This window comes from Oncorhynchus gorbuscha, linkage group LG17 (genome assembly GCF_021184085.1).
Source record: "Oncorhynchus gorbuscha isolate QuinsamMale2020 ecotype Even-year linkage group LG17, OgorEven_v1.0, whole genome shotgun sequence".
In the NCBI taxonomy this organism is placed as follows: domain Eukaryota; kingdom Metazoa; phylum Chordata; class Actinopteri; order Salmoniformes; family Salmonidae; genus Oncorhynchus; species Oncorhynchus gorbuscha.
In genome coordinates this window covers 33,994,827-34,138,059 of record NC_060189.1, presented here as the reverse complement: position 1 = coordinate 34,138,059, position 143,233 = coordinate 33,994,827, and the positions used below count along the sequence as shown (strand labels likewise).

Sequence of the window (143,233 nt, the reverse complement as noted above, 5' to 3'; positions counted from 1 at the left end):
GCATAAGTAATCAAATCCTTTTGCTACGAGACTTCAAATTGAGCTCCAGTGCATCCTATTTCCGTTGATCATCCTTGAGATGATTCTACAACTTGATTGGAGTCTACCTGTGGTAAATTCAATTGATTGGACATGATTTGAAAAGGCACACACCTGTCTATGTAAGATCCCACAGTTGACAGTGCATGTCAGAGCAAAAAAACAAACGATGAGGTTGAAGGAATTGTCTGTAGAGCTCCAAGACCGGATTCTGTCGAGGCACGGATCTGGGGAAGGGTACCAAAACACTTCTGCAGCATTGAAGGTCCCCAAGAACACAGTGGCCTCCATCATTCTTAAATGGAAGAAGTTTGGATCCACCAAGACTCTTCCTAGAGCTGACCGCCCGGCCAAACTGAGCAATCCGTGGAGAAGAGCCTTGATCAGGGAGGTGACCAAGAACCCAATGGTCACTCTGACAGAGCTCCAGAGTTCCTCTGTTGAGATGGGAGAACCTTCCAGAAGGACAACCATCTCTGCAGCACTCCACCAATCAGGCCTTTATGGTAGAGTGGCCAGACGGAAGCCACTCCTCAGTAAAAGGCACATGACAGCCTGTTTGGAGTTTGCCAAAAGGAAACTAAAGACTCTCAGACCATGAGAAACAAGATTCTCTGCTCTGATGAAACCAAGATTGAACTCTTTGGCCTGAACGCCAAGCGTCACATCTGGAGGAAACATGACACCATCCCTACGGTGACGCATAGTGGTGGCAGCATCTTGCTGTGGGAATGTTTTTCAGCGGCAGGGACTGGGAGACTAGTCAGGATCAAGGCAAAGATGAACAGAGCTAAGTACAGAGAGTCCTTGATGAAAACCTGCTCCAGAACGCTCAGGACCTCAGACTGGGGTGTAGGTTCACCTTCCAACAGGACAACGACCCTAAGCACACACCCAAGACAACGCAGGAGTGGCTTTGGGACAAGTCTCTGAATGTCCTTGAGTGGCCCAGCCAGAGCCCAGATTTGAACCCGAACGAACATCTCTGGAGAGACCTTAAAATAGCTGTGCAGTGACGCTCCCCATCCGACCTGACAGAGCTTGAGACTCCCCAAATACAGGTGTGACAAGCTTGCAGAGTCATACCCAAGAAGACTCGAAGCTGTAATCACTGCCAAAGGTGATTCAACAAAGTACTGAGTAAAAGGTCTGAATATTTATATAAATTTGATATTTCAGTTTTTAACATTTTTAATACATTTACAAAAATGTCTAAGTATCCTGTTTTTCCTTTGTCATTATGGTGTATTGTGTGTATACTGATGGGAAAAAATATATTTAGAAAAAGCTATAACGTAACAAATGGGGAAGAAGTCAAGGGGTCTGAAAACTTTTCGAATGCACTATACTTGTGATTCCATAATCTATTAGTCGGTTCCGAGTTTGCATGGACACAGGGCTCCACTCATATACACATACTGTAGTCTAAAGGCATAGCTCACTGAGATGCACTTTTTATGAGCCAAGTGGGAGGGCATACACAGGAGACCTCAAACCCATCATTAAATTCTACCACGTTTGATGAGTTAGAAGGACAAGACAGTCATATGACCACCAACCTTAACCCCGAATCCAACTCTCTCTCTCGTCTAAAATAAAGAGAGAAGTATTCAGACGTGATTATCAGGCTATGTCAGAGCTGTGAACTCAACCAGCCCCTGAAATTGAAAGCTGAGACTGAGGGGACAGTCCTTCCCTTTTGTAAGGAGTCAAATTAAATGATTCGGTCCCTAGTTAGTTGGTGCTTTCAATATTCGGATTGCTGTGGGGAATATAAGATTGACTTTGACCCCACTCGCATGGCTTCCCGGTGCACATTTGTAACAGCTTGTGATATCTCATCTCATGTGGCTTGAGGAAATTGCTGTCTACACAAGCCAAATAATTCTGTCTCTTTGACCCCGAGTCTAATTATCAGCTTCAGCTCTCGGCTCACTAGGGTCCCCATGTCATCTCTCCAGCCCTGCCTGCCTCCTCACCCCCTCCCTCTCCCCTCAACGAAAATTGAGTTGTCTACAGAGTGATAAAATGTGACTGCTAATCAGAAATGTGAAAAGGCTCTGAGCCCTGAGACAGAGGCAGTCAAATAAGCCAGGTTGTTTGGCACAGCCACTCTCTCGCTCTCTTTATTTCCACTGAATAAATCTAAATCACACTAGTCTAAAGGCAGTCACACTGTTTGACTCTCCTTTCAAAACTCAACTCTTATTACAACCTGTCTATGGTTTCTGTCATGTAGGCATATCTGTGCATATACCTTTGGTTAATCACAAGACAATAAGGTAGCATTGTTAAAATAACAGTAACTAGTTTTGATAATTGTTCCAGAAACATCTACTGTACCACTTTATGAGATATACATGTATTTTCCCATAGCAAAATCCTCTCCACAGATATTCGATCACCCAGGGTCACACAGATACTGTGAATGATAAAGTTCTTATTTCTTTTAGTAAAGGTTATACCGCACTCTGAAGTCGGGTTGAAAGCTCACGCCAGACCTCCATATATGTAGCCTAATAAACAAGTAATTAGACACACATTAGTATTAGGTAGATGACTGTCTTATGATTGGAAGTGAAGGACTGTACTACACGCATCCAGGGTTCTATAGATCACTGTGATGTTATGATTGGATGTGAGGGTTGGGTGACAGGCAGGGTTGGTACTGGGATGGCCCGGATGGGCTCTCCCTTAGCCCTAACCCTGCATGTCATCCTCAGGGCACTGAGTTCCAAGGAGGGCGGAGCCTATGTTTGGGCTCTCCAGTGTCTCTCCACATGGCAGGGGTATCACTGACCACTGTTTCCCCACAAAGGAGAAACACCCTCTTTTTTAAAAACTGCCATATGAAAACAAACAGAGCGAAGGAGAGGAGCTGCACAGGCTGCTGAGAGCCCAGGATACTGCAGAGAGGTACTACCTTCACCTGTGCTTTACACTATCACTCACTACTTACTCAGTTGTGAAGCAAAAAAATCTAAATGTCCTCTGTTTAGGTATTTTTGTATGGTTTGAGATAGTGTGAGGGGATTCAAGTATGTCATCTCAATGGAGAACATTTGATTAGTTAATGGTTTGGCAGTTAATCAGTTTGTGGTGTTTGTTCCTCACATTGAAGAATAGCAATTGAATATGTTAGCAGTAGGTTTTACATTTGTCGTTCATGGTTATTTTTTAAATAATTTACCCAGCTATGTACTAGTTCACTTCAAACTAATATCGTTTTCAGTTCAGGTCCAAATCGCGAGAGTCATACCAGCTGCTTTGTGTATGACGGGAAACTTATAGAAGCCACCATTTACCTTTTCAACCTTTCAACTTTATTATAAAGAGGATATAGCTTCTCCCTCTTTTTGCCAATTTGAATCGCTCGAGATTGACTTGTCACTCTGCCCTCATGACTCTTCTTTGAATTAAATTAAGGGAACATTTCTGTAATGCGCCTTTGAATTTAACAGCACAGTGCTTCAGTGGAAATCTAATTTGAGAGAAAATGGCAACCCAGCTGTTCTTTTGACAGAGCAAAACCAAAACATGGGTTCTTTCAGCGCAACACACATAGTCCATCTTCATCTGCACATCAATGGGCCTCTTGGTGCATCACGCAGGGTTGTAATTACAGTAGTGTGGCAGTGCTAGGGGTAATTTACAGTCTCTATCTGGCGCGTCTCTCAGGTATTGGGGGGGAATGATTGCAGAGAGAGAGGATGGGGAAGGGGTGTGTGTTCCGCCTCTCTTACACAATGCCGCTGCTTTGTGTTGTTCCTGCCAGCAGTGTGCGTGCAGATGAGCTCCCATTAAATATCCAAATTTATTATGCAAACAAAAGGGGTTAATTGTCCACATATTTGCATGCAGTTGGGTAAATTAATTATGCAAGATTGTTTCATAGCAACCGCTCCGAGCCAGGCCGAGGGAGGAGCTGGGCTGGGATTGGTGGGTTTGGGGGCAAACAGGGTCAGGCTTGGATACAGTCAGGACTGTAATGTCCTTTTCACATTACTTAGCCAAGCTGAGGCAGGCCAAGCGGAGCTGTACTGAGCTGGCCTAGTTACTCATCCAGCATAGTTGCTGGAGCCAGCACAGTACTGTCCTGGTTGGCTCCATAGTGTGAAAATGGAATAAGACAAAGATGTCAAAAAGAGAGCAGTTAAAAACAATAGGCAAACCTTGCATATTGAAAAATATTTATTGAAGCTTTAACACTCACTAAGACCAGGTCCTCTTGGCAGTAAGGAATTGTGATAACAGTCCCCTTAATGATAGCAGCTAGAACTTTTAAGTTAGTAAAGGTACATGACATCTTTAGACTGTGATTAGGTAAAGAAAAAAGTATTTCGATGCAGATAATTGGTGTGCCTCTCTGCACACTTAAACATCACATATGCAGCGCTGCAGGTATAGCAGTCATTTGAATAATGTATTAGGCTACTATTCATTTCTGCCGAGTCTTAATTGGTTCAGCTTGTCAATTAGCCATATATGTTAACACCTATGCAATCCCAAAAGACAAAGGAGTGAAACACTTTCTAAGGACCCCAAATTAATATTCAAAGCTGTAATATATCATTGTCAACGTCTTTAAAGTGTCAAATGGTTAACATATTATTAATTTAACAGCATGAATCGTGAAACAAATCAGCTCTCAAAAGTTAGACTGAACTGCAGTGGCTCAAAAAACATAATATGCCCAGTGCTTTCATTCTGGATAGGAAGCAGCTGTGGGGCCGTCTGTAGTATATCCATCCATGTTGTTGTGCTAGCTGAACCTGCTGTCTGGCGACAAGAGGAGAGTGCAGAGCACGACCGTGCGCACTACACAGGCACCATAAGACAGTGTTAGTCAATCATTTGCCCACATTTTAGATATCCAGGGGATTAGTCGTGGGATTGCTGTGTAACACACTTGCTCTGCAGCGGGGAGCTGGGTCTGGATTGGCCAATGGGGAAGACATTTGGAATAGCAGTTTAGTCTGAGTCAAAAGGGTCTTGAACTTCACCACGGTGTACATCTTCCCCCTGGGGGGGGGGGGTTGGTTGGCGTGACAACTCCAGACTCCTCATCCAACCGTAGGATGGGTCATCTTCACGGGTTGGTGACCCTGTTTTATAGATGTATTTTAATTTAAGGTTTGCAGGCGGTCTTTCGCAATACAGTAGACCTGGAAATCAGGACACGCATATCTCCAGACTATGTGCAGTGTCAGTGATGTAGTGGTGTTAAAATAGTTGGGTGATCGCTGTTCGCAATGAATAAAGTAACGCTCCCTATAGTTTCAACATATTTTCAGTGTGTCTGCCCTCCTCTACACCACTGACTGTAATCTACTATCCCCATGCATGAGTGTTTATCATTCATTCATAACTGCCAAACATCCACAGACGGACTACAACCGTCCAGACCTTGTGATCCTACGGTACTGCACGCCACCTGCTTAACCCAGGTGGCGTTAACTCCGGTTACCATGTGCTACTAGTTAAGCCCCCTTTGGATCAGGGGAATGACTCCTTGAGCATTTGGCCCCATATTTGACATCCACAAGGAGATCAGCACATGGCCTGCACTTGAACCAGCAGGACAATCCTTATCCCTATTGATAAAGCTTCACCTGGTTAATGTGATTACAATTCTGCCTGCCTGTCTGCCCCACAGCAAATCATGAAGTTGGACAGGACAATCTGGCAGTACCAATATTTTGCTCAATATAATATCAGGAACACTGTTGATTTTCTGTTTTGAGGTCAATATTTGTACGTTTATATAACAAGCAACAAGAATGCTGTAGCTGAGACGTACAATATAGTTCGACATCAATGTTTGATGGAGCCATGGCACAGCCTTTGTTTCAGAAGTCCTCCCTTCGTGTTTATCTTGGAGCACAGTGGGATTTTTCGACAATAACTTAGTTCCTTAAGAACATAGTTTCATATCCAACTGTGGGGAAAAACAAGGAATTGTCTGCCATAAATAAAGCTGATTTTCAACCCCCCATTGTAATTGTTAGGCTTATGTTATGTCATAATGACATGACTGTTATAACGGTTGCTTTCACGGCAGTGCCTTCTGTGGGGAGATTTTCAGCGTTGCAGATGTTTTCCTTTACCCACAGATGTACAGTAAAATCCTGTCATTTTAGCAGACTTTGTTTTAGCTGTTTGAACAATGACATACAGTATTGATAAGTAATGTATTGATATGGTCATTTCAACGACATTGACAAATGGAGCTGTTACACTAATACATTTTGAACAGCTACATGTAGCGTTGTTGACAGTGTGACCATATTTAAGTCAATACAATACTTACTAATATTTACTGAAATGTATGCAATACTGTGTAATCAATCCAAGGATGTCAGGCATATAGTAACTATTGTAATAATATACTAAACAAAAATATGAACAGCCTCATGCACAAGCATTTCGCTACACTCGCATTAACATCTGCTAACCATGTGTATGTGACAAATAAAATTGGATTTGATTTGATTTCAACGATTTTACTGAGTTACAGTTCCTATAAGGAAATCAGTCAATTGAAATAAATTCATTAGGCCCTAATCTATGGATTTCAAATGACTGGGCATGGGCGCAGCAATGGGTGGGCCTGGCTCCCAAGTGGGTGGGCCTATGCCCTCCCAGGCCCACCCATTGCTGCGCCCAATCAGAATGAGTTTTTCCCCACAAAAGGCTTTATTACACACCGAAACACTCATTAGCTGGTCAGATCATCCAGCAGGTGAAGAAGCCGGATGTGGAGGTCATGGGCTGGTGTGGATACACGTGGTCTGCAGTTGAGATGCCGGCCGGATGTACTGCCAAATTCTCTAAAATTACGTTGAGGCGGCTTATGGTAGAGAAATTAACATTCAATTCTCTGGCAACTGCTCAGGTGGCCATTCCTGCAGTGAGCATGCAAATTGCACGCTACCTCAACTTGAGATAACTGTGGCATTGAGTTGTGTGAGAACTGCACATTTTTGTGACCTTTTATTGTCCCAAGTACAAGGTGCACCTGTGTGATGATCATCCTGTTTTATCAGCTTCTTGATATCCCACACCTGTCAGGTGGATTTATTTTCTTGGCAAAGGAGAAATTCTCACTAAATGCTCACTAAACAAATTTGTGCACAATTTGACAGAAATAAGCTTTTTGTGTGTATGGAAAATTGCTGGGATCTTTTATTTCAGCATGGGACCAACACTACATGTTGCATTTATATTTTTGTTCAGTAGTCTCTTTGAGAAACAGGATGTTTATTTGTGTTGCCTTACTAGAGTGTCAGTGTGACCGTATGAAAGAGGAAGTGAAGCAATATGTTGCCTAGAAACTAATGGAGGAATGAGAAACCCAATGTGCCCCTGTTTGAACTGTTGAAGGTAACCATTGGCAACAGCAAAATATTTCCCAGCTATTGTGTATTATTTTTGTCTTTTGACAATATCTTACTTTTGTGAGGCACAGCATTGTGTAAGTCCCAACAAAAGCAATATTGTATATTTTATGTACATTTTTATTTAATGGATTGTTCTTGCCACGTAGCTATTATGCTCAATCCTACTCGTACAGAATGCATAGTCATATTGTTGTGAGAGGGAGGGAGAGACAAAATGAATAAAGGAAATCAATTGGAAAGAAAAGCATGTCTTTATTCCACATTGAATGTTTGGTTAAATTATTGAACTTAAAGTTATTAACATGGGCAACATTTCTCTTTTATTTAAAGGTCATACTTTATCTATAGAATCAACAACCCAATATCACAGATTATTGTGAAATAATAATAATTTATTGGAAATTTGTGACGAGTACATGTTTGCAGTACACAATTTTCTATACAGTGCATTTCAATCACAGATAAGGACAGTAGTTGGTCGGGGATAATGCGAACATCAAGCTACACAAAAGTTATGGGTTCGAATCTCATCATGAATAGCATTTTCGCTACTTTGTAACTACATAGCATATTAGCTAACCCTTTAACTACTTATCTAGCATGTTAACTAACCTTAACCCCAGCTAACATTAGCCACCTAGCTAGTCTAGCTATTTTATTTAACTAGGTAAGTCAGTTAAGAAGAAATTCTTATTTTCAATGGCAGCCTACTGGGGAACAATGGGTTAACTGCCTGTTCAGGAGCAGAACGACATATTTGAACTTTGTCAGCTCAGGGATTGAACTTTGAACTTGCAACCTGTCAGTTACTAGCCCAACACTCTAACACTCTAACCACTAGGCTACTGTGCCGCCCCAGCTAATGTTTGCCACAAATCTGAATTTGTGCAATGTACACGAATGTGCTATGAAGAAGGAAAATCGTGTAACACACAAAATTTCTAATAAGTAATTTGTCTATTTCACAATAAGCTGTGATAGTGTGTTGAGCTTAATTGGTTGACTCTAGCAGTATTTTTTAAATATTTTTTTTTAGATCAGCTTTAATATTGTGGATAGATTGTAGCTTCCATCAATGTAATTGTCTGCATCATTTGAATCCCCTAATATATGTAACGAGGTTCGTCTGTTGTTTGAAGAGAGTCAGACCGAAATGCAGCGTGTAGGTTACTCATGACTTTTAATGAAGAAAATGATGTACATGAAATAACTGAAAATACAAAAACAACAAACGAGTGAAACTAATTACACCCTATCTGGTGACTAACACAGAGACAGGTACAATCACCCACGAAATACAACGCGCACTCAGGCTGCCTAAGTACGGTTCCCAATCTGAGACAACGAGAATCAGCAGACTCCAATTAGGAATCGCCTCAGGCAGCCAAGCCTAACTAGACACACCCCTAATAATACACACTCCCAATTAATACAAACCCCAATACGAAATACAACATATAAACCCATGTCACACCCTGGCCTACCCAAATAATTAACAAAAACACAAGATACAATGACCAAGGCGTGACAGAACCCCCCCCCTAAGGTGCGGACTCCGGGACGCACCTCAAGAGCATAGGGAGGGTCCGGGTGGGCGTCTGTCCATGGTGGCGGTTCTGGCTCGGGACGTGGACCCCACTCCATAAATGTCCTAGTTCCTCCCCGTCGCGTCCTAGGATAATCCACCTTCTCCGCCGACCATGGCCTAATAGTCCTCACCCTGATCCCCACATAACTGAGGGGCAGCTCGGTACCGAGGGGCAGCTCGGGACCGAGGGGCAGCTCGGGACAGAGGGGCAACTCGGGACAGAGGGGCAGCTCGGGACAGAGGGGCAGCCCGGGACCGAAGCAGCCCAGTACTGAGGGGAAGCCCGGTACAGAGAGGGAGCCCGGTACAGAGAGGGAGCCCGGTACAGAGAGGGAGCCGGGTACAGAGAGGGAGCCCGGTACAGAGAGGGAGCCCGGTACAGAGAGGGAGCCCGGTACAGAGAGGAAGCGCAGTACTGAGAGGAAGCTCAGGCAGGTAGTAGGCTCCGGTAAATCCTGGCTGGCTGGTGGACCTGGATGATTCAGGTTGTCTGGCCGATCTAGAAGATCTTGGCAGACTGGCACTTCTGGCGGATCCTGGCAGACTGGTGACGCTGGGCCGACTGGCGGCGCTGGGCAGACAGGAGACTCCGGCAGCGCAGGAGAGGAGAAAGGCTCTGGCTGCGCTAAACAGGCGGGAGACTCCAACAGCGCAGGAGAGGAGAAAGGCTCTGGCTGCGCTGAACAGGTGAGGCGCACTGGACTCGCTGGGCCGACTGGTAGCACTGGTGGCGCTGGACAGACAGGAGACTCCGGCAGCACAGGAGAGGAGAAAGGCTCTGGCTGCGCTAAACAGGCTGGAGACTCCGATAGCACAGGAGGGGAGAAAAGCGCTGGCTGTGCTGAACAGGCGAGGTGCACTGGAGGCCTGGTGCGTGGTGCTGGAACTGGTGGTACTGGCGCGAGGACACGCACAGGAAGCCTGGTGCGGGGAGCTGCTACCGGAGGACTGGTGTGTAGAGGTGGCTCTGGATAGACCGGACCGTGCAGGCGCACTGGAGCTCTTGAGCACCGAGCCTGCCCAAGCTTACCTGGCTCGATGCCCACTCTAGCCCGGCCAATAGGAAGGGCTGGTATGAGTCGCAGCTGGCTCTGCACCCGCACTGGAAACACCATGTGCTCCATAGCATAACACGGTGCCTGCCCGGTCTCTCTAGCCCACAGGGAGTATGCGCAGGTTTCCTACCTGGCATAACTATTCTCCCTTTTAGCCCCCCCCCAATACATTTTTTGGGGTGACTTTCCGGTTTCCAACCGCGTCGCAGTGCTGCCTCCTCATACTCGCGCCTCTCCGCTTTAGCTACTTCTATTTCCTCCTTGGGACGGCGATATTCTCCCGGCTGCGCCCAGGGTCCTTTTCCGTCTAATATCATCTCCCAAGACCAGAAGTCCTCATATTGCTGCTCCTCACAATTAACAGGGAGAGTAGGCTCAGGTCTGACTCCTGACTCTATAATAATATAATATATGCCATTTAGCAGACGCTTTTATCCAAAGCGACTTACAGTCATGTGTGCATACATTCTACGTATGGGTGGTCCCGGGAATCGAACCCACTACCCTGGCGTTACAAGCGCCATGCTCTACCAACTGAGCTACAGAAGGACCACAGATTCATTAAATAGTACCCGCAAAACACCAGTCTCAACGTCAACAGTGTAGAGGTGACTCCGGCATGCTGGCCTCCTAGGCAGAGTTTCAAAGAAAAAGCCATATCTCAGACTGGCCAATAAAAATAAAAGATTAAAACGGCAAAAGAACATAGATATTGGACAAATGAACTCTGCCTAGAAGGACAGCATCCCGGAGTTGCCTCTTCACCGTTGACATTGAGACGGGTGTTTTGTGGGTACTATTTAATGAAGCTGCCAGTTGAGCACTTGTGAGGAGCACTCAGTTTCTCTAACTAGACACTCTAATGTGCTTGCCTCTTGCTCAGTTGTGCACCAGGGCCTCCCACTCCTTTCTATTCTGGTTAGAGCCAGTTTGCACTCTTCTGTGAAGGGACATTCAGGTTATGTCGATATAGGACTTGTTTTACGGTGGATATAGATACTATAGGATATAGATGGATATAGATACTTTTGTACCTGTTTCCTCCAGCATCTTCACAAGGTCCTTTGCTGTTGCTTTGGGATTGATTTGCATTTTTCGCAACAAAGTATGTTCATCTCTAGGAGACAGAACGTGTCTCCTTCCTGAGCAGTATGATGGCTGCGTGGTCCCAAGGTGTTTATATTTGCGTACTATTGTTTGTACAGATGAATGTGGTACCTTCAGGCGTTTGGAAATTGCTCCCAAGGATGAACCAGACTTGTGGAGATCTACAATTTTTCTTGGCTAATTTCTTTTGATTTTCCCATGATATGAAGCAAAGAGGCCCTGAGTTTGAAGGTAGGCCTTGAAATACACCCACAGGTACACCTCCAATTGACTCAAATGATGTCAATTACCCTATCAGAAGCTTTGCTATATTCCTAGATTGAGGTAATTCCAAGGTCATTGTTTGAGACTAGCATTTTTCGAGGAGCACCAATCAGAATGTAATTCTTTAACTAAACAGATAGCTGCACCCCCATTAGCCTAGCCCTCCATCGCTCAGCCACCTAATCAATCGGGGTGGCATGTAGGCTCGTGGTTAGAGCATTGGACTAGTAACTGAAAGGTTGCAAGATTGAAGCCCCGAGCTGACAAGGTAAAAATCCGTCATTCTGCCCCTGAACAAGGCAGTTAACCCACTGTTCCTAGGCCATCACTGAAAATAAGAATTTGTTCGTAACTGACCTGCAGAGTTAAATAAAGGTTAAAAAATGTTTTAAATAGGGCAAAGTGGAATGTGCCCCAGCCAGGAAAATTGTCTCTCTCTCGAACCAGAGCCTGTTCATTATAAACTTAAAACACTTAGAGACAAAAGGCTCACTGCATCTCTCTCGCACTCTCTGCTTTCCATTCGCGTAAATGCTCTATAAATACAGTACCAACATAGCAATGCATAATTAACCAGGGTTCTGTCTTCCAAGCGTTCCCTCTTCCACACAGCTGGGTGAAGCAAGGTGCTTAGAGGGAAGTGGCGGGGTTAGGTTAAATTCACTCCACTTTGGCCTGTTAGTTGGCAAGCAATTCCCTGGATTATCTGGGCTGTCAGAATAAGGCATTATGTGTTTATTGACAACATTGGAAAACTAGCAACACCCACAGCTTAGGCTAGATGCCCACCAGTGGAAAACAATGCCACACAATTACAATTTACAGTTCTCTGGGGTCACGCTCAACAGGAAGATTATAAACGTTTACAGTGAAATGGTAATACCTTTATTTTTATGTAATCTCATCCACTGGGATGGAATGGACTGGCATAGGGAAACACATATTTGAGATTCTGTTTCCAATACCAATATCATTCCTTTTCAAATACTGTATCTACAAAAACAATGGGTCAAATCTAGAGAATTGTGTTGGATCTATATACCATATTTCTAATTTCTTTCGAATTGTTTTGGACATCAATACCTTTTATGTAACCAGTTATGTCAAAAACTCTTCAGAGAGGAGCTAAGGAAATCATGAGCGTCATGCGTGTGAGAAATGACGGTCTGAATCACAGCTGGATCACCACTACTGTAATGGAATTAAATATTCCCCTTCCTCCTCTCAAATAAAAAAACATTTGATTTTTCACGTGCCGAATACAACAGGTAGAGCTTACAGTGAAATGCTTACAAGCCCTTAAGAACAATGTTACTTTAAGAAAATAGAGTTGAGAAAATATTTACTAAATAAACTCAAGTTAAATTTTTTTTAACACAAAATAACAATACTGAGGCTATATACAGGGGGTACCGATACTGAGTCAGTGTGTGGGGGTTCAGGTTAGTTAAGGTAATATGTACATATAGGTAGGGGTAAAGTGACAATGCATAGATAATAAACAGCGAGCAGCAGCAGTGTAAAAACATAGAGGTTTGGTGGTGCCAATGCAAATGGAAAGGTGGTCATTTGATTAATTGTTCAGCAGTCTTATGGCTTGGGGGTAGAAGCTGTTAAGGAGCCTTATGGACCTAGACCTGGCGCTCCGGTACCGCTTGACGTGCGATATTAGAGAGAACAGACTATGACTTGGGTGATTGGAGTCTGACAATTTTTTGGGCCTTCCTCTGACACCACTTTGTACAGGTCCTGGATAGCAGGAAGCTTGGCCCCAATGATGTACTGGGCCGTACGCACTACCCTCTAGCGCCTTACAGTCGGATGCAGAGAAGTTGCCATACCAAGTGGTGATGCAACCGGTTAGGGTGCTCTCGATGGTGCAGCTGTAGAACTTTTTGAGGATCTGGAGACCCATTCAAGTCTCCTGAGGGGGAAAATGTGTTGTCCTACCAATGCCCAGCCAACTGTACATTATCCGTGTCGTCTTTCAGCCACGACTCGGTGAAACATAAGATATTACAGTTTTTAATGTCCCGTTGGAAGGATAGTCTCGAACGGAGCACCTCCAGTTTATTCTCCAGTGATTGCACATTGCCCAATAGCACTGAGCGGGTTACCGACTCGCCCAAAAATTCTTACAAGGCACCCTAATCTCCGCGCCCTGTTTTTCATAATTTTTTTTATGCGAATGACGGGAATTGGGTCTTGTCTGAGAGCAACATTATATTCTTTGCTTCGGACTCATTAAAGAAAACATTTTCGTCCAGTTCAAGGTGAGTAATCGCTGTTCTGATATCCAGAAGCTCTTTTCGATCATAAGATATGGTAGCATCAACATTATGTTCAAAATAAGTTAAACAATGCGAGAAAACACACAAAATAGCACAATTGGTTAGGAGCCCGTAAAAAGGCAGCCATCCCCCCCCGGTGCCATTTTAATAAATCAAAGAGAGGAAAGAGAAAATAAATATGTCCTCTTGCTCTCTCCCTCTACTGTTTGTTCTCTAAAGTGTCAATTTGTAGTAGGAGGGAGTTCAGAGTAGTTGAGTCCTGCGTCTCTGCTCATATCCATGCTTCATTAAGCTGCAGCCAAAACCGCTCTGTGGTCTGCTCAGCCATGAATGTCCCATTGCAGGCAGGGGAGATAGCAGTGATAGGGCAGGGGAGGAAATGGCAGTGAGGTGGAGGCAGGTGAGACCGGTTGAGGCAGGCAAGAGGAGAGGAGGGGAGGCAGGGAGAGGCCAGGGGGAGAGAAGGCCAGCCCAGCCTAATAAGATTTGGAAGTCATGACGTTTTTAATCCAGAGAGGAATTCCAGCAGAGCATTAGACAGATTGGGCAGAGCGGTTGAGGTTCGTACACTTGCTGGCAGAGCTCTGATCCGTGTTCTTCCCATCATTAGCACCAATTCAGGCCTGCAGAACCTGACCTGGCAGAACAAATTAGTCCACCTGCAGGCCCCCTGCCAGGTTAAGACCTGGGCTCCATCCTGTCAGGGGCCCTCATGGTCAGTTTATTAATGAGCATGTCTTTTCATCCAGAAGATAGAGAGAGAGATTCTCTACATATTCTCCCCCAGAGCCCTTATGGATTCCAACACGTTTCATAACAACAGTAACGGTAATGCATGTACAACAAATTGTTTAAGTGTCAAATCAGATTTGGTTATGCATCCGTATGTTTCATTTCAGTGCAGGAGGAGCAGCTGTGTATGCTGGTTGGTGCAACTGCAGTGTGATTCGGGTTAGACTCCAGAATACCTGGGTTGTATTTATTAGGCACTAAACGGAAGAAAATGGACTGAAAACAGAGGGACTACCTGGACATGTCCAATAAGAAGCGCTTGTTTCTCTACGTTGTGCCCCAATCAATACAACCCTGCTTACCCACTATACTGGACCCCCCCCCATGTTTGACGAGACCCCGAGTGCCCCGGATGCTCGATGGTCCCACCACAACCCTCTATATTTCATTAAAACAATTAAGAGGGCCGACGCAGACGCTCCCCCGTTGACAGAATCCCTCACTGTTGAGAAACGCCTGCACTGTGATATGTTGCCTGAACCAAACCATTCAAAAAAACATCCCTGTTTGCACCAAGTCTGCTCCTCAACCACAGCTCAGAGCTATTGATGTCAAGTTATATTAAAAGCACAGTACTGAGCTCTGGGGCCCAGGGTTGGCATGTTTTTGCAGGTGAATTTACTAACATTGCACATGATAAGGCTGTGGTTCAGAAATCTCCTAAAATTAATAATACAGAGGAATTCAATTGAACGGGGCAAAGAACACAAGTCCTATACCGTGCGTTATAGGGAAATAATGCACGCTCTAGAATGCCCTTCAAGCCAATCACAAACAAAATGGCTTTGTAAATAAAAGTATACCAGTGACTGAGCCTACGAGTGACTAGAGGCCAGCCAACCCTGGTATACAATGTGCAGTGGTGCGTAAGGGTTTTACAGTTTAAAATAAATCTCAATGCGCCATGGTAAAGAGTGTCAATTGATCTCAAACACTGAGCGGAAGTAAAATCCTAAATGTAGCTGATACTAGCCTCCTTCTGGCTTCAAAAGAAAAACATGCCTTATTCCTAAAATACAATCCCAACTTCAGTTTAAAAAAAAATGTAAGTTGTTGAATATGCAATTTCAATTAATGTTCAAGATATTTATATGAAGTTACAGTCTCAATCTCATTGCCCTGACAGGTAGTAATAGGTGAAAGGTTCAGATATCAATTTCTTGCTTTAGAAAACACCATTAGTTTAGTTTTGATGGTGTCTGTCAATCAATATTTCCTCCAGGAAGAGCTTGGAGAGTTGTATGGCTCGCAATGTGGGTATAGGTCCTCCTCCCTCCAAATATGCAACACTGCATCTTAGACTAGACAGAGCTATGCAGTATTTTCTCTCTGTCAGAAAATTGACAAACTATTCTTTATTCGTTTTTGAATATCATGTAGCCTTTAAAGAGGTAGGGACACAAGACGAGGGCTCCTTTAAAAAAATCTCAATTTGGTTAAGAACAACTGCCAATTGAATAGAAAGCTTTTGAGAGTTCTGGCTTGGTATTTGTGCCCTGATAGCTAGAGTGCAGGATGTCAACCATCTCCCATGCAGCCTCTGTATAGGATGTTTGCTATCTGAGTCCCGGGGACAGCTGCTGTGTATAAACTGGGCTGCATCTTAAATGCAATAAATTCAGCATATTTCATTAGCATGCATTCTCAGTGTTTGTGTTTAGGGCCAGAGGTGGCTGAGGGAGGATTTTCTGGCAACACTGTCATCCTCAACCCCATTATGCATGTTGGCATGTTATTCTATCTTCTATCCTTTTTTTCATCCCTTGTAAAACACTGCATCTTAGACTTTTGAACAACTGAACATTTACTTATTATTTTCCCATCCTGGTTTACGTTAGATTATGAAGAAATTGTCTGTTTGTCTTAAATATATCTAAAATATGATTTTAAAAGTGTTGGCTGGTGGCAGTACGGCCTAGTAAGCTGCCTCTTACCGCCTTTTCCTCAACCTAGATTCCCAGAAATATCTTTGGACTTGGCAGAGGAAAGCTCACTTAATGGGTGGGCAAACACCACCAGCAATTAGCGAACAGCCAGTCATATGAGCCTAGCTGTGTTAGTCTTTTTATATATTTTTTGGTGTCAAATCGACTGTTACAGACTTACAAATCCTGAAAAAGTTTGTGACACCTTATATTAAGAGTATCAATGTATATTTCTAGTTATGCTCGCTCAGTTATCATTTAGCTTGATTCCAATAACTACTGCATGCAGCATTGAAGGTACTGTACTGTAGCAATAGGAATGTGTAGTTGTGAATCCCAGATAACCTTTTTGGTCTGTGAGCCCAGGGGATATCATGTTTGTTTTGGATATGAGGGTGTGTTGATACTGTATGGTCAGTGGTGTAACAAGCAGCCTTCCCCACCAATAGACATCAGTCTATATCAGGGGTGTGGGGACGTGATGGCTGCCACACACAATATCCCCCCACTCCAACAGCTCACAAAGGGGCTGACGAGGGGGAGGCACTGGGGCCCAGGTCACACAGCAAGCCACCCTGCATGGCCCCTGTTTCCATCGCCAGTCCACATAGAGCCACTGGGGTTTAATACAATCTATAAACTCATGTCTGTTTACATATCAGCAAATGATACATCTCTCCAATCCACTCTCGTCTCATAGTATAATGTATACAGAGAACACGAACGTTGTGTACACAAGACACGGTGATAGCTGGGAGCTGTGTGCTGTCCCTGCTTTCACAGCAGACTGTCACTTCAATAAATAAAGCGCTCGCTCCAGCTAGCCACTCCATGAGGGCAGGCACAGCCACATTGCGTGCAAACCCAGCTCACTGCGTGAGCCTGGCTGCCTCTTGAGCCTAATCCAAACGGACATGTTACAGTAAAAGTACTTTATGAAATCAATATTCAATTCACAGCCTTTGACATCCTGGGACATCTAAGATAAAGGGGAAATAAGGCGTCGAGTAAATAGTCCTGCAGCTATGTCAGTGGCTGATGGAAGAAGGTAGGATAGGACACAGCGAGGGGAATTAGTGCAGTGCTATTCATGTTTTATACCAAGGTCTTGACATCAATGAAAACATTATAAAACGGCACGCAAACTCTGACAGAATGAAAAAAAGCAAAGCAGAGCACAGGGAAGACCCAGAGCTGCAGGAGCCTGGCTGCATGCTTTATCACTAGGTTGCCATTCATAGAGAGAGGGAGGCTGGAGAGGAGGATGGCTCTGAGAGACTGTAGGAGCTGGCTATAGCGCAGGAATTGTATCACTCAGTAGTATATTTACTCTATATGCTACACCAGGTATGATTCACCCTGATCTATTTGTGTTAACAAACCTCCAAACGAGCTTGAACGCCATACAACACTCCTGCCGTGGCCTCCAACTGCTCTTAAATGCTAGTAAAACGAAATGCATGCTCTTCAAACGATCGCTGCCCACACCCGCCCGCCCGACTAGCATCACTACTCTGGATGGTTCTGACTTAGAATATGTGGACAACTACAACTACCTAGGTGTCTGGCTAGACTGTAAACTCTCCTTCCACATTAAGCATCTCCAATCCAAAGTTAAATCTAGAATTGGCTTCCTATTTCGCAACAAAGCCTCCTTCACTCATGCTGCCAAAACAGAGTACGCAGAGTACGACCCTGCCTCACACAGGAAGCGGCGCAGGTCCTAATCCAGGCACTTGTCATCTCCCGTCTGGATTACTGCAACTCGCTGTTGGCTGGGCTCCCTGCCTGTGCCATTAAACCCCTACAACTCATCCAGAACGCCGCAGCCCGTCTAGTGTTCAACCTTCCCAAGTTCTCTCACGTCACCCCGCTCCTCCGCTCTCTCCACTGGCTTCCAGTTGAAGCTCGCATCCGCTACAAGACCATGGTGCTTGCCTACGGAGCTGTGAGGGGAACGGCACCTCAGTACCTCCAGGCTCTGATCAGGCCCTACACCCAAATAAGGGCACTGCGTTCATCCACCTCTGGCCTGCTCGCCTCCCTACCACTGAGGAAGTACAGTTCCCGCTCAGCTCAGTCAAAACTGTTCGCTGCTCTGGCTCCCCAATGGTGGAACAAACTCCCTCACGACGCCAGGACAGCGGAGTCAATCACCACCTTCCGGAGACACCTGAAACCCCACCTCTTTAAGGAATACCTAGGATAGGATAAAGTAATCCTTCTCACCCCCTCCCCCCTTAAAATATTTAGATGCACTATTGTAAAGTGGTTGTTCCACTGGATGTCATAAGGTGAATGCACCAATTTGTAAGTCGCTCTGGATAAGAGCGTCTGCTAAATGACTTAAATGTAAATGTAAAACATACCCTTGTAAAACTGACTATCCTACCGATCCTGGACTTTGGCGATGTAATTTACAAAATAGCCTCCAACACTCTACACAACAAATTGGATGCAGTCTATCGCAGTGCCGTCCGTTTTGTCACCAACGCCCCATATACTACCCATCACTGCGACCTGTACGCTCTAGTCGGCTGGTCCTCACTACATATTTATTCGCCAAACCCACAGGCGCAGGGACATCTATAAGTCTTTGCTAGGTAAAGCTCCGCCTTATCTCAGCTCACAGGTCACCATAGCGACACCCACCCGTAGCACACACTCCAGCAGGTATATTTCACTGGTCATCCCCAAAGCCAACACCTCGTTTGGCCGCCTTTCCTTCTATGCTGCCTATGACTGGAACGAATTGCAAAAAATCACTGAAGTTGGAGACTTATATCTCCCTCACTAACTTTAAGCGTCAGCTGTCAGAGCAGCTTACAGATCGCTGCAGCTGTACACAGCCCTTCTGTAAATAGCCATCCAACCAACTACCTACCTCATCCCCATATTTGTTTTTCTGCTCTTTTGCACACCAGTATTTCTACTTGCACATCCTCATCTGCACATACATCAAATTGCTAAATTCTAATTACTTTGCCACCATTGGCTTATTTATTGCCTTACCGCCTTACTTCATTTGCACACACTGTATACAGATTTTTCCTATTGTGTTAGTGACTGTATGTTTGTTTACCTCATGTGTAACTCTGTGTAGTTGTTTTTGTCACACTGCTCTGCTTTATCTTGGTCAGGTCACAGTTGTAAATGAGAACTTGTTCTCAACTTGCCTACCTGTTTAAATAAAGGTAAAATAAATATGTCCATTGACTACTGTTGAATGTTTATGTTTGTAATATTGCACATATACATTTGGTTAAAGCATCATAGATTGATTTGGTAACAGTGAAAATTGCCCATAAACTGGAACAGCACAATCTGGGAGCTGCAGTTAGCCTGGTATGTATTTCAATGGTGAATGAGGTTCTATGAGTACTAGAATTGTGTGTAATTTTATGGACACATCTTCAATATGTATGATCTATAGTGAAACCATTTTGGATAATGTACAGTCTATAGTGCTATTTTTGGGGGCCATTTAAGATCAATGTTTATGGTATTTTGGGTACAGGTGTATCATATTTCTATTTAGAAACTCTAGTTTACATTGTCTGAGACAAATCTACACACGGATCATACTGTATGAGTTAAACACATACACTCTGAACATGTTCTTACTGTACACATGACTAGAGTTACTTGTGTATAATTTACATGTAGATAACCATGAATGTATGTTTACTTTCCTAAAGTTACTGTTGTGACACAATCCCTACAGCACTACGACCTCCTGAACTCTCACTGCAGCACAGATGATGGTTATGAGAGCAGTTTCACTCTGTGTCCCAAGTTACACCCTATTCCCTATGTAGTGCAAGACTTTCGACTAGGGCCCATAGGGGTCTGGTCAAAAGTAATGCAGGTTGTAGGGAATAGGGATCCATGTGGGACCTAACTCTACAGTACGACTGACTGTGTTGCCAGGATGTTGAATGACCATTCTAAGTCTACCATGAGGATGATGTATTTATGATGTCTGGAAATGTAAAGGGAAACTTCACTTTTAAAGGGAAAGAGATATCGTCCTTTTTTGAGTGCAGTACAGTGTTTTTTGTTTTTGTTTACTTGTTTTATATATATATATGCCATTTAGCAGACGCTTTTATCCAAAGCGACTTACAGTCATGTGTGCATACATTCTACGTATGGGTGGTCCCGGGGATCAAACCCACTACCCTGGCGTTACAAGCGCCATGCTCTACCAACTGAGCTACAGAAGGACCATTTGTATAACTAGGGACAATTGTTTTTATTTCTTTTAATTGTATTTCCAGCATTATCCACTAGGTTTGCTGCAAGTAGAAATTCCTAGGAAATGTTATTTCATTTACACAAGCTCTCTCCAATAAATCAATCTATGTCTGGTGAGTGTTTGGGTGGGAGGATTGCCTAAGCCATGGGAGGCGTAGCTCTAGGAATCTTAATCACACTAAACATATTATTGGGCAGGGAATGGTATGGCAAATGCTCGGCCTCCGACAGCAGGGCACTACAGAGTGTAGTGCGTTCTGCCCAGTACATCACTGGGGCCAACCTTCCTGCCGTCCAGGACCTCTATACCAGACCTCTATGCCATACTTCAATCCCTTAACCAACAATGCAGTTAAGAAAAAATGGTATTCCCTGCCAAATAATAAGCTTTATGCAATTAAGATTCGTAGATCGACACCTCCCCTGGCTTAGGCGACCCCCCCCAACTGATTATTTGATTGGAGACAGCTTGTGTCAATTAAAATAACGTTTCCAAGGATTTTCTACCTGCAGCAAACCTAGTGGACAATGCTGGAAATACACCCCCCCCCAAAGAAAACCCCCAAAACAACTGTCCCCATCTATGAGTACTTATGCATACAATTATGGAAATAGTATCAAGTAGGGATGTAATAACCTCATATGTACTGTATATACCCAGATCATGCTTTAAAAATCCTAATTCCTCTCTACAGGGAGTAAAGAAATATGTCATCAAACACATTTTCAGGCCATCTTTATAATCAAAAACCTACCATTTGCAGTTGAGGATAGACTGTTTTAACATGGTGGCCCTGGGTCTTAGACCGTTAACCCTAACTGAGGTATTTATTGACCTGACCCCTCCTCGATACATGCTCCATGTTGAGATACATAGAGAGGACGAACTTTGCCCCAAATACACTAGGAGCCTTAATTCCATCCATGCCAAGTGTGCGTGTGTGTTGGGTATTGTGTTGCCTGGCCTGATCTTCCCGGCATGGTCGCTGCAGAGAGAGAGAGAGAGCCTGCCTGAGACAGGGGATGGAGGGGAGGATGGGGACGGGAGATGGAGCAATTAGTTTATTAGGTCATAGCCCAGAGGAAATGTGCTGTGACAAGGACGGAGATTCTAAAAGGTCAGGGGAGAGGGAGCATGGCGTGTGACCCACCTACAGCCCCCCTTAGAGCCCCTAAATCTGGCATCATGCTGTTTAGGGAAGGAGGTGAGGAGGGTATGGCCATGTGGGGTGAAACACCCATGTGGTTTGGTTGTTCCTGGATTTATTTATACAACCTGAAACTGATCGTCAAGTTGGTGACGGAGACTACAGACTAGTCACTTGGGATAGGGCTAGGGCATTGAGGTTTGAATGTCATTGAGTAGTCCTGTACACTCATACAGTGACAGACATTTTTGTGTGCACAGGAGATGAAATGGATTCAAAAGAGGGATCCAATAAGTAGCAAAGATTCCTCTAGTTTTCAATATTTTCTCTAGAATGTAGTGCATCAAACGATACTGAACAAAAATATAAACACATGTAAAGTGTTGGTCCCATGTTTCATGAGCTGAAATAAAAGATCCCCAAAATTGTCCATACGCACAAAAAGCTTATTTCTCTCAAATGTTGTGTTTACAGCCCCATTAGTGAGCCGTTCTCCTTTGTCAAGATCATCCATCCACGTGACAGGTGTGGCATATCAAGAAGCTGAATAAACAGCATGATCATTACACAGGTGCACCTTGTACTGGGGACAATAAAAGGCCACTCTAAAATGTGCAGTTTTGTCACACAACTCAATGCCACAAATGTCTCAAGTTTTGAGGGAGCATGCAATTGGCATCCTGACTGCAGGAATGTCTGCCAGAACTGTTGCCAGAAAATTGAATGTTCATGTCTCTACCATAAGGTGCCTCAAAGTAATTTTTAGAGAATTTGGCAGTATGTCAAACCGGCCTCACAACCACAGACCACGTGTTGTGAGGGCGAGTGGCTTGCTGACGTCAAAGTTGTGAACAGAGTGCCCCATGGTGGTGGTGGGGTTGTGGTATGGGCATGCATAAGCTATGGACACTGAACACAATTGCGTTTTATCGATGCCAATTTGAATGCACAGAGATACAGTGACGAGATCCCAAGGCCCATTGTCACGAGACATGCCACCCGTTGAGCATGTTTGGGATGCTCTGGATTGACGTGTACGACAGCGTGTTCCAGTTCCCGCCAATATCCAGAAACTTCGCACAGCAATTGGAGAGGAGTGGGACAACATTCCAGAGTCAACAGCCGGATCAACTCTATGTGAAGGAGATGTGTTGCGCTGCATGAGGCAAATGGTGGTCACACCAGATACGGACTGGTTTTCTGATCCACGCCCCTACCTTTAAAAAAAAAGTAATATGAAATCCATAGATTAGCGTCCTAATACATTTATTTCAGTTGAATGATTTCTTCATATGAACTGTAACTTAGTTAAATCTTTGAAATTGTTGCATGTTGTTTATTTTTGTTCAGTATAATGTAAACAAAGGAGTGTACTACTTATCTCAGTTGATCATTTTTAAATTCATTTTGAATAAAAGTGATGATTTTAAATGATTTTAGATGCTGTATTGTCTCTGTTAAAAGTGTTCCTCAACAGTAGCTACAGTTGACGTGGGTTACCCAACTGTGGCAGATTGTCATCGCAAGTGTTGTCTCAGTGCACGGGGGGATGTGTTAGTTTAAGTGTTCATGTTTGATGTGATTTAATGTGAGTTGGAGGCTGTGGCCATACAAAGAGAGAACGTAATGGAGGTTAAAAGTTAAAATATTAAGGCGTGATGAGCAATACAAATTAGCAGTTTTGGGGAAGCTACTCTGAAAATATAGTTTACCAAGCTACTGATTACTTCACACTGGAAGAAGGTAAGCTACACTAAAGCTACCCTTAAGAAAAATAAAATATGTTTGACTTAACTACAGTTACTTTGAATAGGTAGTTTAAACAACTTAGTGATCAATTATCATTTCTAAAATGTCAGACTACAAATTGCAAGAACAGATCAATCTGGAGTCAAATGTTAACCGAATGTGTAATTTGAGAATTAAGAAGGTCTGACACTGAAAAAGAGAGGAAATTATTGGTTACTTCACTCATTTTATTTTTGCACAAAAAGTAGTGTGTAGTTCGAGTAGTTAGCTACACCACTAAATGGCAAAAAAAGCAAATAACTACTGAAAACACTACCTAGATTTGCATTTAGTTCAACTTCCACCAAGCTACTGCAGAATGTTGTTAAATGACTAGTTAAACTACATGTAGTTCACTACTCCCCAACACTGTGAATATTTAGCCAGTGTTTGTCACCTGCTCCGAGGGGTCACAAAACACTTGTTTTGGGTTAAATGTTTTTGCATACGACTCTACATGCATAAAATTGTCAGTTGTGTTCAGATTTTCAGTTATTATAATAATGATTAAGATGAAGCACAAGGTCAAAGATTCGTTGTTTTAGAGAAAAGCATGGGTTGATATTTAAGACATTGTGCTTGTGAAAACTCATTGTTTCAAAACTAAAGGTAATCTGAGTCCCCTACCTATTTTACTTTCCCTCTTATAGAAATGATGGACACAGGCCTAACCAAAAACTGTTGATTTGCCAACCAGCACACAATCCATTTTCCAATGATGTACAGTACAATTAATAATCTATCCCCAAAGTCACACAGCGGCTACATCCAGCCAGTTTATCCGCCACAGCTATATCATCTTCACACCGAATGATTTCCTGTTCAAGTCTGTATTCTGATTTGATAGTTGTGAGTTTTGTTTGGTGGTATTGTGGGCTGTCCTGGGTTTTGTGCTCCCTCAGTGCCTCACCACCCACCCAGTCGGTTAGGCCAGGCAGGAGGGAGAGCAGAGAGCATGGGGAGAGCGGCCGCCCGGCTCCCTCTGAATGGATGAATGACCTGACCTGAAAATCAATGCCAGTTTGGCTGCTTCTGGTTCCTTTTACAACATCAACACTGTGTAGCTCTGTAAGGGGATCCAGACACACACTACAGTAGCTACTACTTTTCACAGGCTCATTTTGTCTGTTTTGTTAAGGACAATGATGGATGAGGGCACTGCTAAGACGGCCTGGACAGTGGCCTGTTGGTGACACACTGGGTGGAGGGGGTGGGGGCACGGAGTTCAGCTTAGTTTGCGCTGAAATGGGACTGTTTTGGTTTTTGTTGACGGTAACAATTATGTCAGGGAGACCCGTAAATTGGAAAAGGTGAAATTGTTTAATTCATGGCTAAAATGTAAGCTGACATAACTACTTTTATAATATGTTCAGAAACACATAGATTATATTTAAATATTTTAATTTTATTTTATCATTTGCATTTTACATTGTTAACCCAAAAGCAGCCTAGCTAGATGTCAATCTGGGGAAAGAAGGCCAGTGTTGGACAGAGAGAATTCTGATATGCTTTTCCATAATTCATATAGGCAATGCACAAAAACCATTAGCATCTGAAGTATGAGTCTCTTCAATACTACATGGCTGAATTACTGTTAGAAACGTCCTTTGGCTTGAACCAGCCCCTTTAAACCATCTGAGAGGAGAGTGGAGAAAGTAATATGGACTCTTCTGGGTGAATTCACCGGCTCACCTGAGAAGAGATCAACATACCAAATTAAAATTACACAACTACAAGGAAAAACTCTTAAAAATCACAGACGTGTCGTTTCCATTCAGGGGAAAAATACATCTAGGTGGTTTATAATATACACTGAATATACAAATCATTAGGAACATCTGCTCTTTCCATGACAGACTGACCAGGTGAAAGCTATGATCCCTTATTACTTGTTAAATCCACTTCAATCAGTGTAGATGAAGGGGAGACAGGTTAAAGAAGGATTTTTAAGCCTTGAGACATTGATTGTGTATGTGTGCCCCTCAGAGGGTGAATGGGCAAGACAAAAGATTTAAGTGCTTTTTAACAGGTATGGTAGTAGGTGCTAGGCACACCGGGTTGGGTGTGTCAAGAACTGCAACGATGCTGGGGTTTTTCACGCTCAATAGTGTGACCAAGAATGGTCCACCACCCAAAAGATATCCAGCCAACTTGACACAGCTGCGGAAAGCTTTGGAGTCAACATGGGCCAGCATCCTTTAGGAACACTTGACACCTTGTAGAGTCCATGCCCAGACCAAGTGGGGCTGTTCTGAGGGCAAAAATGTGGGTGCAACTCCATATTAGGAAGCTGTTCCTAATGTTTTTTACACTCAGTGTATTTTTTCAGAGTCTTCCTGGATTTGCAATTGATAGGCATGCAGTTACGGTCTCCCGAGTGGAGCAGCAGTCTAAGGCACTGCATCTCGGTGCTTGAGGCGTCACTACAGACACCCTGGTTCGATTCCAGGCTGTATCACAACCGGCCATGATTGTGAGTCCCATAGGGCGGCGCACAATTGGCCCAGCGTCATCGGGGTTTGGCCGGCGTAGGCCGTCATTGTAAATACGATTTTTTATTAACTGACTTGCCTTGTTAAATAAAGGTTTGTGATAACATATTTTTTGTGAAATTATCTCATTGATACCAGCGCATCATTTGTACCCAAATTGTCTTGAATTAAACATAGGATTAAGCCCTTACTGTCTATCCATGTCCAAGTGGCAAAATGGTCAATTTAATTAATCTGTAGAAAGAAAGTGGCTGAAACCTTGACATGGCACAGTGTGTAGGCTATGTAAGATAAAACTGTGTTCGGCCACAACCTCATTCATCACCACTCCTTCCTCTCACTCCTCCTCCTTCTCCTCGAGAGTCCCACCATGGAATGATGGGAGGGGGATGTCAATCGTGCTTCTGTCCCTCATTAGCGACAGGCCCTTTCTCTGTGGTGTGACAGACAGCTTGTTACACTCAACCTGAGGCTGAGGCTCGTTAACACGGCCTTCCTGGAATACACAGACATAATGAAAGAACCTGGCAACACATCTCACTTAGTCTATTAGCCTCTCAGTTTCCTCTCTGGGAAACTGCTCAGGGCCTCCTTTCAGACCAGGGCCAAACAAAGACCCCTCGTTCTTAAATGCCAGACAGCCCCACGGATGGACAGCTGGGTAGGAAATGTCACACCGTGTGCGGAATGCCCATTATCAGACAGTCATTTGTTCTCTCTGGCTCTCCACCCTCCACCCCCCACTCCATCAATCCCTGTGTCCCCCCCTTTGCTTTACAACCTGATATGGAATTGACAAATCAAGTCCTGTGTCTGTGACAGAATATAATCAACTAGAAAGTGCATGGGAGCCAAGTCCTCCAGCACCCATTCTGCTCAATCTAATTGGTTTTCTGCATCAAAGGTGTCACTCAACGAGAGACTACCCTTTTTTAGGCACTCTTCTCCCTCATTATGGCCCTGGGTCTGAGTCCCATTTACAGGCGGACCATCAGTTCTCCATACAGTGGGAAATCAAATTGGGAGGGGAAGGTTATAATTAGTCATTTCATTTGACAGAGCATTTCTGTCTCCATTTAATCCTTGACACCCCAGGCCACTTTTCTCACAGTCTCCGGTTGTCTCGATCTATGTGACCACCACACCTGGCCTCATGGCACATGGCAGTGACATCACGTCATGGCTCCTCCAGAGGGTTGGGTGGGTGCTCAGCTCGCTCTATATTCATAGACAACCTCCATATGGACAATAAATACTCTGTTGCTTAAGAGTAGTAATGGTAAAAGCACATACATTAGTGCGTTTGATGTCATGGAATGCAATTTCAACGCTTTAATATAACGTCATTTCAAATATATGATCATGTTCTCAGAGGCTTCAGGGTTGGAGTTGTAGATTCAGGTCTGTGGGACAAAGACAAATTAGTCCAAAAAAAATGTATTTGTCTTCTCAACATTTGAACTTGGTTCAAGCACTCCACAAGCAGCAAAAATACATTCCATGAGAGTAATTTGCATTTACAATGTACAGCCCACCCACAACCATTGTCAGGTCAGTAATATATATAAACAGTATCTTTGGATATCACATCGGTATATAACTGAAAAATCTACCATACGGCTTTTGGAGGATAAGCCTTATGACACGTTAGGAAAGGTCTTGAGGTTAAAGAATCATGAGCCATTTTTTAATAGCATGTCACAAGGATTTATTGTAAGAAGCAGAAATAATATGAGATGTTGAAGATCAGTACATTATGTCTAGGTATGTGTAGTGGCAATAACATCACTATCAAGCAAACAAAGAGAAAGCAGATTGCAGGCTTACCAATGACTGAATATATTAGGGACTCACTCAGAACTTTTACATAGTATTGCAAATGGCAGCATAAAATATACTGTAACAACAAAAAGGTACAGTAAATTCCAAAGAATGATGGAAGGCATTCTGGAATGAAGAGACTAAACACAGCAAGCCCTGTTGTAAACAGGGTTTGACACCCAAGGTTCCATCGCTTCCATCCATACGTCCCCTGCTGCTAGACTGAGGCACAGAAATTGCCCAACTGACAAATGGGGTATGAGAGAAAGGGAAGGGAGACACAATCAGTTGCTTTTTCAAGGGTAGCCTAAAACTACACTAGACCGAGGAAGAAAGGTGGGATTCAGTCGTCTCCGAGTTTCACAAGCCCTCTGGACATAAGAAGGAGATAACGTAATGCTGTTTTTATTTTGGCACCAAATTGAAGAGGTCCATTTATGGTTAGTGTAATATGTCAAGGTTATTAGTAAACCCGAAATTGAAACTAAAAAGAAAAACAAATCATGAAAAAAACTATTTTGAAAACTGAAATAAAATAATTCACACTTGTTTTGAAAAACAAACTATACTGAAACTCTGAGACTCCAAAACAAATGTGGTTTTCAAGCTTGTGAAGCTGGAGGGTAAATGCTGCCAGGAGATGACGATGTTTCGAACAAATAGATGACGATGTTTCGAACAAATTGATGACGATGACGATGTTTTGAACAAATAGATGACGATGTTTCGAACAAAGACCCTACCGTTATGGGGTATTTTTCAGCAGGGCACTGTGGAAGGTCTCCAGATCACCTGAGTTTTACCAAGAGAAAAGGGGTACATTAAAGGAGGTACTCTTGTGGCCCTTAAACACAGACATAAACCCATACAAACACTACCCAGTTCATGTTTATGTTTATGCCATGCTTACTGTAAATTCAGCTATCTTAGGCATCATCTTGTAAATATTTTTGCCAACTTACCTTCACCTTGTGCAGAGCTAGGGTTTGGAAGCACATGCCAGGGGAATCAGATTCTGTACCACCTACAACAAAACACACAACACACTAATTGTATTGATCTCTATTAGACTGGCTAGCTTTGCACACCTAACGTGGTCATTTCAAGATTGTCAGCTTGCTGTTAGCTAGCGTCACTAAATTGGCAGCAAGATTGCTAGCCAGCTGAGAACCAACTAACCAGCCATAGATTTATACACACTCATCATTGCTGCCAACACACAGAGAGCGAGTACGCTATATCGGCAATTCTATTTTTAGTAACGGAGGGTTTTCCAGACAAGGGTGGAATAGATGGCTATCTGATTGAGCTACTCTTATTTGCTAACATTAGCTTAGCTGCTGAAGGTACCAGTCTAGCAGTGACTACAATGGCATAGGTCAAACTTGATTGACAGTGTGTATCTAAAATATGATTTAGCTGATGGCATTTAGAGTTCTATACAGTACTGTAACATTAGCTAGCTAGCAAATGTACCTAGTCCAGCTAAGGTAGCTAATGTTATGTTCTGTCTAATAGAGAATCTTTCGTTTTGATTTGAAGGGGAAATAAAACAATGGTATCGCATCACTTCCCAGCTGTCGTTGAAATAGATTCCCCATCAGCTCAGCTGGAAAATCCCTCTGATAACATTTGGTCACTGTGAGCATAATTCTTAGTAGCCGCAAGTCATTGGCAGCATCGGGGTAAATTTCTGGTAGGTAGAACGGTGAAAGAAAACTAATTTTCACGCTTGTTCGTAATCAACACAGCCAGACACAGAACACCACATGGACATGATGACAAACGCTAGTGAAAACAAATGTTTTCAAAAAAGATTGTGTCTAGAGAAGATCTGAGATTACTGAGTGTTGGTCGCCAGCTTCCAAGTTGTGAGCACGCCCCATCTAGCTATCAGGGTGGTATCGGCATTTACTATGAGTGCCGGACCCTGTTGAGCTGTGAGCTGCCTAATACACAGGAAGTCGAAACTTCTCGATTCTACCAGTGAAATGAAAATGCGCTCGTTCTAGCTTGTGGTTTGGAAAATGTTTATGACAAAAGTAATGTTGTTAATATAGCCATGACTATATGCCGTGGCAGAGCCAGGCTCTTTAATGTTTTAACCCTATCCGAAACCTTAACTTAAAAACACTTCGAAATTTGACGTTTGGATAAACGTGGATATGTGGCAGAATCTGAAGTCAAAGTGGTCAAATTGGGAGATTTTGGTGCTATATTTGTGCTTTAATGTAATGCATACACATACTGTCTTTAAGGGCAAATATCTTAGTCATCTACTGATATTAAAAAGGCTTTTCCATGGTATGTTCCTGGTGGGTCATATGGCCTACTGGAGTGGATTTATGTGAGTGATGGAGCGGAGAGAAATTCACACTCCACATAACCTATTGGAGGGTCCAAATTGCATGATGCATCACTCTGGGCCTAGGGTCAGTCATCACTGCCAGCCAGGTCCTGGTGAAAGGCCAAACATCCTCCCCTCTTCCGGCTCTATCCCCCAGTTTGACCATCTCTCTGTCCAACGAAACGAAAGCTCTCTCTTTCTCACACACACACATATACGCTACTGTATGAATGGAAACAAAGACATACCTTTTGGAGTGGAATTAGGACTGTAATCCATCATGTCACCATAATAACCGTACTCCTCCCAAACTTTCACAAGGTCAATAGCTGAATTCCCATTGTGGAATGCATGCCGATAAAGGCATCCACTTTTAATGAATGAATCAATAAGCATACTATAAAGGCTCAATTAAATCTGTTTCGTGGAAGTGTAGCGCGATTCAAATGTAAAGGTAATTTCCAATTGAGCCGACATGTGCCGTGTTTACTGTGAATGCATTTTATGCGAACATGGGATCATTGCCTTTAAATTTCAATTGCGCTATAGAGCAGATCTTACGAGATATGGATTGAATCAAGCCATAAAATATCTCATATCAAAATGTATTTGGCACGCAACAGAATACAAATCAAAGACAACATACTGTATATCAAAAAAAATAATAAGCTAAGCCATGTTTTCACAGTTTTTACATTTTTTATGTATTTTTTATTGGAGGTTAAAATCCCCCCAAAAGGAACTTCCTGCTCTCCTGTTGTTGGATATTTCCCCCAGGAAGCAACAGGAAGCAGAGTGTATTATGGGACATGAATGTGCCTGTGTGCTCAGTGCTGTAGCTCTATCTATCCAAGGCACCACCTGCTGTTTCTGTGCCTGTTTTCATTCAGTCTGTCATTCACAGTACAAGATATACAACATCAATAAATAAATAAATAACCAGGGAATAAGTTCATTAAAATAATCATTTTACAAACTAGAAAAAGAGGCTTTGTGTGTGTGTGTGCGTTATTGTAGATGTAGTGATTCAAATGGAAATCTAAAATCTTGACACTCTGACACATTCTCCTTTAAAGATCTTTTTCCATCTTCAGCGTTTTCCTGGTTCTGATTCTAGAGGCTCACAGCTGGACTTTTGTGATCTGCTGTTTCATTTCCTTTTCTCATTACTGGGGGACTTGCAGTACACACTGATCACAAATCAAAAGGCAGAATCTTTAAGATGTCAAATCCAATTCAAAGCTTGATTTATTATATACAATAAAGAGTTTCCAATCCCAAACCAGTGTGTGTCCAAAATGGAACCTTATTCTCGATAACATAAGTTCACAAATATAGTGCATTTTATATGGAATAGTGTGCCATTTCAGAGCTGTTGACAGTTGAAAAGCTCCCCAGGAAAGCAAAGATGTGTCGATCCTGATGTGTCGATCTACCATCAACTAGCAGAGAAAGATGACAATAGGGTCTGTGTATAGGGAGGAGGTCAGAGACCTGGCCGTGTGGTGCCAGGACAACAACCTCTCCCTCAGCGTGATCAAGACAAAGGAGATGATTGTGGACTACAGGAAAAGGAGGACAGAGCACGCCCCCATTCTCATGGACGGGGCTGTAGTGGAGCAGGTTGAGAGCTTCAAGTTCCTTGGTGTCCACATCACCAACAAACTATCATGATCCAAGCACACCAAGACAGTTGTGAAGAGGGCACGACAAAACCTATTCCCCCACAGGAGACTGAAAAGATTTGACATGGGCCCTCAGATCCTCAAAAGTTCTACAGCTGCACTATCGAGAGCATCCTGACTGGTATGGCAACTGCTCGGCCTCCGCAAGGCACTACAGAGGGTAGTGTGTACTGCCCAGTACATCACCGGAGACAAGCTTCCTGCCATGAAGGACCTCTATACTAGGAGGTGTCAGAGGAAGGCCCTAAAAATAGTCAGACTCCAGCCACCTTAGACATAGACTGTTCTCTATGCTACCACACAGCAAGCCATACCGGAGAGCCACGTCTAGGTCCAAGAGGCTTCTCAACAGCTTCTACCCCCAAGCCATAAGACTCCTGAACAGCTAATCAAATGGCTACCCAGACTATTTTCATTGACCCCCCCCCCTCTTTTAAGCTGGTTGTTGGTTAAGGGCTTGTAAGTTGACTCTGGCTGGAAGCACTTTTGCTCTGTTAATCACATAAGCCATTTAGTGGGTGAGAAATTGTGCTGCTTAGAAATAATGCCATAAAGTTCAACTCTATGCCATGATCAAAAATCAGCAAGGACTGAAACCAACCGGTGGTTTTTATCAGGCATCCACTGTATATTGTAATTCCAAATCGTTTCCTTTTTTTATACTGCACATGTTTACATAATAACAGTTGGCTATACAGGTCAACCAAATATTCTACTTGAACCATTGTAAATGTACCGTGCTGTGTACAGTACTGCAATTTCTTATACATTGTGTGTTGTTGGGTCAACCCTTGTCAGAGTGATATGATCTTACAGTGTATGGGTGGCTGTGGCTCTAACTGTGGCTGACTCTCGGTTGCCTGGTGGGTTACGCTGTGTGTGTGCATGCATGTCTTCATTCAGTACGTGCATGTGTGTATGCGTGCCTTCGTACAGTACGTGAGTGTGTGCATGCATGCCTTCGTACAGTGTGTGTGTGTGTGTATGTATGTGCATGCGTGCCTTTGTCCAGTTCATGCATGTGCGCGTGGGCCTGGGTGTGTGTCAGCTGCTGTCCCACGGCGGAACACCCTCCAGAGACTGAGTGGCTGATGGTTGCTGTCCACATTCTAAACAGGCACCCACCTGACCTGAGCTGCCAATCCTCAGGGCATGAGTCCTGTTGACATGCTAACATGGCAGGCATGTAAGCAATGGCTCTAATATCCTCACTAGCATAGCTATTAGAAAGCATGTCCTGTGCTTCATTCTAGTTGGTATGATAGTATAGATTGTAACCTGTGATAGAAAAATTACATATTTACCTGGCTTATTTAATATTAATGGTTAACAATGAATAATTGTCTAATAATAAGACATTTCTGTCTTGTTAGTGTCTGTGTTTCCATGGGCTCCACTCTAGTTCTCTAGTATTTTTTAAAAGAAGTCATTGAAATCAAACCATACAATTCTATGCACAAAGTTGAAATATTTTTTGTTTGTTTTGCGCTATACTTCCATCTCAGCGCAATTCCAGGAACCATGGAATTGCCCTTCTTCCTAGACACCTGCACATTGTCACATTTTGCCACAGGGACTTCACAGGACCTGACAAAGGGAATTGTGTTTTTCACATGTGGGTTTTCACATGTATCATGTTTTTTTCACATATATATTTCTATACAATAATTTTTGTTTCCTACATAAAGGGCAGAGCTGTGACAGCTGTGTCTAACGGATGGTATCTTGAGGTGTAGGATGCGGGCTAAATTTCAAATGGTCTCCAACCTAAAAAAAAAAAGTCACATAGGTTGAGAGACAATATGGTGTATATAACAATGTATGGCCACATGATTATAAATGCTATGCAAACCACACAACTTATATCATCTCTAGATTCCTCTACAGTTTTGACCAGACTATCAATGTGCCAAACATGTATGAAGCCTTGCCTATTTTTGTTGGACATGCTGATTAAACATCTCTACAACCTTCAACATACACACTGTAAAAGAGCATTCACCAATTGATTGTTCACTGTAGTTTGCTTTGGAATGAATAAGTAAATGGCAGCTTCCAACCAAAAAAACAGAGCCTTTAAATGAACTAGACAAACAGTGCCCCCTGTTGGAGAGGATGCCTCAGAGCAGAGCCACAGTGAGAGAACTGTCAGAAGAGGTTTGGGCTTTTTGGATAATGGATATTGCTTTTGGTCTCTACTTCTCCTAGACAAAATATAACAATTACGTAATCATGCTAAATAAGCATATTCAACGTCTAAACTGTCAACAAACCAGTTTAGCCAACTATCTGATTTCTAAAACAATGTATTATTATTGTTTTTACACTAGACCTACAGGAGGATAACGTCCAAATGATATTCATCTGTTTTTGTGCAAAATGAGGAATTAAGTATTTAGGTACGACTAGTTTCGTATGTAGACATCACCAGTGGTCCTCTGTAGCTCAGTTGGTAGAGCGTAACGCTTGCAACGACAAGATAGAGGGTTTGCACCACCCACGCGTAAAATGTCTTATGCACGCATGACTAAGTCGCTTTGGATAAAAGCGTCTACTAAATGGCACATATTATTACCAGAGGAATGATAGAACGAAACCCACAGTAGTGTATGTGCTCTACAACAGACTGTAGGTGGCAGTGCAGAACACAAATTGAGCGACAGTCATTCACTACGGCTTATATATATATATATATATATATATATATATATATATATATATATATATATATATATATATATATATATATATATATTTAAGGATACAAAATCAAACAAAATGATTTGCAACGACAAAAGGACGTAGAATGTATGCACACATGACTGTAAGTCGCTTTGGATAAAAGCGTCTGCTAAATGGCATATATTATTATTATTATTAAAAACACATGAATTAATTAAATAATTTCCCCCATTCATTTGATTAATTACTTTCTATTATCACTGAGTGGAATAAGAACTGGAACATCTAAAAGGGAACTAGAGACTCATTTAAATGTGGTTATCTTCTAAGTAACATCTGTCTATCACAGTGTGGTGGAAGTATAGATGGTAAACAAGTTCAGATGATTAACTCAGGTGAAAATGTCCCCAAAATACCCATTTTAGTTGTGTGGCGTGAGTCACTAATGGCTGGATGACTGAACCTTCAAATCCTGTCTGCTCTGTGGATGGAGCTTTCACAGAAGCATATAAATAGAATTCATTCTAATTCTATGGCTTGAACAAAGCTACATAGGCTACCTAATACCACTGTATCGTGCATGGCTTATCTAGGCGTAACTATTTATGGTTGAATACGCAAATACTGGAATGAAACTGGAAATGATACACAAAGCCAAGGGTCAGTGGTTTTCATGAGCAGTGTGCAGTCAGTCATAAGTCTTTCCCTGCCTCAGACCCAGCCCTTACTAGACTCAGCCTCTACTAGACTCAGACTCAGCCCCTACTAGACTCAGACTCAGCCCCTACTAAACTCAGACTCAGCCCCTACTAAACTCAGACTCAGCCCCTACTAGACTCAGACTCAGCCCCTACTAGACTCAGACTCAGCCCCTACTAGACTCAGACTCAGCCCCTACTAGACTCAGACTCAGCCCCTACTAGACTCAGACTCAGCCCCTACTAGACTCAGACTCAGCCCCTACTAGACTCAGACTCAGCCAATACTAGACTCAGACTCAGCCTCTACTAGACTCAGACTCAGCCTCTACTAGACTCAGACTCAGCCCCTACTAGACTCAGACTCAGGCCCTACTAGACAGCTACTCTTACATTTTCAGACATCGGCTCATACATTTTAGACAGTAATTAAGTTGCTCTATTTCCCCCGATTGTGTCATCTGAATGAAAAGCCCATGGAAGTTGCTTTAGGGCAAGAAGTGAGTTGTAAAGTAGACTGATGGAGGGAAGACTGAGGGATAAAAAGGGATGCAGCTTGCAGTATGAATTAAGGTAAGGCCAAGTCAAATACTGGGTTGAGATACACTATATATACAAAAGTATGTGGACACCCCTTCAAATGAGTGGATTTGGCTATTTCCACCACACCAGTTGCTGAAAGGTGTATAACATTGAGGACACAGCCATGCAATCTCTATAAACAAACACTGGAAGTAGAATGGTCTTACTGAAGAGCACGCATAGTGCGTAGAAATAGTCTGTCCTCAGTTGCAACACTCACTACCGAGTTCCAAACTGCCTCTGGAAGCAACGTCACCTCAAGAACTGTTCGTCAGGAGCTTCATGAAATGGGTTTCCATGACCGAGCAGCCTAAGATCACCATGCGCAATGCCAAGTGTCGGCTGGAGTGGTGTAAATCTCGCTGCCATTGGACTCTGAAGCAGTGGAAACACGTTCTCTGGAGTGACGCTTCACCATCTGGCAGTTGCACGGACGAATCTGCGTTTGGCGGATGCCAGGAGAATGTGATCTACCCCAATGCATTGTGCCAACTGTAATGCTTGGTGGAGAAGGAATAATGGTCTGTGGCTGTTGTTCATGGTTCAGGCTAGGCCCCTTAGTTCCAGTGAAGGGAAATTTTAACGCTATAGTATACAATGACGATTGTAGACGATTCTGTGCTTCCAACTATGTGGAAGGCCCATTCCTGCCCCTGTGCACAAAGCAAGGTCCATACAGAAATGTTTTGTCGAGATCGGTGTGGAAGAACTTGACTGGCCTGTACAGAAGCCTGACCTCAACCGCATCGAACACCTTTGGGATGAATTGGAATGGCGACTGCGAGCCAGGTCTAATTGCCCGACCTCACTAATGCTCTTGTGGCTGAATGGCAGCAAGTTCGCGCAGCAATGTTCCAGCATCTAGTGGAAAGCCTTCCCAGAAGAGTGGAGGCAGCAAAGGGGGGACCAACTCCACATTAATGCCCATGATTTTGGAATGAGATGTTCGACAAGCATGTGTCCACATACTTCTGGTCATGTAGTGTATCCTGGCTACTGAGCAGAAGAAATGCACATTTTTACATTTGACATTTGAGTTATTTAGCAGATGCTCTTATCCAGAGCGACTTACACACATTGATACTTATTTTGTACTGGAAGCAACTTTGAAGCAACTTTATTAGTCAGTGTAACTATACCAGTTAGCAGTAGTGTAAAGTACTTAAGTAAAAATACTTTAAAGTACTACTTAGTAAGTTGTTTTTTGGGGTATCTGTACTTTTTACTCCCTACAGTTTCCCTGACAACCAAAAGTACTCGTTACATTTTGAATGATTAGCAGGACAGGAAAATGGTCAAATTCACAAACTTATTTTTTCTTTATTTAACTAGGAAAGTCAATTAAGTCCAATGCTCTAACCACTGGGTTACCTGCTGCCCCGAGAGAACACAGGTCATCCCTACTGCCGCTGGTCTGGCGGACTCACTAAACACAAATGCATCTTATGTTTTGTGTTGGGAGTGTGCCCTGGCTATCCAGACATTCTAAAACAAGAATGGTGCCCTCTGCTTTGCTTAATATAAGGAATTTTAAATGATTTAAACTTTCTTTTGATACTAAGGTATATTTTAGCAATTACATTTGCTTTTGATACTGAAGTATATTTAAAACCAAATACTTTTAGACTTTTATTCCAGTAGTATTTTACTGGCTGACTCACTTTTACTTGAGTAACTTTCTATTAACTATACTTTTACTCAAGTATGACAATTGGATACATTTTCCACCACTGCTAGTTAGTAGCTACAGTATGATGATGAACAGACTTAGTCCAATTTCAGTACTGTATCTTCATTTTGTCAGTATTCATATCAAGGAGGCAGGAATGGACATGCTATAGTTCATCTTACACTACCTCATCTAACAAGTCCATGAAAGCCTCAATACCACATGCACACTCTTGTGAAAGGAAACAATAATTAAGCAAGCTAATTAGGTAACATGTAAATGTGCCCATGGTGGATACTGATGCGCAGAGTGAGAGAGAGATCCTAAACATTCAAACTTGGTACTGACGACATACATATTGTGAACCCACACACACACACACACACACACACAGCCTTTAAAAGACAGGGAGCCGTTGTCACGGTAACGGAGGGAAAACACACTCCAGTCAGTCCACACACTACCGTGAGAGAGAGAGAGAGAGGGCCAGGCAGCCTTTGAGAGACACAGGCAGACTACTGCCGTCTGCCTGCCTGCAGGGTCAGAGTAGAATTTGTGATGATTTGACAAGAGCGCCACATTTGCAGTACATAGCACCCCTGTCGTTTACGTTTGACACCCAGCAGTCAGAAACAATCTTATGTTGCCTGAACTAAGGAACATCATCTACTGTCTACACTACAGATGTGTGACGTTCCGGCCAATATGCCTTGCACTTAACTACTTCTCTCATTACCATTCTCACCTCACAATTACTATGTACGAGGGCTGGTGTGGCTGTTTTGAAACAATGGTCTTAAGTATATGCAAGATGTCTCTACCGTCTTTTTAAATTAACTTGAAACACAATAAATCTGTGGGGTACAGGAGGACTGTTTATTGTACACAGGGATAGAAATTAAAGGAAAAATGTAATCTCTATAAACAGATTGATGGTGAAATGTGTTCTACAGGGAGACCTAGTAGGTCAAATCAAATAGTAGGTCCTATTTGTTTTCTTTTAAATACTTTAGCTGTCCTTGATTGAGCTTGTCTAGCGCAATGGAACCAATGGAATAATCCCAAAAGTGCAAACCCAAACTCATCTGGCACTCCAGGTAGACTCACACTTTTTAAGAAAACCAAAACTATTTGAACCCAGGTCTGATTCATGGATGGCTGCACAGTTTCAGAGGAGCGGTCTGTCTGTTAGAGCCCACTGTGCCAAATGACCCTAGAACAAGGCACTAAGAACTGAACACTGAGCACTGCCATCACGTCCCAGTGTCACTCTGATGTCATTACAAACGTACAACCATCTACTATAGGTTGCAAAAAGGTTTCCCCAGAAATTGTGGTTGGAAGATTCCCAGAATCAGGAAGAAATAATCAGGAAATCCTCCAAAAATAATTGATAGAAAACCTGAAAATTTGGGGAAAGTCAATGGAATTGTTTTACTCTAAAATCACCACATACAGTGAGCTCCAAAAGTATTGGGACAGTGACACGTTGTTGTGGCTCTGTACTCCAGCACTTCTGAAATTATACAATGACTATGGAGGTTAAAGTGCAGACCGTCAGCTTTAATTTGAGGTTATTTTCATCCATATCGGTTGAACCGTTTAGAAATTACAGCACTTTTTGTACAAAAGTATTAGCACAAATTCACTAATATGTATTAAAATATTAAAAGGTTTTGTATTTGGCCCCATATTCATAGCACGCACTGACTACATCAAGCTTGTGACTCTACACATTAGTTGGATGCATTTGCTGTTTGTTTTGGTTGTGTTTCAAGTTATTTTGTGCCCAATAGAAATGAATGGTAAATAATGTATTTTTGGAGTCACTTTTATTGTAAATAAGAATAGAATATGTTTCTGAACACTTCTACATTAATGTGGATGCTACCATGATTACAGATCATTTTGGATGAATTGTGAATAATGATGAGTGAGAAAGTTAGAGGCATAAATATTCATTTCACATCCAAAGCGCTGGAGTACTGAGCCAAAACAACACCAAAAGTGTCACTGTCCCAATACTTTTGGAGCCTCACTGTACATCAATCACCCTTTTACAAACCCAGAGGTTGCACTGAGCAGGTATAGACCATTCAACAAATACAACTGCTGGACATACAAAGGGCTCAATTCTATTGAACCAGGCCTACATCGTAGATTATCACATGTAGGTTGTAGACAAATACAGAGACTGTAATTGCGCTGTGGTGGCTTGCTTTGAATTCCAGCCAAAGTAGTCCGGAATGGAAAAACCTGCACCTCAACCCTATGTATAGTGTGCTGTTAAGCACAGCAGGAAATACAAGCACCCAGAGTCATACATGAAATATAATGATCAGGAGATGGTGCTGTAACAAGGTTCTCAAAGTGTCTATACTTCAATGACTTGTTTCCGGATAAAACTGGTTTGATTCAACACAAACTGCAGTAAGTGTCGAAGGACCTCTCATCCTCGTTCGGTACCCTGTCTTGTTATGTCAAACACGTTACTGTTGCCAAAACCTGATTTACCAGCTTCATTACATTACCTTCAACAGCGACGTGTTTGTAAAAAAATGTTTTTTTCTTCCTCTAGTTTCACATTTTCTCATGCCATCTGTTGAAATCACCAGGGGAAAAGGGAAAAAAAAGTTGTAAATGAACAAGTTTTCACGTGTTGATGGGGAAAGTGGCACAATTTTTAATTATACCTGGACGGGCGCTAATTCCAAATACTTAATATAACAAATGGCAAATGGGCTCTTGCCGGTTCCCTTGGTAATTGGGACTCTGTGTTCTTAGCATCTGCTACATTCATTAACGTTGCAAGGAGCCCAGTTACAATATGTTCTTTATTTGTTCAAATTGATTCCCCTGAGTTTTAGGGAAAGGTGGGAAAACTGCTGTTGGTGGTGGTGATGTAAAACCAACCTGGTGCCTGGAGCACTTCATTAGGGGCTTAGTTAGCTTAGCTCCTGCCTGGCTGCCTATGGTATCAATACCACAGATAGCCCTGGGTTAAAATACTAAAATATTATTGTTAAAATACTCATCTTTCAAATACTTTGAGCGTTTGCTATAGCATGCCTGGAGTGCAAGATGGGCGGGGGTTGCACTTTTGGGACTACTCTATTGAGCCATTAAGTCAGACAAGCTCAATCCAGCACATTTCAATTATTTTAAATGATTTCAAATAGTATTTGAACCCAGGTGTGGACCCCAGAACAGAACCAACATGATTGGATTCAACCCACACTCCCCCGTCTTCTGCTTTTACTTCATGCTCATTGGGCAATGATGTTGCATGTTCTCTAATTACTAAAGGTGAGGACATGTGGATAGTCACATGTGAATATAACTGATAACAAACCTATCCAAAGAGTAAAAAGGAGAGGGGCAGTCTGTCTATATTTCACTTTCTCTACCATACACATACTGGCTTGTATGCAAGCTCACAGACACACACACACACTCACTCAGCGACACCTGGGATAATTACCCTGGTCTTTGGTACAAGAGTATCCTTGTATCTGCCAATCATATTCCCACTAATGGCCTCCACCACTCCCATACTCAAGAGTCTGTGCCTTTATTGAAATTAATTTCAGCTTACCTTTTCTTTCTCATCTCTTTTAAAAGAGGATTTCACAGAAAAGCCTGCTGTCCTCCCACACAAAATATCTTCTCCCCCATCACCCTTTACAATGGGAAATAATGGCTCTGGGGTAGAGTTTTGAAATGAACGGCTAACATTAGATAAACACATTAAAATTAGTTTGTGTGTATGTGAGAGAACTAGTGAGAGAGATATGGAGAAAGAAAGGGATGGAAAGAGAGGGACGCAGCATTAAGCGCGCCCGTACAGGCGCGTACACGCTCGCGCTTAGCACGGTAGATGTGTTTTGAGAGCTGTTTGTTTTTTTAGTACAAAGCCTCTGACTGTTTAGACATTTTGCCAATGAGCTTCTTCTAACACAAAAATATTAATGACACACTTGTTAATAACTGTCTAGATATACACTTTTACAAAGAAAACAGGCTTTTGTTGTCCCCATCTCTAATATTCATGAGGCTTGATTTCATTGTTTTCTAACATCCAGTCTGATCACCGTATTGGTTTTGTTCATAGAATGACAACGGCCGTATAGAATTATAACATTTAATTATGAAGTTGCATTCAAAAATAATTCCCTGCATTAAACGTGAGCCATGATTTTGTAAACATAGCAGTATTAGCTTCGCTATTTTCTTGGTATGAATACGATTTAGCCCGATCGCATATGACTGAAATGGCTTGACCCTATCAATGAGCAGTAGTCTCCTTTTTTGTCTAATTCACTCTATGCTCCCAGCAGTGTCAGTCACCACGCACCACCAAGCCTCGTAGATGTGTTGTCTAACGTGTTACAACGTAGGCTCGCTGGCTTTCTGTGCAAACGGAGGTGTTAATGTACATCATGCACTTGCATTGGTCAAAACCATCTCATTAACAAACCTCTAATGGACACAACTGCCAAACAAAGAAAACAAAGAGCTGTAAAAGACACGCAGGCCAGGAAAAGTAAGTTATTCCCTCCTGGATAGTGTTCGAGACATAAAAAGGATGTATCTGTGATTGATCAAGCTGTGGAGAGATCAAACCTGTCTGTCCGTATGTCTGTTTTGTTCGTCTGTAAGGCCCAGTATCTGCGAACACATGTTCCGTCTCTCACCCAGCTGTATAGCCGAGAGATGTTTGTGTGTGTCGAGACCGATGTCTTTCGATTCACATGGCGTTACTCTATACCCACACATTGTCAATGTAGCAGCACTTTATTGATAAACAAGAACTTAGTTTGGTCATTAAATGATCTGTGGGCTTGTCACTGTACTTAAGACAGCCTTGGTAAAAAAACAAAAACAGGAGTGCCCTACTGTGGCTCCTTTAAAAACCAAACAAATACCTCTTCTCTTCTTTCTCTGTGGTGGTGGAGCGAGGCACTTTTAGACATTTGAAGCCAAACGCCCTTTTGTTATTTACTGCAGCTATTTTCATTCTACACTTGCTCGCCTGATGCTGGAGTGGTAAAATAGCAGTAATTGCTGGATCGTTTGCAGGTTGTTTAGCTTTTGCGCCAAGCCAGATGAGAACCGCTAATGAGCACAGCTTCCAGCAGCAATTAGTGAAGCAGTCGTGTACATCACAGATGATTTGTAATTAATCAGATACATCTCATACTGTATATGTGTTTGTGTGCCGGCTGTTTGAAGGGAGGTGGGTTACAGAACAGAGGGGAGGGGAGGAAGGAAGGTGGTGAGATGGGCACTTTTTCCATTGAGGAGAATTTACATGATACATAACCGTGTGCGTCTCACCTAAGGGTTAAGTTTTTGTTGTCTTAGACCCAGTGCGGTTTAGATCACATGGGCTCTAAGTAGATCAATAGCTCCATCTATGAATTTGAGAGCGGTTACATTTTCCCAAGCCCCTTGCCTTTGGCTGGGGCTGCCGTTTAGCTGAGGTACAAACTCAGGATTGTGGCTTTAAGTGGACAGCCCAGTGGAGGAGAAACAACACATCATATGATATCAGAGTGACTGAGGCTCATGGACGGTAGTCATGACCGATGCATGTGTTACTGCTGTCAGTGACACCTGAGAGACCATCAGATCAGACAGCTTTCGCTCTCCACTGCACACCTCCTCTATCTTATGTTGCTAGAGTAGACACAGTAGCAGCCAGTGGCCTAACAACACCATTAGAAAATCTCTGTCGGAATACTGCACCTGATTGTTACTATTACAGGTTGCCATGGCAACAGGACCAACCACAAGGGCAACATCCAATCAACAAAGGACAAGCAGACCCTGACTCATGGTCCAGCTGCCAACCCATTCATTTGGCTGGTTTATCACAGTAAATATCCTCTCTACAGCAACTTGCATTTACGTTACTACATGCTTCAGTTCAATGTGTCTGGATCAGTTGGTTGATTGTTTCTCGACAAAAAATGACAGACAGAATACAATGCAACATGTTTGTAACTATATGGTTTAGGAAAGATCAGAGAAAAGACAGTGTATTACTTCTTGCAACCTTTCTAAAAGGAACCCTTTGCTAGCATTATAAATGGCTTAAATTATAAAAGTTCTGTAGAGACCTCCTCCCTCCAGTGCACAGGAGTTCAATTAGCAGGTTTGAAACTGTAGATTGATATAGCGTGTCCCATAGGGGTCTATTATCAAGTTTGCTGGCCCATGCACTGATGGCGGCTTCCACACACCCACCACCAACACCCCTCCTGTAGCCACACCCAGGCAGCATAGCATCCAATTAATGTTCTCAGTAGCTCTGGGCAGAGTGCGTCTGCCTGCCTGTTGGGGCCTGGCCTTAGCTAACAAGAGGGGTGACAACAGGGTCATTAGCCGCCTGCGACTATGCAGTCACAGAAAAGACCCGTTAGGGGACAGTAGCAGTCCTTTAAAATCCCTAATGAACACAAGCCAGTGCGTTGGCAGTCCCTCCCCTGCCTTCTCCAACCCAATTTAAGTTGTTTGTGGGAGACACAAAATAATTAAAGGTGCACTTTGTTGTTTTTTATTTGGGTTGAATGAGGGCTGCCCCTGCACTCACTGTTGCAATATGTTTTGTGCTGTTTGCTATTCAATTTCCCTCTTAAGTATCAAAAATAGGCTTCTAGCGTTCACTGCCTTCCATTGTGAGAGTTTGTTGTTATTCCTCATGTGAGAGAGAGGTGCAATTATTTACATTTACACCAATCACATTTCATCATACACTTGTTTATGGTGGGGGATAAACAAGACATAATGTTTATAAATATCTATGCAGAAGTATGATGCGATAGCAATATTCTTGTGTTTTACAACTGTCATTCAGTAAACAGTGATAGTGTGTAGTTCGGAAGCAAGATGATATGTGTGCTGTTTTACTTTATTAATTTTTTTACCCCGTTTTCTCCCCAATTTTGTGGTATCCAATTGGTAGTTACAGTCTTGTCTCATCGCTGCAACTGCCGTACGGACTCGGGAGAGGCGAAGGTCGAGAACCGTGCATCCTCATAAACACAACCCAACCAAGCCGCGCTCCTTCTTTACACAATGCCCACTTAGCCCGGAAGCCAGCTGCACAAATGTGTCGGAGGAAACACCGCTCACCTGGCGACCGTGTCAGTGTGCACTGTGCCCGGCCAGCCACTGGAGTCGCTAGTGAGCGATGGGACGAGGACATTCCCGCCGGCCCAACCCTCCCCTAACCCAGACGACGCTGGGCCAATTGTGCGCCCCGTGGGTTTCCCGGTCACGGCCGGCTGTGACAGAGCCTGGACTCGAACCCAGAATCTCTAGTGGCACTGCGCCACTCGGGAGGTCCTATGTGCTGTTTTTAACGGCACTGTCAGCTGTCAGGAAACGGCAGGTTGGTTTCTAACCTCATTTTGAATCTGGGACTCCTGTACATTTACCTTAATTAAGGTTGAGAGTGCTCCCTTAATTTGTTAAATTGTGGTAATATTATTCACATATCTCAAAGTAAGAGGAAGATTTTGAATCTTGTTAATTTTGTGTATCACTAGCCAATCTCTCAACCAACGTCTGCACATGTAATAGCAATGAGTTACGACAAGTTTTATGATAGTTTTGAACAGATCTGTGTTTTTTTACATGACGGAAATATCACCCTTAATATAATATTTTTTACACATTTCTGTGCTCAGAAAAAGCTACATTAGCCACATATCCACTTTGTAGCTGAGCAGTGTAACCGTGTTAATGAAACCAGTATAAGTATAAGAAGTTTAAACATCCCTTGTTCTATTCTTACCGCCACCAATTTAACTCCACACTAACACGTTAACCTCCTTAGTCGTGTGGATCAAACAGGTTTGCGCCATAATAATAAACAGTGTTTGAGTATGCCGTTTTACTGCTGATGTTATTAAGAGAGATATACGGCATCAGTCATGGATGGAGGAGAAATTCATTGTTGTGGTTCATCTCAGAGAATCATTCCCAGCGCAGCAAATTAAGTCAGCCAACAGTTCCAAACAGGCACATATGTGACTGGGCTGGAAGGATATGCACCATACGGAAGCATCAGGCTTCTAGTCCCACACAAGTCACTCGAGCACTCTAAAGCTGTCTCATTTTTTGGGTGGTTGATGTTGAGCATTAGTCTGCTACAAAAGTAGTGTTATCTTCATGGGACCATGATCGGAGATGGAGAATACACAGATATTGCGTACTGTGTTCCTCACTACTGTGCTGCCCTTTGCTTCTTGTGTGAATTGATGACAAAAAGTAAACAAACTTCACCCTAAACATTTTTCCTACAACATGGCATCAAGTGCTGTGACATTTTTACACCTACATGCATGTATCGCATTGTGATTTGAAAATCACCCAGGGTAGGAATAACAATGGCAGACAGTGATAACTTACAAACAGGAACTGTTTGCGCTGTTACCACCAATGTGTCATAACAGATAATGTGTCTTCACCATAGGGATTTAAAGTAGAGCCAGAATGTAGCCATATAAGGAGGATACAATACTGTACAGTACATACCATACAGGCTAAAGTCATTTCAACATCAGCCTTGCAATAACAGGGCATGGCCAAAGGAGGCAAACGCTGATTACCTCGGACTTTGTCCACTGTTGTCATCTTATAGTAATCCGAGCCTATGAATGGCAGTTGCTGTATTCGGTATTGTAGTTGTAATATGTTGGCATGTGTTGGCATCATCTACAATGATGGCATAAACTTTCCAATAGATTTTTGCAGCAGCAGACTGGCTACAGATACAGGATCTTAATTTGAGCCAGTTTGCTACAGCACGAAAATAAACCTTTTGCAACAGGAAATGTGAATTATTATGTGGATTATAAATAATGGACTTGTTTTGTAGGGGTTGATACATTTTTCATAAGGGCAAATCAAGTCTGACATTTTAAAAATGGAAATGTCAAACTTTAGAAGCCTTTTTAAACTTCAAATACACTTCAAGTTTGCATTTCCTGCTATGCAGGAAAGTTATCAGCAACAAAAGACTGATCAAATTAAGATCCTACATCTGTACATGTCTTCTCTCCCCCGATGTACAATGTAGAGATTACCTTGTCAATTCTGACCATGCTTATTAATGAGAGAGCCAAGTTAATTGCTGAGTGAGAGGAGTGTAGTCCTACTGCTACAGAACACTGAAAAAAAGGAGGCGCTTAAAAACTGAAAACTGTCATACCTGACAAGCCATAATAATTTCTTCTCCTTTTCTACATGCTTCCAAAACTCTCTCCTGGTTATTATATAAATTGCAATTAGGAGTCATCATGACATGCAAGAGGGGGTCTTGACCTGTAATATCTCATACTTAGAGAGGCCTTATTATCCTCTGAGAGGTGCTATGACAAATGTTGGTGATTGACATCGCATTTGGTTCCTGTGTGACATGCAAAGATAATCTTTTGACTCTGATCTACTGTAATTTAGACATATTTGAAAAAATGTTATTTTACGGATTTATGAGTGGAATAATTTTGCTTCCCTTTGTTGGGCTAATTACAGAGAATCTTGGAGTCAAACATGAAATGATGTACAGTCATTTCAAAGGTTACTCACCTGAAATGGAAACATGTTGTTTACTTGGATAAAACTAAATTATATATATATTGTTTAATGTCCACGAAATGTATAAAAATCAATGAGCAAAGACGGGAAAATAGAACTGAACTCCACAAAATTATAGATAAATAACTAACTTTATTCACCAGACAAACAGAAAAAACAACGATCCTTTTCTGTTTGGCAGAGGTTAATATGGCCGAAAATAACACACAGCTATACATAGAAACGTATTAGAAATGTCCATCTCTTGAAATAGGTATGATTGCTCTGTGTAAAGTGCAAGGGCTGAAAAACATTAAAAATAACAGCAGATCGCTGGTCTCTTTTACTATCTTCTGGCGTAATCTATTTCAATAAGGGGATCCATAAATATAATCCAAACACATTTGTGATTATGAAGCTGCATAAATGATTATCTAATATTTCCATTAGATCAGGGTACACTTAGAAAAAAGGGTTCCTGGTAGAACCCTTTCCAACAGAGGGTTCTACATGGAACACAAAAAGGTTATCCTATGGAACTAAAAATGGTACTTCAAAGGGTTAGGGACAGCCGAAAAACCCTTTTAGAGTATAGGTAGACATTTTCTTTGGACCTTTGCAGGTAAGAAGGGACACCAGGGTCAGCATAATGTACAGATATAGGGTCTTAATTTGGGCCAGTTTGCTACAGCAGGAAATTAATCCAATAGCAACAGGAAATGTGAATTATGTGGATTATAATAAATGGACATTATTTGTAGGGGTTGATACATTTGTCTTTAGGTCAAATCAAGTCTGACATTTTAATGTGTAAAATACAAACTTTTAAAACCATAAATACACTAAGTTTGCATTTCATGCTGTGCAGGAAAACTGTCAGCAACAAACTTTAGCGACCTGTTGATTGAAATATTTACACAGGTATGCATGAGATCAATATGTTTTCTAGCTAACTGTTCCCTGTTTTGCCTTTTTTGTGAACTATTTTTGTTAAACATTTAAATAGATGCTGGAATTCAGACAGACAATAGGCTTTACAGGCAACAGACTTTGCAGATTTATACACTGACAGAATATATTTCCATCAAAAAGAAGACAGTCTCACACCGTCTCAGCCTTCCATACAAACACACAGAAACACATCCTCTAAAAGGATTCATAATGGTTCTCTCCTATTTTTTCCAAAGGCTTAAAATAATCTGAGTAATTTGCTGCCACTGTCAGGAGCAGGCCTGGAAGGATGGAATCCACCCACCCACCCATCCACCCACTCATCTATCCATCCATCTCAATGAGAGTCCAGCAGGGCTTTCATTTGACATATTTCACATATTAAATTTGACATGATGGTGGAAACAGGACTTTGTAACAGGACTTTGTCTTCTGTCATATACTGTACAGTGTATACTTTAGTTAGTTATATCTCCTTATGTTATATAATATTATGCATTATATAAGCTATTAAAAAATGTAATGCTACAAATTTCTATACAGCTTGACCATGAAAATGGGTTGAGGTTCAAACTGTGACTGTGGATACAGCGCTTATACCTAAATTCTATCAACATATTGATTGCACTACACAATCAATATTGATTGCACTAGGGTAATACACTCGACCACTGCTACTCTAACTTCCGCAATGCATACAAAGCCCTCCCTTCGGCAAATCCGACCACGACACCATCTTGCTCCAACCGTCTTATAGGCAGAAACTCAAACAGTATGTACCAGTGATTAGAACCATTCAACGCTGGTCTGACCAATTGGAATCCATGCTTCAATTGTTTTGATCACGTGGACTGGGATATGTTCTGGTCAGCCTCAGAGAATAACATCGATCTATACGCTGACGAGGTGAGTGAATTTATAAGGAAGTGCATTGGAGATGTTGTACCCACCGTGACTATTAAAACCTATCCTAACCAGAAACCGTGGATGGATGGCGGCATTCGCGCAAAACTGAAAGCATGAACCAGTGCATTTAACCATGGAAAGAGGTCTGGGAAAATGGCTGAATATAAACAGTGTAGTTATTCCCTCTGCAAGGCAATCAAACAAGCGAAATGCCGGTACAGGGACAAAGTGGAGTTGTAATTCAACGGCTCAGACACGAGACGTATGTGGCAGAGTCTACAGGAAATCACGGACTACAAAAAGAAAACCAGCCACATCGCGGACACCGGTTCCAGACAAACTAAAAGGACACCGCTTCCAGATAAATTAAACACCATCTTTGTCCGCTTTGAGGATTATACAGAACCATTGTCACCGCCCGCTAACAAGAACTGCACCCCCCCCCCTTCTCCGTGGCCGACATGAGTAAAACATTTAAACATGTTAACCCTCTCAAGGCTGCTGGCCCAGACAGCATCCCTAGCCGAGTCCTCAGAGCATGCGCAGACCAGCTGGCTGGTGTGTTTACAAACATATTCAATCTCTCCCTATCCCAGTCTGCTGTCCCCACATGCTTCAAGATGGTCACCATTGTTCCTGTACCCAAAAGGCAAAGATAACCATTCAAAATTACTATCGCCCCGTAGCACTCACTTGTGTCATCATGAAGTTCTTTGTGAGACTAGTCAAGGATCATATCAACTCCACCCTACCGGCCACCCTAGACCCACTTCAGTTTGCATATCGCCCTAACAGGTCCACAGACGATGCAATCGCCATCACACTGCACACTTCCCTATCGCATCTGGACAAGAGGAATACCTATGTAAGAATGCTGTTCATTGACTACAGCTCAGCATTCAACACCATAGTACCCCTTCAAGCTCATCATCAAGCTGGAGGCCCTGGGCCTCAACCCCACCCTGTGCAATTGGGTCCTGGACATTCTGATGGGCCGCCCCCAGGTGGTGAATGTAGGAAACAACATCTCCACCTCTCTGACCCTCAACACTGTGGCCCCACAAGGGTGCGTGCTCAGCCCCCTCCTGTACTCCCTGTTCACCCACAACTGCAGGGCCATGTACGCCTCCAACTCAATCATCAAGTTTGCAGACGACACTACAGTATTGGGCTTGATTACCAACAACGACGAGACAGCCTACGGGGAGGAGGTGAGGGCACTCAGAGTGTGGTGTCAGGAACTCAACATCAACAAAACAAAGGAGATGATCGTTGACTTCAGGAAACAGCAGAGGGAGCACTCCCCCTATCCACATCGAAAGGACAGCAGTGGGGAAAGTGGAAAGTTTTAAGTTCCTCGGTGTAGACATCAACGACAAACTGAAATGGTCCACCCACACAGACAGTGTCGTGAAGAAGGTGCAAGAGCGCCTCTTCAACCTCAGGAGGCTGAAGAAATTTGGCTCGTCACCCAAAACCTTGACTAACTTTTACAGATCCACAATCGAGAGCATCTTGTCGGGCTGTATCACAGTCTGGTACGGCAACTGCTCCATCAACCGCAAGACTCTCCAGTAGGGCTGGGCGGTATACTGTAGCTTACTATATACCAGTATTGATGCACAGAACGGTTTGGGTCTTTACTTTACCTTCTCGGTATTTTAATGTTTTGTTTGTTAAATGTGATACGCAGTGTGTAACGTCCATTTTTATATTTTACTACCTTACTTGATCCATCCTTCTCCGCTCTCTCTCTCCATGCCGCCTTCCACACCGACCTAGTTCCACCCTGTCACTCAAGAAGCGTATTTGTTGTTGCTTGACCACAAGACACTTTCATTCAGTCTGCATGGTCAATGCAGCACATGCAACAATGTTGATGACATAGATGTTGTTCCCAAATTGATCTTAATATAAATCCACAAGCGTTCTATAATTACAATAGCAGTTTGTGTTTCTTACATCTGCAAACAGCTAGTTTGTATTTTCTTAGCATGTTAAGCTAAATCGTGTTAACCACTAATGATAATTGCTTGTTAGCTAATAAAAGTACTGAGTCAGGGCAAAAAGGTTGCTAGCTAAAACAGCCTGATACCAGTGCTGGTGAAGGCTTAAATCAGCATGTTGTTTGTGCAACAGTATCTTCTAAATCATAAGAGGAATAGGTGAAGCTTGAATATGTTGGATACATGAATAAAAATTTAATGTAGCCAAAGATTATAGGGTCCCCTAGGAAACACTGAACATCACTTTGGTTCCTACCCTGTCGCAATAACTCATTCATGACATTTTCATTCGTTGTCATGTCAAACACTGTATTCAAAGTGCCCACTATTATTTATATTCTAACTATAGAAATTAGAATGATTCTATTTCCATGATTCCAAAAGTTCACCCAAGTGTTTTGATCTAAATCGCAATTGCAACATTTGGTTAAAAATAAGGCCTAGTATTTTTTTCCCCATATCGTGGCAGTGTGGAAATGATCTCAAATGGAAATGCAGGAAATGCAGAAATGGATGGAAATGCAGGAAATGATTTTAGGTTGAAGTTGAATTGAACAGTATAATCATAATAATAATAATATATGCCATTTAGCAGACGCTTTTATCCAAAGCGAGTTACAGTCATGTGTACATACATTCTACGTATGGGTGGTCTCGGGGAATCGAACCCACTACCCTGGCGTTACAAGCACCATGCTCTACCAACTGAGCTACAGAAGGACCACCTATATAAAACAATCAGAATGGAGAAGGACCCATTGAAATAATTTAGAATATATGTGTTGCCACCCTAGGGTCACACACTACTCATAAAGCAAATTTAGAACTTTTATTAATCAAAAACATAAAATACCATCAATATTTTGAAAAATACCATATGATATGATATTTTGGCCATATCGCCCAGCGTTGTGCAGACCCTCTCCAGAGGGTGGTGCGGTCTGCACAACGCATCACCGGGGGCAAACTACCTGCCCTCCATGACACCTACAGCACCAGATGTCACAGGAAGGCAAAAAATATCAAAGAAAACAACCACCCGAGCCACGGCCTGTTCACACCGCTACCATCCAGCAGGCGAGGTCAGTACAGGTGCATCAAGGCTGGGACTGAGAGACTGAAGAACAGCTTCTATCTCAAGGCCATCAGACTGCTAAACAGCAATCACTAACTCAGAGAGACTGCTGCCTACATGGAGACCCAATCACTAGCCACTTTAACAAATGGATCACTAGTCAGTTTAAACAATGCCAATTTAAATAATGCTACTTTAATAATGTTTACATATCTTACATTACTCATATCATATGTACAGTCATGGCCAAAAGTTGAGAATCAAATCAAAATCAAATGTATTTATATAGCCCTTCGTACATCAGCTGATATCTCAAAGTGCTGTACAGAAACCCAGCCTAAAACCCCAAACAGCAAGCAATGCAGGTGTAGAAGCACAGTGGCTAGGAAAAACTCCCTAGAAAGGCCAAAACCTAGGAAGAAACCGAGAGAGGAACCAGGCTATGAGGGGTGGCTAGTCCTCTTCTGGCTGTGTCCCGGGTGGAGATTATAACAGAACATGGCCAAGATGTTCAAATGTTCATAAATGGTCAAATAATAATAATCACAGTAGTTGTCGAGGGTGCAGCAAGTCAGCACCTCTGGAGTAAATGTCAGTTGGGTTTTCATAGCCGATCACTACCACTCCTGCCGTCTCTAGAGAGTTGTAAACAGCAGGTCTGGGACAGGTAGCACGTCTGGTGAACAGGTCAGGATTCCATAGCTGCAGGCAGAACAGTTGAAACTGGAGCAGCAGCACGGCCAGAATGACACAAATATTAATTTTCACAAAGTCTGCTGCCTCAGTTTGTATGATGGCAATTTGCATATACTCCAGAATGTTATGAAGAGTGATCAGATGAATTGCAATTAATTGCAAAGTCCCTCTTTGCCATGCAAATGAACTAAATCCCTCAAAAACATTTCCACTGCATTTCAGCCCTGCCACAAAAGGACCAGCTGACATCATGTCAGTGATTCTCTTGTTAACACAGGTTTGAGTGTTGATGAGGACAAGGCTGGAGATTACTCTGTCATGCTGATTGAGTTCGAATAACAGACTGGAAGCTTCAAAAGGAGGGTGGTGCTTGGAATCATTGTTCTTCCTCTGTCAACCATGGTTACCTGCAAGGAAACAAGTGCCGTCATCATTGCTTTGCACAAAAAGGGCTTCACAGGCAAGGATATTGCTGCCAGGTAAGATTGCACCTAAATCAACCATTTATTGGATCATCAAGAACTTCAAGGAGAGCGGTTCAATTGTTGTGAAGAAGGCTTCAGGGTGCCCAAGAAAGTCCAGCAAGCGCCAGGACCGTCTCCTAAAGTTGATTCAGCTGTAGGATTGGGGCACCACCAGTACCGAGCTTGCTCAGGAATGGCAGAAGGCAGGTGTGAGTGCATCTGCACGCACAGTGAGGCAAAGACTTTTGGAGGATGGCCTGGTGTCAAGAAGGGCAGCCAAGAAGCCACTTCCTCTCCAGGAAAAACATCAGGGACAGACTGATATTCTGCAAAAGATACAGGGATTGGACTGCTGAAGACATTTTCTCTGATGAATCCCCTTTCCGATTGTTTGGGACATCCGGAAAAAAGCTTGTCCGGAGAAAGCATCCTGAGACCATTCATGTGTGGGGTTGCTTCACAGTCACCCCTTTTAGAATTGTGTGTATTAAGTAGTTGTTGGGGAATTGTTAGATTGCTTGCTAGATATTACCGCTCTGTCAGAACCAGAAACACAAGCATTTCGCTACACTCACATTAACATCTGCTAACCATGTGTATGTGACCAATACAATTGGATTTGATTTAAGTGTGAGAATTATACCTTGACATTTTTAAATTTTTCTCACAGGACCTCCTATGTGTGCACATCTTTTATGGGCTGAATAGAAAGGGACATCTGTTACAAAACACCAAAAAGTGTAATGACATTCGGCAATTGTCATTGGGTCTCCAGTCTCCACTCTCGAATTAATTGATATGTCTTCCTGACCCACTTGTCATCTCCCCAGCCACATGAATATTTTTTTTTAAAGTTAAAAACATGACACAGAGGTGAGAAGGTTTATTTAATTTGGTATAAGCTTTTATTTGTTTTATTTTACCACTGTAGCCATACAAATGGCATTTTAAACATATAGGAGAATGATTAAATGTGCATTATTTAGAGACCCGATAGAGCTACACAAAAAAATGGGAATTAACTAAATGTATCTGTTGTGATTTCTTTATCCCTTAATCAGGTGCAGTACGAGCTGTCCCCAAAATACCTCAAGCTGATATGTTGTAAAAGCAGATATCTGCTGTTGTAACTGTATTACAGCTGAAGCACTAATGTGTACAAGGTTGAAGCGTAGGAGGAAAAGCATCAGCTGTCCTCTCGCTCTCCTAGCAACCATTAGTCTGGAGCACTCCCAGCCTGATACCAACATGCCAGCACACATGCTGCTCTAGGAACACTGTTTAGCAAACCCACAGAATGTATTACTCTTCTATGAACACTGTTTAGCAAACCCACAGAATGTATTACTCTTCTAGAAACACTGTTTAGCAAACCCACAGAATGTATTACTCTTCTAGGAACACTGTTTAGCAAACCCACAGAATGTATTACTCTTCTAGGAACACTGTTTAGCAAACCCACAGAATGTATTAGTCTTCTAGGAACACTGTTTAGCAAACCCACATAATGTATTACTTTTCTAAGAGTACTGTTTAGAAAACCCACAGAATGTATTAGTCTTCTAGGAACACTGTTTAGCAAACCCACAGAATGTATTACTCTTCTAGAAACACTGTTTAGCAAACCCACAGAATGTATTACTCTTCTAGGAACACTGTTTAGCAAACCCACAGAATGTATTACTCTTCTAGGAACACTGTTTAGCAAACCCACAGAATGTATTACTCTTCTAGGAACACTGTTTAGCAAACCCACAGAATGTATTAGTCTTCTAAGAGTACTGTTTAGCAAACCCACATAATGTATTACTTTTCTAAGAGTACTGTTTAGAAAACCCACAGAATGTATTACTCTTCTAGAAACACTGTTTAGCAAACCCACAGAATGTATTACTCTTCTAGAAACACTGTTTAGCAAACCCACATAATGTATTACTCTTCTAGGAACACTGTTTAGCAAACCCACAGAATGCATTACTCTCCTAAGAATACTGTTTAGCAAACCCACATAATGTATTACTCTTCTAAGAGTACTGTTTAGCAAACCCACATAATGTATTACTCTTCTAGAAACACTGTTTAGCAAACCCACAGAATGTATTACTCTTCTAGGAACACTGTTTAGCAAACCCACAGAATGTATTAGTCTTCTAGGAACACTGTTTAGCAAACCCACATAATGTATTACTTTTCTAAGAGTACTGTTTAGAAAACCCACAGAATGTATTAGTCTTCTAGGAACACTGTTTAGCAAACCCACAGAATGTATTACTCTTCTAGAAACACTGTTTAGCAAACCCACAGAATGTATTACTCTTCTAGGAACACTGTTTAGCAAACCCACAGAATGTATTACTCTTCTAGGAACACTGTTTAGCAAACCCACAGAATGTATTAGTCTTCTAGGAACACTGTTTAGCAAACCCACATAATGTATTACTTTTCTAAGAGTACTGTTTAGAAAACCCACAGAATGTATTAGTCTTCTAGGAACACTGTTTAGCAAACCCACAGAATGTATTACTCTTCTAGAAACACTGTTTAGCAAACCCACAGAATGTATTACTCTTCTAGAAACACTGTTTAGCAAACCCACATAATGTATTACTCTTCTAGGAACACTGTTTAGCAAACCCACAGAATGCATTACTCTCCTAAGAATACTGTTTAGCAAACCCACATAATGTATTACTCTTCTAAGAGTACTGTTTAGCAAACCCACATAATGTATTACTCTTCTAGGAACACTGTTTAGCAAACCCACAGAATGTATTAGTCTTCTAGGAACACTGTTTAGCAAACCCACATAATGTATTACTTTTCTAAGAGTACTGTTTAGAAAACCCACAGAATGTATTACTCCCCTAAGAATTCTGTTTAGCAAACCCACAGAATGTATTACTCTTCTAAGAATACTGTTTAGCAAACCCACAGAATGTATTTACTCTTCTAAGAATACTGTTTAGCAAACCCACAGTATAAAAATAAATAAAGTCTCACACTCTAGCCTATACAGTATATGCTCCCAACAATTGAATGGGTAAACCTAACAACCAATGTTTCGGCAACGCAGTGTCATCTTCAGGGTTGAAACCCACAGTATAACATGATATAACTAACAACTGTCTTTTTTATTTTGTAATTGCACAAATCACATAAATTGTGTGAAACATGATTAGCCTAGTGGTAGATGAAATTTCATGGGAAAGATTGAACACTGTAGCCTAATCTGTCGTGGCTAATTATAGTTGCAGCATCCAATATATTATATATATATATTGTATTTTTTATTTTACTGTAATGCTGTTAACTGAGATCAGTTTCCCCCTCTCCAATCACTCATATAGGAACCGTAAAGACCATCTACAGGTGTTGTTGCAGACTGAACAGGTCAGAGGTTTGGTATTTTACGTAAATTCTTGCAGCAATAAGTATATCTTACGTTTGGTATGGTTACTAGAGGTCGACCAATTATGATTTTTCAACGCCGATACCGATTATTGGAGGACCAAAAAGCCGATACCGATTAATCGGCCGATTTATTTTATATTTTATTTGTAATAATGACAATTACAACAATACTGAATTAACACTTATTTTAACTTAATATACAACATCCATAAAATCAATCTAGCCTCAAATAAATAATGAAACATGTTCAATTTGGTTTAAATAATGCAAAAACAAAGTGTTGGAGAAGAAAGTAATATGTTTTAGATTGTAGTTAATATAGTATTTATAGGACTATTTCTCTCTATACCATTTGTATTTCATATACCTTTGACTATTGGATGTTCTTATAGGCACTATAGTATTGCCAGTGTAACAGTATAGTTTCCGTCCCCCTCCTTGCCCCTACCTGGGCTCGAACCAGGAACACATAGACAACAGCCACACTCGAAGCATCGTTACCCATCGCTCCACAAAAGCCGCGGCCCTTGCAGCGCAAGGGGAATAACTACTCCAAATCTAAAAGCGAGTGACGTTTGAAACAGTATTAGCGCACACCCTGCTAACTAGCTAGCCATTTCACATTGGTTACACCAGCCATTAGGCTGATAAGCTTGAAGTCATAAACAGCGCTGTGCTTGCGAAGAGCTGCTGGCAAAGCGCACGAAAGTGCTGTTTGAATGAATGATTACGGGCCTGCCGCTGCTCAGTCAGACTGATCTATCAAATCTGACTTAATTATAACATAATAACACACAGAAATACGTGCCTTTGGTCATTAATATGATCGAATCTGGAAACTATCATTTCGAAAACAAAACGTTTATTATTTCAGTGAAATACGGAACCGTTCGGTATTTTATCTATCAATTGGCATCCCTAAATCTAAATATTCTTGTTACATTGCACAACCTTCAATATATGTCATGATTATGTAAAATTCTGGCAAATTAGTTCGCAATGATCCAGGCAGCCCAAACTGTTGCATATACCGACTTTGCGTGCAATGATGCAAGATAAATTACACAATTTCACCTGGTTAATATTGCCTGCTAAACTGGATCAGTAGTTATAACTAGTGATTATGATTGATTGTTTTTTATAAGACAAGTTTAATGCTAGCAAGCAATTTACCTTGGCTTCTACTACATTTGCGTAACAGGCAGGCTACTCGTGGAGTGCAATGGTTAGAGCGTTGGACCAGTTAACTGTGCGGTTGCAAGATGGGAACCCCTGAGCTGACAAGGTGAAAATCGGTCGTTCTGCCCCTGAACAAGGCAGTTAACCCACAGTTCCTAGGCAGTCATTGAAAATAAGAACGTGTTCTTAACTGATTTGCCTAGTTAAATAAAAGGTATATAAAAATAAATAAATAAATCTGAAATCGTTGCCCAAAAATACCGATCTCCGATTGTTATGAAAACATGAAATCAGCCCTAATTAATCGGCCATTACGATTAATCGGTCGACCTCTACCAGAGACAGGTTACTTCAGCCTCCTGTTGCACCTTCTTCACCACGCTGTCTGTGTGAAGGGACCATTACAGTTTATCAGGGATTGGCACACCGAGGAACTTGAAGATTTTGATGATAAGTTATGTCATCCAATTCGTATGCTATTGTACCGATAGGATAAGACATATGATAGTCTACTACTATACATCTTAATTCGTATGATATTATACGACCGCTATTCCATTCCTGATATACCCTAATGCAACGCAATGTATCATACTAATGCCATGTACAAAAATGGATGGAATTCTGTTCGCCATATGTCCTTTTTAAGCAGTGTTGACCCACTACTGGTTGGACAAGTGTGTGTAACGCAAGATGGGGGAGAGCCTCTCTCTCATCAGAGATCACATTTATTTTGGGATATAACCTTTTCATTCAAAACATGAGAAACATTGTTTCAGGTGATAATAAAACATGTTTTGTTTAGTTACTTTTTCCTCAACTTGTTTGTCTGACTTCCTAGCTTACTTCCTTCCCAACTCAAACTAGTTTACACAGAGCAACTATCGTTAGCTAGCTATCTGAAAGCTAGGCTGAACCCACTGGGAAACGTTGTTTCCAAGTCATTTCAATGAAATGGCGTTGCATTAACATGGACTAGACGTTAAATTGACGTCTGTGCCCAGTGGGAAGTTACTGTAGCCACATCTAATAATTACCATCACAATAAACTTTTCAGAATTAAAACCATATGCTACAGTCATATAGTATAATTGTCTTGACATGCAAAGTTGTATTATTCAACATTATTATTAAAAATAGTAAGTAGCCTACTCATTTATAGTAGGCTACATTCTGTGGTGTGGTAGCATAACTCTGTTCTATTGATGGACTCTGGCCAGATGGAAGACAATGCAGAGTTCGGAAAAATTCTAAGTATGCTGCATCAGTTTCGCAATGGAGCATCGGACCAAGGGGGAGCAGCGATGCCACTCTGTTGCCGAAATTGATGACATCTGGTGCAATGCAGCAGACTGCAAAATTGGGATGCGAATGGGACATTAATTAACAAATTTACGTACCAATTGAAACGTAATGCCGTAAAATGTAATGTTGAATTGCTCCTCTGATCACTTGGGCCTACTTTTTTAAACGTATACAATTATGTTTAGGGTGTGTTCGTAAATTCAATCTGGAGTGAGCTCTGGAGTTCCTCTATTCAGAGCGTTGTCAGATTGTCCGTTCGTAAATTCTGTGTTTCGCTCTCGGAGCGCACACTGGACGCTCTGGCCAAGGAGTAGGGTTGATCCGATGGTTCTGACTCACAACAGCAGTCAAGCACCCAAGCTAACTGGCTAATGTTGGCTAGCTACTTCCAGACGCAAATGAGTACACCTCACTCCATTTTACTCCCCATAGCAGAGCTGGTTAGGCTGTTTTCATGTTCTCTAGAGCATTGGTGACTGTAACTGTGCAGCTGGCAACAATTTAATTACACTTTTCCCAGACGTTTACTGATACCGGCCACATTCAACTGTGGTTGAGCGTTCATGAATTCGTCAGCTATTCTGCGCTCTGGCACACTCAGACGAGAGTGCTCTGAAATCGGAGTAGATAGCCAGTTTGAATTTACGAACGCACACTCAATTAGCCATACTTTGAATCTTGAGCTTTTTGGTGAATTCCTAAACGAGGTTGTCAAATTTCCTTATCCATAAAATGTACTTCTTTATTTGTCTCTAACAGAATGGAAGTATAGTTGGTGGAAAATTATATTTGAATTGAGTCAATATTTCGGATGTTTGGCAGGATAGCCCAGTGGTACCCAAGCTTAATAAACTTTCGATAAGAAAGCATGAGGGGAAGGCCTACCCTCAATTTCGCTCCTCGTCACCGCTCAGCTGTCCATTCTTCTCCCACCACCCTGTCTCAATGATGAGAGCTATTGCCACGTTAACGTCCTAGTAGGAACTACGAAACTCAAAACATGTATGACTTGCTAACTGGTGGAACACGGCAAGTGTACCACCAGTTAGCAAGTAGGACATTTCAAAGTCCCGACTAGCACATGAACACGGCATAACATCAGCCATCCAGGCAGGAGGCGGGCTCTGATTACATCCGAACGTTCAAGCGTAACTGACGTATATGGCTTCATCATTATCGTATTTCACCGCTCAAAATATGATATTTTTCAACATTTCTTTGGTTTCTATCATTCGTTTTATTAGGCTAATAATCTCTCGTCATAATTTGCATTCATGACACGATCGGAGATTTGAAGTTGTGGTTTGATATTCAAAACAGGCGTCTGTTTTGCGGTTAGACAAGTATATTTACTCACCTACATTACAGTATGTCGAGTCTGTATTGTTTTGACTATCGAGAGATAAATATGAGTGCTCCGCCGGTGATCCGACCGCCGAGTCCCCTGTCCTCCGTGTCCAATGGCATCTCTTTCCAGATCCAGATCGGGCTGAGCCGCGAGCCGGTTCTGTTGGACTCTGTCGACTTCAGTCTCGCTCAAGTCCGGGAAATGGCATGTTACATCGTGGACCAGAAGGTAACTACAGTATATCCTATCACTTCTGTAATGCCATTCTTATCATTTAATTAGTTTAAATTAAGCACATATATAGTTCTTAGTGATTTATAAACTTTTGCACACATGTTTGCATTCGAGTATTAGGAATTTAGTTTACTGTATGGCGTGACACAATCCATATGGGATTGATAATTAGGCTATGTCTGACCCATACAGTAAATTAGGTATGAACTAAAAAATTCAATCCATTTTTCTGTTGCACGCAATTAGCAACTCAGAAAAGTCCTTGATGTCACATTCAATCATTTATTCCAACAAGCAGGACAACAGTTCTATAAGTTACTGTATTTATTGATAATGGAAAGATGTAGGCCTAACAAATATGGTATCATGTAGAGAAAGGAAAAGTTCAACATAAGCTAATGAAATGGAGAATCCCCATATTTAAGAAAGTTGCAGTTGATCACTTATCAACAACATGGGAACTACACCATCCTTTCCCTATAATCATCAGGCCTGTAGCCTATACAGTGTATGCATGACCATCTACAAAAAATAAAAACTGATGTTTTATTGGCACACACTGGATAGGTGCACTGAAATGTGTTGTTTTCCAGGGTCAGCCATAGTAGTACAGCGCCTCATGAGCAAATTAGGAGTAAGTGCCTTGCTCAAGGGCACATCGACAGATTTTTCACCTTGTGGGCTCGAGTATTTGAACTAGCGACTTTTTGGTTACTGGCCGAATGCTCTAACACTTAGGTTGCGGCTGGTGGCCTATAGGCAGGTAGCGTATCAGTTAGGATAGTTGGGCCAGTTACCGAAAGGTCACTGGTTTGAATCCCCAAGCCAACTAGGTGAAAAATCTGTCTGTGCCCTTGAGCAAGGCACTAAACCCTAATTGCGCCTGTAAGTTGCTCTGAATAGGAGTGTCTGCTAAATAACTCAAATGTATTTGCAAAATGTAAGTCTTAGGTAATATTAACCCCTTTCATATCTAAACATAAACCTGTCTTCTTTACCTTTCCGTCTTCGTTATACTGAATTTTGTTCATATCTGAAAGGGGCAAGGGTTAAAAAACACGGTACCTTAAATCCAAAATGGAAAATTATATCGCAGACAGTTTTATGTAGGCTTACATATGTTGTAACTTCATAGTTTCATTTGGGGATAAGATCTTGATAGTCTCACTTCATTTGTTTATTTCCGTTTCAACATGATCATGTTTCCACAGGCCCCCCCAGGTTATTCTAATTGGTATTATACGTTTTGGGTGATACATGCAAAGTGCCAGGGTTGCACTTCTGTCATCCCTTCTGTCATCCTATTGGTGTGTGAGGGTAAATGAGATTGTTCTTAATTAAGTAACGAACAGCTCCTATATGAACTACAGGTATAGGAGGCTATACCTCAACACCTTGTAGACACATTTTATCACAGAGAGAGGATATCTTGTGTATAGCTGCTCAGAACACTTAACACTTTAAATAGTACGAAGTGAAATCTTTAATTTGTGCGTGGGTGTGTTTGTTTGCGTATATGCTGTGTAAAAAGTGAGACAGCTAGACTGTGAGGATGACGAGAAAATGAGTTTGATTTATACAGCAGCATATCCTGGATGGAATGAGTCAACTTGATAGAAGTTAGGATTTGTCCCTAAACCTTATGATAAAGTGGCTAGAATTAGAGTAGTCATCTAATTGCAACTTTACTGAAAGCTAGCATGATGATTGCACTTTCTAGGCTAAATTAACTGTTTAAATATGCAGTAGTTGCATCACATTTGACAGCTTCAATGTCCAATCAAAGTGTAGAGTACTATTCTGAGAGTTCTCTGGGTCTTCTTTGTGCTGATTAGAATTCCTGTTTCAGATCAAAGTCAGCGGCGGCCAGCCCATTAAGGCGTTAGTAACGGCTCCCCAATTGTGATTGGTCAACAAAAAACACTTGGGATTGGTCCTGATTTTTTTCTTTGTATATATAATCACTACCAGTAAAAAGTATGGGGTCACTTAGAAATATCCTCGTTTTTGAAAGAAAAGCAAATTTTTGGTCCATTAAAATAACATCAAATTGATCAGAAATACTGTGTAGACATGGTTAATGTTGTAAATTACTATTGTAGCTGGAATATCTACATAGGCGTACAGAGGCCCATAATCAGCAACCATCACTCCTGTGTTCCAATGGCACATTGTGTTAGCTAATCCAAGTTTATAATTTTAAAAGACTAATTGATCATTAGTAAACCCCTTTGCAATTATGTTAGCACAGCTGAAAACTTTTGTGCTACTTAAAGAAGCAATAAAATCGGCCTTCTTTAGAAGTATCTGCATTTTTGGGTTCGATTACAGGATCAAAATGGCCAGACTGGTGTTTGTCAGCTGCCAGTTGAGGACTTGTGAGGCATCTGTTTCTCAAACTAGACCCTCTAATGTGCTTGTCCTCTTCCTCAGTTGTGCACCGGGGCCTCCCACTCCCAGTAAGTTGACTGTGCCTTTAAACAGCTTGGAAAATTCCAGAAAATTGTCATAGCGTTAGAAGCTTCTGATAGGCTAATTGACATAATTTGAGTCAATTGGAGGTGTACCTGTGGTATATTTCAAGGCCTACCTTCAAACCCAGTGCCTCTTTGCTTGGCAAAATCAAAAGAAATCAGCCAAGACCTTAGAAAACACATTGTGGACCTCCACAAGTCTGGTTCATCCTTGGGAGCAATTTCCAAACGCCTGAAGGTACCACGTTCATCAAACAATAGTACGCAAGTATAAACACCATGGGACCACGCAGCCATCATACCGCTCAGGAAGGGTACGCATTCTGTCTCCTAGAGATGAACGCACTTTGGTATGAAAAGTGCAAATCAATCCCAGAACAACCGCGAAGGACCATGTGAAGATGCTGGAGGAAATAGGTACTAAAGTATCTACATCCACAATTAAATGAGTCCTATATCGACATAACCTGAAAGGCCGCTCAGCAAGGAAGAAGCCACTGCTCCAAAACCGCAATTAAAAATCCAGACTACGGTTTGCAACTGCACATAGGGACAAAAGATCGTACTTTTTGGAGAAATATCTTCTGGTCTGATGAAACAAAACTAGAACTGTTTGGCCATAATGACCATTGTTATGTTTGGAGGAAAAAGGGGGATGCTTGCAAGCCAAAGAACACCATCCCAACCATGAAGCACGGTGGTGGCAGCATCATGTTGTGTGGGTGCTTTGCTGCAGGAGGGACTGGTTTCACTTCACAAAATAGATGGCATCATGAGTAAGGGAAAATTATGTGGATATATTGAAGCAACTTCTCAAGATATCAGTCAGGAAGTTAAAGCTTGGTTACAAATGGGTCTTCCAAATGGACATCACAAAGCCCTGACCTCAATCCTATAGAAGATTTGTGGGCAGAACTGAAAAAGCATGTGCGAGCAAGGAGGCCTACAAACCTGACTCAGTTACACCAGCTCTGTCAGGAGGAATTGGCCAAAAGTCACCCCACTTATTGTGGGATGCTTGTGGAAGGCTGCCCGAAACGTTTTACCCAAGTTAAACTATTTAAAGGCAATGCTACCAAATACTATACAAATATTGAGTGTATATAAACTTCTGACCCACTGGAAATGTGATGAAAGAAAGAAATGCTGAAATAAGTCATTCTCTCTACTATTATTCTGACATTTCACAGTCTTAAAATAAAGTGGTGATCCTAACTGACCTAAGACAGGGAATATTTTACTAGGATTAAATGTCAGGAATTGTTTAACTGAGTTTAAATGTATTTGGCTAAGGTGTATGTAAACTTCTTACTTCAACTGTAGATATTCCATAAAAGCCGTTCCCAGCTACATTAGTCATTTACAGTATTAACAATGTCTACACTGTATTGTACTCCTCAATGCCATTTCTGTTTTGCTTATGGCGGAATACAGCTCTTTGAGTGTGGCTTTAGTTCCAGCATCGGTTTGGTATTGGTATTTATTTTTTGGTATTTTATTAGGATCCCCATTAGCTGTTGCAAAAGCAGCAGCTACTCTTCCTGGGGTCCACACAAAACATGAAACATAATGACATAATACAGACAAGAACAGCTCAAGGACAAACTACATACATTTTTAAAAAGGCACACGTAGCTTACATATCAATGCATTCACAAACGATCTAATAGGTCAAATAAGGGAGAGGTGTTGTGCTGTGAGGTGTTTCTTTATCTGTTTTTTTTTAAACCAGGTTTGCTGTTTATTTGAGCAATATGAGATGGAATGAAGTTCCATGCAATAAGGGCTCTATATAATACTGTACGCTTTCTTGAATTTGTTCTGGATTTGGGGACTGTGAAAAGACCCCTGGTGGCATGTCAGGTGAGATAAGTGTGTGTGTCAGATCTGTGTGTAAGATGACTATGCAAACAATTAGGTATTTTCAACACAATGTTTATTATAAAAAGAAGTGATGCAGTCAGTCTCTCCTCAACTCTTAGCCAAGAGAGACTGGCATGCATATTATTTATATCAGCCCTCTGATTACAATGAAGAGCAGAACGTGCCGGTCTGTTCTAGGCCAGCTGCAGCTTAACTAGGTCTTTCCTTGCAGCGCTGGACCACACGACTGGACAATAATCAAGATTAGACAACTAGATCCTGCAGAAATTGCTTTTTGGAGTGTGGTGTCAAAAAAAGCAGAGCATCTCTTTATTACAGCCAGACCTCTCCCCATCTTTATAACCATTGAATTTATATATTTTTTATTTATTTATTTAACCTTTATTTAACCAGGTAGGCTAGTTGAGAACAGGTTCTCATTTGCAACTGCGACCTGGCCAAGATAAAGCATAGCAGTGTGAACAGACAACACACATGTTTTGACCATGACAGTTTACAATCTAAGGTAACGCCAAGTAATTTAGTCTCCTCAACTTGTTCAACAGCCACAACATTCATTCCCAGATTCAGCTGAGGTCTAGAACTTAAGGAAGAATTTGTACCAAATACAAAGCTCTCAGTTTTAGAGATGTTCAGGACCACTCTTCCTGGAGTGTACGACCTGTGGTTGCCACTGGAGAGCACCCTTGGGTTTCCTCTAGTATCCAGGTGACCCTAATTGGATTTATTGGGATCACCTGCTGGATGACTATTTTGGTTCCTCTGTGGACTGGGCCAGTTGTTCAGGTCTCATGTTTTGTTCAGTGTTTTCATGTGCCCTTGCTTTGTTGTTTTGCTATGGAGACCTTAAGTCAATATTCTGGATTTACCCTTACCTCTGCCTGCTGTGTTTCTCTGCGCCTGGGTCCAAGTTCGTACTAGCACTATTGTCACACTGGCCACCCATTCCAGAACAGACTGCAACTCTTTGTTAAGGGTTTCAGTGACTTCATTAGCTGTGGTTGCTGATGAGTATATGGTTGAATCATCAGCATACATGACGCACATGCTGTGTTTAATGCCAGTGGCAGCTCATTGGTTAAAAATAGAAAAGAGTTGAGGGCCCAGAGAGTTGCCCTGCGCTACACCACAATTTACATGTTTGACATTAGAGAAGCTGCCATTAAAGAAAACTACTATTAGATAGATAGCTCTGAATCCACAATATGGCAGAGGTTGAAAAGCAATACACGTTTTTTCAACAACAGGTTATGGTCAATAATATCAAAGGCTGCACTGAAATCTAACAGTACAGCTCCCACAATCTTATTATCAATTTCTTTCAACCAATCATCAGTCATTTGTGTCAGTGCAGTACATGTTGAGTGCCCTTCTCTATAAGCATGCTAAATGTCTGTTCTTAATTTCTTTACAGAAAAATAGCATTGTATTTGATCAACGCAATTTTATCCAACAGTTTGCTAAGAACTGGCAGCAAGCTTATAGGTCTACTGTTAAAACCAGTAAAGACCGCTATACCACTCTTGGGTAGCAGACTTACTTTGGCTTCCCTCCAGGGAGGTAAATAGACAGCTATGAATGAAAATGGTAAATAGTGTGGTCTACAGCTTATCATGCAATTCTCTACCTCGGGTGAGCAAAACCTTGAGACTTCCTTAGACATCGTGCACCAGCTGTTGTTTACATATATACATAGACCTCCACCCCTTGTCTTACTAGAGGCTACTGTTCTATCCTGTCGATACAGTGTATAACCCGCCAGCTGTATGTTATTCATGTCGTTGTTGAGCCACGACTCGGTGAAACACAAGATATTACAGTTTTTAATGTCCTTTTGGTAGGATATGCGTGCTTGTAGTTAGTCTATTTTATTATCCAGAGATTGTACGTTGGCTAATAGGACCGATGGTAAAGAAAAATTACCCACTCGCCACCGGATCCTCACAAGGCACCCTGACCTTCGTCCTCAATGTAAGGGATTTCCTCCTCTTCTTCCGAAGAGGAGAGGCGAGAAGGATCGGAGGACCAATATGCGGTGTGGTAAGTGTCCATGGTTCTTTTAATAAGAAATACTACACATGAACACGACTGAAATACAAAAACAATAAATGTGGAACGAACGAAAACCAAAACAGTACCGTGTAGTGAAAAACACGGAAACAAACACCCACCAACAAACAGGGAAACCCAGGCTACCTAAGTATGATCTTCAATCAGAGACAACTAATGACACCTGCCTCTGTTTGAGAACCATACTAGGCCGAAACATAGAAATCCCCAAATCATAGAAAAACAAACATAGACTGCCCACCCCAACTCAGGCGATACTAAATAATGACAAAACAAAGGAAATAAAGGTCAGAATGTGACACTCAATATCTCCGTCTCTTTCTCCTGCGAATCAAATCAAATGTATTTATATAGCCCTTCGTACATCAGCTGATATCTCAAAGTGCTGTACAGAAACCCAGCCTAAAACCCAAAACAACAAGCAATGCAGGTGTTGAAGCACGTTGGCTAGGAAAAACTCCCGAGAAAGGCCAAAACCTAGGAAGAAACCTAGAGAGGAACCAGGCTATGAGGGGTGGCCAGTCCTCTTCTGGCTGTGCCGGGTGGAGGTTATAACAGAACATGGCCAAGATGTTCAAATGTTCATAAATTACCGGGATGAGGGCCTTGTCGGGTGTCTGGAGTAAATCCCCTCTCATCCGACTCGTTAAAGAAATCTTCTTTCAATACGAGGTGAGTATTCGCTGTGCTGATTTATAGAAGCTCTTTTTGATCATAAGAGACGGTGACAGAAACAATATGTACCAAATAAGTTGTAAATAATGAGGAGAAACTATAAAATGGCAGCCATTCTCCCCAGCGCCATTTTCAAACAAGAATTCCACCCCTACCTTGTCACAACACATCTGATTGGCTCAAACTCATTAAGAAGGAACTAAATTGCACAAATGTATTTTTAGCAAGGCACACCTGTTAATTGAAATGCATTCCAGGTGACTACCTCATGATTGAGAGGATGCCAAGAGTGTGCAAGCTGTCGTCATGGCAAAGGGTGGCTACTTTGAAGAATTTCATATATAATATATATTTTGATTTGTTTAACAGTTTTTTTGCTTACTACATGATTTTATATGTGTTATTTTATAGTTTTGATGTCTTCACTACCAATCTCCCGAGGGGTCTAAGGCCCTGGGTCTTAGTGCAAGAGATATCACTACAGTCCCTGGTTCGAATCCAGGCTGTATCCCATCCGGCCGCGATTGAGTGTCCCATGGGGCGGTGCACAATTGGCCCAGGTTTGGCAGGTAAGCCGTCATTGAAAAATAAAAATGTGTTCTTAACTTGCCTAGTTAAATCAAGGTTAAATTTGTTTAAAAAAAAAATAAAAACGAAAATTATACAATGTAGAAAATAGTAAAAATAAAGAAACCTCTGGCAAAGATAACAGCATGGAGTCTTTTCCTGTAATGTTTGACACGGTTAAGGAACACATTTGGAATTTTGGACCATTCCTCTATGCAGATCCTTTCAAGATCCTTCACATTCATCTTCGTTCCAAGATGGCATAGCAGTTCAGACGTCTTTTGTCCTCGTCTTGTCGTGTCCCGTATATATATATATATATATATATATATATATATATATATATATTTACAACTTTTTTCGCATACCTTTTTATATATTTTCTATTTTCCATAAACTCATTTTCAAAACACTCTCCTGCAACCCGCCTCACCAATTTATATTTATTTTAAAAAAGTATTATTTACCTCAAATCTGTAATCCTCCATAGAAGCTAACCAGAAGCTAACCAGAAGCTAATCCAGAAGCTAGCCAGTAGCTAATCAGAAGCTAATCAGAAGCTTGTTAGCTTCTTTACTGGCTAATCGTTAGTATTCAGCGGACCACGGTTTGTGGTCATCAGCTATCTTTTAGCTCGAAAATCTATCGCCAGTTTTGTACGGCGCGGCTCGGAACGGAACATACCGGACCTATTTTTCTCTCCATGTCCCTGGATTTCAACCACTAACTCTGGACATTCATACCTGGATCTGGCAGCTAGCTAGCTGCTATCCGTGTGACTATTGGCTTTCGTCGATTCCGGAGCAAACATAAATTATTCCGGAGCTAGCCAGCTGAAGAGTTCTATCAATCACTCCTGGGCTACAATCACCTATCCGGACCCATTTTACTGCCAACGTGGAGCCCCACCGGGCCTTCACAACTGGACTACCGACGTTATCTACCCGAAGGAGTTATCCGGCTGGCTCCTCCGTCGCGACGTTACCTGAACGCCCATCTGAGGTCCGCTAACCGTTAGCTGTCTTATCGGCTACTATCTGAATATCGGACAATTAAAAAAATAAAAGTAAAATGTAATTATATTTTTTCTTGGGCCTCTATAACTATATCTATTGTTTTTTGTTGTTGTGTGATTTGGATTCATCCCCTCTACCACACGGAACCCCATTAATCCTACCGACGAAAACACACGAGGTGGCTAATAACAGACCTCCATCCTATGCTAGCTTGCTACTGATGGCCCGGCTAGCTGTCTAAATCGCCGTGACCCCAACCAACCTATCTACTCACTGGACCCTTTTGATCACTCGACTAAGCATGCCTCTCCTTAATGTCAATATGCTTTGTCCATTGCTGTTCTGGTTATTTATTGGCTTATTTCACTGTAGAGCCTCTAGTCCTGCTCACTATACCTTATCCAACCTATTAGTTCCACCACCCACACATGCAATGACATCTTCTGGTTTCATTGATGTTTCTAGAGACAATATCTCTCTCTTCATCACTCAATACCTAGGTTTACCTCCACTGTATTCACATCCTACCATACATTTGTCTGTACATTCTACCTCGAAGCTATTTTATCGCCCCCAGAAACCTCCTTTTACTCTCTGTTCCAGACGTTCTAGATGACCAATTCTTATTGCTTTTAGCCGTACCCTTATCCTATTCCTCCTCTGTTCCTCTGGTGATGTAGAGGTGAATCCAGGCCCTGCAGTGCCTAGCTCAACTCCTATTACCCAGGCGCTCTCTTTTGATGACTTCTGTAACCGTAATAGCCTTGGTTTCATGCATGTTAACATTAGAAGCCTCCTCCCTAAGTTTGTTCTATTCACTGCTTTAGCACACTCTGCCAACCCGGATGTTCTAGCTTTGTCTGAATCCTGGCTTAGGAAGACCACCAAAAATTATGAAATTTTAATCCCAAACTACAACATTTTCAGACAAGATAGAACTGCCAAAGGGGGCGGTGTTAGCCTGCAGAGTTCTGTCCTACTATCCAGGTCTGTACCCAAACAATTTGAACTTCTACTTTTAAAAATCCACCTCTCTAAAAACAAGTCTCTCACTGTTGTCGCCTGCTATAGACCACCCTCTGCCCCCAGCTGTGCTCTGGACACCATATGTGAAGTGATTGCCCCCCCATCTATCTTCAGAGCTCGTGCTACTAGGCGACCTAAACTGGAACATGCTTAACACCCCAGCCATCCTACAATCTAAGCTTGATGCCCTCAATCTCACACAAATTATAATTGAACCTACCAGGTACCTCCCCAAAGCCTTAAACACCCTCATAGATATCATCCTAACCAACTTGCCCTCTAAATACACCTCTGCTGTCTTCAACCAAGATCTCAGCGATCACTGCCTCATTGCCTGCATCCGTAATGGGTCAGAGGTCAAATGACCTCCACTCATCACTGTCAAACGCTCCCTGAAACACAGGCCTTTCTAATCGACCTGGCCGGGGTATCCTGGAAGGATATTGATCTCATCCCGTCAGTAGAGGATGCCTGGTTATTTTTTAAATGCCTTCCTAACCATCTTAAATAAGCATGCCCCATTCAAGAAATTTAGAACCAGGAACAGATATAGCCCTTGGTTCTCCCCAGACCTGACTGCCCTTAACCAACACAAAAACATCCTATGGCATTCTGCATTAGCATCAAACAGCCCCCGTGATATGCAGCTGTTCAGGGAAGCTAGAAACCATTATATACAGGCAGTTAGAAAAGCCAAGGCTAGCTTTTTCAAGCAGAAATTTGCTTCCTGCAACACTAACTCAAAAACATTCTGGGACACTGTAAAGTCCATGGAGAATAAGAACGCCTCCTCCCAGCTGCCCACTGCACTGAAGATAGGAAACACTGTCACCACTGATAAATCCACCGTAATTGAGAATTTCAATAAGCATTTTTCTACGGCTGGCCATGCTTTCCACCTGGCTACACCTACCCCGGTCAACAGCACTGCACCCCCCACAGCAACTCGCCCAAGCCTTCCCCATTTCTCCTTCTCCCAAATCCAGTCAGCTAATGTTCTGAAAGAGCTGCAAAATCTGGACCCCTACAAATCAGTCGGGCTAGACAATCTGGACCCTTTCTTTCTAAGATTATCTGCCGAAATTGTTGCCACCCCTATTACTAGCCTGTTCAACCTCTCTTTCCTGTCGTCTGAGATTCCCAAAGATTGGAAAGCAGCTGCGGTCATCCCCCTCTTCTAAGGGGGACACACTCTTGACCCAAACTGCTACAGACCTATATCTATCCTACCATGCCTTTCTAAGGTCTTCGAAAGCCAAGTCAACAAACAGATTACCGACCATTTCGAATCTTACCATACCTTCTCTGCTATGCAATCTGGTTTCAGAGCTGGTCATGGGTGCACCTCAGCCACGCTCAAGGTCCTAAACGATATCTTAACCGCCAACGATAAGAAACATTACTGTGCAGCCATATTCATTGATCTGGCCAAGGCTTTCGACTCTGTCAATCACCACATCCTCATCGGCAGCCTTGGTTTCTCAAATGATTGCCTCGCCTGGTTCACCAACTACTTCTCTGATAGAGTTCAGTGTGTCAAATCGGAGGGTCTGCTGTCCGGACCTCTCTTCTCTGTATACATCAATGATGTTGCTCTTGCTGCTGGTGAGTCTCTGATCCACCTCTACGCAGACGACACCATTCTGTATACTTCTGGCCCTTCTTTGGACACTGTGTTAACAACCCTCCAGGCAAGCTTCAATGCCATACAACTCTCCTTCCGTGGCCTCCAATTGCTCTTAAATACAAGTAAAACTAAAGGCATGCTCTTCAACCGATCGCTACCTGCACCTGCCCGCCCGTCCAACATCACTACTCTGGACGGCTCTGACTTTGAATACGTGAACAACTACAAATACTTAGCTGTCTGGTTAGACTGTAAACTCTCCTTCTAGACCCATATCAAACATCTCCAATCCAAAGTTAAATCTAGAATTGGCTTCCTATTTCGTAACAAAGCATCCTTCACTCATGCTGCCAAACATACCCTTGTAAAACTGACCATCCTACCAATCCTCGACTTCGGCGATGTCATTTACAAAATAGCCTCCAATACCCTACTCAACAAATTGGATGCAGTCTATCACAGTGCAATCCGTTTTGTCACCAAAGCCCCATATACTACCCACCATTGCGACCTGTACGCTCTCGTTGGCTGGTCCTCGCTTCATACTCGTCACCAAACCCACTGGCTCCATGTCATCTACAAGACCCTACTAGGTAAAGTCCCCCCTTATCTCAGCTCGCTGGTCACCATAGCAACACCCACATGTAGCACGCGTTCCAGCAGGTATATTTCACTGGTCATCCCCAAAGCCAACACTTACTTTGGCCGCCTTTCCTTCCAGTTCTCTGCTGCCAATGACTGGAACAAATTGCAAAAATCACTGAAGCTGGAGACTTATATCTCCTTCTCTAACTTTAAGCATCAGCTGTCAGAGCACTGTACCTGTACACAGCCAATCTGTAAATATCACACTCAACTACCTCATCCCAGCAAATTTACACTGTTATACAAGCTGTACACTCACTAATTTACATTGTAGCAAAGTGTCATTTCTTCAGTGTTGTCACATGAAAAGATATACTCAAATATTTAGAAAAATGTGAGGGGTGTACTCACTTTTGTGATATACTGTAGATAATATGTTTTCACTTATTGCATCTGCATGCTTGTTGTGTTCTCCCTTTTACGATCGTTCATGAGCTGGCTGCAAGTTCTAAATAGTAGAATCTAATCTGTTCAAAACAGTGCCAGAATGTGCAGCGCAGCAGTGGTCATTCGGTTTTTGATATACAAAAGTGAAATAGGTGTATTTATGCTGTTCAATTGCACAGATCACTTCATATATCTTCTTAAAGAAACTGCCTGTAGTTTGAAAAGTTGGAATCATATTTCTGTCATGCTGCTTTGTTGACTCCAACCACCTCGCGGGTATTCAGCCAATCAGCCGCCGCCACTGACCAATTTATAGAGGATCTTACTGTGGCAAAGAGAGAATTAGATCATCAAAGGGCAGAGTTCCTGGAAAGGATCTTATTATAGAACATAGAAGGATGTCTCTGTCTGATGCTGATACTGTCAAACTGTGCCTTTTCAATTATGTAGAGTGATAATTGCAGGTACGCAATTACATGCTGAACAAAGATTTACAGTAGTTATCTGTAGTTAAACAAATCGATACAATATGCAGGGAAATGTGCGCATGATGCATAACGGATAGTCGTGTCATCCTCCTCTTGACATTCAAGTGCTGATCCAAATAAGATCTTGCAACCATGAACCAGCTTAACCATAACTATTGACATGTACAGTATCTATGAGTTTTGAACAGTCCTTTTAATACATTTGCCTGATTTTGGACAATGACACGAGGACAGGCGGTTGTGTGCAGTCAACCCCTTGACATCTTTATCACTTCTTCAACCACAGTCCTGGCGCCCATCAAAATGCTGTTTTACAGATCTAACAGACTGTGAACAGGCCATCTCATTGGAATCCATTAGAGCCAAGCGTTATAAGGACTAATTAAAAGGATGACGCCTTTGTTTGAAGTTTTACCACCTTTTTGCATTACCACTCTTTACCGCTCTTTTCTTTCAAGTGTCCTTATTAATCAGTTGGAAACGCTTTGGTTTGTCACAGAGTGTGCTAACCTCCTTGTTCAGTCAGTGTCAGTCCATATGTAGAGCTGTGACGTGAGCAGGGTTAGGATCACTTATGGGGCTTTTCCACTGTAGGGCCGTGACCTGTCGGACCGTGAATATCACGCTTCCTATTTATTTTCCATTTGCTCATGGCCAGCTTGACTCCTTGAACCAAGTGAGATATTCAGTGATAGCTCCCCTGGCTGAGCCATAGGCTACACATCCATCCCACAAGTCCTTCAACCAACCGCATCCTTCCACCACCATTTCTTCTTCTTCACACCAATCCTTTCTTTATTTTTGTCAGAAACAGACATAATGTGTTTTATATATATAGATATATGAAGGTATAGATGGTAAATGATATATCATGATAATAACCAGTTATATTTCCTTTTTTCGCCATGGCTGTGTACGGTATATGTTTGGATCGTTCTGAAGGTTTATTCCATGCGGTTTTACAAATGAGAAACATTAGACAAACATGATCAAGTTATAGTTTACTGTACGTCTCCCCAAGGTATTAAAAATGAATTAGATATTAAATTCTGTGGTCTGCTCCCCAACGTTTGTCTCCTAGTTATAGAATGGTGCCCCTGTTGCTTGGCAACTGATTGTGATTGCCTGTGAAGTATCCATTTGAGTGCCATTATCCTGACGAGAGCCATGTGTGGTAGGGTCACGTACTAACACACACACACACACACACACACACACACACACACACACACACACACACACACACACACACACACACACACACACACACACACACACACACACACACACACACACACACACACACACACACACACACACACACACACACACACACACACACACACACACACACACACACACCCTTGGGCAGAACAGAACGGCAGATGAATGCTGTACAATGTGCATAGGCCATTGTGGACCAGCTGTTTTGGAAAGCATTCAGAGCACCATGCACCTTCATTAGCATAAGATAAATGTTGTAGAGGATCACCATTCCCTTTCAGGATCATGGCCCTTTTCTGCCCCAGCACTCTGAGTGCTCTCTCCTTAGTGTCAGCACCATAAAAACCATCTTTGGTCTCATCTGCTAATCAACTAGTAGGATGTATAAATCTATAGGGTGGACTTTGTCCAAAAATAGATGTACCAATCCCGGATTGCCCCTTTAAAAGAGTTGCTATCAGAGATGCAAGAGTCGCCCTCATTACAGAGCATTGTACTGATCCTCACCACAGAGAACAGGTAGAGATAGACAACAAAAGAATCTGCCTCTGCCTGTTAATTACTTTAGTGATTAAGTAAACACTGCACGGCTCAATTATTGAAACGACAAAAAAATTTGCTGTGGTTTCTGTCGGTGTTAACGTGGTGAGCTGAAAGGTTAGCTCATTATGATGTCTGTGGAAAGCAAAAGCTCTGAAAACACAATTATCTTTTCCTGCGTGGCAATGATGTTGCCACTGATGCCATTCCAAATATAAATACAGTGCAATGCTGTGAATGTTTTCTCACAAACAACATCCTCGTAAAAAAAAATCTAAAGTGAAGTTTGTTTGCAAAAGTCAAACGCTGTAAACAAACACGAATCAAGGTGAAACCTCTTTTAGATTAGAAAAATAGGAAGAAAACATTGCTAATTGGAAATACAAAAAAATGTCAAATATATAATACTTTTTTTATTCATGTGTTTCTTCTGTTGTTGTGGTAACCCCTCTTTTGTACTACATGTTAGGTGTTAGTACAACTAGATTATGTATAATAACTAGGGTTGCACATTTTGGGGAAAATTCAGAAGTGGAAACTTTCTGTGGGAATTAACAGGAATTTATGGGAATTAACGGGAATATATGCACATTAATATTAATACCATTTAAATGTAGATGTTTTTTGCATTGGATATATTTACCATTTCATATGGAGACCGAAACATAAACCTTTTTCTTTTTCATAAGTAAACACAATTGCAAATGATTAAATCCTTCCAATATAAATAAAACTATTTAGTTATGAATTGAACTTTAATTAAATGAGTTGACTCTTCACATGGATTAATTCACTGAACAACAAAAGAAAGTGAATATTGAATGACCCCATCGCATCTCCCCAAAAATCTGTAAAATGATAGTCTAGAAACTAAAGCTTTTGTTGTCTTCCTATCAGGCTTCCATGTCTTCTCCCTCGACCTCCTCAATGTCCACCTCTTGAACATCAATGTCCACCTCTTGTCTCTGAGGCTTCATCTTCACTGTCACTTTCCAACCTTGTTGAGGATGGGTCGTTGTCAGGCTCAAAAAGCCTGAAATTTGCCCGGATGGGCACCAATTTTTCAACCCTTGTATTGGTCAGCCTGTTGCGTGCTCTGGTGTGTGTGTTCCCAAACAAGGACCAATTGCACTCGGAGGCGGCTGATGTTGGTGGGATTTGGAGGAGGATGGAGGTAACAGGGGAAAGAGCCTCAGATCCACAAAGTCCCTTCCACCAGGTGGCTGATGAGATGCACGACTGCCATATTGCATCTCCATCCCAAAGCCCTTGCTTCGATTTGTACTTCTTCGCCAGACTGCCAAGAACCTTGCCCTCATCCAGGGCAAGGTGGCGAGACATGGAAGTGATGACACCATAGGCCTGGTTGATTTCTGCACCAGACAGGATGCTCTTGCCAGCATACTTGGGGTCCAACAGGTATTTAAAAAAAAATGTATTTCAGAACTGTAGTTTCCTCTGCCTGGAGCAACAGTGAAGTGGGCAGGGCAGTACAGATTTCTTCTCTTACATCTGCAAGCAGAGTTTGAACATCAGACAGGATGGCATTGTCTCCCTCAATCTGTGCAATGGCTACTGCTATAGGTTTCAGGAGTTTCAGGCTGCTTACCACTTCCTCCCAAAATACATAATCCAGGATCCTCTTGATGGGGCTGTCCATATCGGCAGACTGTGATATGGCCATTTTTTGGAGAGACTCCTTCCCCCCCAGGAGACTGTCAAACATGATGACAACACCAACCCAACGGGTGTTGCTGGGCAGCTTCAATGTGGTGCTCTTATTCTCCTCACTTTGCTTGGTAAGGTAGATTGCTGCTATAACTTCATGACCCCTCATGACCCACATACCTAACCATTTCCTTAGCTCTATTGTTGAGTGTATCCATTATTTTCAGTGCCATGATGTCCTTGAGTAGCAGATTGAATGCATGAGCAGCACAGCCAATGGGTGTGATGTGAGGGGAGGACTCCTCCACTTTAGACCAAGCAGCCTTCATGTTCACAGCATTGTCTGTCACCAGTGAAAATACCTTCTGTGGTCCAAGGTCATTGATGATTGCATTCAGGTCATCTGCAATGTAAAGACCGGTGTGTCTGTGCTCTTGTAGAATACTGGTTGAGGGGTGGAGATTATGTAGTTAATTATTCCTTGCCCATGAACATTCGACCACCCATCAGAGATGATTGCAATATAGTCTGCTTTCTCTATGATTTGCTTGACCTTCACTTGAACTCTGTTGAACTCTGCATCCAGCAAATTAGTAGATAAAGCATGTCTGGTTGGAGGGGTGTATCCTGTGCAAAGAACATTCAGAAATCTCGTCCGATACACATTGCCTGTGAGCATCAGAGATGAACCAGTTGCATACACAGCTTGAGCAAGACATTCTTCAGCATTTCTCTGACTACGTTTCTCCATTGAGTTAAAAAAAAACTTCTGATTCCAGGAGGACCATGTGCTGTTGCTATCGATAAGGTGTTTGATTCATAATTTTCACCTTGAATAGAGAGGGACTTTTGTCAGAGGTTGCTTGTTGTGAGCACTGAGGGAACTTTATGCACTTCGCCAGATGATTCTGCACCTTTGTTGCATTCTTCACAAATGATTTGGCACAGTAATTGCAAATGTACACAGGTTTTCCTTCTACATTAGCTGCAGTGAAATGTCTCCACACATCAGATAGTGCCCGTGGCATTTTCCTGTAAAGATGAGAAAAATAATAGTAAAAAAAAATAAAAAATACAATTCCATGTACAGATAAATAGTTAAGCAGTTAGATTAAACAACTACTTTGTAAGATAAATAAAAAGAACTGTATGGAAACGGGTGAATTAACACTAAGTTAGCAGGCTCAAGCAAGCGAAACCCCACATGGTAGCAAAAACTAACTAGCAGAAATTGTTAACAAGTTAGAAATGATTTAGGCTGCTATTTACTGGTTTAACAATTAACAAAAAATCATGTATGTCATGGAAATATATTCACTCCACCCAGTATTGTAATCAAATCTCACCAGAAAGCATGTAGTCCTTGGCTTAGACAGTGTAGTAGTGTGGGCTCAATAGCGTCTCGTTAGTGTGCAAGATGTTGAGAATCAGCTGTACACGTGATAGAAGAGTGTACTCCACTGTGCATGCAGAGGGTTGCAATTCCATTGAATTGGGTATAGTTGTTATATGTTATAAGCTAACTTCTTTGATGAATTTAAATTCCCAGGCTTAACTTCCCATGGAAAAATTCTGGAAATTTACCGGAAAGTTTACGACCCTTTGCAACCCTAAAAATAACGTCAATATTTTATAACACTCTCATCACTTCCTTGATATTTTCTAAAGATCACCACATTTAGTCAAATGTAATGGTATATAATTGTCTTGTTATTCAAAACTATACTACAATGTCAGTGATCTTTGCATATTTACGGTTGATCATTAGTATGCCATTCTGTGAGAAGGAAGGCACTATAATTCTTCACCATTCTCACAATCAGTGGTGTGTATTCATGGATGCCAAGGGCCAGGCTTCACCCCAAAAACTGAACAATAAAAAAATGAAATAACTTATTTAGTCTCTCTGTGTTTCATAATCTTCTTTCAATTTGCAAGAGGCTCAAAGTATCTCACCGGAGAAAACATCAGAGCGAGCAAAACAGTGCCCCGCTGTCTCTGAAGGCCTGATGACCTGATGCTGACTGGTTCAAAAGAGTGGGACATTTTTGCCGCCCGTAGCATTGAATGCAAGAGAAGCCAGTGAGCATCTGGTCTCCCTTGATTAAAAAAGTAACATAATCGCCAATCAGCATTGAGCTAAACTGAGTGAGCTCAACAGTGAATGGTTCTGGTGCACCCAAAAAAAGTGTCAAGTGCCTGTCTGGATTTGGCGTCACTCCTATCAAATCGAATCGAGAGCATACATCATTGACAGAAACAACTTGAATTGTTGTATCTCGTTGTGTTGTTGTCCTCCATTGGCTAGCTAGCTAGCTAGCTAAAATAGCCTCTTTCTTAAATTGGCCATGGATGGAGATAGGGATTTGGACTTGTGGCAAGCATTTTAGCCAGGTAGCCTAGGACAACAAAACATAAAAGCGTGTACTATATGACAGACCGTTTCGTCAACATGAAAGAGAGGAGGATGTCATTGGCGTTTCTCTACAAGTAGGGTGAGTCAACATGTTTATTTCTACTTGCACGAACACACACACACACACACACACACACACACACACACACACACACACACACACACACACACACACACACACACACACACACACACACACACACACACACACACACACACACACACACACACACACACACACACACACACACACACACACACACACACACACACACACACAGAAATCAGAAACATGGACAGCCACATCAGATTTAACTTACGTTGATTGAACTAAATCGTTTTTGGTATCTTTTAATCTTTTTTAATTTTTTTATTTCACCTTTTATTTAACCAGGCTAGTTGAGAACAAGTTCTCATTTGCAACTGCGACCCGACCAAGATAAAGCAAAGCAGTGTGACACAGACAACAACACAGAGTTACACATGGAGTAAACAATAAACAAGCCAATAACACAATAAACAAGTCAATGACACAGTAGAAAAAAAAGAAAGTCTATATACAGTGTGTGCAAAAGGCATGAGGAGGTAGGCAATAAATAGGTCATAGGAGCGAATAATTATAATTTAGCAGATTAACACTGGAGTGATAAATGAGCCGATGATGATGTGCAAGTATAGATACTGGTGTGCAAAAGAGCAGAAAAGTAAATAAAATAAAAACAGTATGGGGATGAGGTAGGTAAATTGGGTGGGCTATTTACAGATGGACTATGTACAGCTACAGCGATCGGTTAGCTGCTCAGACAGTTGATGTTTAAAGTTGGTGAGGGAAATAAAAGTCTCCAACTTCAGCGATTTTTGCAATTCGTTCCAGTCGCTGCCAGAAATATTTTCATTGTATTAGACTAAGCATTGGTGATTTGATGTTGAAATGTTGATGTTGAAATGGTGCTGGATGAGTGCAGGCAGCTCCTGTTTTCTTTGCGACTAGCGGTAACTCATTGTGGTTTTAAGTCAGTCGTTTTTTAGTGTTCCTAAATTGTCATAAACATTAACACCCTTTTAGGTCATGGCTGTAGGTCATGTACAGTTGAAGTCAAACTTTATATACACTTTGGTTGGAGTCATTAAAACTTGTTTTTACCACTCCACAAATTTCTTATTAACAAACTATAGTCATTTTTCCAACAATTGTTTACAGACAGATTATTTCACTTATAATTCACTGTATCACAATTCCAGTGGGTCAGAGGTTTACATATACTAAGTTGACTGTGCCTTCAAACAGCTTGGAAAATTCCAGAAAATTATGTCATGGTTTTAGAAGCTTCTGATAGGCTATTTTGAGGTGTACATGTGGATGGCCTACCTTCAAACTCAGTGCCTCTTTGCTTGACATCATGGGAAAATCAAAAGAAATCAGCAAAGACCTCAGAAGGAAAATTGTAGACCTCCACACGTCTGGTTCATCTTTGGGAGCAATTTCCAAACGCCTGAAGGTACCACGTTCATCTGTACAAACAAAAGTGCGCAAGCATAAACACCATGGGACCACGCAGCTGTCATACCTCTCAGGAAGGAGATGCGTTCTGTCTCCTAGAGATAATAATATATGAATGTACTTTGTTGCGAAAAGTGAAAATCAATCCCAGAGGAATGCTGGAGGAAACAAGTACAAAACAGTAAAACTAGTCCTATATCGACATAACCTGAAAGGCCACTCAGCAAGGAAGAAGCCACTGCTCCAATACCGCCATAAAAAAGCCAGACTATGATTTGCAACTGCACATGGGGACAGAGATCGTACCTTTTTGGAGAAATGTCCTCTGGTCTGATGAAACAAAAATAGAACTGTTTGACCATAATGACCATCGTTATGTTTGGAGGAAAAAGGGGGATGCTTGCAAGCCGAAGAACACCATCCCAACCATGAAGCACGGGGTGGCAGCATCATGTTGTGCTTTGCTGCAGGAGGGACTGGTGCACTTCACAAAATAGATGGCATCATGAGGCAGGAAAATGATGTGGATATATTGACGCAACATCTCAAGACATCAGTTAAAGTTAAAACTTGGTCGCAAATGGGTCTTTCAAGTGGAGACCCCAAGCATACTTACAAAGTTGTGGCAAAATGGCTTGAGGACAACAAAGTCAAGGTATTGGAGTGGCCATCACAAAGCCCTGACCTCAATCCTATAGAACATTTGTGGGCAGAACTGAAAAAGCGTGTGCGAGCAAGGAGACCTACAAACCTGTCTCAGTTACACCAGCTCGGTCAGGAGGAATGGGCCAAAATTCCCCCAACTTATTGTGGGAAGCTTGTGGAAGGCTACCCGAAACGTTTGACCCAAGTTAAACAATTTAAAGGCAATGCTACCAAATACTAATTGAGTGGATGTAACTTCTGACCCACTGGGAATGTGATGAAATAAATAAAAGCTGAAATCAACTATTTTCTCTACTATTATTCTGACATTTCACTTTCTTAAAATTAGGTGGTGATCCTAACTGACCTAAAACAGGGAATCTTTACTCGGATTAAATGTCAGGAATTGTGAAAAACTGAGTTGAAATGTATTTGGCTAAGGTGTATGTAAACTTCCAACTTCAACTGTAACTGTTACATGCAATATGTTTTGTGGACTTTACTGGACAGAGGTTGTGGTTGAATTTATTCTGCCACTGTGTCTTCTTTTTGTTTCGGCCTATAAATCACGGTCACAAGGTATATGAGCGAACAGTTTGTAGAGCAAACAATGCAATTATTTCAACACTATTATCTTTTCTGGCTTCCCCAGTGATTTTTTACCTTCGTACCGCAACTGCTCACAACACACCCTATGAGCCCTGGTCAAAAGTAGTACACTATATGGGTAATAGGTTGGAATTTGGGACGCATACAAAGGTTCCAGTACAGAACATTTTTATACAAATCTTCACAGTTAGTACTTAAACGTCCCTCCCTCTGTGGCCGCCATTTTTAATTAGCACACTGTGGACTAGAGCCTACCAGAGCCTGTGTAGAGTAGAGTTACTGAGAGACTGCACTGGGGTGGTGTGGGCATGCCAGCAGTACTCAAAGAGCTGCAAAATAGTCTCTAATAAAGTGTGAACATACAGCTATTAAGGTAACGATGAGAAACTTAACAGTCCTAAAATAAAACTATAATTAAATATAATGCACAAGTCAAATTATTCAAAAAGAGCCTATTCTCTTTGTCGACTCTAGGTGTGAGAGTGAGAGCTGGTCAAGAATACGGTACATTAGAGTGCCGTAAATGTCAGATTCGGGTGTTAAATATCTCAAATGCTTGTTAATGAGTACAGTATACTGCATAAGATCAGTTTCGTATGCATACAGTATACGTACTTGTTTAGCTAAGTGAGTGAGCACTCCATACCATGGTTATTCCCTGTAAACCGAGGTGCAAGTACAGTATGGTAACAGTTAGGAATTAATTGATTTTGTTCCAGTAATTAGTATTCACAAACAATTATTTACTTTCTTTACTGGCCATGGACGCCCACACATTATACCCCATGGTACCAATTATTTACCAGCTCATTAATAGAAGAATCATTTCTAGCTTTCATACGAGACATTCTCTTTTAATGCATGCGTCCAATTCTAGGGTTGTAAAATTAAGTTAACTTTACCAAAATCCACAGGTTTTCCAGAAATACTGGTTGGAGGATTCTGGATTTCCTGCTTATTCCCTCCTGATTCCAGGAATCTTCCAACTGGTAATTCTGGAAAACCTAGGAATTTTGGGAAGGTTACCGGAATTTTGCAACTCTATTCAATACACCAGTATCCCTGACACTTTCAATAAATCACATCCATTATTTTGTAAGTTACCAATATGAACTGTGGTAGGGTTAGTCTAGACTAGAACCTTCGGCTTGCAATTGTGTGTGTTGTGAGCATTTATCTGTACTGTACTGTATACCGTTCTGAGGGCTACAAGAATAGCAATAGCTGCAGCAAAAGCTCTTCTATGGCCGCCAGTCAATGTGTGTGTGTGTGTGTGCGTGTGTGTGCGTGTGTGCGCAGAGTGAGGCAGAGAAACAAAAGCATGGTCGTATAAAACAGTATTGACCAGTGGTTGTCTGTCACACCACAGCCAGCTACAGCCTGCAGAATGCACTGTGAGAAACAGTTTGGAGTGGTAGACATGTGAGAAACCGGTGCTCATACCACACAGGGATAATACCCTGGCTGGAGACTAGAGGCTCATTGACAGAAATGCACAATTTTGGTTTTACAATAAGATCAGAAGTAGGCTGCATGGATATGGGCCTAGAGCAGAAGAAGGCTGCATGGATATGGGCCTAGAGCAGAAGTAGACTGCATGGATATGGGCCTAGGTCAGAAGTAGGCTGCATGGATATGGGCCTAGGTCAGAAGTAGGCTGCATGGATATGGGCCTAGGTCAGAAGTAGACTGCATGGATATGGGCCTAGGTCAGAAGTAGGCTGCATGGATATGGGACTAGAGCAGAAGTAGGCTGCATGGATATGGGACTAGAGCAGAAGTAGGCTGCATAGATATGGGCCTACGTCCGAAGTAGGCTGCATGGATATGGGCCTAGAGCAGGAGTAGGCTGCATGGATATGGGCCTAGAGCAGAAGTAGGCTGCATGGATATGGGACTAGAGCAGAAGTAGGCTGCATGGATATGGGCCTAGGTCAGTAGACTGCATGGATATGGGCCTAGGTCAGAAGTAGGCTGCATGGATATGGGACTAGAGCAGAAGTAGGCTGCATAGATATGGGCCTACGTCCGAAGTAGGCTGCATGGATATGGGCCTAGAGCAGGAGTAGGCTGCATGGATATGGGCCTAGAGCAGAAGTAGGCTGCATGGATATAGAATAAAGCAGAAGTAGGCTGCATGGATATGGGACTAGAGCAGAAGTAGGCTGCATGGATATGGGACTTGAGCAGAAGTAGGCTACATGGATATGGGCCTAGAGCAGAAGTAGGCTGCATGGATATGGGACTAGAGCAGAAGTAGGCTGCATGGATATGGGCCTAGAGCAGAAGTAGTCTGCATGGATATGGGACTTGAGCAGAAGTAGGCTACATGGATATGGGCCTAGAGCAGAAGTAGGCTGCATGGATATGGGACTAGAGCAGAAGTAGGCTGCATGGATATGGGCCTAGAGCAGAATTCTGCTACTTTTTTAAAATTTCAATGTGACTTTAGGCATGGTCCAAGCAGTGTAATTTAAAAACGAATTTCCCATCATCTCACAATATTTTTGTCCAGCGCTGTTCTGGCTACACACTAATTGAAGCAAAACATACTTTCAAGGTTGACCTTTTTGTGTGGATAAGATGTTTAAAAATGTATGTGAAGAAACATAATAACATTTTCCTGTGAATCCGTGGTTAGCCTTGGAATTCATCTTTCATAGTTTTTAATTCCTTGTGCATTCAACACTAAATGTAGCTGATGAATTTATGAAAACAACAAATTCACATCCCCACTAGCAACAAAGAACCAGAATATTCTTCTCTCAGTCCACCTCTGAAAGTATGCCGTTGTTTTACTACTGGAGTGTTTGGTACCCTGATCCTCGCCATAAAGCATGTGTGAAATGCAATCAAACCCTGTCTGAAACTAATCCTGGACCTGCTTGAGTAGTGGGTCCAAGATCCAGGACCAGAGTACCAGGTATCGTGACGCTGATCATGCTGAACCTTTTTGCCCCTTGTAAACAATCTAGCTCGATAACATTATGTAGAATGTGTGTCTTGCTAATCACACTCTGAAACAGTTATTTTCAGGTCTTGTGAAAGCAAAATGTAACCCTGTAGAATTCTCACAATCGCTCCGGGAAACCCGAACCAGGGTACCGAATGTGAAAACGCCCTAAGACACTTGTTGTTCAGCTGTAGCTGCTGGTGCTACTGATGTTTTGACATGTTTCTCTGTTCATGTCATTTTATCAGGCACGTACGTATTGCATTTTCAAATAAAGGTACCTGGCCATAAGAAAACTTGCACTTTGAACTCGACTGAGACACTTATAGTATGGGGTCACTCAAACAGGAATCACTGACAATGTGGAGCTTTACAGCGAGGATGCTGCAGCCATCGGGGCGAAAGCAAAGGAGAGGTTGATGTTTCAGAACGGAAGGAAGGAAGGGCACCACAACGAGATTGTAATGTATAGCGTAGGCATGGAAGGACAGAACGGCAGTTACAGCTTTATCGGGGATTCACACACGCTGAAGCTCTTTCAGAGGCTATTTTCCCCTCAACCAACGGACCAAGCCACAGCTGCTTCTAGCAGTGTTAAAAGCAGTTGCTTGTTACACCATCCATGACACAACATCAGCTAGCTACGACACTGACCGTGCCCATTGTTTGAGGGAAAAGATGGCCTTCAAATTGATGTTCTTTGTACATCGCACTTATCCATAAAAAAACATATACATGTATAGCGGGGAAAATAAGTGTTGAAAGGCCATCTTAGTTGAAAGTGCCTCATCAGTCTCCCTAGAGAGGCAATATAACTAGTAACTAATGCCTGTGGAATTCCTGTGCTTTTAAAGTAGCACATCTTCCCCATAGGGGGGTAAATGACAAGGATCAGTGTCTCTCTGCTTTTCTTTTGCTGGGAATGACATTCAGCAGATATATGTGCATCCGTTGTGTCAAGTAAATGAATAGCGTTCAATCAGGAATAAAGCCTTGGGTTCCGCTGCCATGACAACCCTACTGTTACATTGGGGCTGCTGTCATGGTGACCTAAGAGTCAGTACCATATTTAGGCCTATGTCTGTATATATTTTTGTACAGACCTCATTAGAGGCTGACAGGGCAGAAATCTACTGCTATTAACTAGGAAGAGAACATTGTGATATACCTGTTCCTGGAGATGTTTGAATTTCAACTTGACCAACATATTACTGCATCGCTATTAAGGTGTATCATTCACCACAGGATTCAGTTGGAATGCTCCATACACCCAGTTCATATTAGATTTATAGTACAATTGTGAGAATATTTTACTTTAAAAGAAAGTACAATCAGTTCAAACTAATAATATGTCATCCATGTTTTGATTACAAACTACAATCAATGAATAGGAATTAGAGCTGAGCCTTCTCAATGTCAACAAAAATACAGATCCACAACACCACGACACTCTGACAACCTTTCCTCCTGCAATAATTACTCCATTAGTCCTACTGAGTGTTAGTGTTCATTTGCTGTCAGACACAGCGCCATGTGTGATCTGTATTGACTGAATGGAGCAGAGCAAAGGCTCATGGGGATTTAGAGCATGTGACTTAACAGATCAATTACTGTCTCATTTATTAGTGGATGGAGTCATTGCTGACAGACTATTACAGAGCTAAGCTAGCAAAACTACATGAGGCCTGCACTGCAATACATCAGCTTTGATGGAGCTATGTTCATTTCCATGCCACTTGAAGTTTGCTTTCTTTTTCCCTTAGACAATATTTGGTGGGGATTATCATTGTTCATTCTCATAGATTTGTAAAAAATGTATTAGGTCTTCTTCTCCTCCTCTAGCTGTTTTTATTGCTTTCTTCTCCTCAGGTGCTACCTTTTGTAAAAACCAGGAATTACCTCTCAGAGTTATTACAATAATACTATTATACAAATCAATTCAGTGTTACTAACGAGTTCTAATTTGATTAACAGACGAAAAATGTTCAATGTCAAACGCGTGTGTGTGTGTGTGTGTGTGTGTGTGTGTGTGTGTGTGTGTGTGTGTGTGTGTGTGTGTGTGTGTGTGTGTGTGTGTGTGTGTGTGTGTGTGTGTGTGTGTGTGTGTGTGTGTGTGTGTGTGTGTGTGTGTGTGTGTGTGTGTGTGTGTGTGTGTGTGCGTACCTGCGGGAAGTAGGGGTGCTGAGGTTATTACAGCACCCCCTGAAAAATCAGAATAAAAAAAATATATGTTTTTGTTTTTTTAAAGTATTGCACTGGTCCTTTACTAGTCCTGTATTAGCAGACTGGTATAGCCATCTGTAGCGCGGGCAATTTCTTTCTTCTTCTGCACCCCCTCTCTCCCCCAACAATTTTCTGGTGTGTGTGTGTGTGTGTGATGTGAGCTTAACGAGATGGTGAAATAGTGGGATTGGCTACATGTTGTTGTAACCAAGCTCAGCAGAGTAGATCAATAGCGGGTGATGCACAGCAGTGGTTCCCTCACCACAGTACACAGGTCAGTCAATATGTTGCTCTTTTCTTTGACATTGGATTGATAAGGGGGGATGCTATTCCTAAAATGGTTTAGTAACCACGTACATCGTGTTTAGACGTATAGTGCAAGTTAGGGCTGGGCAATATGGCCAAAATATCATATCAACATGTTTTTTAGAATGTTTGACTGTATGACATATTTGAAGGCAATTTTACACTTACCATTCAAAAGTTTAGGGTCACTTAAACATGTCCTTGTTTTTGAAAGAAAAACATTTTTTTTTTTTTGTCGTTTTTTAAATAACATCAAATTGATCCGAAATACAGTGTAGATATTGTATAAGGTTGTAAATGACTATTGTTGCTGGAAACGGCAGATTATTATTATTATTATTTTTAAATATCTACATAGGCGTACAGAGGCCCATTATCAGCAACCATCACTCCTGTGTTCCAATGGCACGTTGTGTTAGCTAATCCAAGTTCATCATTTTAAAAGGATAATTGATCATTAGAAAACCCTTTTGCAATTATGTTAGCACAGCTGAAAACTTGTGCTGATTAAAGAGGCAATAAAGCTAGCCTTCTTTAGACTAGTTGAGTATCTGGAGCATCAGCATTTGATGGGTTTGACTACAGGCTCAAAATGGCCAGAAACAAAGAGCTTGCTTCTGAAACTCGTCAGTCTACTCTGGTTCTGATAAATGAAGGCTATTCCATGTGAGAAATTGGAGGGGGGGCATTTTCATCTATTTCTGAATCTCCTGCACACTGTTATCATTTCCACAAAGAGCCACATTTGTTTTTTGTATTTGTATGCCTTAATTTAGTCAAAAGGTAACTTTTTCTTTATCAGAATAATTCTTCTCCTATATGACCATGTATTTTCAACATGATATCATAGGAAAACGTCATCCTGGCACGTTATTGCAAAAAGGGTAAATGGTCCCTTGGAGCTGATGTTTTTCTTAATACAGTCAATGAGAAAAGATGTGTCACAGGGTTGATGTATTTCTAATTTATCTCATGTCTGTCATTCATTCTCTACCTCCTCTTTATCCCCTCATTCTCTTCTCTCTCCCCGTTATTTCACCCTCTCTACACTCTCCCCCTCCCTCACCCCCTCCCTCACTATCCCCCTTCTCTCTCCCTTCTCCCTCCATTCTCTCCCCCTTCTTTCCCTCCCTCCACCTCCTCTCTTCTATCTCCCTCTCCCTCTAATCTTTCCCCATTCCTCCTTCACCATCTCCCCTCCCTACTCTCTCAGCCATCCCTCCTTCACCCTCTCCCCTCTTTCCCCTTTCTCCCCCTCCTTCACTATCCCCCTTCTCCCTCCATCCACCTCCTCTCATCTCTCACTCTCTCTCCCTCTACTCTCTCCCCATTCCTCCTTCACCATCTCCCCCTACCTACTCTCTCTCAGCCATCCCTCCTTCACCCTCTCACCTCTCTTTCCCCTTTCTTCCCCTTGATACTCTCTCCATTTTCTCTCTCTCCTCCCTCCTCAATCTCCATCCCTCTTTTCCCTGCCTCCCCCTCCTCTCATCTCTCCCTCTCTTCCACAGACAGGTTGACAGATAGGCAGGCACAGACAGGCTGACAGGCAAGGCTGATAGACACAGACAGTTTCAAGTCAATCCTCTTCAGTATTAATTCAATAATTCATAGAAAGGCTCTTAGTTTCTAGAACTGTAAGACCATTGTGTCCAATCAAGGGCAAAAATGCTTTGGGTTGGTTGACTTCAAATTTTATATGTCGGGTTCCTCGGTCACTCATATGTAAAATATGTGAAGATTAAACCTTTTTAAACCTTCAAAACCAGCTCTATTACCCCAAATTAAGTCACTTCCTGTAATCGCAGGAAGCTGAAATTCAATGTACTGTATGTCCTCCCGGGGACACTCTTTAACGAGTTTCAAGCCTTTATGTTAAGAATTGACTGTTCCACAAAAGATGGCAGACGACATTGAATGTTCCTGAGTGGCCTAGTTACAGTTTTGACTTAAATCGGCTTGAAAATCTATGGCAAGACTTGAAAATGGCTGTCTAGCAATGATCAACAACCAACAGACAGAGCTTGAAGAATGTTTTAAAGTATAATGGGCAAATATTGTACAATTGAGGTGTGCAAAGCTCTTAGAGACTTACCCAGAAAGACTCACAGCTATAATCGCCTCCAGAGGTGCTTCTACAATGTTTTGACTTAGGGGTGCAAATGCTTACATACGTCAATTAGATTTCTGTATTTCATTTTCAAGAAATCTGCTTCATTTCTGAAAACATGTCTTCACTTTGTCATTATAGGGTATTGTGTGTAGATGGGTGAGGTTGAAAAAGATGTAATCAATTTTTAATTAAAGCTGTAACACAACAAAATGTGGGATAAGTCAAGGGGTATGAATACTTTCTGAAGGCAGTGTATGCTAGCAAATGTTGTATACAAAAATACAATTAAACATGACGCACAATGTATAAACATATTACAATTGGAACAGGCCAACCATGATTCAACTTATCAAATCTAATGAGTTATGTTGTGTCTTTTGCTATGCCGGATTAAGTGATATGACATGCTATTCTATAAAATCCTTTCTCTGTAATTAATTTGACCTGATTGAGCTAATCACGTAAATGTAATTAACTAGAGAGTCGGGGCACCACAAAATAATATTTATAGAGCTGTTATCTTCCGAATAAACTCTTAAAGACCTAGTAATATTTTACATCAATAGCAGTCAATATTAATCATCACCTTAATTCAGTCTCATCTGAAAGTTGTAAATTCTTGGTTATCTTCACGAACCCTGGCTAACAAGTTGAATCAGCAATACAAAATTGGGTTTAATTATTTATTTACTAAATATTTTAACTAATCACACAGAATTACACATACACAGAATTAATCATAACTTCATTACAAATTACGTCATAAAGGAAAATGTCCCTGGCGGGCGGAACAGATATGACAGCTTGTTACACAAAAGATAAGGGGCTGGGTTTGAGTGAAAGAGCGGGAAGACTGAGAAACAAAGGAAGAAGCTGTACTATCGGAAAAATACAGGAAAATGCGATAAATATTTACTCTGAGCTGCACTTCGGTAGGTTGGTGGTAGATGGAAGGCTGTGTTGCCAAACCGAGTCCTTTGTCCTTTGAAGAATGTCTCTGGTGGTCAATTGGATACGTTGTAATAACGTTGTTGTGTGATAGACGGGTTACTCTGTCTGTTCCTTCCTATCCCTCGTTTGCAGCTGCTGTTGCTAACTCCGTGGCTAGGAGGTATCACTTCTGTAGTGAATAAGAGTTCAAAGTTCATACCATTCGCAACCAAAGCTCACGCTGATGTTGGCTTCGTACTGTAGTTATTATCTGAACCATTCTGACATTGGACCGTCGTCCTCACATCCTCTGAAACAAGAGGTTATATTGTCTTCAAGGCTTTGTATAGGAAGGGAGAGGAGGGCGTGTTTGAAAAGTGTTATAGCCCATGTCCCTTCACAGGGGCGGGCCACTGATTGAGCAGAGCCCTAACCTTATGAAAACCCAAATCTCACATTAAAGAAGCTAAAATCACATTTCATCCCATCATGAATCATTTCATATTCAAACATTTAAATTGAACAAAAATTCCATGTGAATCCGATAACTCTGAAGTGTGTCACGCCTTGGTCATTGTATTTTGTGTTTTTGTTATATGTTTGGGTAGGCCAGGGTGTGACATGGGTTTATATGTTGTATTCGTATTGGGGTTTGTATTATTTGGGATTGCAGCTGATTAGGGGTGTGTCTAGTTAGGCTTGGCTGCCTGGGGCGATTCTCAATCAGAGTCAGGTGCTTGTCGTTGTCTCTGATTGAGAACCGTATTTAGACAGCCTGACTTTCGCGTTGTATTTTGTGGGTGTTTGTTCCTGTCTCTGTGTTGTAGTCACCAGATAGGCTGTAATAGGTTTTTTTCGTTCCGTTTGTTGTTTTTGTATGTTTGAGTTATTTCATGTACCGCAATTCCTTCATTAAAGTCATGAATAACCTACACGCTGCATTTCGGTCTGACTCTCTTCATACAACAGACGAACAACGTTACAATGTGTAGACTTTCCACTGTAGAGTTTGTCATCTTATCATTGATGAGAATGTCTCAGATGACAACCGAACTGACATCATATTCATTAAGTACCACCACATATGTTCAATTGGTCGGATTACCAGAATATAGTTCATTTCCCCCACCTTCTGATGTTCCCAGAATCTCTATGTTAACCAAGGGGTTTGCAAATTTAACATCAGTAGGGTAGAGAGAGGAAAAGGGGGGGAAGAGGTATTTATGACTGTCATAAACCTACCCCCAGGACAATGTCATGACAGTTGATAATCAAGTGTGATATTGCTGTGCTGGAATAGAAGTCTGCTCTCCCAGTAAATCAGGGATCAGTGAAGCAAGGTTGGCAACCTTGCTCCACATTTCACCTGAAATGATGCTTTAATAATAATAGCATAGTTACTACTCAAGACGGAGCTGCTCTTCCTCCCGGGGAAGGACTGCCCGTTCCATGATCTCGCCATCACGGTTGACAACTCCATTGTGTCCTCCTCCCAGAGCGCCAAGAACCTTGGCGTGATCCTGGACAACACCCTGTCGTTCTCAACTAACATCAAGGCGGTGGCCCGTTCCTGTAGGTTCATGCTCTACAACATCCGCAGAGTACGACCCTGCCTCACACAGGAAGCGGCGCAGGTCCTAATCCAGGCACTTGTCATCTCCCGTCTGGATTACTGCAACTCGCTGTTGGCTGGGCTCCCTGCCTGTGCCATTAAACCCCTTCAACTCATCCAGAACGCCGCAGCCCGTCTGGTGTTCAACCTTCCCAAGTTCTCTCACGTCACCCCGCTCCTCCGTTCTCTCCACTGGCTTCCAGTTGAAGCTCGCATCCGCTACAAGACCATGGTGCTTGCCTACGGAGCTGTGAGGGGAACGGCACCTCAGTACCTCCAGGCTCTGATCAGGCCCTACACCCAAACAAGGGCACTGCGTTCATCCACCTCTGGCCTGCTCGCCTCCCTACCACTGAGGAAGTACAGCTCCCGCTCAGCCCAGTCAAAACTGTTCGCTGCCCTGGCCCCCCCAATGGTGGAACAAACTCCCTCACGACGCCAGGACAGCGGAGTCAATCACCACCTTCCGGAGACACCTGAAACCCCACCTCTTTAAGGAATACCTAGGATAGGTTAAGTAATCCCTCTCACCCCACCCCCCCTAAGTTTTAGATGCACTATTGTAAGTGACTGTCCCACTGGATGTCATAAGGTGATTGCACCAATTTGTAAGTCGCTCTGGATAAGAGCGTCTGCTAAATGACTTAAATGTAAATGTATTGTTGTTTAGACTAAGAAGTGTAATCTTTACATATGAGCTTATTTGTACATTTTGAAGTAATGAAGTGTTAATTATTTGAATTGAAGCGTTTAAACTTGTTTTAATTGTTAAACTATTATTCAAATGTGATGAGTGTTAATGTTGATCAATCACATATCACAGTCCTGCAATAAAGAGGGAAAGGGGTTCTGTCTCTGTGCCTGTGTTGTAAATGAACATTTGTAAGATGTCCAATCTGTTTTATTTGATTGTCACTCTCTCTGTGTATCAGCTATGTGAATCCATTTAGCAGCTTATCATATGGCAGGCATCGCCAATACAGCCATAGGCCTACAGTATGATGGTATTACTGGCCTTATGGGCATCTGTCATCTGAAGCAGACAATGGCTAAACTCACATATTGTTTACATGTTGAGCTGAATGTTCTCATTTAAAATTATACCAGTAGACAATGTATACGAGGCAAACCATATACCAGATGTTGCTGACATAAAATGGTTCAGTGGCAATTCAACCCTTGTAATTTAGGTACAGCATAAAAATAAGGAGTTGACAATTAGGCTGCAAGAGTATTACAGGTAACTCTTTGAGGTTAATGTTATTTTAGTTCATTCATTTTAGCAATGTTGCATGCTAAATGATTGCAGTTGTTTCCATATATAGACAGTACATGCTTCTATGTATCCCAGACCCTGGATAAGCTAGCGACTGGTCTAACACAGCTAACCTTTTAGGTCAGTAATATGCTGTTTTTATTAACATTTAATTGGCTTTATAATTGTGAGAGAATTAGCTCGTAAAAATATTGATATGGCCAGCATTGTAGACCATTTCTCCCCTGTTGCTGACGCTTTAGTTCATCTTAAAACCTTATCAAATGTTACGCCACCAATGCTTGTTTTGTTCACATTTTTATTCCTCATGCACCGCTGCTCCTTCGTCACTAATCCGGTAATCACCTTTGGAGCTCCGGCCAAGCAAGGCATTTGATTGGTTTGATGTGTTGCGAGGCGTAACTGATTTACAACGGGTTCCCGACCCCTCTTTAGCTGATTTCTGCCATGGAACTTCATCAGGCTTCCCGGCTCAAACCTAAACCTCAAGCCTATCCCTAACCCTAGCTTCATGTCCACATCCCGGCTCAAACCTAAACCTCATCCTATCCCTAACCCTAGCTTCATGTCCACATCCCGGCTCAAGCCTAAACCTCAACCCTATTCCTAACCCTAGCTTCATGTCCACATCCCGGCTCAAACCTAAACCTCAACCCTATCCCTAACCCTAGCTTCATGTCCACATCCCGGCTCAAACCTAAACCTCAACCCTATCCCTAACCCTAGCTTCATGTCCACATCCCGGCTCAAACCTAAACCTCATCCTATCCCTAACCCTAGCTTCATGTCCACATCCCGGCTCAAACCTAAACCTCAACCCTATCCCTAACCCTAGCTTCATGTCCACATCCTGGCTCAAACCTAAACCTCAACCCTATCCCTATCCCTAACCCTATTTTCATATCAACTCCCGGCTCAACCCTAAGCCTAGCCTCAACCCTATCCCTAACCCTAGCTTCATGTCCACATCCCGGTTCAAACCTAAACCTCAACCCTATCCCTAACCCTAGTTTCATTTCCACATCCCGGCTCAACCCTAAACCTAGCCTCAACCCTATCCCTAACCCTAGTTTCATATCAACTCCCGGCTCAACCCTAAACCTAGCCTCAACCCTGTCCCTAACCCTAGTTCCATATCAACTCCCGGCTCAACCCTAAACCTAGCCTCAACCCTAGTTTCATATCAACTCCTGGCTCAACCCTAAACCTAGCCTCAACCCTATCCCTAACCCTAGTTTCATTTCCACATCCCGGCTCAACCCTAAACCTAGCCTCAACCCTAGTTTCATATCAACTCCTGGCTCAACCCTAAACCTAGCCTCAACCCTATCCCTAACCCTAGTTTCATATCAACTCCCGGCTCAACCCTAAACCTAGCCTCAACCCTGTCCCTAACCCTAGTTCCATATCAACTCCCGGCTCAACCCTAAACCTAGCCTCAACCCTAGTTTCATATCAACTCCTGGCTCAACCCTAAACCTAGCCTCAACCCTATCCCTAACCCTAGTTTCCTATCAACTCCCAGCTCAACGCTAAACCTAGCCTCAACCCTATCCCTAACCCTAGCTTCATGTCCACATCCCGGCTCAAACCTAAGCCTCAACCCTATCCCTAACCCTAGCTTCATGTCCACATCCCGGTTCAACCCTAAACCTCAACCCTATCCCTAACCCTAGTTTCATATCAACTCCCGGCTCAACCGTAAACCTAGCCTCAACCCTATCCCTAACCCTAGTTTCATATCAACTCCCAGCTCAACTCTAAACCTGGCCTCAACCCTATCCCTAACCCTAGCTTCATTTCCACTTCTGGCTCAAAATCATGTTGTGATCCTAATCATCCCCCATTGATGCAATGTATTCCCCTAGGCATCAACCCTGTGACACTCATCTTTTCCCATTGACTGGAATTTATTGAGATAAAGTCAGCTACTGTGACATTTAACCTTTTTGATTAAACGTGCCAGGATGACGTTTTCAGGCTGATAATTGGCAGGTATTTTTTTATGTATTTATTGGCAGTTCATACTTCCACCTCAAGGGGCAGTGTGCAGATTTCTAGGGTCCTTTTGGCACCTGCTCTGCTTGTTCGAGTTTTATCTTTCAATTATAAAATTTAACAAAGCAAACATTGGAATACTGTTATGTAAGGTATAACATAAATCCAAACCGGTCCATGCATCAATACCGGTATAGCAAAACATTTTTTTTCTCCCAGCCCTGGCATTGTGCTTGTTGACCTAAAGCACACCATAGTTTGACCTCAGACTTTAGATAGATTCGTGAAACAGACAGTTAAAAATCCAATGATGTTCTACAACAGAACATGGTGAAACAGACCATTCTCCTTTTACTGTTTCTAAATAGCATGGGTGCAACGTGACAGAATGTGCTGTTCTATCCAATGTTTCTATCTGAAACATTCTGAATGTTTAACCTCACTAAATACACCACAAGTTTGTTTTGTATCTTTGCTCTGGGCTGTTTTCTAGTATCCTGGGTCTTTAATTTAATGAAACACAATACATGTTCTAACTGCATTAAAATAGAGTAATTGGCCCCTAGTCTGCATCTGTTAATGTGGGCTCTTTTGCAACAGACTGTGTTGCCTGTTTGGTTAAACACCTACCTTACATTTACCAGAGAAGAACAATTGTCAAGTCTGTGTCTAGGCTACAGGCTTCTGCCTCTTGGTAAAGACTGTACAGTTGAAATCGGAAGTGTACATACACCTTAGCCAAATACATTTCAACTCAGTTTTTCACAATACCTGACATTTTATCCCTCTAAAAATTCCCTGTTTTCGGTCAGTTAGGATCACCACTTCATTTTAAGAATGTGAAATGTCAGAATAATAGTAGAGAGAAGGATTTATTTCAGTATTTCTTTCTTTCATCACATTCCCAGTGGGTCAGAAGTTTACATACACTTAATTAGTATTTGCTAGCATTGCCTTTAAATTGTTTTTAATTGGGTCAAATGTTTCGGGTAGCCTTCCACAAGCTATCCCACAATAAGTTAGGTGAATTTTGGCCCATTCCTCCTGACAGAGCAGGTGTAACTGAGTCAGGTTTGTCGGCCTCCTTGCTCGCACACACTTTTTCAGTTCTGCCCACAAAATTTCTATAGGATTGAGGTCAGGGCTTTGTGATGGCCACTTCAATACCTTGACTTTGTTGTCCTTTGCCAGATCTTTGGAAGTTTGCGACCAAGCTTTCTTCCTAACTGATATCTTGAGATGTTGCTTCAATATATCCACAACCGCTTCACAGTTGGGATGGTGTTCTTCAGCTTGCAAACATAACGATGGTCATTATGGCCAAACAGTTATATTTTTGTTTCATCAGACCAGAGGACATTTCTCCAAAAGGTACGATCTTTGTCCCAATGTGCAGTTGCAAACTGTAGTCTGGCTTTTTTATGGCAGTTTTGGTGCAGTGGCTTCTTCCTTTCTGAGCGGCCTTTCAGGTTATGTCGATATAGGACTCGTTTTACTGTGGATATAGATACTTATGTACCGGTTTCCTCCAGCATCTTCACAAGGTCCTTTGCGGTTGTTCTGGGATTGATTTGCACTTTTCGCACCAAAGTTTGTTCATCTCTAGGAGACAGAGTCTCTCTAGTCTCCTTCCTGAGCAGTATGACGGCTGCGTGGTCCCATGGTGTTTATACTTGCGTACTATTGTTTGTACAGATGAACGTGGTACCTTCAGGCGTTTGGAAATTGTTCCCAAGGATGAACCAGACTTGTGGAAGTCTACAATTTCTTTTCTGAGGTCTGTTCTGATAACTTTTTATTTTCCCATGATGTCAAGCAAAGAGGCACTAAGTTTGAAGGTAGGCCTTGAAATACATCCACAGGTACACCTCCAATTGACAAAAAAAAGAAGCTCCATGACACAGTCAACTTAGTGTATGTAAACTTCTGACCCACTGGAATTGTGATACAGTGAATTATAAGTGAAATAATCAGTCTTTAAACAATTGTTGGAAAAATGACTTGTGCCATGCACAAAGTAGATGTATTAACCAACTTGCCAAAACTATAGTTTGTTAACCATACATTTGTGGAGTGGTTGAAAAATGAGTTTTAATGACTCCAACCTAAGTGTATGTAAACTTTCGACTTCAACTGTACAACAAGACAGCATACGGGCTAATAACTGTCTGCATCATTATGGGGCTCCTTAATCATCAGCATAGCACCAATGCAATTCAATTCAATTCAATTTGAAGAGACATATGACTTTACTGTTGTTACTGAATTGAGGCTGTGATGAACAGCTTTGTAAATATCTCTGAAGATCCTTTGGAGCTATATTATTAATGGGCAGTTGGGTATCAGTACTGTATCATCATTGGTGAAAGGTTGAACCCTGGACTCTGTAAATTGAATTTAGAGACAATATCATTGTTCCACTAAATGTTATTAGGTTAATCTGCCCTAGTCTGCTGTGTGAGATGCCTCCAAGGGTCTCAATGGAGACAGATTTCTTCTTGTGTTGCCTGAAAAAAAAGCAGAGAAGGACATCTTCAATTTGACTATTAAGATATTGTTTTAAATTGTCTGAAAGGAAATGATTGTACATTTCTTTCCACTTAATCAACAAGCAATAGAATAGCGAATCTGTTTTGGACAGAACTATAGTCAAGCAAACAAGAGAACCTATCAAATGTTAACCAATGACAGCTACTCTTTTTTTTCTCTCTCCCACACAGTTACCTGAGTGTGGCTTCTATGGAATGTATGATAAGATCCTGCTGTTCCGCCATGTCCCAGACTCGGAGAACATCCTCCAGCTGGTGAAATTAGCTACAGACATCACAGAGGGAGACCTGGTGGAGGTGGTGCTATCAGGTAAGACCAGTACTCACCACATGTTACACGCTGCCTGGTTGAGGTGGTGTGATCAGGTAAAACCAGTGCTCACTACACACTACATGTTACACACTACCTGGTGGAGGTGGTGCTATCAGGTAAGACCAGTACTCACCACATGTTACACATTACCTGATTGAGGTGGTGCGATCAGGTAAAACCAGTGCTCACTACACACTACATGTTACACACTACCTGATTGAGGTGGTGCTATCAGGTAAAACCAGTGCTCACTACACACTACATGTTACACACTACCTGATTGAGGTGGTGCGATCAGGTAAAGCCAGTGCTCACTACACACTACATGTTACACACTACACACTACCTGGTTGAGGTGGTGCTATCAGGTAAAACCAGTGCTCACTACACACTACATGTTACACACTACCTGATTGAGGTGGTGTGATCAGGTAAAACCAGTGCTCACTACACACTACATGTTACACACTACCTGGTTGAGGTGGTGCGATCAGGTAAAGCCAGTGCTCACTACACACTACATGTTACACACTACACACTAACTGGTTGAGGTGGTACTATCAGGAAAAACCAGTTCTCACTACACACTACATGTTACACACTACACACTGCCTGGTTGAGGTAGTGCTATCAGGTAAGACTATAGGACACACTAGAACAGGGCTGTGTTCATTAGGCATCAAACGGAAGAAAATCAACTGAAATGGGGACGAACTACCCAAACTTGACCAAAAAGAAACATTAATTGTGGTTTTCTGTTGCAAAATGTTTCAAAACATTTTGTTACGGCTGCCATGGTATAAAACGACCCAGGCCCTCCTTAGGTCACACATGGCACAATGTCTTCCTCTGGATTGAGGTGTTGCTATCCATGCCCTAGGCATTTGAATATGTAACATGCTCCTGTTTGAAGGCGAGTTCTGTTCACCTGTGTTCTGTTTCCATGTAGGCTAATCTCTGTTTGCATATGTCGTATACATTCATATGACCTTTTTTTCCACACAGTGTTTTAATGCAATAGAACATAGGCCTATTGCATTCACTGCTTCTCTTCAGCAATTTTTTTCTGTTAGTTATGTAGCCACTAGAATATACCATTTGATATAGGGAAGAGGGGTGAACTCTCCTATGAACCCTATTATTTATTATTTTGAATAATATTTTGAATAATAGCAGGAAGTAGAAGGTTCCTTTTTGTTTTTGTTCTAAATGCAGAACGTGTTCAAGCTTCATACAGATGGTGAACAGAGTACAAAGCATCTCCATAATAGCAGCTTGAAAAGGAGGAGAGATATACAATGTTACCCAGCGTAATGGACCAATCAGACGACACAATGATAATAGTGAGGACGTAATGTTCCATTTCATAGTATCTAAATGGCATAAGCGTGTATATTGTCTTTGTGCTTAGCTAATAGCATACTGTGTGGTTAATTTTACTCAGTCATCACAACAGACAAGAACATGGATAACTGACTACATGACAAATACAGAGCTAGAGGGCATGTTGGTGTCTAGCTGATATAGCCAGCTACAAAAGATCATTCATTCAGATAATATCTTAAAACCACCACAGGGTTAGCTGCCAATCAGAAACACCAACACACAAGTCGTGATCTGGAAACGTGGAACTATGCCAATATGCAAATGAACCAATTACATGTAAGTTCTATCTCAGATGCCCGTCTCTTGTGAAGTAATAAAGCATTTATTAAAATAACCAAATAGGTTGTCACACAAATCTTTAATCATCTTTGTGTATTGAACCAGTGTTGTCGCTCTGCTTTGTTTTGGCAGTTTTCTGCTCCCCGCCACCCCCTCCAGTTGTTTGGCTGCCGCGCCCGGCAAAAAAATCAGGGGTGTGCTTATCCTAGCCCAGGAGTAGGAAGTGATCGAAGTATCGCGTTTGACACTGCTAAAGTGTTTTTACAAACGCTTGGCAGGCTTTCTCTTCCCCCTCTGTGTGTTACAGTATGGCAGGTAATTTAGTTGTGGCTGTGGTACAAAGACGGGGGGGACGACGACATTGGGTAGATTGACACCTCCACTACCCCCTGGCTGCACCCCTTGCTGGGAAAGAGAGGGCTCAGGTGATTTAGTGATTTACATGCCCAGATGAACACATTCTCATGACACTTTTTAATGACACACTCGACAGCTGAGAGAGCAGTGAGCACAGAGCAAAAGTAACACAGGAAGAACCTTACAACTGTCAGAAAGAAGCAGTGAAGACTAGACTGTCTGTGATTATTAATTGTGATCATTCCCACTGGGCGGCTGCTCTGAACAGACTGTGTCCTCTGTTGACTGTGGTGTGTAAATTGTTGTCTAGTTCTGTTACTGTTTCAGCATCAGAGGCTGAGCGAAGTGGATCATAACAGAGAATTGCATGGATTCTAATGTGTGGCTATTGTGTTACATTATAAGAGGTCACATGTTGTGAAGGTCCACATGGGTATGTCTTACTGCACAGATGCCGCAAACACTGTCTGTCTGTCTGCAGTATTATTTTGTGCTACTCTCGTTGTTCAGTGCATCTCAGCTTATGCTAGCACTCACATTTGAGGTAGAAGATCAAAACAAGTCATAACCTTGTTCTGTTCTTGACTCTTGATAAGCTCAGGAAGTATGAGTGGAGAGAGCGTCGTGCTAACATAGAGCAGCTACTATAGGAGGCTCACCACAGGGGCCAAATGCCAGAACACTTGTGCTCCACTGAACTCATCAATAAAATCATCAATTCCCTTCACAGAAAGAAAAATGGTAATGGTTGATAAATGAACATTACGGTGTGTTACACTATCCCAGGGAGTTGTTTTCACCAGCCAGTCTTCCTGTCAAAGACCTCACGATTTTGTCTTTCCTCGTTTGATCTTTTTCGACTTCTGGAGCAACTTAATGAGTGTGAAGGTGGATAGGATGCCAAGAACACTTTTGCTGTTACCAGCATGAGGGTGTGAACAACGTCAATTTGTTACGCTGGAACAGGATGGATGCTACTTGATGCAAAACGGGTGTGCACCCCAATCTGTAAACAGAATAATGGGAGTGAGGTGGAAGGCGACTTTAACTCTATCCAATGATTTGTACACTGAACCGGTTTGTACACTGACATGTAATACTCTAACACCATTTGCCGTTTGAAACAGTAAAATGATCAGTACTGTGCCGTGCTGGAATGCAGAGATACTGTGTATCATGTGAGCTGTCTTTACCACCACAGCGTGTCTTTATATTCATCCGTGTTTGTTTTCTTTTAGTGTTTAAAGTTGTGTAGCGATAAAAGCAGAACTCAGCAAGCGGAAATGTCACTAGAACCACTAATTAGACATAGGTATTTATTTAGATTAAGCCTACCTAGGTGCCACATTCACATCCACACACTCATCTTCTGAAATATGCAATGACAGTTACAGGTTGTTCAACTTCCAACCATAGTTTTGCTTTTAAACAACAGGCAAAACAATCATTTGAATAAATGTAACTAATTTACCAAGCAGAATGGCTAATCAGAATGTATTCAGCGTGCTGAGACAAGCATGTTGGTGGGAAGATGTGTGAGTTTGATGAGGCAGTCTCATGCTGAGCTCTCCACTCTATCCCATTTGCCCAATGCAGCCTAACAGCATCAGCCAAAAACCACAACTCTAACTGCAGCAAAAAGCCTTTACCTCAAAATATACAAATACTGTACCAGCCAACGGCCAATTTTTTTTTGTATTCTACATCCATTGTAAACATGGTACCACTACACTACTTCACTAATGGGTCACTATTCACAGAATACAAATCAGCTATTGAGTACAGATTAAATCTGGGGAATGTGAGGAACTGTTGATATTGAACCATTGACTATTGTTGTTGACCTGTTCTAGCCTCTGCAACAGTGGAGGACTTCCAAATCCGTCCCCACGCCTTGTTTGTCCACTCCTACCGGGCCCCTGCCTTCTGTGACCACTGTGGAGAGATGCTGTGGGGCCTGGTGAGACAGGGCCTCAAGTGTGAAGGTAGGTACTGTACAGTAGGAGCCAAGGACTGCATCTCGAATGGCACCCTATTCCTTATATAGTGCCAGAGCTCTGGTCAAAAGTAGTGCACTTTGTCGTGTAATAGGGTACAATTTGGGATGCAACCCTGGGCCCATTTGAACACATTTCTTTAAGTTCCAGCCACTCCGACACGGTTAAGGAACTCTTTAAGAGAGAATTAGGGTACGTGAGATACAGGCCACCCAGGTGTACCCTAGTCTGAAGAGGTCTCCTCAGGGTTCATGGTGAGCAGCAAAGCCCCTGCTTGAGAACAATGTGTCTCCTGTCAGGCTGAAGTGGTCGTTGGAAAGGAGTTGGATAGGTAGTGCATGGAGTGGATGGAAGCAGACACAATAGCCTAGCATGTATAAAAGTTAGCAAGTACTTCTGTCTGACTGGAATGGTGGCCAGCTCATGAAGGAAACTCTCCCAAAGTTTCAACAATCCATGAATGACTTGGTCCATCAGATGATTCCTACTTAGTTCCATAAAGACAGTCTCTCACCAGTTTGATGCAAGTATAAAATGACCACAGTACACGTGAACTCACCTTTGCTCTGAAAACTGTCTGTTTTTCGCCGAAGGTTGTGGTCTGAACTATCACAAGCGCTGTGCGTTTAAAATCCCAAATAACTGCAGTGGTATACGCAAGCGGAGGTTGTCCAATGTCTCTCTGACCGGCTTGACCACTCTGACCACCACACGGTCCAATGAGCCTTCGCCTTTCACCTCCGACGAGGCCTTACTGGTGAGTTTACCCCTGGTTACTGTGGGTCATAAGGAAGAGCCACTCACACATGCCCAAGCTCACACGGGCATGACAGCTGATACACACACACACACACACACACCACAGATTACTACATGCCCTATGCATTCCCAACCTCCCAATGACAAATTGTTGGATTACAATGAGAGTCATGTTCCTACTATAAAGGACTTGATGTGATTCTGCAAGGCCTGTTGCTTGTGTTCGTGATGAATTCTGTAGGAGCAGCTCTTTACTCAAGCAGCAGTCAGTCATGTGTGTGAATATCTGTTAGGTTTAACTATGAATTCTCTCCTCCCTGTGTGTGTCCCTGTCCTCTCCTCGCTGCATGCTCAGTCTTCTGTCAACTCCGGCATGGAGGTAGGTACCCCAATACCCTGTCCCCATTTACTCCTGTATTAAACCCAGCCATCACCTACTGCAGTGTGAATATGCCTATTCTCACTAGAAGCACTCTTTCTCTGTTTTTCCCTAAAGTGTCATATGCCCAAATAAGACAAAGAAGACAAAGAAAGGGGATTGAATTATATAATTGTAGTTTACGTAGTTGTTGCTTGTCATCTGTTACCTCCATGCCTACCATGTGCCTTGCCCTGCTACCCTCCGCAGCAGAAGGCACAGTCAGACATCTTTCCCGGCAGAGAGAGAAGGTCCTCTTCCTACACCGGCCGGCCCATAGAGTTAGACAAAATCCTCCTGTCCAAAGTCAAGGTGCCTCATACGTTTGTCGTCCACTCCTACACACGCCCCACCGTCTGCCAACACTGCAAGAAGCTACTCAAGGGTCTGTTCCGTCAAGGCCTGCAATGCAAAGGTACAGTAGGGCCTGGAGAGAGAGACTTGAGATCATGAGGGGTTGACTGGTGGTGGAGGAGATGGTGATGCTGTAATAGTGTGTGACTCACTTGTGGGCTTTTACCGGCTCAATAGTTTCAGGTGGTATTATTTTGGGATATGTCGAGACTTGGTTGTCACAGAGTTGGCAAAGCTCACAGATTTTCAGATGTTGCTCCCTCAAGCTTTATTTGTGACATCTTGAATAACTATTATGGTCTGATTTTTAGATAGCCCTGTAACTGTATAATTACATGTTAATCACAAATGCAGCAACAGTGTTGTTACTACCATAGAGATTCCATAATTCACAGATACTCTGTACTGTAATTCTATGGTTACTACAGTGTAGACAAGCAGTCATGTTGCTTTCATTTATTTTGCTGCCAAAAACATTTGTCCCTGAAATGATGGCTGGGATTTTGTATTTTTTTTTAGCAGCCGTTGTTAGTGTATGTGTAGAGCTGTACTGTATATATATATATATATATATATATATATATATACGACAGAACAGGGTGTAATAGTATCATATGAGAGACGTTCATGAAGTACTCTAGCTGACAGATAACATGTTGTTTTTAGTCACAGTGCTATTATACAGGTTTCATGTGGATGTGCCAGCTATCTCTCTCTTTCCTTTATCTCTTTCCCTCCCCCTCTTGCACACTCTCTCTGTCTCTCTCTCACACACACATTCTCTCACACTCTCTCTGTTTCTCTCTCACGGTTACAGATTGCAAATTCAACTGTCATAAACGATGTGCGCCCAAAGTGCCAAACAACTGCCTTGGAGAAGTGTCTAAAAATGGAGGCAAGTCTCACTTTAGATAGTCATTATTTTGCTTTAAGTGTGGCAGATCTTTCCAACTAAGTAGTGGTCCATCTCATACATTTTTAACAGAAATGTCACAGGATTGAGATGTTTTTCTTTCAATTCTGCAGCATTTACTTCAGTTGTCAGAGACTGTAGAAAGTCAATCAAATAGAATACCAGTTCAATTCTTGGACGTACCAGAATGTTCCTTGTAAATATTGACCAAATTATGACTGTGAAATAACTTCACTGTTTTATTTTTTACATCTCTTCTACTCTACCATTCTGATATTCTTAGTATTGTCCTCTTTTGTTTCTTCTTTCTTCTTCTTTAAAAAACAGGTATTCGTTGGCATACTTCAATTTAAACTTTTTTCAAATTCCTTGTGTGTGTTTCAACTTTCTCCTCCTCCTCCTCCAGAACTACTGAGCCCAGGGGCGGAGTCTGATTTGGTGATGGGGCAGGGTTGTGACGACCACGACAGTGACAGGAACAGTGGTCTCATGGATGACATGGAGGAGGCCGTGGTGACTGACACTGGCCTGCTGGAGGCTGGCCATGGGGAAATGGGAGAGCTCCACGACCCAGAGGACGACTCCAACAGGGCTATAAGGTGATTGACTGGACCTAGGACTAGGATTAGGCCAGAGGGACACACCAATGGTCATAGTTCCTCGTACAATATCTACTCTAACATACTGCTTAGAATGAAGCAATGTATTGGGAATTAGTATGTTGGTATGGGCGTTGGAAAGTACCTTACTCTCAGGAGTGGTAGGACAATCATCTATCCTCAACCACAACTCTAACCCTAGCTTCAACCACATCCCGGTTCAACCCTAGCCTCAACCACAACTCTAACCCTAGCTTCAACCACATCCCGGTTCAACCCTAGCCTCAACCACAACTCTAACCCTAGCTTCAACTACATCCCGGTTCAACCCTAGCCTCAACCACAACTCTAACCCTAGCTTCATGTCCACATCCCGGTTCAACCCTAGCCTCAACCACAACTCTAACCCTAGCTTCATGTCCACATCCCGGTTCAACCCTGGCCTCAACCACAATTTTAACCCTTGCTTCATGTCTACCATGTCTACATCCCGGTTCAACCCTAACCCTTGTTTCATGTCCACATCCCGGTTCTATCCTTACCTTAGCTTCATGTCCACACCATAACCAATGTTCCCTCTAAGCTGCGCGCAGTAGCCCCGTGACTGCCGTGTACGTGCGCGATCAGAAGAGATGTCAGTTCGCAGAGAGAAGCACGAGATTGAAGTTCACTCAACTTTTTAGAGCAGTGGTAACCAACCGGTCGTCGCGATCGACTGGTTGATCTCCAAACATTTCTGTAAAAAAGCCAACTATAAAGCCTTTAAAAATGTTTTTGTCTCGGGCTGTCAGCTGCCCTACGCCCCGGGTAGGCGGGACCGGAGAGCAAATCAAGTGCACTACAGGCCTACCGCTGGCCAATCAGATGGTTCAGATTACCGTGTCTGCAGTAACTTAGCAGGCATAAAAGAAAGCTACAGAAAAGTTGATACTATGGGATTTCAAAATGTTTAAAACCATGACTAGAGACTGTCAATGAATAAAGAAAAGAGCTGCTGTTTTTATGACTGAGTGTAAGTTCTTACTCAGCCATGTCAACACTGTATTCAACACTTTTATAAACCATAAAATGTGTGTTCTTCCTATTTCCACTCCGTGCTACAACAATCAGTAATGAATGAGTAGGAAAATATCGATAGGTTTGCATTGTTATTATAAATGGCTTGGGTCTTTTTTAATTGAGGAATATTTCACTTTCACTTTTCATAGGAGTAACAACATGAATTTGTACATGAGGCAGAAATAATGAGGTGCAGCTCGAATTTCACAATCAGCTGGAAGACACGTGACATTTTTGGTCAGTGTCAGTGGAAGGAAGGGAGAGTGGAGGGATGTTGAGAGACGGACCCTCAGTCTGCTCCTCTCTCCCTCCACTGAGACTGATCATCAGATGCAGGCACCATCAGCCCAGTAAAATAAAAAGCTAATTATTTACATTTTCACTCAAACCGCTGTGCAATAATAAGTAATACTGCATCTGTACTGTTTTGAATTGGTTAATGTTGCATAGGCTTACGTTTATTAAGTAATGTAAAAAAAAATAATAATCTGAGCGGTAGCTCTCGTCTTGCATTTTGACTCAGAAAGTGATCTTGACTCTTTACTGTGATAATTGTGATCGAATCAACACAATATTAGCCACTTTCAATGCAACATACCGAAACAAAACGAACGATGCAAGAGATTTTGTTGTAGGCAGAACGCATCAGAGTAGGATTTTAGTGCATTGACATACATGACTCGTACTCTATGCAGACCGGTGTGACATAACCAATCAGAGCTGCAGTAGGCCAATTTGCAAATAAACCATTCCCATATATGGAGCTGCACCATTCCCTTTTAACTGGACTGTGTTTACAGCATGAGCGGTCATGAGTAGATGCGTTTGTTTGGAGATAAAAGCAAGAGCTGCATGTAGCCATGTGTACACATTTTGTTAATATCTTTTGCTAGTTAGTGAGTTATCAGCCCAGTTATAGATCATTTGTAGTCAGCAGTAGGGGAGTGATTTCTTCCTACAATAGCACAAAATATGTACATTTCTAAACATCTTTGAAAAGCGAGTCAGGTATAAATCTTTTTTTTGTCTTAAATGGGCAGTGTTGTATTTTGAGACAAGCTTGAATAATTTAACCGTTATTTAACTAGGCAAGCCAGTTAAGAACAAATGATTATTTTACAATGACGGCCTACCCCGGCCAAACCCTCCCCTAACCCGGACGAAGCTGGACCAGTTGTGTGGCGCCCTATAGGACTCCCGATCACAGCCGGTTGTGATACAGCCCGAGATCGAACCAGGGTCTGTAGTGATGCCTTTAGCACTGAGAAGTGTTACCTTAGACCGCTGTGCCACTCGGGAGCCCAAGTTCCCCTTTAACCCCAAGGTCTCGAGTGTTAAGTAGCCAATAGTCAGAGGGTAACATAATTTGATTCTCTGTAATAATGGGAATAAAAATGCATTTTATTTTGTAAAGCGGTTTCTTGCATCAAACAACACAACATATTCAGTCACCTCTTTGTCTGAAGGACAAGTGGAAGAACAGTTTAATGTCAAACCCTGCATGTTTTTTTCAATGTAGGCCTACATTGAACACCACACATTGGCTGCTACTGTAGGCTGAATGACAGAACAGCCATTTCCATGTTAAAATGTTGTCACGCTGGTATAAAGGATTTGGAAACAGGCGCTGGAATACACAATAGGGGTTTTTAATACTCCAAAAACAAACATGTATACAAAAACACTGGGCTGTACCCAAACAAAGAGCTAGGGTGAACCTTGTTGAACGACATGGGACGATACCCGTAATACACAATATATAAAGCACGCAGCATAACAGCTACACCAACATAGGTACTCACAGAACCAACGGACATGGAAAGAATAACCGACAAAGACAGGGAACAGAGGGCACATATATAACATTCTAATCAGGGGAAATGGGAACCAGGTGTGTAATCAGACAAGACAGTCTGGGGTTGATGATAATGAATCCCGTTCAGTGAAGCCTAGAAGGCCGGTGACATAGACCTCCGGAACTGGTAAACAGAATGAGCAGCAGTACCGGGGGGATCCGTGACAAATGTTATGTGATGCATTTTCTCCATTGTTTTTTATGGCAGGCCACTCTGGTAGTCCTACGTTATGATCAAATAGCCACAGTAGCCTACTTGGCCGCTGATAAAACTGTAACCTAAAGCGGGTACAGCCTCAGTGTTCACAGTTAAACTGTAACCTGAAGCGGGTACAGCCTCAGTGTTCACAGTTAAACTGTAACCTGAAGCGGGTACAGCCTCAGTGTTCACAGTTAAACTGTAACCTGAAGCGGGTACAGCCTCAGTGTTCACAGTTAAACTGTAACCTGAAGCGGGTACAGCCTCAGTGTTCACAGTTAAACTGTAACCTGAAGCGGGTACAGCCTCAGTGTTCACAGTAAACACACAGCTTGTGCTCATCAGACCTGAAATTTGCTCATTGCCGAAACAATTAAAGGGAACATTGGCCATAACCCTAACTGAGTCCTAATGTTAAGAAAAGCATTCACACCGCCAGAGTTTTATGTTTGACTCCCTTCATTCCAAAGCCCATCTACTAGCAACAACATCCCGCTGATGCGAGTGGTCCAGTCAGTCAAACACACCAAGAGGAAAAGCAGTAATGTCATGAAGGAAGGTTGGCTAGTGCACTTCACCAGTAAAGACACTCTGGTAAGTCTGATTGTCTTAATGTATTTTTGTCACATCAACTAATCAATCTTATGTAGAGTGGCAAAATTCCAGGATTACTGGAAACCAGAATTTGCGGGAAATTACTGGAATTTTGCAACACTAATCTGACAATATTTTATAGACTTGATCATCTTTTCTGTGCTGTTTTTCTTTAATGTCTTGTATGTTTTGTGTATGTGTATTTTGTGATTGTCGATTGAATTTTCCCGCTGTTGGAATGATAGACTTTACTTGTTACAGGGTTATTAAGACAGTGTTATTACTGTGAGCCAACACTGTGGTACTTGTTACAGGGTTATTAAGACAGTGTTATTACTGTGAGCCAACACTGTGGTACTTGTTACAGGGTTATTAAGACAGTGTTATTACTGTGAGCCAACACTGTGGTACTTGTTACAGGGTTATTAAGACAGTGTTATTACTGTGAGCCAACACGGTGGTACTTGTTACAGGGTTATTAAGACAGTGTTATTACTGTGAGCCAACACTGTGGTACTTGTTATAGGGTTATTAAGACAGTGTTATTACTGTGAGCCAACACTGTGGTACTTGTTACAGGGTTATTAAGACGGTGTTATTACTGTGAGCCAACACTGTGGTACTTGTTACAGGGTTATTAAGACAGTGTTATTACTGTGAGTCAACACTGTGGTACTTGTTACAGGGTTATTAAGACAGTGTTATTACTGTGAGTCAACACTGTGGTACTTGTTACAGGGTTATTAAGACAGTGTTATTACTGTGAGTCAACACTGTGGTACTTGTTACAGGGTTATTAAGACAGTGTTATTACTGTGAGTCAACATTGTGGTACTTGTTACAGGGTTATTAAGACAGTGTTATTACTGTGAGCCAACGCCGTGGTACTTGTTACAGGGTTATTAAAAAGTATTAGTACTGTGAGCCAACGATGTGGTACTTGTTACAGACGCGTTTCATAAACTATTGGTCGGTACCCAAAGTGGGTTGCGGACGTGTTAAGGGTGGGCGACGTAAATGTATAATTATTTAATTAATTACTGGAATTTATTTGGCCAAGTGCAACTGCGCTCTCTGTTCAGTGCGCTCTCTGCTTAGCAGCGGTGTCTGCTCAGTTTGGCAGCTGCGCGAGTGGGAGAGGAAGAGGGAGATGCCCGTGTGCCTCGCGGTTTACCGGATATTTTTCCTGCAGTTTTGCTGAACATCACTCCGCGACCCACATGCTGCAGCGCTGTCGTTCAAGCCACTGCCTTGTTATTCCCACTCGCCATCACTCACCGCTGTCACGAACTGGACTCATGCTAGCCACAAGTTCTGACTGAGCTCAATCGTCATGAAACGCAAATACAGTGATTACTTTTTGTCTCTTTCATACAAACTTTGAGAAATAACGAGGAGCGCCCACAATGTGTTTTGTGTGGGGAAGTGCAAACACTCACACAGTTCTGGGTTGCTCATCTGCAGCAGGAAGCAGTCTCCTGCCTGACTGAGAAAGCAGTATATGTTCTGATCCAGTTTGGCTCCACATAACTATGCAAGTCAGGGTTCTCAAGTACAGAAACAGTGTCAATGCTGAGCATGACCTCAGTGATGCACTATCAAAAACTGAGCCCAGAATAGACCTGCTTGTTGAAAACTTCAACCAGCCACACACCTCTGATTAGGATTGTGTGTTTTCTGGTCTACATCTGTGTGATGTGATCAATCAGTTTATTCCAGTTCAGAATTTAAAAAATGTAACTTTAACAGCAACAGTTCAACAGCAACAGTTCAAACCTAGACTTTCTATCAACAATAATTTATACAGTAAGATGTACAGTAGGCCAGAATTTTTCCATCTGTGCTGTTACTTAGGGATGCACGATCAAAAAGCCTGTGTGTGTGTGTTCTGTTATACATCTGTGGGATGTGATCAATCTGTTTATTCCAGTTCAGAATTAAATTATTTATTGTATTTTAACAGCAACAGTTTCAACCTAGACAGGTATGTAAGAGTGTTTTTAATGATGAAAATAAACATGAAAAGTTATTTATGGGTATTTCATTGTTATTTGTTTTCGTCTATATTGCATTTTTTTAGGCATAAGGACAATGAAATTTACCGATATTTACGTATAGTTGCATATTGTCCTAAGCTTGGGTCCCAGGAAACCAAATAATTTCACATTTGGGTCCCAGGCTAAAAAAGTTTAAAAACCCCTATGTTACAGGGTTATTAAGATTACTATGAGCCAATATTGTGGTACATGTTATAGGGTTATTATGACAGTAATATTACTGTGAGCCAACACTGTGGTACTTGTTACAGAGTTATTAAGACAGTGTTATTACTGTGAGCCAACACTGTGGTACTTGTTACAGGGTTATTAAGACAGTGTTATTACTGTGAGCCAACACTGTGGTTTGTTACAGGGTTATTAAGACAGTGTTATTACTGTGAGCCAACACTGTGGTACTTGTTACAGGGTTATTATGACAGTGTTATTACTGTGAGCCAACACTGTGGTACTTGTTACAGAGTTATTAAGACAGTGTTATTACTGTGAGCCAACACTGTGGTACTTGTTACAGGGTTATTAAGACAGTGTTATTACTGTGAGCCAACACTGTGGTACTTGTTATAGGGTTATTAAGACAGTGTTATTACTGTGAGCCAACACTGTGGTACTTGTTACAGGGTTATTAAGACAGTGTTATTACTGTGAGCCAACACTGTGGTACTTGTTACAGGGTTATTAAGACAGTGTTATTACTGTGAGTCAACACTGTGGTACTTGTTACAGGGTTATTAAGACAGTGTTATTACTGTGAGCCAACACTGTGGTACTTGTTACAGGGTTATTAAGACAGTGTTATTACTGTGAGCCAACACTGTGGTACTTGTTATAGGGTTATTAAGACAGTGTTATTACTGTGAGCTAACACTGTTACTTGTTATAGGGTTATTAAGACAGTGTTATTACTGTGAGCCAACACTGTGGTACTTGTTACAGGGTTATTAAGACAGTGTTATTATTGTGAGCTAACACTGTTACTTGTTATAGGGTTATTAAGACAGTGTTATTACTGTGAGCTAACACTGTTACTTGTTATAGGGTTATTAAGACAGTGTTATTACTGTGAGCCAACACTGTGGTACTTGTTACAGGGTTATTAAGACAGTGTTATTACTGTGAGCCAACACTGTGGTACTTGTTATAGGGTTATTAAGACAGTGTTATTACTGTGAGCCAACACTGTGGTACTTGTTACAGGGTTATTAAGACAGTGCTATTATTGTGAGCTAACACTGTTACTTGTTATAGGGTTATTAAGACAGTGATATTATTGTGAGCTAACACTGTTACTTGTTACAGGGTTATTAAGACAGTGCTATTATTGTGAGCTAACACTGTTACTTGTTATAGGGTTATTAAGACAGTGTTATTACTGTGAGCCAACACTGTGGTACTTGTTACAGGGTTATTCACAAGACAGTATTTGTACTGTGAGCCAACACTGTGTTACTGTAGGTCTATAGAGTACTGCACAGTATGTGCCAACCAACAGCCCATGTTTAATACATGCTCCATTCGTGTGTGTGTGATTGTTTGATAAATAATGACCAGCAAAGTGTCAAATTCAGCTGTATTACAAGAACATGGGCACCTCTCCAATCTGTTGTTCAATCTCCCAGGTGATTTTGTTGATACAAAGTTTCGACCATTTGTTCTTCACCAGGCATCCATGTTTTTCATGAGTTTACCTCTAGCACCAGCAAAAAAAGTTCCTCCAATCTGCTATGGGCACTGACCTACGGCATAATAGATGCATAGTAGATGGGGAACCCCCAGAGATGGAACACACCATGAACATATGGAATGTTGTCCCAGTCTGTGACAGCGGTAGTTAACAACGCTCTCGATCTGTTTCCACTACAGAGGAAAAGACACTACTGGAGACTGGACAGCAAATGCATCACGCTTTTCCAGAATGACACAGGAAGCAAATACTACAAGGTTGGAAATCAACTGTTTTGAAATCGATCAATTGAAATTGTATGTTGTATAGATTATTATTAGGAGTGAGTGAAATTCAAGAACTAGAAGTTAATGCAAACAAATTTACTGTCATTATGGGTATGAATAAAACAAGATTAACAAGCGCATGCAGTTTTATTCTGGGATAGATTAAAGCAGAATGAATTGACTAGATTCTGGGATAGATTAAAGCTAATAGAGATGATAAGCAGATAAGCAGGTTGCATATAAACATATAAACATCGCTGGAGAATTGATTTACGGTATAATGTCATTTGTAGTGGCAAGAAATAGGCAGCCTGGACCATCAACACATTGATCAGATTGAAATATAAATACTCTAACCACTACTGTTAATTAAGTGTCTACATCAATCAGTCACATTTATTTCAAAAAGCCCTTTTTACAACCGCTGTTGTCACGAAGCTCTTTACAGTAACTTGACCTCGACCTCAAACAGCAAAGAGCAATACTACCTCTGCTGTGTGGCAGGAAATTCCATTGTCAGAGGTGTTGTCTCTGGACCCAGCCAAGACCTTCAACCTGCTGTCTGAGGGCTCCAACGCCCACTGCTTTGAGATCGCTACAGCCAGTCTGGTTTACTACGTAGGGGAGAACCTGGCGAGGCCCGAGGGCCCGGGGAGCATGTCGGCCCACGGCAGTATGTTGGTCAGTGGGGTCGGGCCGGACGTCGCCCGTATGTGGGAGATCGCCATCCAGCACGCCCTCATGCCCGCCATCTCAAAAGGACTGTCGCACGGGTCACGCCACGGTAGCCACAGTATGTATAAGCAGAATGAATTGACTCGATTCTGGGATAGATTAAAGCTAATAGAAATGAATGGATTTGAATGGAAGCAACAGTGTCTTACTCAGCACTAGGGTTGCAAAATTCTGGTAACTTTCTCAAGTAAAGCTGGATTTCCGCAAAGACTGGGAATTTTTGGGAAAGTTCCCAGAATTTGGCAAACCTACTCACCACTAGGGAGGAACACTCAAGGTTATAGTATAAAATACTCTTAAAGATATGATTAACACCTCTTACACCAACAGATGATGTTTCCATCAGCATTTCAGTGTCCAACTGCCAGATTCAAGAGAACGTGGTAAGTAGGATTTGGTCTTACGTTATTTGAACGAGCCTTTGGATTTATTTACATTTTCACTCAGATTTAGTGTGTCTAATATTGCAGTAATGGAAGGTACATTTATAGTCACATTGGCTCCACATCTAGTTTATGTCTGCTCCTCGTGCATAGTTAGATTTCTGAGTTGAGATCATCCCCTAAGTAGCTCAAATGGTGATTATTTTGATTACCCACTCATCGAAGCAGTTGCCATAGCTACTGTCAATAATTAGTCACAGTACCACTGGTTATAATTGTATTTCTGGGAAAGTATTCCAGACGTGTATGGGATTAGTGGATATTAAGTTGCCAGATGAGAAGAGATAAAAGTGATTGTAGACAAGTATTTTATTTCTGACAGTATACACTTGAAGCTTTCATTTAAACCATTGACTGGATTTTTACACCTACAGGATATCAGCTCAGTGTATCAGATATTCCCGGATGAAGTCCTAGGATCGGGGCAATTTGGGATTGTTTATGGAGGTGATGCATTTGTACCACCTTGTCACACCGATAACCTGTAAAAAAAATATATAAATGAGGAACACATCCTTGATATCAATTCTCTCCTGATCTTATCCTAACAAAATATTTGCATGACCAAGGAGGTGTGTATATTGTATTAAGTCATACATATACATTGCTATTAATCAGATCAAAAGTATTTGAGATAATCATTAATTATAAGAAGTCACACCTGCATAAACATGTAACTTGACTTTGATTCCTCCATAATATAATGTCTCCATACCACAGGAAAGCACCGAAAAACTGGTCGGGATGTAGCAATTAAGATCATTGACAAGTTACGCTTCCCCACCAAGCAGGAGAGCCAGCTACGCAATGAGGTCGCCATCCTTCAGGTAAACACACATCGGCATGCATGGCCCAGTGTGCTCCTATGAAACATTTTTATCAGATGTTGCCAGACACACGTTACATGGAGCACATGACAAAACAACACCTAAAGACAAAAATAGAGCGAGGCTCTTGATATTTTGTCAGTACGTAGATAATGTAAAAAATGAGGTAGTTATCATGCCGTCACAGTGGGTGTTTGGAGAACTTGTCAAGCTCTCGGCCTGCTGCCATTAAATGCTTCCTGTGTTTCTTTACTAGAACCTGCATCACCCTGGGGTAGTGAACCTGGAGTGCATGTTTGAGACGCCGGAGCGCGTCTTCGTCGTCATGGAGAAGCTCCATGGAGACATGCTGGAGATGATCCTGTCCAGTGAGAAGGGGAGGCTGCCTGAACGCATCACCAAATTCTTTGTCTCACAGGTAAGCCTGGCTGACAAGCGTTGTTGCTTGCAGACAATGAACAGTCGTGCAGTAGCAGTGACACATGCTGTATACAAACAAAGTCAGTGAAGTGCGGCAGGTAGCCTAGCAGTTAAGAGCGTTGGGCAAATAACTGAAAGGTCGCTGATTCTAATCCCAGAGCAGACTGTGAAAAGTCCGTTGACGTGCCCTTGAGCAAGGCACTTAACCACTATTGCTCCTGTAAATTGCTTTGGATAAATGACTATAATGTATGTGGCTTACAGGAATGCTTAATGTATTTTTCTGATGATAATGTGTGTTTAATCATGTGTTGTTGCACATTTAATTATGACATGTAATGTATATATGGTATATAATTGCAAATTATATACCATATATATGGTGTTTTGTGGTATATAATTGCAAATTACCATATTATATTTTATATTTTTTATAATCCCTTATAATAAAAAAAATAACAAGCCAAAGAAATAATTTAGTTTCACCTCATATTTTAGATTCTTCAGGCTCTTCATCATCTCCACTTCAAGAACATCGTCCACTGTGACCTCAAACCAGAGAACGTCTTGCTGGCGTCCTCTGACGCTTTTCCACAAGTAAGAAAACCTCCAGCTCAGCCTCCAAACAAGCCAAAACAGAAACATCAATTTCACAGACATAAACAGATGTAATCTCTCCTCTAAGATAAAGTGGCTGATTATGGCTACTGCACGCTCAGTGCCACTACAGTGTTCTATCCTCTTGATTTTAATGATACACTTCCAATGATGGTCCCCCTTCTCTTCATAGTCCTGTACTGTACTGTATCCTCCCTGCCAGGTGGAAATGGACTCTGAGTCACTGCCCTTTAGGAATTTCCAGGCATCTGATGGGTATTAAAAAATATATGACATTTGTGTTATTTACAGCAAATATTTTCTGAAAAGGAAAGAGTCTGTTCTTGTATATCTGTTGTTCATTTCCCAAAATATGCTCTGCCAACATCACTGGCATCATCACACTGCTAAGAACTGCCATCTTGTGCAGTCTTGCCGAAGTCACTGTTTTGGTAACCTTCTGATGACATTCTGTAGCAACAGTAAATCGAATGTAGACCATATCATGTCCATGTTAAAACAGACAGTGATAATTTGCCTTTTGCGCAAACCTTGCCAGCTGATCATTATAATGTCTGGAACAAACTGTGTAGGTGGATCAAATGCAGGATGTTATGAATTAGCTTTCTCCAACACAAGTCTACGTTTGGCTAGACAACTAGAGTACTGTTCCTCTCGTGTGGAACCCTGCATTACCACTGTGTTTGAGTGAACACTGTGGCAGCGTAAGATTGACTAGCGGGAGGTTGTGTTGTAGTCGACCTTCAAACGTGGCCGTGTCTCAAACTACACCTTATTCCAAATAGAGACACACCTCATTTGAGGCGCAACTTATCTGTGTCTCAGGTGAAGTTGTGCGACTTTGGCTTTGCCCGCATCATTGGAGAAAAGTCTTTCCGTCGGTCAGTGGTGGGCACTCCGGCTTACCTGGCCCCTGAGGTCCTAAGGAACAAAGGCTACAACCGCTCCCTGGACATGTGGTCTGTGGGGGTCATCATCTACGTCAGCCTCAGTGGTACCTTCCCATTCAACGAGGACGAGGACATTCACGACCAGATCCAGAACGCTGACTTCATGTACCCACCCAACCCCTGGAAGAAGGTGTCCCAGGAAGGTGGGTGTCTGTCGAGCAGCAATGACTCATGCATTACTGCGATAACTGCATTACTGTAAAACTAACATTTTATATAGTTGTATGAGAGAGAGAGAAAGAGACTCTTTGACTTTTTGTCTTTTCTTTAATGAAACATTCTCATTTCATTAAAACCTCACCCCCCAAAAACAAAAAACTAAAATATCTCATGTACTGCATACCATACTCACCTTACAAAACAACACCTCACATCACAATGGCCAAAAACCTCACCACTTCTACAACCGTATATACAAATAATCTTCCCCAGCTGTACAGACAGCCCCCACCAACACCATATCTCCTGAAACATCTCCACACTGTTTATCATTTTATAGAACTCAAATTCCACCCTAAGGCACGCAGAGACCATCCCATTAAATAATAGTAAATGGTCTGTTATCCCTCCACCTTTGACCCTGTTCCTCCTTGTTAGCCAAATAGCCAACTTTGCCTGAGCAAACAGAAAATTCAACAAAACACATTTGGCCTTCTCCGAATACCCGTATCTCATTATAAACATCGCAACAGTAAAACCCACCCCTAAACATCTCACACAGATATTAATGACATTAACCTGGCTCACACAGAAAACGCATGAATCACAGCTTCACTCATAAAACAGAAAGGACACCCCTGTCCGACTCCCGGTTCAACCCGTGCCAACCAGCTGTTAATGACCAGGGCTCCATGTAGAACCCTCCACTGGAGGTCCCCTGACCTCTTTGGTACTGGGGGTTTGTAGAGCCCCCTCCATCTAAAACACACCATACTCTCCACCCCACATACCACCTGCCACTGCTGTTCCTTCACTCCTGTTAGGCTGCTAATGTTCCTTACCTTAATGCAGAGGTTGTAGAGGACTTTATCTCCCACCCCATCAAATTCCCCCAGGTTCGGAGTGTTAAAATCTAACAAGTCCTCCAGACCCCCTTGCCAGTCCCCAGTCACCTGCAATGCCGGAAACATTGGTGTCCCTCCCTTTGGCTGCTCAAACACCCCCCTTACCAGCTCAGACAGTGCCTCCTGGACCTCCTCCAGGAATCTCTCCAGCAGCCTAAGATACTTTATTCTTGTTTGTTGTGCCAGGACTTCCGGGGTTTTCCACCACCTCCTCTCCCAGCAGTTGCAGGTCACCCAGTAAACCCGCTGCCTTATCAGTTGCCTCTGCAGGGTGGCCGACTGAACCGATCTCAAAGGGATGGCTGGGTTGTGGAAGATATACCATAGAAAATAAAAAAAGAGAGAGAGAGTGTGTGTGTGTGTGTGTGTGTGTGTGTGTGTGTGTGTGTGTGTGTGTGTGTGTGTGTGTGTGTGTGTGTGTGTGTGTGTGTGTGTGTGTGTGTGTGTGTGTGTGTGTGTGTGTGTGTGTGTGTGTGTGTGTGTGTGTGTGTGTGTGTGTGTGTGTGTGTGTGTGTGAGAGAGAGAGCGTGTGTGAAAGAAATAGTGTGTGTGTGTGAGAGAGAATAAATTCTTGTTGCTGCCTATTCATGTGCATAATGCCAAGCGATCCCTGGTACTATAGAGGGCCTCAAGGTCAAGAATCCCAACTGGGGCTCAGAGAGCCATGACCCCTGAAATAATCTTAACATGATGTTTGCTTTGCTCATTAGCCCTTACATGGCTCTGAAAGGGGCCTGCGCTAAATCCTCCAGGTTTCCCACCATGAGTTATCCTCTGACAGCCTGCTTTGTTGTTCTAGCAATTGACCTCATTAATAACTTGCTGCAAGTCAAGATGAGGAAGCGCTACAGCGTGGACACATCTCTCAGCCATCCATGGTTACAGGTAAACCTTACTCTGAACTAAACTAGACATTTAACAGACATTATTACAGATTTGTAAACAAGTCTCTAAGCCATCCGTGGCTACAGGTAAGATAGTGCTCATCTCTAAATGAGAGATTTAAAAGACAATGTAGAAAATAAAAAAAGGTACTGTATATATCACCAAGGAGTAAGAAGAGTTAATACATTTGGACAAGTCTCTTAGCAAGTGGTTACACGTATGCCCTACAGGAAGAGAGATGTGAGAAAGGAGTTTGTCCTCCAACAGCTGCAAAAAGTCGCATTTAAAACCCAATTGACACAATCACATGAAAACAATTGATGCCGTAGGCTAATGCTAACTACTGTGCCCCTCTGCTAATGATGTCCTTCTCAGGACTACCAAATGTGGCTGGATCTGCGCAGCCTAGAGTGGAAGATGCACCAGCGCTACATCACGCACGAGAGCGATGACACCCGCTGGGAACGCCACGCCGAACAGCACGGCCTGACGTACCCTGCCCACCTGGTCAACCCGCACGCCGACGTCAGCGAGGGGGTGGAGGCGGAGGAGGCGGACACCATGACGGCCCTCAGCATCAGGGTCAATAGTGTAAACGCTGGGCTGCTGCCCCATTAAGAGTCAGCATGCTGCAGTACTGTACACTGCTGCTACCGCCCCCTTAAGAGCCTGCTCACTCCCTCCACAACACACCACAGCACAACGGACTGACTGACCCCTCCACTCCCAGCCAGGAACTAGGAGCTCGAAACCCTGCCTTTAAACTAACTGCCTAATGAACAAAGATTCTGATTTCCAATAGTCTGTATATCAGTCAACCAGGTGTATTGCCTTACTGCTTAATGTAAGTGAATCTAATGACTAATACTGTAATACTCTGGGTATGAGGGATCACCCAGGTGTACTGCATGTTAAGTCAACAGCAGCAACCAATCACTTCAAAAAAGCATTTTTCGTGATGATGTGGCCGGGGACACTTTGCTTCTTGAATGTCCAATATCTTGAAAACTTGACTGCTGACATCCAAAACATTTTGGGACTAGTTTTTGAGTGAATTTCCACTTGAAGTCAACAGCAGAAACCAATCCCCCCCCCCAAAAAAAAAAGCCTAATGATTTAGTCAAAACTAAATTATGTGATTGGGTGCAACCCAACGAGAGAGCTCAGGACAAACCTGTGCTACTCAGTGAGAACGGATATTATTATTATTACTACTATTACTAGTAGTATTACTAAAGTATGATGAAAATTCACAGAAAACCAGTAAAGCTGGATGGTGGAAAGACAAAGACCGAGGGGGGTGATACCCCAATGTAGGCTGGATGTGTGTGGAGGCAGAATCCCGAGGCCTGGATACAGAGAAACAGTGAAGGTAGAATACCTGTAAGCATCTGACCTCGTCAACAGCTGCTTTTCTAGTCTAGTGTTGAAACTGTTCATGATGTGATGCTGAATGTTGAATCGTATGTGGCTACTGTACAGTATGCTTGTGCTCTTTGCGCAATTGCAACCAGCCTTGAATGCATTATTGCCTGCAGGGAAGAAATGATTTTCTCTGGCTACATATTTAAATAAAGATGTTTCAATGCAGATATTGAAGTGTTTACTAACTCAGTTTTTTTTTTATTATTTGTGAGTTTGCTTCAGTATACACCCTTATTCATCGCCTAATGCCTTCTATTCTGCCCTACATTTTTAGGATACTGGGCACGAGTTTTTAAGAACATTGTTAACAAATTGCACGTTATTTTAAACTTGTCACCCGTACTCACGCTGCATCTTCATCCGTAGTTTAGGGGGACTGCATGAAGAATGAGAATGGGAGAATCATGGAGAAAGATGAGGACATAAGACCCCCCCCCCCCCCCACACACACACACACACACACACTCAAGCTGGAAAGGGAAAGTAAAAGCTAAAGGTGAGACAAAACCATATGTACATTATCTGAATGGCGCTGATGTAAGCGAAACCATTATTCACTTGGAGATCCATGTTGAGATTGCGTTTATCTGATTGAGAGGGAGGACAATCAAAATTGGATGGTTGATTTGACGTATAGACAAAGGCCTAGGTCGGTTGGGTGATTAATTTGAGGGGACTGATACATAATCACGTTAAAAAGCGAGATATGTTATTTTGTATTATTTCAAGTATCGAAGTTATCCATTTCATACCGTAGAGGCAAAGGCAAAGAACACGTAGGTGGTTTATACAGGCACATTTAGAAGTTACACGCACGGTTGAATGTACAACCATTTCTATTCTACCAGGAGATGGCGCTCAATACAACATGTTTCCAGTTTTAGCCAATGAATCAGTGTCCATGTATACCTATTATGTGTTTATTTGGACAACAAGGGCCACAAGAAAAACATACAAAATTAAGAAATACACTAAATGAAAACAAATATGTGTTGATATTAGCCCCATGCAATCCATGCATGACAAAAACAATATTATATTTTGACAAAACAAGTACCGGCCTTGCCCCAGATTTGCGTACCATTGTAGGCTATACTCAAATAGTCAACTGCAAAAACTAAGAACGGCAGTGAATACTTCAAGTAAAATAATTTGCTAACACTACGCCATGTAGCCTATATTTCTATCGAAACAGCATTATTAACTCAACAAGAGCGAAGTGCATCCCTCTGTAATATTGGTCTACTGAAACTACCATAAACTTAAATGACCAAATTCATTTGAGAGTATGATAACCATGCAGCGCCATTCATTTGCTTTATTTCATATTTCTGTTGAACATAAACGAATGTAGTAGGCAATCTGTGTGCACGTCCCCCGCATATTTGTCCAAATAGCGGAAGAGGTTTCACACCTTGCCATCTGAAAGCTATAGATGCCTGATTAGATTAAAGATTTGCAAAATCATCATTAGCTATGTGGCCTATCGAGAGAGAGAAAAAGGCAGCAGCCCTCTTCTCTTCATAAGATAAGGTTGGCTTTTGAACGCATTATTAATTAGGATCATTGACTTATTAAGAACATTATTACAAACATATCACAAATAGCATACTGTAGCCTATATCCAATAAGAGCCCATGAAAATACAGCAATACATATTTGGAAAGGAAGGATATTCAATTGTTATAGCTGTAGGCTATAGCCTACTTTGGGTGTGCATTATGCACGATATCGCTTGTATAACCCAAAGTAAATTACAATTTAGTCTCAGCAGTGCTTGACTTGGACTGAAATAGGTTCCGGTACTCATTTTGGGTGCCGTTACTGTTTTTATTTAGGTTCAGGAGCGCCACACTACTTTTGAGCTAATATTCTATTAGAGGAACTGGAGCTCAAGCAGTAGAAAATGTGAGGTGCTGGTACTCAGCTCCGGTGAGCTCCTGCCCAAGTCAAGCAATGGTCTCCGGAGGATTTAATTAAACGCCTAAATGTTCAATATGACATGTTTTAATGTACTAGTCTACTATGGTTCTTATTAGCAACTGTATTATCGTTAGTGTTATTATTTCTAAATATTATTTCTAAATATTATTTCTAAATAATAACTGATTGTATTTATTATTATTAGGCTACTTTATTATTAACAATGTTATTTGTGTTGCTGTTATTAAAATACTATTATTATTATTATTATTGTTATTTAAATATCCTAATATTCATACAATTAATTTTAAATAAGATTTCCTAATACACAAAAAAAATCTCTACATTCACAATTATAACATGATAATTATATTTCTATGCGGGAAAAAGCCACAAATGAACAATAATTGTAATATGGTGTCATTGTCTAGTCGTAATCACAGCGCGCGCGCAAACCAAATAAAAGAGAACCAAACAGACATCTCAATAATGATAATCAAATCAAACCGGGAAAGTGTAAAAAAAAAACATTAAAAAAACGATGCAAAGGACGGAAACAATTTATAGGCCCTACAAGTGACTGAAAATGTCACGTAGAATAGCCCTCATCTGTAATGGCCCCGTGTCTGCAAAAACACACAAATCAATCAAATTCACATAAAAGTCACGTATTAGCTTCATCTGCATATTCTGTTTGCACTGCAGAGGTTTGTCACATTTTATTCAAAATAGAAGAGAGCTGTCGACAACGTTTATTTTCTAGCGGGTTGTATGATGGATTTGCAGGAGAAGAAATGTAGTCGATATGCTAATGAGTAATCACAAGTTCTACTGATGATAAACCATATGTTCTGTTTCCAGAGAAAACATGGGATTGTTGCCTTAGTAACTCGTTTATTCATCCTGTCACTGTTGGCACAAATCATTCTACCAATAGGAAAACAAATGTAAGAACAGTTTACCACATCTACATTATTTTGTACTTCTGTAAGACGACAATAAAGAAAACACAAATACTTCTACTCCACCCAATTCCATGTTTGCACACAGAAAACAACCAAATTAAAGACTCTACATGCATAGAGTAAATGAATAGCCACAAAACGTCCTTATCGTCAAATGTGGAATTGTTCAAATAAAACATCCATTTGCAAGACGAGGAAGGCATGTCCATTTTGAGAACATTACCTACCAACCAAACGACACTTCTTCATGTAGGCTAGGCTACACTAAACTACAGCAGGTGGTCTGTCTTTCTCTCCCTGCACCGTTTAGTGATGGCTTTGATTCCTCCTCTGATATTGATTTTGTGTCAGGACTGTTTTCCTTTCCATGTCGGTCCCAAAGGGTCATTTGAAAAGAGTTTCTCAACTTTGAATATAGAATGCTTGGTGACCATTAATGCGTCCGTTGGTGTTTATTTGACACAACAACACGCGTACATTTATAGATCTGTTGTTTCCCTATGAGCGCCTTGACTATAGCGCCTGGGCTCATGAGCCCATGCGGACGAAGCGAACCCATTAAGCGCGCGGAATAGCGTGGTGTTGAGTAGATAGCAGGTTGCGGTCTCAAGAATGTACACCTGCAGTTGTACTCTGCCCTCCGTCACTCTGCAAATCCAAACACATTCCTTACAACAACCGTAGCTGCACCGGCCAGTGAGCAACGACAGCACGAGGCAACTTTTCAAGCGAAACTAACTCCGCTATAAATAGCCCATCACAAAGAAGAAATATCTTTATTTCGCCTAATGAAAGCTTTAGTCATCTTCTTTCGTTTCCTTTGTAGGCCTAATTCATGTCAACAACTTGCACCCAGACATACATAAAGTGAGCTCCAGAAGTATTGAGCCAGTGGCAAATGTTTTGGCCCTGTACTCCAGCACTTTATATTTGAAATGGTACAATGACTATGAGGTTGAAGTGCAGACGGTCAGCTTTAATTGAAGGGACTTTCATCCAAATTGGGTGAACCATTTTGAAATTACAGTAGATTTTGTACGTAGTCGTCCGTCCGTCCGTCCCCCCACACAATTTTAGGGACCAAAAGTATTGGGACAAATTCACTTATGTGTATTGAAGTAGTCAAACGTTTAGTATTGATCCATATTCCTAGCATGCAATGATACATAAAGCTTGTGACCACAAACTCGTTGGATGCATTTGCTATTTGCTTTAGCCCAATATAAATAAATGGTAAATAACGTATTGTGACATTTTTGAGTCACTTTTATTGTAAATAAGAATAGAATATGTTTCTATGTTTCTAAACACTTCTACATTAATGTGGATGCTACCATGATTGCAGATCGTCCTGAATGAATCGCGAATAATGATGAATGAGAAAGTTACAGACTCACAAATATCATACCCCCAAGACATGCTAACCTCTTACCATTACAATAACGGGAGGTTAGTTACTTTTGTTGGGGTAAAGAACAGAGCCAAAACAACCAAAAATATGCCACTGTCCCAGTACTTTTGGAGCTCACTGTATGCCTATTGTACGATTGTAGGCCTGTGCTATTAGCCGATGTCATAGATTGCATCTGTTGATGTCTGCTATACAGCTATTAACTCTATGTAATTTAGATATAGGCTCTAAAACTGTCACTACAGACCCTGGTTCGATTCCAGGCTGTATCACAACCAGCCGTGATTGGGAGTCCCATAAGGGCTGCGCACAATTAGCCCAGCGTTGTCCGCGTTTGGCCCCGGGGTAGGCCGTCGTTGTAAATAAGAAATAGTTCTTAACTGACTTAGTTAAATAAAGATTAAATAAATAAATGAAGCTTTTATTATACCCATCGGCATATAACTTCCTGAAAATGACGACATTTGATAGGGATCTGTCTTTATACATAATACACCCATTGCCACTTTATTGGGAAACAAAAACATGATGTTTTAACCTGTTTGCATTTGAAATATGAAGTACAATATGACAACACACATGCTTGCATGGAATAGGCCTATTTATTTATTTGTCTGCAGAAGAGGAAATATATTCTAATATAAGGTTCACAAATGAAACATGCTTTTCCAATAACTATAGCCCTAGATGTTGCTAGGTGGTGCACAAGGAATATATAAAATGCATATCTAAAGTATTATAGACATTGGGTTCCAATTGAAACCAGAAATAGCTCAACTAAAGGACCTGACATTGAGACAAATTGAATGAATAACCTTACAAATCACACACTCCACACGGGATGTTCTCAATCAAAATATATTACATCAATTAAACATTCCATTCATTCCAATTATTCAGCAGAATCAACTAAATAAAATGACTCCTCCAATGGCCCTGAATCCATTTACTCTCTCAATGCTTGTGTAATTTATGCCCTAGTTCTGGAAAAAGAGTGCCAAATAGTTTTTAATCTAATAACGACAATTAGTTATTACAATTAGTAGAACTTCGTAGAATACACAGATGGAATACCTAATGCCATTAGATGGAGCCTGAGGTTTGTTAAAATGGGGTTGGGTAAGGGGAGGGGCACACAATACACAACGGCACATTTTTTTTAAGCTGAACCTTGCACTTTGCTTCACACCCACTGAGAAGCCCTTCAGATATTGGAGTTGGAGGGCCGAAGTCTTTGTTCCACATCCTGGTCAGCCCTCCGTCCCGACAGCTAGGCTGCCAAATGATTGTTGGAGTGTCTACTCTCTTTAATATTTCAGCAATATTGCCATCCCCTTAGTCAAAACTTAAACATAAAACAATAAATGTATCCTCTGGATGCCCCCATAGGGAGCAGTTCAAGTTCTACAAATTAGGATAGCTAAATATTATGATAACCTTTTCCGTCTTAATTTGCAGTGGAGTCTGAACACATGCTAGGATCAACATCAATTACTGTGCAACATTTCAAGTGCATGGTTCATGGAAGTGTCAGGGAGTTACCGGTGCGGAAAACGGGGTCCCGGGATAGGGGCTGGGATGGGATCAACCTTGCTGCACCTCACTGTGCCAGAGAGCATCATGGGAACTTATTTAGGCCAAACACAAATGTGCTGTTGTCTGTATCCACTGCAGGCTATTGTCTTTGTGCGGGTAGAGAAAATCTGAAGTCATGAAGCAATTTTCCTGTCAATTCATCTTGAGACAGATTCACATACGCATGTTCACAGGCTTTCTCTCCCGTCTCCCTCAAGGTCTGTTTGCCTGGGATTTCACACTTTGCCTGTTTATGCTCATATCATTGTTTGTTATGTTACTGCTAGCTGTTTGGTAACAGAGTAGTTAAGAGGCTCACATAGAATTTCCGTGCTGATCGCTCAACGTTCACTCTGCTGCAAAATGTCTCTGTGTCTGACTCTGACTAGGAGAGAGAGAGAGATAGGTCTATAGATAAAAAAAAGCCCTGATTATTCCACCGTACTCTCCTAGAAGTTGTTGGACTAAGTTATTCTGAGTCATCACTTCTCTCTCTCTCTCTCTCTCTCTCTCTCTCTCTCTCTCTCTCTCTCTCTCTCTCTCTCTCTCTCTCTCTCTCTCTCTCTCTCTCTCTCTCTCTCTCTCTCTCTCTCTCTCTCTCTCTCTCTCTCTCTCTCTCTCTCTCTCTCTCTCCGGCTGCCAGTGCAGAGCCACCCGGGCGAGCGAGAAGCCCCTCTGTGTCTGAAATGTAATAGTTGGCATCAATGGGCACACCCTGCCTTGCACGCAAGGGGCCAGGAGCAGAAGTGGTCGAGCAGGGAAGCATTTCCCTTATTGCCCCCACCAACAACGTCCACCACCACTACAGCAAACTCTGTGCGGTCACAACACCAACACTGCAACGTCCCTGTGTGTTTGCGTTAAGAGTGGTTTGCCAGACTGACCAAGCAAGCGGGTGCATTGTGCTGGGAATGAGGGAGACAGGCATTGGATGCCTAGCTGCTGAGTCTCTGCTTGTTCTTGGGCAATAATGGTGGAGATTAGTGGGATTACAGCCTTGGCAGGGGGAGTCAGGTTTAGGGTTTTAACAAACCTTCCTCTCTGGCAATCCATGGACACAGCAGGTCAATGTTAGTGTTCCTCTACGCTACACGGGTCTACCCGGGTCTTCCCTTAGTGCTGTCTGTTGATCATGCTTCCTCTCCAAAGCATGTTATTCTTCTAATTAGCAATTGAGAGGAATGTAAATATTGGTCTTAACTCTAACTGGGCTGGGCCTGCTCATGTTAAGATGCGTACTTAGCACTCTGAGCAGCTTTCTTTGTGTCACTGATGTGCCGTTTCTGTCTGTCAGTCCACCCACTCTCTATCTCCTGCTCAGTCAGTCAATGGTTATATCACGGAACTATTTTATTCGGATGAATTATCCGTCTGCGTGCCAGTTGCCGGGGAATGTAGGTCAGATACTGGTTTGGTTTCACAGGCAGTAGAATGTTGATGAGAGCTGGACCTCGGTGAATTTGTCTGAAGGAAAAAAAGAAGCAAAAACATACAATCAGCTTATCATGTACAGCGGGATAGCAGTTTCTGTTTCGTCACATGTTCACGTAACGTTTGAACATGTCTCTTTTATAGAAGAGAGTTCATGAGAATAATCTGTAGAATCAAAAGTGAAATGAAAATATGTCATATCCTGTGTCGAATAAGAATGCTTTGAAAATACAAAATAACATATCCATTTTTATTTTCCAGGCATTCTTTTTTGCTCTTGAGTGCTAGTGTAGTTTCTCCCTACCCACTGAGTTTGACAGGCTTTTGACTGACCTGTGTGTGATTACCTAAATAAGATGGAGGAACTCCTTTGTGTCTCAAACTTGAGATGAATGCGAATGTGTGTATGTTCTTCTTTGATAGCTCTATTTGTGCCACTGAGTCTGGCTTTAATTCCAGTTTGTCTACAAATTAATAATTCATATGTTGGATTCACGTCTCTATTTCTACCAAAATCTCGATTAAAGAATAAGACTCAATTGAATCAAATTAAACTGCAAATGAACTTTAAATACAGTTTGATTTGATTTAATCATGTTGTTTAACTTTTATTTTTGTTTGAGATGGAGACGTGAGTCTAACATATTTATTAATTAACTTGTAGATATCCATTTAAAATCAACCAGAGCTTGAATCCCTAGGCTTATTATGTATTGTCAATTCTTTCGTTGAATCCTGGGCTGAATTGAAACAATAGCTGTTGATGACTTCCCAAATACTATATAGGCCTAAATAGCATCATTGATTGTACATGATTGATAAAGGATGGTTTCATTTCATTTGTTCTGTTGAACCTGTCCTTTGGAATGACTTGGATAGCAACAGTCTATTAAGTGGAGATTTCTCAACAATTATTCTCACGATAGCACATTGGTAATAGTCAGTGACATATCAAAGCTAAGCAGGGCTGGGCTTGGTTAAAATCCTGGATGGGACACCGCAGTGATAGCTTGTAGATAGATCAACTCTTCAGTAGGAGGGGCTGCCAAACCTATTGTTTTTTCATTTCTTATAGTGAGTATTACGTTGAAAATCTGACATTTTTTAAAAAGGTACAAATTCAAAATATTTTATACTAGGTCTGTCTAGGTTGAAAATTGGTTACGATCAAGGTTGGGTAGCTTCCTTTCTAAATGTAATCCATTGTAGTTACTAGTTAAAATAATTAATCAGTAACGTAACTTTTGGATTACCTAAACTCAGTAACGTAATCTGATTTCATTCAGTTACTTTTAGATTACTTTACCCATAAGTAGCACTAGAAGAAGACAAAAATATATGTTACCAATTGAACAACATTTATTGTATGATAAGTCAATGTTAAAGTTTACATAGCTGGCCATATATGGATGTTAAATGTTACTTTATTAACATTTTTTTTACTTGTTTAAATGTATATATTGAAAGGTTTCTGGTTTGCTCAGTTAATTTATTACATTTCTTTATTGCTCTAAATCTAAATGTTCTTTTGCCTATTTTTCTTTTCTGTCTGGACAACTCATAGATGGTGGACAATCTATTCCTAGTATTTACGGAATGTCTGTCTCTTACCAACTGAATACCATTGTGAATAGAACTTGGCCGTTTTAAATTATGTATATTATAAAATAAAATAAGCATATTCCTTTCAATTATCTTATCGATTGATGACCAACCAAGAACATTGCGCATGACTGCAACAGAAGAACCATATCTCCACCTTAAAACAATCCTTGCTGCTTTGTTCTGTGCATCCTGCTGTCTCTAGAGAGTTGAAAACAGCAGGTCTGGGACAGGTAGCACGTCCGGTGAACAGGTCAAGGCAGAACAGCCGCAGGCAGAACAGTTGAAACTGGAGCAGCAGCACGGCCATGGTGGACTGGGGACAGCAAGGAGTCATCAGGCCAGGTTGTCCTGAAGCATGGTCCTAGGGCTCAGGTCCTCCGAGAGAGAGAAAGAGAGAATTACAGAGAGCATACTGAAATTCACACAGGACACCGGATAAGACAGGAGAAATACTCCAGATATAACAGACTGACCCTAGCCCCTGGAGGCTGAGACAGGAGGGGTCAGAAGACACTGTGGCCCCATCCGATGATAACCCTGGACAGGGCCAAACAGGATATGATATAAGAATAGGACTTGGAAATATGGAAGTATAGATTAGCCAAATTGCTTTACCTGAGCATAAACCCAAACTAAGGACCGCTTAGCCAGCCCTACTCTGTTGATTATGATTTTGTTGTCATGTAGGACTGATTGGGCTCATTGATTTGAGTTTGAAAATAAATACTGCACTCATGGAATGGATTGCTTTGAGCGCTACTGAAAAGTGCTATTTACATGTGAAAAATGACTGCCATATGCTGCATTTGCTATAGGCCAATTGTTTACCTTTTTTAGTGACACTTTAATATCTTGATAATATGCAGCTGTTTTAAAGGGCAGGTCTACAGATGAAACATAACAAAATGGCCAACCTGCCTCTGTTTTGGTAAAAAGCTGAGGAATGGGCCTGGAGAAATGTAACCACTCTCAGATTAATAGACAGAGCTAGGACTGACCATCCATGATATCAACATGATTGTTTATGAGGCTATATTATGAGGCTAAACAATGTTTAGTTACATTTACAATGTTTACAAACATTGGAGTTAAACAAACTTATATTTTGGGTTCTTATGGAGAGTGAAAGTCGATTTGAGCTCCTGAAGCATTTATAAGATATATACATCTAGTACTAGTCAAAAGTTTGGACACACCTACTCATTCAAGGGTTTTTCTTAATGTTTACTATTTTATACATTGTAGAATAATAGTGAAGACATCAAAACTATTAAATAACACATATGGAATCATGTAGTAACCCAAAACGTGTTAAACAAATCAAAATATAGCCATCATTTTCCTTGATGACAGCTTTGCACACTCTTGGCATTCTCTCAACCAGCTTCATGCGGTCGCTACCTGGAATGCATTTCAATTGACAGGTGTACTTTGTTAAAAGTTAATTTGTGGAATTTCTTTCCTTAATGTGTTTGAGCCAATCAGTTGTGTTGTGACAAGGTAGGGGTGTTATACAGAAGATAGCCCTATTTGGTAACAGACCAAGTCCATATTATGGCAAGAACAGCTCAAATAAGCAAAGAGAAACGACAGTCCATCATTACTGTAAGACATGAAAGTCAGTCAATATGGAACATTTCAAGAACTTTTAAAGTTTCTTCAACTACAGTCACAAAAACCATCAAGTGCTATGATGAAACTGGCTCTCATGAGGTCCGCCACAGGAATGGAAGACACAAAGTTATCTCTGCTGCAAAGTACAAGTTGCTTAGAGTTACCAACCTCAGAAATTGCAACCCAAATAAATGCTTCATCAACTGTTCAGAGGAGACCGCATGAATCAGGCCTTCATGGTTGAATTGCTGCAAAGAAACCAACCACTATTAAAGGACACCAATAAGAAGAAGAGACTTGCTTGGGCCAAGAAACACGAGCAATGGACATTAGACCGGTGGAAATCTGTTTTGAGATTTTTGGTTTCAACTGCTGTGTCTTTGTGAGCCACAAGGTAGGTGAACGGATGATCTCCGCATGTGTGGTTCACACCATGAAGCATGGAGGAGGAGGTGTGATGGTATGGGGGTGCTTTGCTGGTGACACTGTCTGTGATTTATTTAGAATTCAAGGCACTCTTAACCAGCATGGCTACCACAGCATTCTGCAGCGATATGCCATCCCATCTGGTTTGTGCTTAGTGGGACTATCATTTGTTTTTCAATAGGACAATGACCCAACATACCTCCAGGCTGTGTAAGGGCTATTTGACCAAGAAGGAGAGTGATGGATTGCTGCATCAGATGACCTGGCTTCGACAATCACCCGACCTCAACCCAATTGAGATGGTTCGGGATGAGTTGGACTGCAGCGTGAAGGAAAAGCATCCAACGAGTACTTAGCATAGTACTCAAGTACTCAGCATATCCTTCTAGACTGTTGTAAAAGCATTCCAGGTTAAGCTGGTTGAGAGAATGTCAAGAGTGTGCAAAGCTGTCATCAAGGCAAAGGGTGGCTACTTTGAAGAATCTCAAATCTCAAATATATTTTGATTTATTTAACACTTTTTTGGTTACTACATGATTCCACATGTGTTATTTCATAGTTTTGATGTCTTCACTATTATTCTACAATGTAGAAAATAGTAAAAAATGAAGAAAACCCCTTGAATGTGTAGGTGTGTCCAAGTTTTTGACTGGTACTGTAAATATAATTTATTAGTAAAAAAATGACTGTTGCCTACAAACGCCTATTCCTGCTCCTATCCGCAATCCATCAAACACATTTGGTGTGTCATCATAGTGGTCTCTGTCTTGTCAAACTCGCTCAGGTGGAACAAACATAAACTTTCAGATTTTTTCAATGCTGATTTGAATGTCATTGAGAAAACAGAGAAGTGTCAGATTTGTTTTTGCAAACATCCTTTCTGAATTGAAAAGTAATCCTCCAAGTAATCATATAGTTTGTCAAAAGTATCTGTAATCAGATTACGATATTTTTTGCTAGTAATGTAACGGATTACAATCGCCGGCTTTTGTTACTCCCCAACCCTGGTTACGATGATGACATAATCCTGTGGTTGAAATTTTACCCTCAAAACAAAAGTGTATTACTTTTTTCAAAGCCAATGTATTTTCCACATAGATTCCATGTCACAACACATTGAAAAATGATATTGAAACAACATTGATTTAAGCTGTTTGTAATGTTTATTTTATAGTATAGTGTACATATACAGTGTGCTGTCAAGTAATGCATCGACTCCAAACACAAGACTCACAATAACATCTCCTAAAAAGGGTGGAACATTTTCTCCTAAACCAGCTTCTTCCAAAACCTATAAACTGTATCATTTAGATGGCAAGTAAAACACCATCAAAGTAATTGTTCCTATGTGAAAAGCAATGGGGGAAAATTATTCTTTTTTTTAAACGAAAATCCTAATTTAATTCCCTTAATGAATTCCATCTTACTTTTAATGTCCTTTAAAAAGAGATATAGGGAGAGAGTGAGAGAGAGACAATACAAAAATGAGTGGCCGGATCATAATGAAGGGTATGTTCAGCGGTTGATTTAAAGAATTAGGAATTGTGCAAGCATCCCTCCAGTTCGCTGGATTTTTTAATGAGTAAATATTAACAGTAATGGCATGCAATTTTCCCGGTCGTACTCACCTTGCTCTCTCTGTTATTCACTACGGTGACACCAGTGGTGTAGGCTGAAGCCGTGTATAACGTCACCTTGGTAACCATAATCATAAAAGACCCCTAAGTGAGAAAGGGAAAATTAGAGTCCAGAGCTTTAATAAGGGCCCCTATGACAAACCAATGTTCTAAAGGCATGAAATGAGAGTTACTTTCATATGAGCATCATCATCTCAATCAGAGTGAGGGAGATTGGATAACTGTCCATTACAGAGACCCCAGGATAGCTTCAATTTGAACAGGAACTAAAGGAAAAATAATAAAGTCCCTTGATTGGTTTCTCTCTCACGTGTCCCTTGGATAAAGAGGTTTTGTGGTAAAATACCTGTTAAGCATGCAACAAACTTGTATAGTTCTGAATGATAATCTCAATGTTCAGTATATGATGGATTTTGTAATGTTCTACTTTCTGACTGAGAGAGTATTACTTTGACCTAAATCAGAGAGAGAAGAAAATTCTCACGACATTTTAGAGGTGTTGAGAGCAAGTGGATTTTGTGATTTAATCTTAGATTCTATCACCTCTAATGTGTAAATGTTCGATAGGAAAGACATATTGCAGTCTCACAGCCTGTAATTCTACATATATGTAAAACATTTTTTTCCCTAATGTCATCCAAGACTGATTTCATTGGGATTCCTCTTTCTGATTAAATAAAAATATATAAATTGATGGCTGGTTCAACTCAAGGTGTCATTACATTTTTTTTATCCAATGTTACAATATTTTCACCCTCCCCTTGTACTGTAAAATAAATTGCACCCCCGTCCCCCCTTAGAATGAACTCAAAATTATGTTTACGGCCACAAGTAATAATAACTGTATCAATCCTGTGTTTATAAACATGGATCTTGACTTTGCCACTTCAGCATGCTTTTGTGGCATGGGTGAAGTCACGCAGGGCTATGGGCCAGGGCCAGAAGGTTGAGGGTTCGCCGACCACCATGGACGAGCTCACTCGCACCGGCTGTTTCATTACTATACGATCAGAGCCAGTTGTCATCAATGATCAACTAGGGGGAAATATTTTGATGCCATTATTTATAATTATATAAAATATATGCATAGAATTTTCCACCAACTGGTTTCTGTGCCGATGCACCAGACAACCAATAAACAAAGCATACCGACTTCGGGCATTTCATTATCATGGTTTACATTTTTCAACACCACAATAAATAGACTATGTCAATCTTGACATACCTCTCTACCTTGTAGACTTACCCAGGATCGAAGACTTAGCTAGACAATCTCCGAATGTCATTCAACTTGTTGGTGTTTTGTAACAGATGTCTCTTTCCATTCATCAAATGGCCGCTGCACAGTTTGGATTGATTGATTTCTTTCATACATATACGGTGCCTTAAGAAAGTATTCACACCCCTTGATTTATTCCACATGTTGTTATGTTACAGCCTGAATTCAAAATGGATTCAATGTTTCTATTTCTCACCCATCGACACACAATACCCCATAATGCCAAAGCGAAAACTTGTTTCGAGACATTTTTGCAAATGTATTGAAAATGAAATGCAGATAAAGATCACCCCTGAGTCAATACTTTGTTGAAGCAACTTTGGCAGCTGAGAGTCTTTAAGAGTTTTCCACACCTGGATTGTGCAACATTTGCCCATTTTATTATTTTCACATTTCTTCAAGCGCTGTCAATTTGGTTCTGGATCATTGCTAGACAACCATTTTAAGTCCACTGTAACTCGGCCCTGAGGAACATTCACTGTCTTCTTGGTAAGCAACTCCAGTGTAGATTTGGCCTTGTGTTTTAGGTTATTGTCCTGCTGAAAGCTGAATTCATCTCCCAGTGTCTGGTGGAAAGGAGACTGAACCAGGTTTTCCTCTAGGATTTTACCTGTGCTGAGCGCCATTCCGTTTATTTTTTATCCTGAAAAACTCCCCAGTCCTTAATGTTTACAAGCATACCCATAACATGATGCAGCCACCACTATGCTTGAAAATATGGAGAATGGTACTCATTAATGTGTTGTATTGGGCGCAAAATAATCTGAAACAAAACCAAAACAGACAGCAAATGCATCCAACAAGTTTGTATGGTCACAAGCTTGATGCAATCATTGTGTGCTTGGAATATGGGACCAAATAAACTTTTGACTACACATATAAGTGAATTTGTCCCGACACATTTGGTCCCCTAAAACGGGGGGACTTGGTACAAAAGTGCTGTAATTTCTAAATGGTCAAATTAAAGCTGACAGCCTGCACTTTAACCTCATCCTCAACCTCATCATTTCAAATCCAAAGTTGCTGTAGTACAGAGTCAAAACAACAACAAAAATGCACTGTCCCAATACTTTTGGAGCTCACTGCAAGTGGCCACATTATTATAGGATGACTTAGTAGAATGATGATCTGCAACTGACAGCGCATCTCAGTATCAGAAGTAAAAAATCCAGCCAGACTGGCCTGCTACTGTGCCTTTCACAAACTGTTCAGAATAGACCCACAACGGATCCAAATGGAATGAAACATTCATATCAAAGGGCTTCTGCACCAGTATTCAAATAAAATGTTCACTGTAGCCTAGAGTAGAATTATATAATCACTTATGCGAACAATAATGCAATTATTCATTGCATTGTGGTGTTGTAGGCTAGTGTAGTTAGGATAATTGTTTTGTCTCTAAACGAGACCAATCGGGGAGTTTTTTGAGCTATACATACGATCCACCTACCACTATTGTCACTATGACTGGTGGATAGGGTGCAGGATAGACATAATCGCATAAGGGATGTACCAAAACACCTTCATAAAGAGGAGGTGCATGAAGCAGATGAGTGAATTTGGCTAGGATGGAAGAAATGACATAGTAAAACCTGCAAAAGAGTGAATTTAAACCAGGGGGAAAAACGCATTACCCTCTCCTGTGCCCAATAAAACAAATACACACAACCCTCCCCAAAGCAAAAGAAAAGAGTTTGACAACCCTCCCCTATTTTGGAACCTCCTCCAGGATCTGTCCCTTACTGGTTGTAGTGTCCTTTACCATCCATGTGGATTACTATATATAATGTAGGAGAGGCTATACGCCTGGATCAAGGTTACTGGAGTATCTATGTGTACTTCTGCGGGGGGCCAATAGGGGGCACTATACACTGCACACTCTACTGCCCCAAAATCTACCTTACAGTGACAAGAACACTGGTGTAGAGGCTACTGTCCACTAACTAATCTCCAACTTCCTTTTACCTTAACCCAAGGCCATTACAGCAGAATACTTTCAAACTGCTTGTATTTTTTTAAGAAAAAATATCAAAAATCTTACTTCAAAATGTTTTTGACAATAATTGAAACACTCTTAATAGTATTTGAAACCAGGTCTGGTTGTAAATGCAATATAACATCCAGTAGGTTGCCTTTGGGTACACAAAAACCTAGTAACATGACCTTGTCTTTGTAGAAATGGATGAAAAGTGCACTTGTTTGCAAATTGCTAGCCACTATTCAGTTGAATTTAGTTTATTTAGCCATACTGTGTTTTCCTAGAAGAGATGTCTGCCTCACAAAATCACTATTTTTTTATTCAGCCCCATAAGCCCATGTCTCTTTAGCCTGTTTTGAGTTCCTACAGATCATCTGTGGCTGGCCGGCACACATTACATTACATTACTGACATACATTACATTACATTACATTACATTACATTACATTACATTACTGACATACACTACATTACTGACATACATTACATTACATTACTGACATACATTACATGACTGACATACATTACATTACATGACTGACATACATTACATTACATTACTGACATACACTACATTACTGACATACATTACATTACATTACTGACATACACTACATTACTGACATACATTACATTACATTACTGACATACACTACATTACTGACATACATTACATTACTGACATACATTACATTACATTACTGACATACATTACATTACTGACATACATTACATTACATTACTGACATACACTACATTACTGACATACATTACATTACATTACTGACATACACTACATTACTGACATACATTACATTACTGACATACATTACATTACTGACATACATTACATTACATCACTGACATACATTACATTACTGACATACATTACATTACATTACTGACATACATTACATTACATTACTGACATACATTACTTTACATTACTGACATACATTACATTACTGACATACATTACATTACATTACTGACATACATTACATTACTGACATACATTACATTACATTACATTACTGACATACATTACATTACATTACTGATATACATTACATTACTGACATACATTACATTACATTACTGACATACATTACATTACTGACATACATTACATTACATTACTGACATACATTACATTACTGACATACATTACATTGCATTACATTACTGACATACATTACATTACTGACATACATTACATTACATCACTGACATACATTACATTACTGACATACATTACATTACATTACATTACTGACATACATTACATTACATTACTGACATACATTACATTACATCACTGACATACATTACTGACATACATTACATTACATTACATTACATTACTGACATACATTACATTACTGACATACATTACATTACATCACTGACATACATTACATTACTGACATACATTACATTACTGACATACATTACATTACTGACATACATTACATTACATCACTGACATACATTACATTACTGACATACATTACATTACATTACTGACATACATTACATTACTGACATACATTACATTACATCACTGACATACATTACTGACATACATTACTGACATACATTACATTACATCACTGACATACATTACTCTGGTGGGAGCTAAAGCTACAGAGCTACAGTTTGTACTACTCATTCTATTCTTGTTATGTACTGGATTACCATTCTGTATTTAATGTTCAGGAGAAAAGTTTAAAAAAGAAAATTAATTAAGGGACAATGTAATTGGCCAAAGTAATTGTCCTCAGTCTATTTACATGAAACACATTCTTTTTCAACCAAGTGTCACAAATAGTTTGCCTAGCTGACATTACTCCTGCCTAGAGGAATCTAATTAGACAGTCACATGAAGTAAGCCTCTGTGTTCCTCATTTAAAGCAGCGTCACATGGCTAAGAAAAACACATTATTTGGACTTTGTGACTTAAGGGCTTTGTGACTGTTTCAACACATCAAACACCTTTTCAAATTACTGCTTTGACAACCTCTCTGTAGTAGTTTCCCAGTTTGATTCGAAGTGATCTGGGTTATATTCCGATGGACTCTTATTGGTCTGTAAATATTTATTTGATAGTTGTAGGTATGATGTGCCTACTGTAATGATAATGGTATAGGAATATTTCACATGATTGCCAGTTTAGTCTCTGCATCTTTAAATAATGAACCAAGTATGCTATATTTGACATTACCTAACATCAAATCATTGTAGACATTACAGGTTTTGCTCATGTATCTTTGAATAATTAGTATATTTGACCTGAGCATAACATCAAATATTTTAGCTATTTTATTCACCTAAGAGAAATGTGCAGCCATATTCTCCCCCAGCTGACTGAGCTAGAGGTGACCTGACACCGCTGCTGACAACTGGACTGGATTTCACCTACTATGTCATCTACACGCCCGACTGTTTACAAATATTCTGATCCAAGGCATGTTGACTTGGTCATGGTTGTTTATACCAGTGGTCCAACAGTATTAATCAACAGACTGCGGAGGTATATGAAGAGACTGGCTCCCTGGCTAGAGAAGATAAACAACACTCTGGTGGCCCATGATGAGTTCAGCCTGAGGAGAGAAGATAGAGAGAAAGGGCGGGAGAGACAGAACGAGAAGGAGAGAGAATGAGAGAGTGAGGGGGAGAGAGAGAGAGAGAGAGAGAGAGAGAGAGAGAGAGAGAGAGAGAGAGAGAGAGAGAGAGAGAGAGAGAGAGAGAGAAAGAAAGAAAGAGTCGTGTAGGAGCTGGCTGTTCCTCTGCCTCATAAAGTCATTCTGGGACAACAGAACTCCTCTCCATGCAGTAGGAAACTAGCCTAGACCTATTGTAGTTCAGCTAGCAGCTGTAATGGTTAGCCTAGACCTACTCCTTGTTCAGCTAGCAGCTGTAATGGTTAACCTAGACCTACTCTAGTTCAGCTAGCATCTGTAATGGTTAACCTAGACCTACTCTAGTTCAGCTAGCATGTGTAATGGTCAGCCTAGACCTACTCTAGTTCAGCTAGCATATGTAATGGTTAACCTAGACCTACTCTAGTTCAGCTAGCAGCTGTAATGGTTAACCTAGACCTACTCTAGTTCAGCTAGCAGCTGTAATGGTTAGCCTAGACCTACTCCTAGTTCAGCTAGCAGCTGTAATGGTTAACCTAGACCTATTGTAGTTCAGCTAGCAGCTGTAATGGTTAGCCTAGACCTACTCCTAGTTCAGCTAGCAGCTGTAATGGTTAGCCTAGACCTATTGTAGTTCAGCTAGCAGCTGTAATGGTTAGCCTAGACCTACTCCTAGTTCAGCTAGCAGCTGTAATGGTTAGCCTAGACCTACTCCTAGTTCAGCTAGCAGCTGTAATGGTTAACCTAGACCTATTGTAGTTCAGCTAGCAGCTGTAATGGTTAGCCTAGACCTACTCCTAGTTCAGCTAGCAGCTGTAATGGTTAACCTAGTTCAGCTAGTAGCTGTAATGGTTAGCCTAGACCTACTCCTAGTTCAGCTAGCAGCTGTAATGGTTAGCCTAGACCTATTGTAGTCCAGTTAGAACTGCACCGAGAGGAGAGCTGGTAGATAGTCTTGCAAGATAGAATCATTGTTAGTCCAAGTGTTGTGATCTAAACAGGTATTGTATGTGGCCGAAATTTGCACTGTGAAAGGAGGGTAGTAATCCAATCTCATTCTTGTAAGGGGCTATTTAATGATTGGAGTATGTAGTCTGAACATCATAATATTACACTGGCCCTTTGTCTGTGCTTTTTGTGCGAATCAGTGCTAATCAAAGAGTCCATTTTCTACTTGAGGTAGATTGGTAAATTATTACACATTCACCAAATGTGTGTCACAACGAGCGCCAAAACCACCATGCAATCACATCATACTGAATCTGAAGTATGTAAAAAAAAAAAAAAAAAAAAATAAATGGGGCTTTTGATTTATTTCGTAATAAAAGGTGTAACGGAACGATGCTGTGAGAAATATTGTATTTATGCATAAGATATACTGCCTAAACAGATTCAAGAAGGGCTAAAGAAGTTGTTACATTAGATAGTCACTGATTGTGCATACACAAATGTGCCAATACTAAATCTGAGAAAATGTTATTCATTATTATCATTCATACTTCTAACTACTTGGAATATCTGACCACTTTGATATTTGGTGTGAGAAGGGGGGTAAATATTTTTTCAGGTTTAAAATATGGATAGCTCTCAACCATATGCTCAATATAAATAGATGGGTCGGTGCTTTTCTGTGGATATTTGTCATTATCTGAAGTGTTGACGATTAATGCAAAGTAATTCTATTCATAGATTTATTCATAGCTTTCTCTGTTTCCACTGCTTGCATAACGATATAAGGTGGAGGGTCATTACATTGCCAAGTGGAAGTCTACACACCCCTTGCGGTCTTCACATTTTGCTGCCTTAAAATTCAATCCAAAAAAGGGATTACATTAGATTTTTTTCCTACAGATCTACACGACCTACTCCAGAGAAAGCCCAGAGAAAGTGGACATAATTGAGAGCAATGGATGGTTGACAGTCCAATTTATTTCAAACATAATGACCATTTGCAGCCAATGTCTAGAGGAATGACTCTTAACAGCTAGAGGACAAAGGCCAGAATTGGCACAAGCAATTTCCTTGATGACACAAAATACAACATCTATTTACAAAATACAAAACGCTAAACATATTGTTCTAAGGGGCATATTGAGTTATGTTTAATCCTATACATTCCTTTGTACCTTCAGTCCCTTGTGCTTTTCTTGCTGGCCCTTCTTTGATAAAATCAGGTGGGAGAAGCTAGTGAGAAAAGAGTGATGAACACTACAGTGACACTGGCGATGTTTCTAATACTTCAAGACACGAAGGAGGATGCCTGTAACAGCTGGTTGACGTACTGCACTAGACTGTTTCTCACCATCCTTTTAAATGAACTTGAGAGTGAACACCTTGTAAGGTGATGCCATTGTTCCCTCCACTGTACTAATCTACCAGGTACTGTTTGTGTTTGTGTTCCAATGAATCTGTCATATCCCATGTTGGTGGGCCAACAGGTATTTATGGTTTACCATCAAACTACATGGGCCCACTGACTGGTGTGTGTTTGTACTCTGGGAAAGGACCTTCTCCCCCCGCGGGGGCTGAGCCATGCCAATCGGGCTGTTGTTCCTAACCCTGGGAATCCACGTCCACATTGTGTACATGGTAAGAAAGGTAATCCGCACGGATGGTCTCTGTGAATCATGGACATATTGAAAGTCCCAGCCCTCTCATTATCCTCGACCACAGTCCCCTTAGAGGAGGGGGGTGGGGGGTGGGGGACGACGACCTGCGATGCCTTAGCAAACCCCAGATACAGCCAGGGCGCTCATTACCAATCTGTTGGCAGGGTCCCTGTGCGGCCCGAATGCCTCAGCTGGTCAGGTAAAGGGGGTCAGATCCTTTCTCCGCCTCAACACAATGTACTGCAGAAGGCTCCACAGTGCACTGAAACAGCATGCCTTTCAGACGAGCTGCAGGTGTCACAGCCCTCCAAGCCCCCCATCACCACCAACCCCCCCCTCACCTCCCACCCCTCCTTCCATTTGCTGTCAAGCCACATGGAATAACATAGTGGAGAAACGGAGGGAAAGTGAAATAATGGTGGGGCAAGTGTTTGCCTGATCTCCCCCCACATATTCCCTCATGAACTGTAATTTAAGGTGACTGATATGGGTGGGAGAGTCGGTGTACCAAACCACACTCTCCCAATTCGGATCCCACCCGTTTGTAGAGTAATAGAGAATTTAATGTAACAATTAAATCAGATGGTAAAATACTAGAATAGATTATTGGATCAGATATAATGCTTGTATGACACTCAGAATTTTTTTTTTTGTTGTGTGTGAGACAAATTAATTTAAAACACGTAGAGCTGCTTTACCTGTTGGCTAATTTTGTATTGTGCTCCTCGGAAGACAAGGCTTGTGCCCAAATGGCAGCCTATTCCCTGGTCAAAACTAGTGCACTATATAGGGAACCTGGCCAAAAGTAGTGCACTAAATCAGGGATAGGGTGCCATTTGGGTCACACCCAAGGTTTGCGAAAATCTATTAAAAGCAGAAAACAATGTGACATGATATAACACATTATCACTCTCCTTCTATGTTGACGCTTTCAGCCAAGAACATAAAGTATCACCTGTTTAATTTTAGTTAGCTATTTGCTTGTTTTGATGCAGTGTGTGTGTATGTGTGTGCACTGTCGAGCTGTGTTCTCAATGCTCTGATTAGTGACTGCATGGAGGGAAAACACATCTGCATGTTATTATCACACGTCACAGTAATTCCCTCTCTGATTTCCAGAGACACAGTGAATGTACATTCAGACAATGGGTGCCATCCATAATAAACACACTAGTGCCTGTTTTAATCAACTATTTGTATTGAGATGAGAGCAGAAATGGTTTGTAATTGAGGGGCATTTGGTAAAAACACGATTCAAAAAATGCCAGCAAAGGGAGATTATTTCACTATTCAACTCTCATTCCAATGTCAAATCAAAGTTTATTGGTCGCGTACACAGTTTTTCAGATGTTATCACAGGTGCTTGTGTTTCTAGCTCCAACAATGCAGTAATATCTAACAATACAATAACAATAGACACATAATATCAGAAAGAAATATCTAAATGTGCAATGTCAGAGACTGGATTCT

The 143,233-nt window shown here is 41.6% G+C and overlaps 1 protein-coding gene and 1 long non-coding RNA gene across 3 annotated transcripts; one reads left to right on the top strand and one right to left on the bottom strand.

The window, feature by feature from the left end:
- Positions 1 to 27,836: 27,836 nt before the first annotated feature.
- Positions 27,837 to 60,208, bottom strand: LOC124002223. Its single transcript, XR_006832950.1, has 3 exons — positions 60,094 to 60,208; positions 28,930 to 28,991; positions 27,837 to 28,759 (listed from the first exon to the last, which is right to left on the bottom strand). It is a non-coding gene; the product is annotated as an uncharacterized LOC124002223 (long non-coding RNA).
- Positions 60,209 to 60,355: 147 nt separating this feature from the next.
- prkd1 (protein kinase D1) lies at positions 60,356 to 120,833 on the top strand. 2 transcript variants are annotated; one of them, XM_046309579.1, is made up of 19 exons: positions 60,356 to 60,784; positions 98,384 to 98,522; positions 102,401 to 102,532; positions 103,138 to 103,301; positions 103,659 to 103,682; positions 103,932 to 104,136; positions 104,893 to 104,970; positions 105,395 to 105,587; positions 109,171 to 109,294; positions 113,215 to 113,292; positions 113,806 to 114,094; positions 114,367 to 114,419; positions 114,854 to 114,926; positions 115,200 to 115,306; positions 115,563 to 115,724; positions 116,225 to 116,323; positions 117,170 to 117,437; positions 119,158 to 119,243; positions 119,619 to 120,833. In XM_046309579.1, exons 1-19 carry the CDS (start codon positions 60,578 to 60,580, stop codon positions 119,859 to 119,861), a joined length of 2,724 nt encoding a protein of 907 aa, XP_046165535.1. In that variant the 5' UTR covers positions 60,356 to 60,577; the 3' UTR covers positions 119,862 to 120,833. The 2 variants fall into 2 exon arrangements, with proteins under 2 accessions (XP_046165535.1, XP_046165536.1); XM_046309580.1 differs by lacking the exon at positions 60,356 to 60,784 and adding an exon at positions 68,330 to 68,462.
- Positions 120,834 to 143,233: the final 22,400 nt, after the last annotated feature.

Bases quoted from the DNA above. Each gene is read 5' to 3' on its own strand.
- prkd1 (XM_046309579.1), top strand. From the start codon at position 60,578: ATGTCGAGTCTGTATTGTTTTGACTATCGAGAGATAAATATGAGTGCT. The intron at 114,927-115,199 runs GTGATGCATTTG...TCCATACCACAG, and splicing joins ATTTGGGATTGTTTATGGAG to GAAAGCACCGAAAAACTGGT. The intron at 117,438-119,157 runs GTGGGTGTCTGT...TTGTTGTTCTAG, and splicing joins GAAGAAGGTGTCCCAGGAAG to CAATTGACCTCATTAATAAC.